This window comes from Pleurodeles waltl, chromosome 1_1, assembly GCF_031143425.1.
Source record: "Pleurodeles waltl isolate 20211129_DDA chromosome 1_1, aPleWal1.hap1.20221129, whole genome shotgun sequence".
Classification (NCBI taxonomy): domain Eukaryota; kingdom Metazoa; phylum Chordata; class Amphibia; order Caudata; family Salamandridae; genus Pleurodeles; species Pleurodeles waltl.
In genome coordinates this window covers 802,653,133-802,797,311 of record NC_090436.1, presented here as the reverse complement: position 1 = coordinate 802,797,311, position 144,179 = coordinate 802,653,133, and positions in this window count along the sequence as shown.

Here is a 144,179-nt window from a genome sequence, read left to right as displayed (position 1 = left end):
ATCACCTCCCCTGCAACCGTAAGGAACTGACGTCTCAACTCCCCTGCCTCACAGTAAAGAACCAGCACCTCACCCCCCAGTAGGGAACTGATACCGCACCGGCTCCAGCGATGCCTCACCTCCCTGACTCTGTGCAACATCTTTGTTTTCTTCATTACTAAGGTACTGTACCTAGGGTCCATGCGACTCCGTGACCGGCACTGCACTCCCTCATGAGTGGCGTCGGACTGTTGAAAACTACTTCGTCAGCGGCGTCCTGATAGCCCCAGTTTATTCTTTAAAAATCTGTATCTTTGCTTGCTTATGTTGGGTTTTTATAGTTTTGGTGTTGTTTTACTCAGATAAATATTGCCTGTTTTTCTAAACTGCTGTGGAGTACCTTTGTGGTGTTTTCACTGTGTTACTGTGTGTGTGTACAAATACTTAGCACATTGCCTCTGAGACAAGCCTGACTGCTTGTGCCAAGCTACCAAGGAGGTGAGCCGGGGTTGTCTTAGATGTGTGACTCCCTTACACTGACTAGGGTGAGGGTCTCTACTTGAACACGGAGCAAATCACTGCCAACTAGAGACCTAATTTCTTACACTCTATGTAAGACTTATTATTACTGATTCAGTACATTTAGTGAGGCTGGCCTTTATCCATAGGAATATTACTCTCTCAACCGTTGCTAATGGCTATCTGGTGTATCTTCCCACCTTCCAGGAAGTGCATCTTTTGGGCTGCCTAAGGGACAATTTTACATCTGAAAAGTACACCGAATCATCACGCTGTCATGCTCAATTCTTAGCCCCAATCTACATTCTATATAGAAAGCAGAAGCCTGTGCTTAGGAGCCCCGCCCCTCTCCTTTTTCCTGACTTGAAGAGTGTCTGTCAGGATCAGTGAAGGTCAGCTTGATAGACACTCTTCTTGTGAGTTCATGCAGCCAGGCACTATACGGTCACGACTTGAGTGCTTCTTACCACTATAATCAGTCAGTCTATGGGCACCACTTGGTTTCTTGCTTGCTCTGGATTTACCAAGGTAGGGGTGACCCTTTCCAGTAGCCATGGTTCTACTGATAATAAAACATTAAACAGGCCGTAACTTCCTGAAGGAGTCCCGGAGGAAAAAACCCAACATGGGAAAAACCTCAGAATCAAGGACTCCTGAAAAAAGAAGAACAAAAGCACAAAAAAGAACTGGAACAAGCTGTAGGTGGAAAAATAACAGGAGAAATCCAGAATCACAGGATACGGGAGCGAGGAGAACAACCACAAAGGAAGTGTTTGCAACGCAAGGAACAGAAGACCAACTGTGCTTATATACTGATAAACAGGACGTGACATGCAGGAAGAGACATGCAGGAAGTACTGAAGACACCATCTTGGATTGGGAGAGACCACATTCAGGTGAATGGAAAAATAGCCATAATATAGAAAGGTAGTGAGCTAAGCATGCAGGGAAAAGAATGCAGACTCTTGGGAAGACGAAACATGGCTAAGGCAAGGAAAAGAAAAAAAGAAGAAAACAGGAAAACAGCAAGAACCGGTAAGCAACTTAAGAGGGTAAAGAGCGAGGGCAGCGGAAACAGTGCCCAAAGGGAAAGTTTAGCCAAAAAGTGGACTGCGACAGAAACGGACGTCCAAGACGTGTACCGCCGATCTGATCGTGGCCCATAAGTGAGGCACCGCCAGTCTTCGGGGCGTCACATATACATGTGCTAAATGTGAAGCCACCTGGCTACCTGAACTGAACTTTGTTGGGCTAAAGATGTCACATCCAGGTGGGCATGACCTTTTCAGCCTGATAAAGTGCCTCAAAGGTCTCCCCCTCATGACAAGGGGGAGCATCACTCAGCCTGGAACCTGAGCGCTTCAGTTTTAAGTCCTGACATGCCCGAGGCTGAACGTCTATCAGTGACACCTTGTCACAGAAGAGGGGGGGGTCAGCAGTCTCACTGACCCCATCCCACTCTCTAACGAGTATGTCCCAACCCTTTTGAAAACACTGAGATTTCTCACCAGGAGATGCTGCAAAAGGTTAGTTTTGTTTTTAATGTTGGTGCATGCATGAGTGTATGTATGAATTAATCTATCTGTGTGTTTGTGTGTGCATGCTGTGGACAGGTACGTGCGCAAATGTGAATGCATCGGTGTGAATGAGTGTGCAAGTGTGACCTATCCACCTCCCTTCTGTCATTACCGGCCGCCAATGACAGAAAGTAATCCTTTTTTGCATTTTGTTTCAAGCATTGGCCAAACCAATAGATCATGCTTTAAATATATAAACAATATTTATGAATGCAATAGGTTTAAACATCATTTGTGAATGCGTGTGTTTGCTCATGTTGGCACATTAAAGCAAGATTTATTAGCATTGCCATTTCTTGTTAATATGTTTATATTTATTGATTGTTCCACAAACACAGGCACATGTTAAGGTGAGGTCTGATGCACTGCATAATACCGACTTGAGATCGGTATCTTTTAAAGGAAACCCACTTTTCTGGTTTGTGAGGAACAGCTGCTAATTACCTCAGCTCGAAGGGGCCCAGAGGAACGACTCTAATTTACTAAATTCCCTGTGGGGCTTTGTGAAGGATGTTGAATGGTTTAACCTCAAGTTCAACTTCAGACTGATGTGATGAAACCCCAGGGTACGGCACACATACCTTACTCGCCTATGGACACCTGGCCATCTTTTCATTTTGGGATTTTGATTTTTCGTGGAGTTCTTTTGTGGAAAGCTGAAGAGAAACTTCAATAGTCCTCAGTATTAATTATTATTAATTATGTGGGTTCAACTACAATGTGATACCAAGATTATGAATATCAGTCCTTTCTCATGCAGACAAGTAGATAGATAAGTGATGCCACGTCATAGGAACTGTCAAAACAAAAGCATCTCATAAGTTCAGATGAATATGCAAGAATTCTCAGAGAGATAAAAATGTGCCAATACTTTGTTTTGATGATTTATGTAGAAAACATCTTAATGAAGGTATTATTTCCTGGGTCTTTACGGGGTCCCCGGCTGTTACTGCAGTTTGCAACCCAACTGTAGGCCTTAAGCTTATAAATACACCCAGAGGTCCGCGCCTACCAGTTTGCCGAAACTCTGTTTTTCACCTTGAAATTGTTACTTTTACCTTCTGAACACACTCGAATTTTATAACATATGTATTAGTAGGTGTGCTTGAGGAGTACTTTATTTCATAGTTGAAGTACTCGAATAATTTGGAATTGATGTTATTAACTTCAGTACAACAAGAAATGAAGTTACATTCACATGGGAACAGACATGAATATAAAGTAGTTCAGCACTGAAGGTCGTTAGATACTTCTCTGTGTACATTGCCTACTGCAGCAAATTGTGAGTAGTTTAAAGACCATGGGTTGAATCCTCTGCTGGCTCAGTTTTCCATACCACTGAGGTTAACAAAATAAGTTTAATTGTGCTGTGCAATAATAAACAATTCTCAAATGTTTTGAGAAAGCTGAATACAAATAAGGTACACAAAAACAGACACCCACAAACATAAATTTGCAGAATTAGGAATGCCTTAATTTTGCGTTCCTAAGGTATCCTTTAGAATGTTTAAATTTCTTCAGGATGGCAGTATTGTCACATTTGAAGGTGCAGCGTTGGGGAAATAATGTGGGTGTTTCTGGGGCCAATGAGGGGAGACATCCTGCCAAGGTTTAGATAACACCTACAAACTCGCAAGTTTGTTTAAATGTATAGCCAGTTATACAGTTGCTTCCAAGATTCAGAAGCATACAGGAAATTATTCCTACCAAGTGCTAATGTAAGCAGATTTCCAGGTTTGGACTGAGAGTGAACACCACCATACTAAATGAGAACGTAGCATAAAATGTGTTCCATTGAGGAAATATCAATCCAGTGATAACATACAAGAAATTACATATACAAATTAGGATCTGAATTCTGTTTTTACTGGCACAATTTCAGCCCTTGTTACAATTCTACATGGAGAAATATGATGCATGTGAATGCTGTTTGAAATCCACAACATAAACAGATTTCCAAGAGTGATCCTAAATTTCTTTGAGAAATTCAAAGAAGTTGCAAATGTACTCCTAATATAACAATGACTTTAGAGTATCTTTCTTAATTCCCTTTTTACCTTTATGAATTGCCCCAATAGAAAGTTATGTTTGAACAGTGTGCTACTTAAATGTCCAATATTAAACTATAATGCTATCCATAAGATAGGAGAGCCTTCTTCTTAGCCAACAGTGCCATAGATGGATTGCCTTTGGCGTTCTATGTACACTCCCCTTGTAATGTTAACATCCATGCTCTTTTTTCACATCATAAATAAATCTAATAACACCTATGCATTGCTTACTGGTAATCCGTAGCCTGCCATTGGCCCCATCCCCATGCCAAGTCTGACTCCCTCAAGTAGTAAATGGAGTTACACCTCTCCAATCAACTTCAGCCAAATGGAGATCCTCCTCATCCGCAACCAGTATCTTCTTCTAATGCAATTCTTTGCTGCCAATAGGGCCTAGTGATGGTTTCATTCATTAGGAATGCCTAATAATTGACTCACTATCTTCCCAACGGACAGACAAGGACCCTTGAATCATTTTGACTGCTTGACTTATTTATTACCATCTTCAAATCAGACATTATTAGAACTCCCATGCACCATGTCAGTGCCACACCATTCTCATTAATCCCCTTTGGAAAAAGTATGTTTCAACGTGCTCTCGCATTAATAGCCACTGGTGTGGTAACCCACCCATCATGCGTCTTGTGACCAGGAACGTCACCCCACTGCCAAAAATGCCCCTCAGGAAAGACCCAGAGGTGAAAAATAATATGGCAACAGCATAAATTTATTATCATTTTATTTTTCATCCAGAACCTAGTGTCCGGACGTTATGGGGCCATTGCTGCATCAGGAAAGAGTGGTGGGCTGGCTGTGCACTTAGGTTTAAAGTGTGCCATGTCTCTTTGCCGGCTGTCTTCAATGGCCAGCCAGGAATGCCATTTTTAAACCTCTCTAAACCAGCTGTCGTTGATAGCTGGGTTAGAGAAAGCAGAGGCCTCTGGTGCTCTTGAGGCTGCTGAGAAAGGCCGTACTCTCCAATCCTGGTGGTTCTCTCATGATGATTACTAGCATGAGAGCAGAGCCAGGACTGGTTAAGTGAATTTACTGTAGCCCTAAGAGACAGAGCAGAACACAGGCCAGAGTGAGGAGTACGTCGGACGTCATGCAGCAAGCACAGTAAGCGGTTATTTCTTTTTATTTACACTCACCACTCATCTTGCATGGATGCACCCATCGACCACATGTTTGCCCACCCCATCCACTCTGCCTAGTACCAGCCACTGCTGCTTGTGTCAATTGTTGAAGTTCACTTACAGAATGTGTGACATTTAGAAGTCTTCATCAGTTTCAAGTGATGGAGCATTTTGTATGACCTTTTGTATGACCTAATCTGAAGGTTGGTGATCTTTGGATCCATGCATACAGTTTAACTAGGGAATCAGGTAACAATCAATCAACATTAATTGCCAATGTATCCAATTTAGCCACACAATAAGGACCCAAAACTGAAATAAAATTAAAGGGTTTTATTACAAATTAATACTCAGGTTAATGTAAACAAATCTCAAAAACATGCTGAAAAGATACAGAATAACAATGGGGTAACCACATTTTCTGAAGAAATGTAGATGCATTAGCATAAGACAAACCAGAAACTTGGTCACTGCAATACAAAATATTAACAACAATATCTGATGCTCTGAAAATAAATGCTGGCCATTTCTTTTACACATGAGTGCAAACTAAAAGCATCTAGCTAAGTTAAACTATGGGATGTCAGGAGAAAGCTTTAAGGGTCTAATATTACCGTAAAAAGAAAAACCTAGCTAGAAAACACAAGGACAAAAAGTAAGGAGTGAAAATAAGGCAAAAAGGATTTGGAAAAATGAAGAGGAAGGTGTCAGCATTTCAGAAGCTTGGTCAAGAGTCTTCCCAGAGAGTTATGTGTAAGCCTACGTCACACTCAAAAACAGGGGTTACAAAGGGGAAATCAGATGTCTGTACCTCTTAAAGTCTAAGGGAAAGTGTCCTACCATCAATTAGTAAAAGTCATAGTTAATAACACATAATTCTGTCAGGTGATGCCTTCTTGATCATGCCACTACAATCTCCATTGTATACTCTTCTCCCACGGTGTAACTTGCAACATCACCTGCAGCTCCTATAGCAGCCCTGAGAACACTGCAGTCTTTGGTCCTCTGGACATCTTTTGCAATTTGCACTGTCATTTCACTCTCAAACTCCTAATGTTTCACCTTCAAGGACTTTTCTCAGACTCTCTATTAGTAAAACAATAGCACATCTATTCCCAAACTCAGATTTCATGTGAATGCCCTGCAATGAAAATGATGCATTAGCAAAAACGTCAGTTTCTCGCATTAAAGAAATTCAGGGCTAGTCAACTTAGCATTAAACTAATGCACATTTAATTTCACGTTACACTGTGCACATACCAATTTCTACCTTAAGATGAATGAGAATTACACTAAATCACGATTGCATGTTACAATTAATATGAATGCATACTTTACTAATACATGAATAGAAATGGGATACAGAAGTGGATTGTAAACATTAAACATCAAACCTTAGTGTACACATTACATGAACTGTTATCGTTTTAAATGCAAATACATTCAAATAACATCAGAATGGGTATAGAATTATACTCAATGATTATTTCTCATTTAGTAAGGTTAAGCACACAGTACATCATTTTCCTGGCACTACAGTGCATGCAGTTTATTATTGACTTCGAGTGCATCACTTTACATTAATTAGAGGTTAAAACACACAGTTTAAGCTACTTGATAAACACATATACATGAAGATTGTAACAAGGGGGGCAGCAAATTCTACACTGCTCCAATGTTTAGTGTTAATTGTGAGCTACCTGCTTTCACGTCAGAAGTATCTAGGTATGCATTTGCTATTTGTATAGCAAAAACCTAGCTAAAAGGCAGTGGTACAGTGGACAGGGCCATATCTTTCAGAACCGATATAGATAAAAAGGACTGTCTCCCGACTCTGCACTAAAATGCAGAATTGTAGAGTTTTTGTATTAGTGCTTGTAGTAATGGAATACATCAGTCTTGGGGCTTTGTAACTGATGCTTTTCAAAGAATTAAATGAGCAATGTACGAAATGTGGATCTTGTTCAATTGAGATATAATGTCATCTCTTGATATTGTTGCACAGTGTTAGCTTTGTTTAGGCCTCACTGTACACATTATAGAGTAAGTACATTTTGATATTGTGCAAAACACAGCAGTGCCTAACTCAGAGAAGGACATAGGATTTACTTCAAGAGGTTTTACACACGGGGAGACCAGTATATGTATATGTCTTAATGTGGCACCACTCTAAACATGTCAGCAAATGATCAAATCAAATTCAAAGCTCTAGCAGTGCAGTGTTTTAGAAGTTAAAATCGTCAACTCCTCATGCCAGCACACAACATGCAGCCCTGCTCATAAAATGCATCAGCTGTTAGTGTCAACCTTTCTCAAGGGTTTTCATTGGCCTGATCTCAGATAAAGTAAATTATGTATTCCTGTGCTCCATGACCTGGAGGCATGGCAACCCAGTGCGTATGGGTCAAGGGGATGTATAACCAATGTTGTGAGGACCAGATCGGTCCTCATAGTGTGGGTAAAACCTGATTGAACCAGACAGTCACTATCTTTGTGAGGACTGGTGTGTCTAAAAGTGCAGTTATATTTGCCTTGATCCGCTTCATAACCTACCCCAGTATCTAAGTGTACATGGAGTAAGTGTAGTAAATACACATTTCATGTTTGAGAGGGAAAGAGGAAAGGTGAGCTCAAAGAGAAGAAATCACCCACCAACCTAGACGCTAATTCGTCCAACCCATATATTTATCTCCCACAACCCTACCCACTACCATTCACTCATCCATTCTGTAACTCAATCCCATATGCATGAGTTCATCTATTAACCACGAACCCACACCCAGGGCCATTGGAATTACGAATCTGTGTGACTGCTGCAATCTTCGATAATTTGAGATTTGCTGCATTTGCCACATAATCCATCATCTGCCATTTTATCTACACATTTTATTTAAAAAATGTTTCTAGCTCAAACAGTTCAAAAGTTACAAACAAGTGACACATGTTGTTGAGTGGTGGATGTCCCTTTGCAAAGCTGGACTGATCCCTTTTCTGTTGCATATTGTTATAGTTGGGTGTTAAATTGGTATTTATGAGGTGCAACCAAGGCCCAGACAGTGTTATCAAGTTTTAAAATGACAAAGTAATGAAGTAATTCTATACCAAAATGTGCCACATTATGCAGCATAATTTGCCTTTTCTTGCTGCACAATTTACTCAAACCTGCCACATATTATGTCCCTCTTCTGCTGCACAATTCCAGTGATTCTGCCCACACCCAATCATTAGTTGGTGCATTCTTCTGCCTGCACCTTTAAATTCATACTTCCCTCACTCACATGCATGCATACACATATCCATCTGCCAGTCAAGTCATCGAGCCATCCACTATCTCCTATAAATCATTCATCATGCATCTGCACATCCACTAACTAATTTGTCTGCCCATCTTCATTCATATATTGATTTATCTATACTTCATCCGAATCCATACATTCTCCCTCCATTCATACATCATCCATAAATCCCATTCCATTCCTCAATTCTTAGTTCCCACCACCCACTTACATACTCATCCATCAATCAATCAATCAATCAATCAATGTATTTGTAGAGTGCACTACCACCCGTGAGGATCTCAAGGCGCTGGGGGGGGGGGGGGGGTGCTGCTACTGCTCAAATAGCCAGGTTTTGAGCCGCTTCCTGAAAGTCAGCAGGTCTTTGGTCTGTCGTAGGGGCAAAGGAAGGGTGTTCCAGGTCTTGGCGGCGAGGTGGGAAAAGGATCTGATTCCGGTAGTCGCTCTTCGGATGCAGGGGACGTTGGCGAGGGCAAGGTCAGCTTAGCCGAGTTGGCGGGATGGGGTGTATAAGGTGAGTCGTCTGTTGAGGTAGACTGTACTGGTGTTGTTGAGCGCCTTGTGTGTGGGGATGAGGAGCTTGAAGGTTATCTTTTTGTTGACGGGGAGCCAGTGTAGGTCTCTCAGAAGGGGAGTGATGTGGCTGTGGCAGTAGGCATTTAAGATCAGGCGTGCTGAGGCGTTTTGTATGCTTTGCAGTCGTTTGAGGAGTTTGGCCGGGGCTCCTGCGTAGAGGGTGTTTCCGTAGTCAAGTTTGCTGCTGACGAGGGTTTGGGTGACTGTTCTTCTTGTATCTGTGGGGATCCATCTGTAGATCTTGCCGAGCATGCGGAGGGTGTTGAAGCAGGATGAGGAGACGGCGCTGACTTGCTTGGTCATGGAGAGTGTTGAGTCGAGGATGATGCCCAGGTTGCGTGCGTGGACAGTGGGTGTTGGGGCTGCTCCCAGAGCGGTCGGCCACCAGGAGTTGTCCCAGGCTGATGGGTTGGCACCGAGGATGAGGACCTCTGTCTTATCTGAGTTCAACTTCAGTTTGCTGTTCCTCATCCATTTGGCGACGGCCTTCATTCCTTTGTGGAGGTTGGATTTGGTGGTGAGGGGGTCCTTGGTGAGTGGGAGGATCAGTTGGGTGTCGTCGGCGTAGGAGATGATGTTGAGGTTGTGTAGCCGGGCGCCGTGCGCGAGCGGGGCCATGTAGACGTTGAAAAGTGTAGGGCTGAGGGACGAACCTTGGGGAATGCCGCAGATGATCTTGGAGGTTTGGGAGCGGAAAGGGGGGAGACGGACGCTCTGGGTTCTGCCGGAGAGGAAGGTGGTGGTCCACTCCAGAGCTTTGTCCCGGATCCCTGCGTTGTGGAGGCGTGTGCGCAGGATGCGGTGGCAGACGGTGTCGAAGGCGGCCGAGAGGTCCAGGAGGATAAGGGCTGTGGTTTTGCCATTGTCAAGCAGGGCCCTGATGTCGTTGGTGGCGGCGATGAGGGCGGTTTCGGTACTGTGGTTGCTGCGGAACCCTGACTGGGATGGGTCCAGGATGTTGCTTACTTCGAGGTAGTGGGTCAGTTGTCTGTTGACGATCTTCTCGATGACCTTAGCCGGGATTGGGAGCGGGGAGATGGGACGGAAGTTCTTGAGGTCTCTCGGGTCCGCCATGGGTTTCTTGAGTAGGAGTTTGATCTCAGCATGCTTCCAGCTCTCGGGGTAGGTCGTGGTCTCGAAGGAGATGTTGATGACTTTGCGGAGGTGGGGTGCGATGGTGGTGCTTGCTTTGTTAAATATGTGGCGGGGGCATGGGTCTGACGGAGATCCAGAGTGGATGGTGCCCATGGTTTTGATTGTGTCGTCTTCGTTCACGTTGGCCCAGACGAGCCGGGTGTTGTAGTTGAAGGTGGGTGGAGAGTCTGAGGAGTCGGTGATTGGCGGGGTGGTCTGGCTGTTGAAGCTGTCATGGATGTCTGTGATCTTGTGGTGGAAGAAGGCGGCGAGGGAGTTGCACAGGTCTTGTGAAGGTGGGATGTCGTTTGTGCTGGAGCTGGGGTTGGAGAGTTCATTCACGATGTTGAAGAGCTCCTTGCTGCTGTGTGCGTTGTTGTCCAGGCGGTCTTTGAAGGAGGTTTTCTTGGCAGATCTGATGAGGTGATGGTGATTGCGGATGGCGTTCTTGAAGGCGGCATGGTTATCCGGTGTCTGTTTGAGGAGCCACTTTCTCTCCAGTTTCCGGCAGGTTTGCTTGGAGGCTCAAAGGTCCGAGGGGAACCAGCTGGATCTCTTGTTGGCACCTCTGTTAGACGGTTTATTGAGCGGGTGAGAGTGTTGGCGCAGTCGTCGATCCAGCGCCAGAGGTTGCAGGCTGCGAGGTCAGGATTGGTGGGTTCAGTGGGTGCTTTTTGGGCGAAGTTAGTGTTCAGCTGGTCTTGGCTGATTTTGCTCCAGTTGCGGTGGGGGATCTGTTGGGTACGGTGGTGTGTGGTTTGTTTCTGGAAGGTGAAGTGGATGCAGCAGTGGTCGGTCCATGGGAGTTCGGTGGTGTGGCTGAAGGTGACGTGGGGACTAGTGGAGAAGACGGGGTCCAGTGTGTGTCCAGCGGAGTGTGTTGGGGTAGTAACGAGTTGTCTTAGTCCGAGGGTGGCGAGGTTGTCGATTAGGGTGGTGGAGTTGGGGTTGTTGTTATTCTCCATGGGAAAGTTCAAGTCGTCGAGGAGGACGTAGTCGGCGGAGGCTAGGGCGTACCTGCTGACGAGGTCGGCGATGGAGTCGCAGAACTGAGGCCGTGGTCCGGGGGGTCTGTAGATGATGGTTCCTCTGAGGGTGGTGTTGGGGTTGGTGTGGATCTGGAAGTGCAGGTGTTCGGCGGTGCTGAGGGTGTCGTCGGTACAGGTGTGACCCTGCTGGTGTTCTTGTGGACTATGGCGATTCCGCCTCCGACTCCGTTGGTGCGATCCCTGCGGGTGATCATGTAGCCATCCGGAATGGCTATGGCGATGTCTGGGACCGAGGAGGCATTCATCCTGGTCTCGGTCAGGAAGGCGACGTCCGGGGTGGAGGCGTCGAGCAGGTCCCAGAGTTTGACGGCGTGTTTGCGTGCGGAGCGGGTGTTAGGTAGGATGCATCGGAGGTAGGTGCGGTCAGGCTCGGCAGGAGGTTTGACGATTTGGAGGCTGGTGAGGCTGCAGTTTCGGCATGTGAATGGTCCCTGGGTGTGCTTAGGGGAGGTCAGGAAGCAGGCGTGTGCTCGTCCGGTGTTGAGTGTGCAGAGGGTGCTGGCGGTGTAATGGCTTTGCTGGCCGTGGTGGTCTTGGGGACCAGGGGTCCTGCGCTGAGCGCGGTCTGGACACAGATGGGCGCAGACAGGCTTGACTTAGGCGCGCCTGCTGCGCGGCCACGCAGTGGCTGCCACGCAGCGGCTGCCATATAAGGGCAGGTGGGAGGGAGGGGCAGCATGAAGGAGGGAGGGGGCAGCGAATGGGCGAGCGGGGGCGGGGCTGCAGGGACACAGCAGCGGGAAAAAAGGAAATTGCAGTGGAGGGAGGGGGGTGGGGCCGCAGGGCCGCAGCGGCAGGAAAAAGTGAAATTGAAGTGGAGGGAGGGGGCGGGGCTGCAGGGATGCAGCGGCGGGGAAAAAGGAAATTGAAGTGGAGGGAGAGGGGTGGGGCTGCAGTGATGCAGGGGCAGGGAAAAAGGAAATTGAAGTGGAGGGGGAGGGGCGGGGCCGCAGGAACGCAGCAGCGTGGAAAAAGGAATTTGAAGTGGAGGGGGGCAGGGACGCAGGGATGCAGCGGCGGGGAGACCAGGGCAGAGAAAAAATAGGGAACCTGGAGCAGCAGCAACCCCGGCACTTGGTTCAGGGGAGCGACCTGCCTGAAGCAGGGTCATGTGTCGCTCCCTTCACTGCGCAGCGGCTACCATATGAGGGGAGGTGGGAGGGAGGGGTAGCAGGGAGGAAGGGAGGGCAGCGAATGGGCGAGCGGGGGCGGGCCACAGGTACGCAGCGGCGGGAAAAAAGGAAAGTGAAGTGGAGGGAGGAGGCAGGGACGCAGGGACGCAGCGGCGGGGAAAAAGGACATTTAAGTGGATGGAGGGGGTGGGGCCGCAGGGATGCAGCGGCCGGGAAAAAGGAAATTGAAGTGGAGGGAGAGGGGTAGGACACAGTTGACGCATCGGCGGGGAAAAAGGAATTTGAAGTGGAGGGGGGGCGGGCCGCAGGGATGCAGCTGCGGGGAGACCAGGGCAGAGAAAAAATAGGGAACCTGGAGCAGCGGCAACACTGGCATGCGGTGCAGGGGAGTGACCTGCCTGAAGCATCCATTCGTCCATCCATTACTCTGTTGAGTCGTTCATCTCTTTATCTACCCACTTACATCTATATATTCATCCCTTACTTTAATCCATCTATCCACCCACATCTATATAGTCATCTCTTAACATACCACTCATATTCAGCCGGCCAGCTAGCCAGCCACTATCCATCACTTAAGGATTCATTTATCCACCTCTCTGTGTTCTGTGTCCCCCCAATCCTGCTTTCTTTATTCACTGGTCTTCCAATCTCCACTTTGCTTTCTCTTTTTGCTCTCTTACTTGATTGCTGGAGCTCTTTTCACACCTCAGGCCACATCCCTTTTTCTACCAGTTGTTATGGATTAATCAATGGATAGGATGCGTTGTGGAGTATTGATTGAGTGAGGGGTTTTGTACACACAGTGAGTGCACTGTTGAAATGGTGTCCTTGTGCTGGGTGGAAACAGTAACAAGCATTGGCAAAGGCAATAGGTCTTGCCTTTGGGACCTCATAAGTATTTAGCTAGAGCTATTGGTGTTGCCAATGTTTGTAAGCTATGTTGTACAGTATTGTGCCTACTGTGCAGCAAGTTGATAAGTTTAAATAAAATTTTTTTACGAGTGGTGATGCAGCTCAGGTGTGCAAAACAGGTGTGGCATTTAAAATGGTGGTATGGATGAGCAGTGGCACTGAACATATGCGTCGTGGAGGAGCAAATTATGCGCTAGGTTTAACTAAATTTATGTGGAAAGAAAAGGCAAAATGTGGCACATTTTGTGTTGGTGAGGGGCCGCTTGCACTGTTGTTAATGATATGGGCTCGTCCGTCTCAAAAATGTCCAGCCATCAATGACAGGTCCTTCACTTTCTTGCGTGCTTTGCGTGGCCAGTCACGAGACAGGAACGTAGCGAGGCAACTCTGCTCCAAAAAACAAGATTTTTCTGTGTATCCAGAAACTTGAAAAAAAACCCTATCACCTTTTCACCTCTGAAAAGTTGACAGTGTGAGGACAGGAAAAAATTGACTCGCTGCTGGCCTTCCCAGGGGGTTCACTCCAGGCTTCAAGTCCATATTCATTAATAATTGCATGTCATCATATTGTTACTGGCTCTGTGTGGCTGCGATGAGGCTTTGATTTCATACGTGCTGCAATTATCAGCTTTTTGTTTTTAGCCGGTGCTCCCCTTGTTTGAGTGTAGTTATTATAATCAAAATTAACATGAAATGTTTGCAAATTAATAATGATGCCGCATAGAAATTGTATTACTGTGCTTTTTCTAAACGCGTGTTTGAAATATGCCCACGGGGAGTGGCCACCAATGTATACGATGATAAATGAAATTGAATAATAATGAATTACTAATGTACTAATGTATGATTTTGTATTAGCATTAAGAGTTATATGTTAAGATCTCGCAAAAAAATTATAACTAGGCCTTAGTTAGCATGGGTCGGGGCCTAGCTGCCGGTCTCATATTAAATGTGTTTTTCTAACGTGCAATGTGTTGACTTGCTGAAGGACATGTAGCTGTAGTTTTCCAGAAGCTAGAAGATGTATGTAACCTTAGTAAATTCTTTCTCATGAGACTCGACTTACTCAAGGAGACATTCTTGCCGAACGCAACAGTGTAAACTTGCAACAGGTACAAGGTCGCCTGGACTGGTAAAGACAATGGAACTACTGACTGAGCCTGAGAGAATAAAAATTTGTACCTGACACTCTACCCATTGGAGACGTCAATTGCAGGAGCCAATAAACTACGTGAGAACTGTTCTGAAGTGACAATTTTAATGAGGTGATTACCTGATTATTGGATGGAGATAATGATGCACCAAAGTTTGCCCTATTGGAAATTAGGGGACTGTACAACAAGTTTGATATAATCCTGTGACACGAGGAGAAATCAGCCATTACGTGCCTTTGCTATTACCTAGACACTTTGTCACTCTGTCTTAAAGACTTTGCTGTTTTCTTCAAACCATCCTTATCTTTGTCCTGCCCAATTCATACTTTTCCTCCTTAAGAGGGAAGTGTCCCGCATTGCCTGTCTTGCCGAACGTTGCTGTGTTTCCTGGCTGATGGCGAATCAACCGATGTCCTGAGGATGAAGACTGACTCTGTATGCTGACCCATTACGGAGGGTAACTATATGATAATGAAATTGTAATTATCCTTTTGCCTTTCCTTTCTAGGTACCAACTGCTACCTTTTGATAAAGACCATAGTTAGATGTTTTCTAAATTTGTGTTGCTAAATTGTTTTGCATGAAGACCAACATGCTAATGCTGATTCGAGGTTAGTTAAGGAGTTCATTAAAACGGAGGCAAATAGACAAATGACTGGATCAATGTTTTGTTGAATAATGCACTAATGATGCTCTGCTAAAATTAATCCATGTTGACGTCGTGCTTTGTTCTAATGTTTATGATCTTTGCCTTGATCAAATCTTATTCTAGTTGCCATATTGTGACATTGCTGATGTGTTTTCTGGTTTTGAGACTAATAAACTTGCTAATAGAGTGTAATCAATAGGGAATAAAATAACGTAAATCTTACAAATTTTTGTGTGGTTATTCATGGTTGAAGGGTCATGGTGTGATCAAACTTTACTAATGCATTTAACTAGATTGGTTTACTTCGACATATTGAGTATTGTGAAAAATTATTGACCTAGTGATTTGTATGCTGATTAATTGTCTCATCCTAAGGTGTCTTCAATCAGGGTCAAAAGATTAATTGGCCTAAAACGAGTCCCAGACAAAGTAAATTACCTAAGACGGGACGCGTTACCAGTTCTGGTAGCAGAGGACGGTTCAGGCCCTTTGGGGCCCTAGGACGAGGGACCAATGTTTTAGAAGTGTTTTCGAAATAATGATTGGAAAGATGATGTGCCCCTAAGTCCCGAATGACTTTCCCGGAATCTCAGAGCTTGCCGAAGTGAGTTGGGTATGTTCTCGGCGTTCTAGTGAGAGGTATGTGTGACGTAGAATTCGCGCTTGCTCAGCTTATGCATATCGCAGGTGAATTGTGAGGTTTGTGAGGATTTAGGCCAGCCGATGTTTTAGTAGGCGTACTCCGCAGTATGAGAGTAGGGAAGTCGGCGAACTTCATGTGAATGTGGCGCTTTGTGCTCAAAAAAATTGTCCACGTTATTGTTGGTGATGTACGGACCCGGCGTGGTCTAAGACTCCGGAGTATATTGATAAGTGTATGAGACACTTGGTTTATGATGTCATTTGCGCGGTTTAATAGGTCAATCGGGCGTGGTTGACGAGTCGAGTTTGAGTCAAAGTGTGTGCGTGAAACCTTCGATGGGGATTTTGTAAGTTCTAAAGTGCACTAGGACGAACCATTGGCAGGTCGAGAGTAGAATTTGCGGGTCGAATTCTGCTTGCGGGTGCGGGATCTGAGAAGGAGAGAGTAGCGGCCGAGGCTTCAAGTGAAATCTCTGTAATGTTCTGAAGCAATTGTGTCACCCTTCCTGTAGTAAACCGGCCAATTTGAGTTTGTTGTTAAGGTGCTCGCAATATATTGCATTAGTTTTGTGTGGATTTAGCGTTAGGAAAACAAGCCGCAAGACTTTGTCAGGAGCAGTGTTTGTGGGTGTGACGTCATTGGAGCTGCGCTGAGATAGGTCAGCTAGTAAGAAGGGTCCTGCACGGATTGGCAGCCGTCCGTGAGAGGCAATTGGTTGAGAAGCTAGGCGAAGAGTGTTCTGGGGATTAAAGTCACTTCCTGATTCGATTCTAAACAAAATAAAGACGCAAAAATGAAGTTTTTCAAGGCTTTAAAGAGTGCTTTGAGGGGAGATGTGTACATTACAGCAAGGGTGGGGGAGCCCACACCGCCAGAGGATACTCCGGCTTATGCCGTAATAGAGGAGAAGGGAGTCGCGCCATGTCTTTGGCTAAAACAATGGTGCAAATTAACAGAGAAAGATGGGTGTTTGGCGTTTCCAGAGAATGGAACCTTTAACATAGGGGTTCTAGAGAAATTGTGGAAAGCGTTAAATGAGCAAAAGCCGCCTCCGAGACCAGCTCAGTTTGAGGCATTAGCGATTTGGGATTTAATGGCCATGCGACAGAGGCAACAGAAATTCGAGAGGAGAATGAGAAAAGCAGAAAAGACTCTAGCGGAGGCTAGGTGGGATAGTGAGGCCAGGATGTGGAGAAGGGAAATAGAATGTTTCCGGCAATAACTCAAGAAGCCGAAACACAGGGGAGAAAGGCAACTTGTAAAACAGACAAGGGGTCTAGTAGGCAAAAGGAGACTCAGAAGTCCTGGGTAGATGCAGAAGATTCAGATGATGATGAGTTTCTCAATCAGTTGTTACATGATCGACCGCCACCATATGCCATAAATGACAATAGACCAAGTACTAGTGCAGGTCCTGTAAGTTCGTCACAGAATCAGGGGATAACGAATACAGTACAGACAAATAATGCTACCCCATCAGCTCCGATACAGAATGGTGCTAGTGTATCCACTGCACCCGAGAAGCAGATACAGTTGCAGCCACCACCAGTTCAGAGGCTCTACCCTGATGTCCCAGTATTAGAGACGACTACGAGTTTGATGGTGCCGCCTGATCCAGTATACACGAGATCAAAGTTAGTGCAGATTGAGCCAACTCCACAATTGCTGCCCCAGCCGCAGCAACAGGTGGTCCCGAATTACACCTCGGTCACAGGACCACAGTCAGTTACAGCACCTGTAATGAATCAAGCTATGGGAGTTAATGCCCCACCAGGATTGGGAAATGGATAGGCACCAGCTGCTATATCTTTGCCAGTTACCGTTGGTCCGCCAGTACCGCTATATGCACAGGCAAAACCTAGTATGTGTGACCAACGAGTAATGACTCAAGAAGTGATAAGAGGAGGGTTCACAGGAAGCTCCCAACGGATGACACCAGGAGAACAGACAGCAGAGAGATCTAGATTCTTGTTGGACTTCAGTCCGATTGGGGTTCCTTTAGAGACAATGAGACAAGCAGGTTTGGGTCTGCTAACTCCACAGGTAATGAGTGCAAGCACGTCGCAAACCGCGATGGTGCAGGCTGGAAATATCTTGTTGCAAGGCTTAACTGCGCAACAGTTGGCTGAGTGGTTAGACAAGCTTAACACTCCGCAGACTACTCCTGCGAAAGCAGAGCGGTCGAAGAGAGAGGAATACCTGAATTTTGTGAGGTTGGGAGTGGAAGCAGCTGAGCTAGTAGAAGGGAGCATGGAAGTGAACAGATTAGAATTATACACTGAAGCAGAATTAAGATGTCTGTGCCCGAAAATAACCAAGGAAGTGAGTAAGGTGCACCAGAGGTTAGCGAACGTGGCAGACAAATACGGCATAGACTTAGACAATACTAAACATCTGAAGAGGAGTTATAGGTTAGACTTCGAACTTAAAGATTTTGATCATATGAGATCCACTGGGATGAAGGCACACCTCAAAGAGATACTACAGAGTGCACAGGTTTGGGGAGCATTAGAAAAGTGGGAAGTGGGAAGAGAGATAATAGGAAAAGTGACTGCCTGGAACAGCAGCAGGCGAAGGCTGCGCCAGACACGGGAACAATAAAGATGTTACCGATGAGGGAGACAACTGGAGGGGTTCTAGTTCATGTACCATGGTCTAGAGGTGGCATTTTGTCATTCACAAATGATTATCGCAGGCTGAGGGAAAAGCCGATAGAATGGTACCAGCAGACGGATAGGTTTGTGAAGCTTGCAAAGTGTCTCTGGGAAGACTTGAATACACTGTTTGAGATTATAGTTCCAGCTGATTTGTGGCTTGAGTGCAAGAGGAGTGTGGATTGGCCGACAGCGGAACCGCCAAGGGACAGGACTACAGGAGCACCATCTCCTGAGATGATGAAGCACTACTATAAGGTGATTGAGTTTTTGAAGCAGAAAGTGTCGCCGCAGAATATTGATTGGCAGAAAATTGATTGAACGGCACAAGAAGGCAAAGAGTCGATACATGCCTAATATGAGAGATTGTTAAAGGCGTTCAAACATTACAGTGGCACTGAGGTCATAGAACCGAAAGACATGAATCACCTTGTGTTCAGGTTCATTGAAGGCTTAAGACCAGAGATTAGGCAGATGATTATGAATCATTTGATCTGTTGGCAAGCAAAACCAATTGATGAGGTGTTGCAGTATGCAAAATACTGTAGTGCTGAGATTGAGTTGAAGCAGAGGAAGAGAAAGAGAAGATGATGGTGATGCAAATTAAGGCACCTCAAGCAGGGATGCAGGGAAATGTAGTACAGCAGATGGTACAGCAGCAACCTCAAGGGAACAGAATGTTTCAGCCGCAAACAAGAGGCAAAGGTCGGGGAGGTTTTGTGAACCGTGGTCCAGATTTGAATACTGCTGTGGCTCAAAATTACGTGCAAGGGATGAAAAAGATGTCAGCATGCCATGCGTGAGGGGGCGTGGGACACTGGAAGTGGGAATGTCCAATGATGGTGCAGGATGGTGTTGTTCAACAAAGCAATGATGGCAGTGCATTTCAAATTGTGAGGGATCCAAGATTGAGGGGTCCAAATCCGAACTTCCAGAATAATATGGTTCAGATGCAGGGTCTCCAGCCTATGCAACAAATGCAAATGCCACGTGTTCAACCAGCGCAGGTGCAGCAAATACAACAGCAGATTCCCGTGGTACCTAGACAGCAAATGCAGTTGCCTTCAACTCTGATGGGACAGCAACAGGTGATGCTTCCTCAACAGGTCACAGGTCAAACAATGAGTCAAAATAATGCAGTACAACAGTTCCCATTGCATGGTGAGAATGGAATAACCGATGAATGGTCGGATGACTGTTCGGATAGTGAGGAGTGCAGACTAGCAGCATCCCTAGAAGTAGACCAGAGGGGCCCTTATGTTCAGGGAAAGGTGATGGGTCACAAAGTTTCATTCTTGGTTGACACAGGAGCTACACGCTCTACAGTCAGAAGTGCAAAGGTTCCGAAATTGCCGCTTTCAGGATGTACAATAAAGGTAGTTGGAGTGGCAAATCAGCTCCTGACTAATCCAATTACAGACCCGGTCCAAGTTAAGATTGGTACCTTTCAGGGATTACATAGGTTTGTAGTCTGTGATTCAAGTCCTGTGTCCCTACTGGGGAGAGACTTGCTGTGCAAGACAAGGTGTTCAATCACCTGTTCCAATGAGGGAATTGAGGTGCAGACAAACAGTGATGATGAAGGGGACGATGGTCAGATCTCAGAACCAGAGACGGAGACCACAGATGAGGAGTACCCTTTGATAAGCTTTTTCCCGATGTTCACAGTGACCGACTTACCAACCGAATTACAGGGAACAGTCACAGAGAAGGTGTGGAACTTGACAGGAAAGGAAATGGGACTGATAAAAGGAGTGGAACCAGTCAAGGTAGAGGTACAGCCAAATGCCATGTTTCCCCAGGTACCGCAGTACCACATGTCACAAGACGTCCTTATACAGGTGACGCAGATAATTGCAGACTGTGTGAAGCAAGGGGTCTTAAACGAAGTGATGAGCAGCCTATGTAATTCGCCAATATTGGGATTGAGAAAGCCTTGTGGGAAAGTTCGAATTGTCCAAGATCTGAGGAAAATTAATGAGATAGTGGTAAAGTGCTGCCCAATAGTGCCAAATCCAGCCGTGATCATGTTTCAGGTTCCATGTGATGCAGAGTGGTTCACAGTTGTGGACTTGTCCCACGCGTTCTTTTCTGTGCCTCTTCATGAGGACAGCCAATTTCTCTTCAGTTTCAAATTCCTGGACAAGGTTTACAGTTGGTGTCAAATTCCTCAAGGGTTTTCAGAATCGCCTTCCATCTTCAATCAGATATTGAAGAAGGATTTGGAATCATTGGAACTGCCTTTTAATTCAACTCTAGTACAGTACATTGATGATTTGTTGATTGCGTCCAAAACTAAAGATGACTGCAGGTATGATACTATTGCCTTACTGAATCATCTGTGAAAGAACGGACATAAAGTGTCCCCAAAAAGCTACAGTACTGTCAGAAATAGTTGAAGTACTTGGGCCACCTGATTGAGAAGGGGTCGAGAAGGATATCCAAAGAAAGGGTGACAGCCATATTACAGATGAATCCCCCATCATCTAAGAGAGACGTGAGGATGTTTTTGGGAATGGTGGGCTACTGTCGCCAGTGGATTCCCAACTTCTCAATTATGTCTAAGCCTTTGGTGAGGTTGACTGTCAAGGAGGTTAAGGATGGCCCAGATACCCTAACTATGGGGGTCATTCTGACCCTGGCGGCCGGTGGCCGCCAGGGCCACCGACCACGGGAGCACCGCCAACAGGCTGGCGGTGCTCCCACGAGCATTCTGACCGCGGCGGTTCAGCCGCGGTCAGAAGCGGCAAGTCGGCGGGCTCCCGCCGACTTACCGCTGCTCGGGGGAATCCTTCATGGCGGCGGAGCGCGCTCCGCCGCCATGAGGATTCTGACAGCCCCTACCGCCATCCTGTTCATGGCGGGAAACCCGCCATGAACAGGATGGCGGTAGGGGGTGCCGCGGGGCCCCTGGGGGCCCCTGCCGTGCCCATGCCAATGGCATGGGCACGGCAGGGGCCCCCGTAAGAGGGCCCCGCAAAGTATTTCAGTGTCTGCCTTGCAGACACTGAAATACGCGACGGGTGCAACTGCACCCGTCGCACCCCTGCAACTACGCCGGCTCAATTCTGAGCCGGCGTCCTCGTTGCAGGGGCATTTCCTCTGGGCCGGCGGGCGCTCTTTCGGAGAGCGCCCGCCGGCCCAGAGGAAATGTTTAAATGGCCGCCGCGGTCTTTTGACCGCGGTGCGGTCATTTCACGGCGGTACCTTGGCGGACGGCCTCCGCCGTCCGCCAAGGTTAGAATCACCCCCTATGTCTGAGAAAGAGATGAGGGCATTCATTGAACTGATAGAGTGCATGTGCAGGGCTCCAGCTTTAGGTTTACCTGACTACACAAAGCCTTTTGTGCTGTTTTGTCATGAACGTGATGCTTGTTCTTTGTCTGTCCTGACACAGGTCCATGGAGGTGCAAACCGCCCAGTAGCATATTTTTCAGCTACTTTGGACCCAGTTGCAGCAGCCTTACCGGGTTGTCTGCGTGCAGTTGCAGCAGTTGGTCAAAGCCTCACTCAATGTGAAGGTATAGTGATGGGACATCCCTTAACAGTAATGGTCCCACACTCAGTCGAAATACTACTCACCCGAACCAAGACACAGCACATGGCAAATGCTCGTCTAGCAAAATATGAAACGATTATATTGGGGTCACCTAATGTATCACTGAAACGCTGTACTGTGTTAAACCCCGCAACTTTGCTTCCCAATGAAAATACAGATGTTGATGAGGCTGAGGAAGTAGAACATGATTGTCTTGAGGTAACAAAACTGTGCACCAAACCGAGACCTGACATTAAAGATACCCAATTGGAAGAGAATGATTACATTATCTTTGTTAATGGTTCATGCCTGAGGAGCTCAGTAGGAGTACTGAGAGCTGGATATGCTGTGTGTACAATCACTGGAATCCTAGAAGCATCTTGGCTCGAGAGAATATACTCTGCTCAAGTGGCCGAATTGGTTGCTCTTACAAGGGTATGCCATGTCGCTGAAAAATTGAAAGTCACTATCTATACTGACAGCAGATACCAATTTGGAATTGTCCATGATTATAGGCTAGCTATGGTCACAGAGGCTTTTCATGACCTCTTCTGGTTCTCCAGTGAAAAATGGTGAAAGAATTAAGGAGTTGTTGCACGCGATTCAGCTACCTCTTGAAATTGCCGTGGTGAAATGCAGCGCTCATGTGAAATCACAAGACTTTGTGTCAATGGGAAACGGATATGCAGATCAAGTCGCAAGGTTTTGTACATTGAATTGTATATTGTTCAAAGATCAGTGGCAATTGTTACCTGAAACTGAAAATGAGACATGCACAGGTCATGCATTGAGGGTGGTTGACACAAAGGAAGAGTTAAAATTGTTGCAGGGACGTGCCAGCAGAGAAGAAAAGCGTTCTTGGCTTAACATGCAATGCGTACAGAGACCTGATGATTTGTGGGTTTCAGATGAGGGGAAAATGGTTTTGCCAAACAGTCTCTTGTCACGGTTTGCAAAGTTTTACCATGGTCAAGCACACATTGGGAGAGACGCCATGATCAGGTTGTTAAAAATTGATTGGTTCAATCCAAAATTCAGACAAGCCGCAGAAGTAATCTGTCACAGGTGCATCATCTGTCAGCAGATGAATGGGGGAAAGGGGCGTGGTGAATTTGAGCCACATTGGGAGAGCTGGAGGTCCATTCAGCAAGATGCAGATGGATTTTATTGAGATGCCTGTGTGTGGAGGTCTGAGGTACGTGTTGGTGATTGTGTGCATCTTTATTCACTGGATTGAAGCTTACCCTACATGTAGAAATGACAGTCTCGCAGTGGCGAAATTGCTGCTTAGGGAATTGATTCCACGTTTAGGGTTTCCAATCTCTTTAGAATCAGATAGAGAAAGTCACTTTAACAATGAGGTGGTTAAGCTCTTGTGTGCTCAGGGCCGGAGATTAATCAAAGGGGAAAAGAGAGGTTCTCCCAGAAGCAGACGGATACAGGTTTGAAATTGAACCCCTGACAGACCCGGAAGGCGAAGGAGGTGAAACAGAGGGAAGTCGAAGTGTTCAGACTCCTCCTGAACCACTTGCAGATCCATCAAGGGAAAACACCATAGCACAAGAGGAGGGCATTGAACAGCAACCTGAAAAGCCAAACAGTAAAAGAACACTGAGAGGAGATAAGTGGCCAGAATCGCAAGCTGAAAAAGGGAAAGTGGTCATTAATGAAACAATAGAGGAAGAGGTCGATACCACAAGGAAGGAAGATCTGAGTGAAGGAGAATTGCAGGGTGACCGCAAGTTGAAAAGAAAGAGAATTGCATACAGAAGATACGCAGGTCCTGAATGGGCTTTTGCAATGTCAGCCGAATGGCAACAAGAGTTCTTAGCATTTTGTTTTGATCATGAAGTTCCAGGTCAATATTATGGTACCTGAAGTTGGCTACAAATAAAAGAGACTGTGTTAAGCTGAAATTGAATGAAGGGAAACCAGAGAAAAGAGACTGATAAATTACCGGATGTGACCTTGCTAACCTGAATTGACTTTTGAGAAACCCGATTGTGACAAGCTGCTAACTGGATTGACAAAAGACCCTGGAGTGAACGAGAGAGCTGTAAATACTTGCTGGAAAAAGACTTTTGCATTAGTTTGGGGGAAAAAAATTATTAGCCATCCTCTTATTAGTTGATTACGTTTGTAGTACTTTACTTTCTGATTCTTTACTGATCATGCCTAGGTCAGGAGATGACGTTGAGGGGAATAAGCGCCGCAAATATTTGGGTATTGCTTTGGGTGTTGTGTGTGTGATATTCATTATAGCCTTGTTTGTGGAGATGCGTTTGGTGGATGAGAGTGAAGCTAACAATGCTGCAGTTTCTGAGACGGCTACACTAACACCATGGGATAAGTTTGAGTAAGATACAAAGTACTTGCATGATGAAACTAATACAAAAGGGGAGCTATCTACTAATGTTTTCTATCGCTTGCTGAGTGAGTATGTTGACACTATGGATGCGAAGGCTTGTTACGTGTGTACACAAATTCCTCTTTCAGTCCAAGAGGGAGTTACATATCACAGTTGCCATTAACCTACGGGTTTAGTTGTAGTTTGCTACTAACACGTTTCTATAATCAGGAAGAAGTGCAATAATTTTACTCGAACTATGATTTAGAATTCTCTTATGTGCCTATCATAGAAGATTTGAATAGTGTAGCTAAGTATTATGCTATAAAGCTGATTAAAGGATTCTTTGAGCCTAGAACGACAATTAGTGCTTCATATGCGCACCGCAATAATTTGACATGCTTGCTTACATCTGTAGAAAAGAGCTTTCTAGGTCACACTGAAGATCGAAGAAGGGTTTTAAAGGGGAAATTAGAAAAAGGCTTGCAGCAACGATCATTCCTTAGTAATAGTAATAATGGGGTTAGGGAACAAGGGAAGCTAGCTTTAGATGCGAAACATGTAGGAAGGCTTTGCGTAACGCGACCAAAGTCATATTATGACACTGTGTTTGTGGGAACGAGTGAGTGTAAGCATGTGTTTTTGTTTCATAATAAATGGACTTTCATGCTAAATGGAATGGATCAAGCGATCCCAGGGGTTTATTACATTTGTGGACTTAGTGCTTATTACCGTCTTCCAAAGGGACATGTTATTTGGGAATAGTTTTTCCAAACATCTATCAACTAGATGATTTAAAGAAGTTTCCGAAAGTGACGGAATTACTTCGTGCTGGACAAAAGAGAGAAACTGCTGCTGGTGTAGTAGGAGACATATTTGGAACAATAATTCCTTCAGTGGGAGTTATTTTGAACTCCATAAAGATTTGAAAGTTGTCTACTATTGTCGATAACATGCTGACAAACTTCACAGGGGCTATACTCCTAATGGATACCGAACTTGCTGCGGAGAGGGCTATGACTCTTCAAAATAGGCTTGCTTTAGACATTCTTTTAGCGAAAAGTGGCGGAGTCTTTAAGATGCTCTATGAGCGCCACTGTTGTGTCTTCATACCGGATAATAGTAATGAGATTAGAAGTATGCTTACTAACCTAACAAGAGATAGTACAGATTTGAAGGAACTGAAAGAAACCGGAGTCTGGGAAGAGGGTTGAGGAAGGATTTGCGAGTGTGGGAAGTTGGTTTAGTGGTCTTTGGCATGGGTTCCTGAGAAAATGAATACAGGGAATAGTAATTGTTTTGGCATGTTTATTTGGATTATGGTTATTGAACACAATTTGTGAAAGAAGTAAAGGAAATTGGGCAAAATATAAACCGAGGAGGGAGGAAAAGAAAAGGGAGAATATGTTCAGAGCAAACTATGAAAAGGCGAAGCAAAAAGAGGAAATCGAAATGAAGGAATTGAAAAGGTAAAGGATTGTTAAAGACTGGATTTGTGTGATGACAAGTGTCATCAGAGGAGGGATTGTTGGAGTGTAGTTATTATAATCAAAATTAACATGAAATGTTTGCAAATTAATAATGATGTCGCATAGAAATTGTATTACTGTGCTTTTACTAAATGCGTGTTTGAAATGTGCCCACGGGGAGTGGCCACCAATGTATATGATGATAAATGAAATTGAATAATAATGAATTACTAATGTACTAATGTATGATTTTGTATTAGCATTAAGAGTTATATGTTAAGATGTCGCAAAAAAATAATAACTAGGCCTTAGTTAGCATGGGTCGGGCCTAGCTGCCGGTCTCATATTAAATGTGTTTTTCTAACGTGCAATGTGCTGACTTGCTGAAGGACATGTAGCTGTACTTTTCCAGAAGCTAGAAGATGTGTGTAACCGTAGTAAATTCTTTCTCATGAGACTCGACTTGCTCAAGGAGACATTCTTGCCGAACGCAACAGTGTAAACTTGCAACAGGTACAAGGTTGCCTGAACTGGTAAAGACAAGGGAACTACTGACTGAGCCTGAGAGAATAAAAATTTGTACCTGACACTCTACCTGTTGGAGACGTCAATTGCAGGAGCCAATAAACTACGTGAGAACTGTTCTGAAGTGACAATTTTAATGAGGTGATTACCTGATTATTGGATGGAGATAATGATGCACCAAAGTTTGCCCAATTGGAAATTAGGGGACTGTACAACAAGTTTGATATAATCCTGTGACACGAGGAGAAATCAGCCATTAAGTGCCTTTGCTATTACCTAGACACTTTGTCACTCTGTCTTAAAGACTTTGCTGTTTTCTTCAAACCATCCTTATCTTTGTCCTGCCCGATTCATACTTTTCCTCCTTAAGAGGGAAGTGTCCCGTATTGCCTGTCTTGCTGAACGTTGCTGTGTTTCCTGGCTGATGGCGAATCAACCGATGTCCTGAGGACGAAGACTGACTCTGTATGCAGACCCATTACACAGGGTAACTATATGATAATGAAATTGTAATTGTCTGTTTGCCTTTCCTTTCTAGGTACCAACTGCTACCTTTTGATAGAGACCATAGTTAGATGTTTTCTAAATTTGTGTTGCTAAATAGTTTTGCATGAAGCCCAACATGCTAATGCTGATTCGAGGTTAGTTAAGGAGTTCATTAAAACGGACGCAAATAGACAAATGACTGAATCAATGTTTTGTTGAATAATGCGCTAATGATGCTCTGCTAAAATTAATCCATGTTGACGTCGTTCTTTGTTTTAATGTTTATGATCTTTGCCTTGATGGAATCTTATTCTAGTTGCCATATTGTGACATTGCTGATGTGTTTTCTGGTTTTGAGACTAATAACCTTGCTAGTAGAGTGTAATCAATAGGGAATAAAATAACGTAAATCTTACACATTTTTGTGTGGTTAGTCATGTTTGAAGGGTCATGGTGTGACCAAACTTTACTAATGCATTTAACTAGATTGGTTTACTGCGACATATTGAGTATTGAGAAAAATTATTGACCTAGTGATTTGTATGCTGATGAATTGTCTCGTCCTAAGGTGTCTTTAATCAGGGTCAAAAGATTCATTGGCCTAAAACGAGTCCCAGACAAAGTAAATTACCTAAGACGGGACGCATTACCACCCTCCTCCAAGGTGTTTGACGTGTGGCCGACGGTTATAAGAGTGCTTTTTAAACTAACTGGTCAAGCTAATCTGTCTCAATCCCCGCATTACGATTGAAACTGAAAACAAGGCTGTCCGCAGCCCTCCCTTCATAACCTGCTAATACTATTGGTGTGTACGCACAAGGGACAATGCCTGCGAGGCAGACACAGCACACTGTGAAGGTGGATTCAAATAACTCTACTATCCACTCTATTTCTCTCTTCTGCAGAAAACAAACATCAGAAAAATAAAATAAAAAAGTCAACTGTCATAAAAAGGATAGGGTAGAAAAAACTCAGTCACCACAGCAAGAATAGGGGTAGGAAATGAAGCACCACAAAATTCAACGTATAGGTTGATGAGGATGGCTTGTGGTGGTGCTTTCTTAGAAAATGTGTCAGGTGTTTTGATTTTTTTCCTTTACATCTGCACTGCGGTACAACAGAAAGGATGAAGGATCAGAGCTAAAAGCAGGTCATTTAAATGGGCATGGGCATTTTTTTTAAAATAAAATACACACAGGAGCTTCTTTTCTATTTGCTGTGTGTGCCCCTCCCCCTTTGCCCTCAATCACGGCGACACCCTGCCTCTTCCCTCCAAACTGTCTTTCTCATTGGAACTGATGGTCAAAGACAAAATCACAGGAATACAACAAACTCCGATGTCTGACACCTGTTTTATTCAGTATTCAAAATCCCTGCTAGCAGGAGCGTGAGGGAAGGAAGGTGGGAGTAGCATTTCCCAGAATGACGGGGAGAAGAAGGGTACTGGCAGAAGAGATGCTCCACAGAACGCTGGCAGCAGATGATGCTGCTTGTGTGTGGGGGGGCAAAGCAGTCACAAAGGATATACCTATGTCTCTAAAGTACTGCCATGCCTCTGTGCCTGCAGGCAGAGACTGTCTTTGCTCCTCTATTTCACCAATAGAAAATAGAATCCCCACATGTGCAGAATGCACACACGCACACAGACATACAACGTGAAATGGACTGCTTTTAAAAACACCTGTCGTCTACACTCCTCTTCCTTTGCTTCTGGTTAACTCTCACGCTGTCTCCCTCTTATGAATGTTTGCATTACAAAGAAAGACAATTCTATGTCAGGACTGGAGGCTTCAGATTATTCTTTCTCTTTCTTTACTCATCAAACACAGTAGCCAATAAAAACGTAACTACATTTTCCAGGAGACCAAAACAGCCTCCATATGACCCACCAATCAGGGCCGACCATATACTATACAGTCCTTAACAGACATAGGCCCTTATTACAACCCTGGTGGTAAATCCCACTTTCCGCCGTGCAGAAGACTGCCAACATACTGTAGCGGCCGTGGAATTCCGCAACAGGTATAACGACCCACAGCTCGGAATCTGCCACAATACAGACACCCACACAAGTCCACCACACCAAAGGTCAGTGATAAACTGGCGATAACAAAACCTCCACCGTCACGCCAACAGGAATACGCCCACAGTATCACGACCCACGAATCAACACAGCAGTCTTTCAACCACGGTATTCCATTGGCGGTACACACCACCGCGCTCAAAATACACACACATTTACAAAACACAACCACATTAGACAATTCGAAATACACACACCTGATACACATACACACACCAATCCCACACACCCAATCCAATATAAAACACACACCCACATCACCGACAAACCCTTACTACCAATTTTCTGAAAGAAGGCCAGAGAGAAACACTACCTAAAACAACACCAGCACCCACAGACACACAACACCATCCATTACACAACATCCACGCACCTCAAACAACACACACCAACACATCCCCTCACACATCACAACCGGCACCACCTCACACATCACCCACACCACATCATGGCACCTCAACGACACCCCAGGTTTTCTGAGGAGGAGCTCAGGGTCATGGTGGAGGAAATCTTCCGGGTAGAGCCACAGCTATTCGGATCACAGGTGCAGCAGACATCCATTGCTGGGAAGATGGAGCTATGGTGGAGAATCATTGACAGGGTCAACGCAGTGGGACAGCATCCTCGAACAGGGGATGACATCAGGAAGAGGTGGAACGACCTACGGGGGAAGGTACGTTCCGTGGTATCCAGACACCAGATTGCCGTACAGAGGACTGGCGGTGGACCCCTACCTCCTCCCCCACAACTAACTGAATGGGAGGAGCTAGTCTTGGCAATAATGCATCCTGAGGGCCTCGCAGGAGTCGCAGGAGGACTGGACTCTGGTAAGACATACCTTTACTACTTTATCCCCCACACCCCACCTGCATGCCATCACATACCCCCACCCTTACCCTCACACCCATCACCCCAACAACCCACAGATACCTCACTAACACAACCCACAAATCCCAAAAACAAGCCCTGCATGTAACACCAATGCATGGACACCCATCACCAAAGCATGTCCAGTACAGAGACTCACTCATGCCCCAAAATCACCAATCACACAAGGACCAAGCCAATAAAGCAAGCACAGGAGTAGAGGGTCACTCACCCATTGCACAAGATGGCACACACAGATACACTAACTATGCATTTACACCCCAACAGGACCCATACCCAACGTCACCAGACAGGAGGTTCCAGACATATCCAGTCCCCCCACAGAAGAGACCCACAGTGATGACAGCAGCTCTGCACGCCTGGATCAATATTACCAGCCCGGCCCATCAGGGACCTTGGGACAGTCAGTTCCCCTGACACAGTCACAAACCACCGCAAAGCATCCCCTCTCAGGAAACACCAGCACAGCACCCACCCAGCGGGCCCATCCATCTTTCCCAAGGACACGTCAATCAGCAGTGTGTCCACCACTACAGGGAACCCAGGCAACCCCACTAACACAGGACGATCAGGGACCTAGGGGCAGTGGCAGTGGGCACACGGTTCAGGGGACAGAGGCACAGGATAACAGGGAAGCTGGGAGGACTGCTGTGCGACAGGGGGAGGACAGGCCCAGGGAGCCCACTCTCCACGAGGCACTTTCCAACATCATGGGAGCTCACCACCATTCCCAGGAGACCATGGGCACGGTGCTGGCCAAGTTTCAGGAGACCCAGCGGCTGCAGGAGGAACACTACCTGGGGATCAGGGAGGACTTGAAGTCCATCAACACCACCCTGGGGTGCAGGGGTGCTGGCAGACCTTCTCAACACCAGGAGGGACACAGTGGCACACCAACGGACCCCTGACACTAGCCTGGATGATGAACAGCCCTCCACCTCCGCTGGTGCTAGTGGACAGGAGGCACCGCCACAGGAACAACAGGACACCAGCACCCCACCCCTGCAGATGGAAAACCACCCCGCAAACGGTCCCTGAGATCCAGGAACAAGACAGAGAACATTGCCAAGACCCCCGCGAGGAAATAAGACTCTCCTGAATGTCACCCTTCTGTCCCACTATGTCACCCTGTCCATCTTTAAACTGCCATTGCTCAACTTCCTATGCCCCTTTGGACAATACACCTGTGAAACAAATAGACTGGATTCTGCCATGGACATACCTCCACCATCACCCCAGCCCATTTTGCAACCCCCTCCACTTATTTGCACAGGAATAAACACACTTCAATCACAAAACAATCTGGAGTCAGTCTGTGTTTTCACAAATGTGTAATTGCAATATCAATGGAACAAAGCAATGTCAATTTACTTGTTCACATACCAATGTAACACAGCTGTAGGCCAGGATTAAACATAGCAGAGGGCACAAAGTGGGACCCAGATCTGTGAAATGGAAAGCAAAAGTGACATGTCAGGGTCCATACACTGAGTGAAAATGACAGACTTATGCTAGCTCCAACAATAGTATGAGATGTGGGAAGCAGTAACATCTTCTTACCTGTGTCTCACTGGAAGTGTTGCATGATGATGTTGTTTCAGTTGTCGATATCCTCTTCTTCTGCCTCCTCTTCTTCACTGTCCACAGGCTCCACAGCTGCCACAAGACCACCATCTGGCCCATCCTCCTGCAGAAAAGGCACCTGGTGGTGCAAAGCCAGGTTGTGCAGCAGACAGCAGGCCACGATTATCTGGCACACCTTCTTCGGTGAGTAGTATAGGGAACCAACTGTCAGATGGAGGCACCAGAATCTAGCCTTCAGGAGGCCGAAGGTGCATTCGATTATCCTCCTAGTTCGCCTGTGTGCCTAATTGTAGCGTTCCTCTGCCCTTGTCCTGGGATTCCTCACTGGGGTCAGTAGCCATGGCAGGTTGGGGTAACCAGAGTCACCTGCAAATGTCGAGGGACAACTGTTAGACACACACTAACCCTTAGGCACAACCCCAGATCCAGACACCTATGTCAACTGTATTGGGACATTGGCCTCACCTATTAGCCACACACGGTACCTCTGGAGTTGCCCCATCACAAAAGGGATGCTGCTATTCCTCAAAATGTAAGCGTCATGCACAGAGCTGGGATACTTGGCATTCACATGGGAGATGTACTGGGCTGCCAAACACAACATATGCACATTCATCGAATGGTAGCTCTTCCGGTTTCTGTACACCTGTTCATTCCTGCGGGGGGGTGGGACAAATGCCACATGTGTACCATCAATGGCACCAATGATGTTGGGGATATGTCCCAGGGCATAGAAGTCACCTTTCACTGTGGGCAAATCCTCCACCTGAGGGAAAACAATGTAGTTGCGCATGCGTTTCAGCAGGGCAGATAACACTCTGGACAACACGTTAGAGAACATTGGCTGGGACATCCCTGATGCCATGGCCACTGTTGTTTGAAAAGACCCACTGGCCAGGAAATGGAGTACAGACAGAACCTGCAGTAGAGGGGGTATCCCTGTGGGATGGCGGATAGCTGACATCAGGTCTGGTTCCAACTGGACACACAGTTTCTGGATTGTTGCACGATCAAGTCTGTATGTGATAATTATGTGTCTCTCTTCCATTGTGGACAGGTCCACCAGGGGTCTGTACACCGGAGGATGCCGCCATCTCATCACCTGCCCCAGCAGACGTGCCCTATGGAGGAGAACAGCGAGCAGAGAGTCACCCAACACTGAGATATCACAATGTGTTATTTGCTGAAACGTTAGTAATCCGCTATGTGCCGGTATCTGTCTGTATTCCCGGCCTAGATAGGTGTGATGCTGTTTATTTCCAGGCCATGTGGCCCCCTGAAATGGCGGCTGCCTGACCTGTAAGGTGGGACAAGGGGATATGAGGTAACTGCGCTGGCGTTTTACACCGTCGCGGTGGGCAGTCGAAGACCGCAGCGCAATTCTGCATTGGTTAACATTGGGCCCTATGGGTTTCAGGAGCCAATGACTATGTACGCCGGTGGTGACGGTATACACCGCCACGGACATGACCACCATTTTCTGTCTGTTCACTCACTTGATACCTGACCTTCAACAGGAGAGGACCTAAACTGCAAGTGCTGCTGTGACCTGTGTCTGGAAGTGACGATGGCTACAGTGTCTGGGGAAAGGGCCCCTGCCTTCACTTCAGAGGAGTTGGAGAAACTAGTGGATGGGGTCCTCCCCCAGTACACGCAACTGTACGGTCCTCCAGACAAACAGGTGAGCACACTGTGATCATGCTGCATGGGCAATGCCTGCTTTGAGTGGTGTGGATGGAAGAAAAATGGGGGGGGGGGGGGGCGGCGGAGGCCTGCATGTGCGGATGGTGAGTGTATGTGCGTCAGTGTATGGGTGGGAACTGGTGGGCAATGACTATGACGGTCCGGACGGCTGAGTAATTTCCTTTCCCCCTGTACCATTCGTCTAGGTCAGCGCCCACCAGAAGAAGGGTATTTGGCGTGCATCGCCAAGGACTTCCGGACCCTCGGGGTCTACCACAGACGGAGCACCCACTGCCGTAAAAGGTGGATGGGCACTTGAGGGCATCACAGCAGCCACAAGGGGGTGAGTACATTCTCCTTCAGCTGACTCTGCTCGCATAACGCAGTGTCTGGGTGGGGGAGGTGGGCCGTGGGTTCCCCTAGGCCAGGGCGAACTTGGTAGGCAAGGTCCCTTGTGAGGCAGGCTATGTGGCACCCCAACCCCACTAGTGGTAAGAGCCATCTACACCTAGTCAGGCTCCTGTGACTTGCAGGTGTGCAGCAATTGGGGTTAGGCCTCGTACCCCATGGGCATGTGAAATTTCTAGGAACTGTTAGTGCATGGCGTAGTGCAGAGGGCTGCTCCCTGTGTGTTGTGCCTGCCGACGGTAGTGGTGTTGCATTCACTGAACATGTTTTTCTTCTGTCTTTTACCCCCTTTTGTGGTCTCCCTGTTCTTATGTGCAATAGCATCATCAGGGGGAGGAGCAGTGGCACCGGAGCAGGAGGGAGCTGGAACCCACTTGGCCCTGGAGGGTGAAGCAACGGAGTCTGAAGCCACCAGTGGGACAGAGGGCGAGCGGCGCTCCACGGCGGGGACAGGAGCATACACCAGTGATTGCGACTCCTCATGTGGTGGGAGCTCCCTTGCGGTGGCGGGCACCTCTGTGCCCACCGCATCAACAGGTACAGCTGCCACCCCCCCTACCAGCACTGCCCTACCAGCAGCCCCTCAGCGTGTGTCCCGTGCCTGCTCACCCAGGAGGGTGGGCATCTCCTTCGCCCCAGGCAACTCAGGCCCTGCCCCAGTCAGCCCTGCTGCCCTCAGTGAGGAGACTATTGACCTCCTGAGATCCCTCACTGTTGGGTACTCTACCATTTTGAATGCCATCCAGGGTGTTGAGAGTCATTTGCAACAAACAAATGCATACCTGGATGGCACTCATTCTGGTCAGGCGGCCCAACAGAGAGCATTTCAGGCTCTGACCTCAGCACTGATGGCAGCCATTGTCCCTGTGTCCAGCCCCCACTCCAACTTCCTCCACCCAGACCCAATCCCCTGTACCTCAGCCTATCCCAAGCACACCATCAGACCAGCATGCACACACACCAACACACAAGAGTGGCTCAGGCAAACATAAGCACCACACATCCCACAGGCACTCACACAAGCACCATCCCCATGCAGACACACCAACATCCACTGTCTCCACTGTGTCCCCCCTCCACGTCCTCCTCCTCCTCCCTCCCTGTCTCATCTCCACTCACACCTGCATGCACTACATCTTCAGCCACTACCTCCATCACCAGCACGCCCATCACCACACACCGCTCACGTGCAATCACCACCCCCACTACCATTCACACATCCCCAGTGTCCTCTCCCAATGTGTCTGTGAGCCCTCCTCCCAAGGTACACAAACGCAGGCACACACCCACCCAACAGCCATCCATCTCACAACAGCCTCCAGCCCATGCACCTTCACCCAAATTCAGTAGACGTACACCTCCTACAACCACGACCTCTTCCTCCACTCCTAAACCCCCTCCATCTTCCCGTCCCAGTGTGTCTAAAAAAACTTTTCCTTGCAAACTTTGAGCTCTTCCCTTCACCTCCCCCACCCCCGTCCTTCCCCTAGGGCCAGGCTTTCCAGGTCCCAGCCCACCACCTCAGCCACCAAATCCCCAAGCATGGTGCTGCCAGGAACTGCGGGGTCATCGAGTGCGCCACCCATCAGGGCTGCCAGTGTGCCACATAGTGAGGGCAAGGACATTCTGCCACCTGCCAAGGTGAAAAACGTACCCACATCCCGGAGGGAGAAGCCGAAACAACCAGCCACCAAGGCCTCAGCAAAAATAAAAGGGGATAGTGGTAAGACAACTGTTGCACCATCAAAGGTGGGGAAGGGCCAAAAGCAGAAGAGTAGGTCAGGAGAGGGCCTGGTGGCACCAACTGTGGGACCAGTGTCACACCTTCTGTCTACTACCACACCAACCTGCTAGCTGCCCCACCACCACAACCGCCACCTGCACCGCCACCTGCACAGCCACTGGCGCGTCTACAGCCTCAGTGACAGTCCCCAGCCTCTTCCCCAGTGGGCAGCCATCCTAGGCTGTAGGAGACGTCCTGCTGTGTCCCTCAGCAGGTGCTGACCCATGCACCGCCGCCAGAACTGCCGCCACAGACACCGCCGTAGGCACAGCCGCCACAGGCACTGCCGCAAGCACCGCCACCAGCCCTGCAACGTGCTCGGACAGTGGCACTACCACTGACATGGTTACCATCCCCAGTGGTCAGTCGTCCGAGGCTGGAGGAGAGTTCCTGGACCCTGGGCAGCTTCCATGAGGCATGACTTCCATCACTGTTTGCACCTGCAGGTGGAAGGCAAAGCCGCAGCAGTGTGGGGTATGTGTCTGCCTCCATGGCGTATCATGCTACCTGTACCTCGGCAATCTCGTGGCACACATACCCAGGTGAGGGAATTGTACCGGTCACACCGCACGTTGAGCACTCTGGGCAAAAATCCCCCTCCAGAACCAGTGGAGAGATACATCCACTACCTCAGTCCTTGGCTGGATGAAACACTCTGGGCACAAAGCCCCCTCCAGAACCAGTGGAGAGATACATCCACTTCCTCAGTCCTTGGCAGCATGAAGCACTCTGGGCACAAAGCCAGAGTGCCCAGAGTGCTTCATGCAGAACCAGTGGAGAGATACATCCACTTCCTCAGTCCTCAGCAGGATGAAGTACTCTGGGCACAAAGTCCCCTCCAGAACCAGTGGAGATTCACATCCACTACCTCAGTCCTTGGAAGGATGAAGCACTCTGGGCACAAAGCCCCCTCCAGAACCACTGGAGTGATTCATCCACTTCCTCAGTCCTTGGCAGGATGAAGCACTCTGGGCACAAGACCCCCTCCAGAACCAGTGGAGACTGTTATCCACTTGAGAGACTGTGGCTTTGCACTCCCCAGGATAAAGCAGTGGGCAAACCACTGTAGGAAGTTGGCTCTGTATGTGCTATTTCAAAGTGAGGAATAGCATGCACAGAGTCCAAGGGTTCCCCTTAGAGGTAAAATAGTGGTAAAAAGAGATAATACTAATGCTCTATTTTGTGGTAGTGTGGTCGAGCAGTAGGCTTATCCAAGGAGTAGTGTTAAGCATTTGTTGTACATACACATAGACAATAAATGAGGTACACACACTCAGAGACAAATCCAGCCAATAGGTTTTGTTATAGAAAAATATCTTTTCTTAGTTTATTTTAAGAACCACAGGTTCAAATTTTACATGTAATAGCTCTTTTGAAAGGTATTGCAGGTAAGTACTCTAGGAACTTTGAATCATTACTTTAGCATGTATACTTTTTACATAAAACACAATAAGCTGTTTTAAAAGTGGACACAGTGCAATTTTCACAGTTCCTGGGGGAGGTAAGTTATTGTTAATTTTCACAGGTAAGTAAGTCACTTACAGGTTTCAGTTTTTGGTCCAAGGTAGCCCACCGTTGGGGGTTCAGAGCAACCCTAAAGTTATCACACCAGCAGCTCAGGGCCGGTCAGGTGCAAAGGTCAAAGAGGTGCCCAAAACACATAGGCTATAATGGAGAGAAGGGGGTGCCCCGGTTCCAGTCTGCCAGCAGGTAAGTACCAGCGTCTTCGGAGGGCAGACCAGGGGGGTTTTGTAGGGCACCGGGGGGGACACAAGTCCACACAGAAAGTACACCCTCAGCAGCGCGGGGGCGGCCGGGTGCAGTGTGCAAACAAGCGTCGGGCTTCCTTTAGTTTTCAATGGGAGACCAAGGGGTCTCTTCAGCGATGCAGGCAGGCAAGGGGGGGGCTCCTCGGGGTAGCCACCACCTGGGAAAGGGAGAGGGCCTCCTGGGGGTCACTCCTGCACAGAAGTTCCGTTTCTTTAGGGGCTGGGGGCTGCGGGTGCAGGGTCTTTTCCAGCCGTCGGGAAATGGAGTTCAGACAGTCGCGGTCAGGGGGAGCCTGGGGATTCCCTCTGCAGGCGTCTCTGTGGGGGCTCAGGGGGGACAACTTTGGTTACTCACAGTCGTAGAGTCGCCGGAGGGTCATCCCTGAGTTGGTTGTTCTCCACCAGTCGAGTCGGGGTCTCCGGGTCCAGTGTTGCAAGTCTCACGCTTCTTGCTGGGAGTTGCAGGGGTCTTTAAATCTGCTCCTTGTAACAAAGTTGCAGTTCTTTTGGAGCAGTGCCGCTGTCCTCTGGAGTTTCTTGTCTTTTTCGAAGCAGGGCAGTCCTCAGAGGATTCAGAGGTCGCTGGTCCCTTGGAAAGCGTCGCTGGAGCAGGTTTCTTTGGAAGGCAGGAGACAGGCCGGTAAGTCTGGGGCCAAGGCAGTTGGTGTCTTCTGTTCTTCCTCTGCAGGGGTTTGTCAGCTCAGCAGTCCTTCTTCTTGTTAGATGCAGGAATCTAAATTCTAGGTTCAGGGAAAGCCCTTAAATACTAAATTTAAGGGCGTGTTTAGGTCTGGGGGGTTAGTAGCCAATGGCTACTAGCCCTGAGGGTGGGTACACCCTCTTTGTGCCTCCTCCCAAGGGGAGGGGGTCACATCCCTAATCCTATTGGGGGAATCCTCCATCTGCAAGATGGAGGATTTCTAAAAGTTAGAGTCACCTCAGCTCAGGACACCTTAGGGGCTGTCCTGACTGGCCAGTGACTCCTCCTTGTTGTTTTCTTTGTTTCCTCCAGCCTTGCCGCCAAAAGTGGGGGCCGTGGCCAGAGGGGGCGGGCAACTCCACTAAGCTGGAGTGTCCTGCGGTGCTGTGACAAAGGGGTGAGCCTTTGAGGCTCACCGCCAGGTGTTACAGCTCCTGCCTGGGGGAGGTGTTAGCATCTCCACCCAGTGCAGGCTTTGTTACTGGCCTCAGAGTGACAAAGGCACTCTCCCCATGGGGCCAGCAACATGTCTCTAGTGTGGCAGGCTGCTGGAACCAGTCAGCCTACACAGATAGTCAGTTAGGTTTCAGGGGGCACCTCTAAGGTGCCCTCTGTGGTGTATTTTACAATAAAATGTACACTGGCATCAGTGTGCATTTATTGTGCTGAGAAGTTTGATACCAAACTTCCCAGTTTTCAGTGTAGCCATAATGGTGCTGTGGAGTTCGTGTCTGACAGACTCCCAGACCATATACTCTTATGGCTACCCTGCACTTACAATGTCTAAGGTTTTGCTTAGACACTGTAGGGGCACAGTGCTCATGCACTGGTGCCCTCACCTATGGTATAGTGCACCCTGCCTTAGGGCTGTAAGGCCTGCTAGAGGGGTGTCTTACCTATACTGCATAGGCAGTGAGAGGCTGGCATGGCACCCTGAGGGGAGTGCCATGTCGACTTACTTATTTTGTTCTCACTAGCACACACAAGCTGGTAAGCAGTGTGTCTGTGCTGAGTGAGGGGTCTCTAGGGTGGCATAAGACATGCTGCAGCCCTTAGAGACCTTCCCTGGCATCAGGGCCCTTGGTACCAGGGGTACCAGTTACAAGGGACTTATCTGGGTGCCAGGGTGTGCCAATTGTGGAATCAAAAGTACAGGTTAGGGAAAGAACACTGGTGCTGGGGCCTGGTTAGCAGGCCTCAGCACACTTTCAATTCGAAACATAGCATCAGCAAAGGCAAAAAGTCAGGGGGTAACCATGCCAAGGAGGCATTTCCTTACACAACCCCCCCCAAACGAAAGAGGATGAGACTAACCTTTCCCAAGAGAGTCTTCATTTTCTAAGTGGAAGAACCTGGAAAGGCCATCTGCATTGGCATGGGCAGTCCCAGGTCTGTGTTCCACTATAAAGTCCATTCCCTGTAGGGAGATGGACCACCTCAACAGTTTTGGATTTTCACCTTTCATTTGCATCAGCCATCTGAGAGGTCTGTGGTCAGTTTGAACTAGGAAGTGAGTACCAAAGAGGTATGGTCTCAACTTCTTCAGGGACCAAACCACAGCAAAGGCCTCCCACTCAATGGCACTCCAACGCTGCTCCCTGGGGAGTAACCTCCTGCTAATGAAAGCAACAGGCTGGTCAAGGCCATCATCATTTGTTTGGGACAAAACTGCCCCTATCCCATGTTTAGAGGCATCTGTTTGCACAATGAATTGCTTGGAGTAATCTGGAGCTTTTAGAACTGGTGCTGTGCACATAGCTTGCTTCAGGGTGTCAAAGGCCTGTTGGCATTCTACAGTCCAGTTTACTTTCTTGGGCATTTTCTTGGAGGTGAGTTCTGTGAGGGCTGTCACAATGGATCCATATCCCTTCACAAACCTCCTATAGTACCCAGTCAAGCCAAGGAATGCCCTGACTTGAGTCTGGGTTTTTGGAGCTACCCAGTCCAGAATAGTCTGGATCTTGGGTTGGAGTGGCTGAACTTGGCCTCCACCTACAAGGTGTCCCAAGTAAACCACAGTTCCCTGCCCTATCTGGCATTTTGATGCCTTGATAGAGAGGCCTGCAGATTGCAGGGCCTTCAAAATCTTCTTCAGGTGGACCAGGTGATCCTGCCAGGTGGAGCTGAAGACAGCAATATCATCAAGATAAGCTGCACTAAAGGATTCCAACCCAGCAAGGACTTGATTCACCAACCTTTGGAAGGTGGCAGGGGCATTCTTTAAACCAAAGGGCATAACAGTGAACTGATAATGCCCATCAGGTGTGGAGAATGCTGTCTTTTCTTTTGCTCCAGGGGCCATTTTGATTTGCCAGTACCCTGCTGTTAAGTCAAAGGTACTTAAGAATTTGGCAGCCGCTAATTGGAGGCTCTAGGAATGGGATGAGCATCTGTCTTGGTGACAGAGTTGAGACCTCTGTAGTCCACACAAAACCTCATCTCTCTTTCCTTCTTTGGTGTGAGGTTTGGGGACTAAGACCACTGGGCTAGCCCAGGGGCTGTCAGAGTACTCAATTACTCCCAATTCCAGCATCTTGTGGACTTCCACCTTGATGCTTTCCTTAACTTGGTCAGACTGTCTAAATATTTTGTTTTTGACAGGCATGCTGTCTCCTGTGTCCACATCATGGGTACACAGGTGTGTCTGACCAGGGGTTAGGGAAAAGAGTTCAGCAAACTGCTGCAGGACCTTCCTACAGTCAGACTGCTGTTGGCTAGAGAGGGTGTCTGAGTAGATCACTCCATCTACTGAGCCATCTTTAGGGTCTGATGAGAGGAGATCAGGGAGAGGCTCACTCTCAGCTTCCTGGTCCTCATCTGTTCCCATCAACAGATTTACATCAGCCCTGTCATGGAAGAGCTTAAGGCGGTTTACATGGATCACCCTCTTGGGGCTCCTGCTTGTGCCCAGGTCCACCAGGTAGGTGACCTGACTCTTCCTTTCTAGTACTGGGTAAGGGCCACTCCATTTGTCCTGGAGTGCCCTGGGAGCCACAGGCTCCAGAACCCAGACTTTCTGCCCTGGTTGAAATTCAACCAGTGCAGCCTTTTGGTCATACCACAACTTCTGGAGTTGTTGGCTGGCCTCAAGGTTTTTACTTGCCTTTTCCATATACTCTGCCATTCTTGAGCGAAGGCGAAGTACATAGTCCACTATGTCTTGTTTAGGCTCATGAAGAGGTCTCTCCCAGCCTTCTTTAACAAGAGCAAGTGGTCCCCTTACAGGGTGGCCAAACAGAAGTTCAAAGGGTGAGAATCCTACTCCCTTCTGAGGCACCTCTCTGTAAGCGAAAAGCAGACATGGCAAGAGGACATCCCATCTCCTTTTGAGTTTCTCTGGGAGCCCCATGATCATGCCCTTTAATGTCTTGTTGAATCTCTCAACAAGGCCATTAGTTTGTGGATGATATGGTGTAGTGAATTTATAAGTCACCCCACATTCATTCCACATGTGTTTTAGGTATGCTGACATGAAGTTGGTACCTCTGTCAGATACCACCTCCTTAGGGAAGCCCACTCTGGTAAAGATACCAATGAGGGCCTTGGCTACTGCAGGGGCAGTTGTCGACCTAAGGGGAATAGCTTCAGGATACCTAGTAGCATGATCCACTACTACTAGGATGTACATATTTCCTGAGGCTGTGGGAGGTTCTAGTGGACCAACTATGTCCACACCCACTCTTTCAAAGGGGACCCCCACCACTGGAAGTGGAATGAGGGGGGCCTTTGGGTGCCCACCTGTCTTACCACTGGCTTGACAGGTGGGACAGGAGAGGCAAAACTCCTTAACCTTCTGGGACATATTGGGCCAGTAGAAGTGGTTGACTAACCTCTCCCACGTATTGGTTTGTCCCAAATACCCAGCAAGGGGAATATCATGGGCTAAGGTCAGGATAAACTCTCTGAAACTCTGAGGCACTACCACTCTCCTAGTGGCACCAGGTTTGGGATCTCTTGCCTCAGTGTTCAGGAGTCCATCTTCCCAATAGACCCTATGTGTTCCATTTTTCTTGCCTTTGGACTCTTCAGCAGCTTGCTGCCTAAGGCCTTCAAGAGAGGGACAGGTTTCTTGTCCCTTACACAACTCTTCCCTTGAGGGTCCCCCTGGGCCTAAGAGCTCAACCTGATAAGGTTCCAGTTCCATAGGCTCAGTTCCCTCAGAGGGCAGAACTTCTTCCTGAGAAGAGAGGTTCTCTTTTTGGTGTTGTGTTGCAGCTGGTTTCCCAGCTGACTTTCCTTTCCTCTTGGTAGGCTGGGCCATTTTTCCAGACTCCAGCTCTACTTTTTCACCCTGTGCCTTGCACTGTGCCCTAGTCTTGACACACACCAGTTCAGGGATACCCAGCATGGCTGCATGGGTTTTTAGTTCTACCTCAGCCCATGCTGAGGACTCCAGGTCGTTTCCAAGCAAACAGTCTACTGGGATATTTGAGGAGACCACCACCTGTTTCAGGCCATTGACCCCTCCCCACTCTAAAGTTACCATTGCCATGGGATGTACTTTAGTTTGATTGTCAGCATTGGTGACTGGATAAGTTTGTCCAGTCAGGTATTGGCCAGGGGAAACCAGTTTCTCTGTCACCATGGTGACACTGGCACCTGTATCCCTCAGGCCCTCTACACTTGTCCCATTAATTAAGAGCTGCTGCCTGTATTTTTGCATGTTAGGGGGCCAGGCAGCCAGTGTGGCTAAATCCACCCCACCCTCAGAGACTAATGTAGCTTCAGTGTGACACCTGATTTGCTCTGGGCACACTGTTGATCCCACTTGGAGACTGGCCATTCCAGTTTTTTAGCTGGATGGGAGTTAGAAGTGGTATCTTTCTTGGGACAGGCCTTGTCTCCAGTTTGGTGTCCAGACTGACTACAGCTACGACACCAGGCCTTTTTGGGATCAAAGTTTTTACCCTTGTACCCAGAATTGTTTTGTGAAGAGGCTCTGGGCCCACCCTCCTGTGCAGGTTTTTGGGGGCCTGTAGAAGACTCTTTACTATTTTTGTTTTTGGCTGTCTCACCACCTTTCCCCTGGGGAGGTTTTGTGACCCCTTTCTTTTGGTCACCCCCTGTGGAAGTTTTGGACACCCTAGTCTTGACCCAATGGTCTGCCTTCTTTCCCAATTCTTGGGGAGAAATTGGTCCTAGGTCCACCAGATGCTGATGCAGTTTATCATTGAAACAATTACTTAACAGGTGTTCTTTCACAAATAAATTGTACAGCCCATCATAATCACTTACACCACTGCCTTGAATCCAACCATCTAGTGTTTTTACTGAGTAGTCTACAAAGTCAACCCAGGTCTGGCTCGAGGATTTTTGAGCCCCCCTGAATCTAATCCTATACTCCTCAGTGGAGAATCCAAAGCCCTCAATCAGGGTACCCTTCATGAGGTCATAAGATTCTGCATCTTTTCCAGAGAGTGTGAGGAGTCTATCCCTACACTTCCCTGTGAACATTTCCCAAAGGAGAGCACCCCAGTGAGATTTGTTCACTTTTCTGCTTACACAAGCCCTCTCAAAAGCTGTGAACCATTTGGTGATGTCATCACCATCTTCATATTTTGTTACAATCCCTTTGGGGATTTTCAACATGTCAGGAGAATCTCTGACCCTATTTATGTTGCTGCCACCATTGATGGGTCCTAGGCCCAACTCTTGTCTTTCCCTTTCTATGGCTAGGATCTGTCTTTCCAAAGCCAATCTTTTGGCCATCCTGGCTAACTGGATGTCCTCTTCACTGGAGTTATCCTCAGTGATTTCAGAGGTGCTGGTCCCTCCTGTGAGGGAGCCAGCATCTCTGACTATTATTGTTGGAGTCAGGGCTTGAGAAGCCCTGTTCTCCCTAGATAGGACTGGTGGGGGGGAATCACCCTCCAAGTCACTATCATCATCCTCTGTGTTGCCATCCACAGAGGGGTTGGCTCTATCATACTCTACCAACAGCTCCTGGAGCTGTAGTTTGGTAGGTCTGGAGCCCATTGTTATTTTTCTTATTGTACAGAGTGACCTTAGCTCTTTCATCTGGAGATGGAGGTAAGGTGTGGTGTCGAGTTCCACCACATTCATATCTGTACTAGACATTATTCTTCTAAAAGTTGGAATACTTTTTAAGAAACTAAAACTAGTTCTAGAGTCTAATTCAAACTTTTACCAAACTTTTAAACTTCTAAAACCAATGCTAACAGGGACTAACACAAGGCCCTAGCAGGACTTTAAAGAATTTAGAAAATTTTCAAATTGCAAAAAATCAATTTCTAATGACAATTTTTGGAATTTGTCGTGTGATCAGGTATTGGCTGAGTAGTCCAGCAAATGCAAAGTCTTGTACCCCACCGCTGATCCACCAATATAGGAAGTTGGCTCTGTATGTGCTATTTCAAAGTAAGGAATAGCATGCACAGAGTCCAAGGGTTCCCCTTAGAGGTAAAATAGTGGTAAAAAGAGATAATACTACAGTAATGCTCTATTTTGTGGTAGTGTGGTCGAGCAGTAGGCTTATCCAAGGAGTAGTGTTAAGCATTTGTTGTACATACACATAGACAATAAATGAGGTACACACACTCAGAGACAAATCCAGCCAATAGGTTTTGTTATAGAAAAATATCTTTTCTTAGTTTATTTTAAGAACCACAGGTTCACATTTTACATGTAATAGCTCTTTTGAAAGGTATTGCAGGTAAGTACTCTAGGAACTTTGAATCATTACTTTAGCATGTATACTTTTTACATAAAACACAATAAGCTGTTTTAAAAGTGGACACAGTGCAATTTTCACAGTTCCTGGGGGAGGTAAGTTATTGTTAATTTTCACAGGTAAGTAAGTCACTTACAGGTTTCAGTTTTTGGTCCAAGGTAGCCCACCGTTGGGGGTTCAGAGCAACCCCAAAGTTATCACACCAGCAGCTCAGGGCCGGTCAGGTGCAAAGGTCAAAGAGGTGCCCAAAACACATAGGCTATAATGGAGAAAAGGGGGTGCCCCGGTTCCAGTCTGCCAGCAGGTAAGTACCTGCGTCTTCGGAGGGCAGACCAGGGGGGTTTTGTAGGGTACCGGGGGGGACACAAGTCCACACAGAAAGTACACCCTCAGCAGCGCGGGGGCGGCCGGGTGTACTGTGCGAACAAGCGTCGGGTTTCCTTTAGTTTTCAATGGGAGACCAAGGGGTCTCTTCAGCGATGCAGGCAGGCAAGGGGGGGGCTCCTCGGGGTAGCCACCACCTGGGCAAGGGAGAGGGCCTCCTGGGGGTCACTCCTGCACAGAAGTTCCGTTTCTTTAGGGGCTGGGGGCTGCGGGTGCAGGGTCTTTTCCAGCGGTCGGGAAATGGAGTTCAGACAGTCGCGGTCAGGGGGAGCCTGGGGATTCCCTCTGCAGGCGTCGCTGTGGGGGCTCAGGGGGGACAACTTTGGTTACTCACAGTCGTAGAGTCGCCGGAGGGTCCTCCCTGAGTTGGTTGTTCTCCACCAGTCGAGTTGGGGTCGCCGGGTGCAGTGTTGCAAGTCTCACGCTTCTTGCGGGGAGTTGCAGGGGTCTTTAAATCTGCTCCTTGTAACAAAGTTGCAGTTCTTTTGGAGCAGTGCCGCTGTCCTCGGGAGTTTCTTGTCTTTTTCGAAGCAGGGCAGTCCTCAGAGGATTCAGAGGTTGCTGGTCCCTTGGAAAGCGTCGCTGGAGCAGGTTTCTTTGGAAGGCAGGAGACAGGCCGGTAAGTCTGGGGCCAAGGCAGTTGGTGTCTTCTGTTCTTCCTCTGCAGGGGTTTGTCAGCAGTCCTTCTTCTTGTTAGTTGCAGGAATCTAAATTCTAGGTTCAGGGAAAGCCCTTAAATACTAAATTTAAGGGCGTGTTTAGGTCTGGGGGGTTAGTAGCCAATGGCTACTAGCCCTGAGGGTGGGTACACCCTCTTTGTGCCTCCTCCCAAGGGGAGGGGGTCACATCCCTAATCCTATTGGGGGAATCCTCCATCTGCAAGATGGAGGATTTCTAAAAGTTAGAGTCACCTCAGCTCAGGACACCTTAGGGGCTGTCCTGACTGGCCAGTGACTCCTCCTTGTTGTTTTCTTTGTTTCCTCCAGCCTTGCTGCCAAAAGTGGGGGCCGTGGCCGGAGGGGGCGGGCAACTCCACTAAGCTGGAGTGTCCTGCGGTGCTGTGACAAAGGGGTGAGCCTTTGAGGCTCACCGCCAGGTGTTACAGCTCCTGCCTGGGGGAGGTGTTAGCATCTCCACCCAGTGCAGGCTTTGTTACTGGCCTCAGAGTGACAAAGGCACTCTCCCCATGGGGCCAGCAACATGTCTCTAGTGTGGCAGGCTGCTGGAACCAGTCAGCCTACACAGATAGTCGGTTAGGTTTCAGGGGGCACCTCTAAGGTGCCCTCTGTGGTGTATTTTACAATAAAATGTACACTGGCATCAGTGTGCATTTATTGTGCTGAGAAGTTTGATACCAAACTTCCCAGTTTTCAGTGTAGCCATTATGGTGCTGTGGAGTTCGTGTCTGACAGACTCCCAGACCATATACTCTTATGGCTACCCTGCACTTACAATGTCTAAGGTTTTGCTTAGACACTGTAGGGGCACAGTGCTCATGCACTGGTGCCCTCACCTATGGTATAGTGCACCCTGCCTTAGGGCTGTAAGGCCTGCTAGAGGGGTGTCTTACCTATACAGCATAGGCAGTGAGAGGCTGGCATGGCACCCTGAGGGGAGTGCCATGTCGACTTACTTATTTTGTTCTCACTAGCACACACAAGCTGGTAAGCAGTGTGTCTGTGCTGAGTGAGGGGTCTCTAGGGTGGCATAAGACATGCTGCAGCCCTTAGAGACCTTCCCTGGCATCAGGGCCCTTGGTACCAGGGGTACCAGTTACAAGGGACTTATCTGGGTGCCAGGGTGTGCCAATTGTGGAATCAAAAGTACAGGTTAGGGAAAGAACACTGGTGCTGGGGCCTGGTTAGCAGGCCTCAGCACACTTTCAATTCGAAACATAGCATCAGCAAAGGCAAAAAGTCAGGGGGTAACCATGCCAAGGAGGCATTTCCTTACTACCACCCACTGGAAAGACTTGTGAGACTGTGGCTTTGCACTCCCCAGGATAAAGCAGTGGGCAAACCACACACTTGAGAGACTTGAGAGACTGTGGCTTTGCACTCCCCAGGATAAAGCAGTGGGCAAAGCAGCCATTTGAGAGACTTGAGAGACTGTGGCTTTGTACTTCCCAGGATAAAGCAGTGGGAAAACCACCCACTGGAAAAACTTAAGAGACTGTAGCTTTGCACTCCCCAGGATGAAGCAGTGGGCAAACCACCCACTTGAGAGACTGTGGCTTTGCACTCCCCAGGATAAAGCAGTGGGCAAACCACCCACTGGAAATACTTGTGAGACTGTGGCTTTGCACTCCCCAGGATAAAGCAGTGGGTAAACCACCCACTTGAGAGACTTGAGAGACTGTGGCTTTGCACTCCCCAGGATAAAGCAGTGGGCAAACCACCCATTTGAGAGACTTGAGAGACTGTGGCTTTGCACTCCCCAGGATGAAGCAGTGGGCAAACCACCCACTTGAGAGACTGTGGCTTTGCACTCCCCAGGATAAAGCAGTGGGCAAACCACCCACTGGAAAGACTTGTGAGACTGTGGCTTTGCACTCCCCAGGATAAAGTAGTGGGTAAACCACCCACTTGAGAGACTGTGGCTTTGCACTCCCCAGGATAAAGCAGTGGGCATGGAGCCCCCTCGTGCAGCAGTGGCGTTGTGATTTCATCTGGCTGAGGTGTCCCCTCTCCCCCTGAGGTGCCTGTATATTTTCCTTGTGATGCCCCAGCTGTGTTCTCTCCGTTTCGAGTCAGGTATCATGTGTGGGCTTCGCCCATGCATTTTGGGCCCAGTGGTCCACGGACAATGATTGGTACACTATCCGTACTTGTGTAGTTGGTGTACATATTTTTATATACTGAATTTTGGATTTTTATGATCTGATTTTTCATGATTACAATCGTTACAATCATTTCCTTTTGTCCTTGCCTTCTTCCAGGGAGTGGGGGGTGTATATGTAATGTTGCTGCATATATTTGTGTGTATGTTGTTGTGGGTGAGGGTGGGGATGGAGGTATTGCGTGTTGCATGTGTGTGTCTCTCTCTCCCCCCCTGTGTTGTAGGTGCAGTACTCACTGTGGTCGTCGCCGCCGCCGTTCGTACTCCTGGTAGATGAGAAGATACACCAGCATGGGCAGTACATGTAACTCAGGCTCCATGGCGTCCAGGTTCCTCGTTGGGTGTAGAGAGGTGAGTGTTTTCCTTCTTTGTACTGTTTCCGCCGTGCTTTTGATCGCGTTGGTACCGCCCCGGAAAAGGTGGCGGATATGCATCTTGAAATACAATGGGCGGTACTTTGTCTTCCGCCTGTCTGTTGGCGGTGACTGCCGCTGTGTTTGTTTCTACCGCCGTGGCGGTCAGAGTGTTAAAGTGGCTGTCTATGTTGGCGGTTTCCGCCATGGTCGTGATTCCATTTTTTTTCCGCCGGCCTGTTGGCGGTATTACCACCGCTTTAACACCGACCGCCAGGGTTGTAATGAGGGCCATAGTCCGTCCTCTTTCTTTGCTGCTTACACAGAGCTAAGTACATTTTGATTAATTCATTGTCTTTGTACACTTACTGTAGTTAAGAATGCAGCGTGGCTTATTGCCTTCACATGCCTTTAAATTTCATGTTTTGGTGACTTGTTCATGTAAGCGCAGTGCTTTAGCTTTTCCGAGACGGCATGCCGTCTTAATTCAGATTTTATTGTGGGCCGGTAAGGGACGGATTGGGGAGGCCGCGCGACTTTGTTGAGCAGTCCTCTTTCTGCTGCGGGTCTCGCGCATGCGCACAGCTCCATTTTAGGCTGTTTGTGCATGCACGATTCGCTGGCAGCAAAGACAACCAAGTACTCTGTGTGCCACCTGCGTTATGCCCGAAGGGGCTGCAAGAATACGACAGAACTTTGCTCCAGGAGATTTTGGTGCCTCCCTCCTCCTGCTTTCTACTTGTAGTTACCAACAAGGGCCTTTTAAGTGCCTGTTAGCACCTGGGTGTCCCTCCCAAAATAATTGAAGTGCAATAGAATAATTGGATCTCTACTTAATATGAAAGAAATAATTTGCACCTTAAAATGGCACAACAATTTCCAGATGATGAGCAATATGGGGAATATGCTGCAGGACAATATGATCAGTATATGGAAAAGCACCTAGTGGAAGCTTTAGACTTCCATGTTCAGTATTCAGTTAATAAGGCACAGGTTAAAGCCTTGCGCCCCTTTGCACAACCTATTTATAACTTTGGCTTTAGGCGCTTTGGCGTAGGCTCAGAGTCCCCCACCCAAGTAGAGGCTAATATGAATGAGCCTGGCTGGTCGAAAACAGATCCTTTTGAAAAGACCATTGAGTCACTCCTAAATAATCATAAGTACGGCTCCTCTTGGAATCAAGAGGCCACCTCCTTCTTTCAGGCCTCTCGACAGATGATAGATGAATCCGCCTCTTCCAATTGAGATGAGAATACGGCTTCAGAGAAACAAGATGGCAAACGCAAGCGCAAATCGCGCCATACTGAGAGGTCCTCAACCCCTCGCCCTAGCAAGAATTTACAATTTAACCCGGATAATTTTGTGCACCCTACGTCCACGGAGTGGACACCATGTCAGGAAGTGGCATATGGGGGTCATTACAACCTTGCCGGTCCACGACCGCCAGGGCTGTTCCGGAGGAAGCACCGCCAACAGGCTGGCGGTGCTTCACAAGGCATTATGACTGTGGAGGAAGTGCCGCGGTCGCACTGCCGGGGCCGGCGGTTTCCTGCCACAATATCCCCGGCGGTTGTAATCTGCCAGGGCAGCGCTGCTAGCGGAAATTGCAAAAGACTTTGGCATTTCTATCTGGAGCATCAGATTTCAGTAACAGCGGAATATATTCTGGGGAAGGTGAGCATAGTGGCACACTGGAACTCTCAGTGTCTCCTGGATCCCAGCGACTGGCAATTGCATCCCCGGGAGTTCCAGATTCTGGATCACCTTTGGGGCCCGTGGTCGATGTACCTATTGGCGTCTCACCTGAATTCCCATCTTCCACGGTTTTACAACTGGAGACCGGATCCATTAGTGGTCAGTTTGGATGCCTTCCTACAATCCTGGACGGGGGAATTGAGCTATGAGTTTCCCACCTTTTCCATAATTCACAGAGTTCTCTCCCAGGCTTGTTGTCAAATGGCAGACCTGGTTCTAGTAACCCCATTCTGGAGAGCTCAATTGTGGTTTCCGGTGGCATAGGATCTGTATTGTGCTCCACCAGTGAAGATCCTACCATCGGAGGATCTATTGTTAGATCTGATGGGGCATTCATGTCCCCTAATTCAAGAGGATTTCAGGGGACCTGAGCAAATCTCAGAATTTTCAGATAACACTAGATTCGTTCCCTCTCAGTCCCTGGCACCTAGTACACATAAGTGATACGCCTCTGCCTGGAAGCGATGGTTGGATTGGTACAGTCAGAGGGATGTGGATCCCTTGGGGGCATCAGTGCAAATGATTACCAATTTTTTTCTCACTTAGCATCCCAAGGTTTAGCCTCAATCGTGGTTTCCGGTGGCATTAGATCTGTATTGTGCTCCACCGGTGAAGATCCTACCATCGGAGGATCTATTGTTAGATCCAATGTGGCATTCACGTCCCCTAATTCAAGAGGATTTCAGGGAACCTGAGCAAATCTCAGAATTTTCAGATGACACTTGATTCTTTCTCTCGTAGTCCCTGGCGCCTAGTACACATAAGTGATACGCCTCTGCCTGGAAGCGATGGTTGGATTTGTGCAGTCAGAGGGATGTGGATCCCTTGGGGGCATCAGTGCAAATGATTACCAATTTTTTGTCTCACTTAGCATCCCAAGGTTTAGCCTACAGAACAATCAACATTTTTAGGTCGGCCATTTCGGCCAAACACCCTCACATTGACGGTAAGGCAATTGGTGAGCATCCTTTAATTTGTAAACTCCTGTGTGGCGTGCATATGGTACGGCTGCCTCTCCCAAAATATTCATCCTTCTGGGATGTTAATGTAGTCTTAAAATATTTACTACCCTGGCTTACGAATGAAGATCTTTCATGAAAGCAACTTTCAGCTAAACTGACATTCTTGCTTTGCTTGAGCTCCTGTCGGAGAATGTCGGATGTCATAGCTCTGGACATTGCAGGTAGAGTTTTTACCCCAACCGGGGATTCTTTCTATATTTCTAAATGCACAACATCAAATTCTAAATGTATTGGTTTTCCGAGTTTCAGAGATAATACTAAATTGTGTGTGGTGCATTGCATAAGAATATACGAAGATGTTACTTGTGAATTTTGCAGAGATCATTCTGGCCAGTTGTTGAATTCTCTGCAGAACCTTTTGTTCCTGTCTCTGCAGCAACTCTTGCAAGATGGGCCAGCTGGTTATTGCAAGAGGCAGGGGTAGATATATCCGTATTTGGTGCTCATTCAGTGAGGAGAGCTATGGCTTCAAAAGCTTTTGCCTCAGGGTCAAGATTAGAAGATATTATGATGGTGGCCAATTGGTCATTAGATTCTACTTTTAAAATGTTGTATCACAAACCTATTGTGGATGTTGCTTCAGGTGTTATCGCTCAGCTTTAAACTAGCATAATCTGAAACCTCTGGTCATGACATAGAATCAACATTTTTCTACCATTTGCAACAAGAATTTTCAATTCAACTAAGGACACGGAGGCGAGGATTATCCCACCCAAGACATGGGCAATTTCCATGTCATTATGATATTGTGTTATGATAAATTGTTTCCTGCCCGATTTAACAAGATGCACAATTCTGTAGCCTTAGAAGTTACAACATTATTTTTCTTGGGTATCAGAAGCCTAATTAAGGAAGTCACAGTGGAATTCTACCTGAAGTTGAGGAAGTGACGAAGTTTCAGTTCAAGATTGCACCGGTTGTACTGGTTCATTGCCATTCATCAAGGATGAGACAAAGGAGTGGTTCAAGCTTCTATATTGGTTTGTGGGATTGGTTCAAGTTTTTTCAATGTGTTATCATTGGACTATGATGAGCAAAGAGGGAGGACAGACTATTTCTGATATGGTGGGCCCCGATTGGTGGGTCATATGGAAGCTGTTTTGGTCTCATGGGAAATTTAGTTATGTTTTTATTGGCTGCTATATTTGATAAGTAAAGAAAGATAAAGCATAATCCTTTCCTCTGTGTCCTTAATAGAATTGAAAATTATTCATGCAAATGCTAGGATTTTTTTATTCTGCAGTATCCAAATAAATGAAATAAATACAAGCTTGCTGTAAAAACAAGGCTCCCAGGCATAACATGCTTGACGAGAGGAACTTCGGCTATCCTATGACAAAAGCAGCGAGCACCAGCAACTAGTGCTCCTCCCTCATCAAAGATTCTACTTCCAGGTCAAAAGCATCCAAAAGAAACGGCAGCCTGGACTAACAGTCAACATTTGAAGCAGAGGCTGTAAGATTTGATCAGTTGCACAGAATAAAAGTTAGGGTCTGAGAGTGTATGGTGCAACCTACAGAGCTGCCAACATTGGGACTGGGGAACTGGGTTCTAGTCACGGCGTCTGCTATCCCTTTTCTAACATAAAACATGGGGATGGGTACAACTAAAATGAAAGACTGTCAATGTAAACCAAATACAGAAGAGAAAGAAAATTACTAATAAATCTTGATCTGTAATGGCTATACAAGTTACAAATGCCGCTCTCTACTGATGTCCACATTAAAGAAAACAAGCAAGCACTCCGAACTGAGGAGAGCAGAAGCACTCCGAACTGAGGAGAGCAGAAAGGGAAGTGTTTGATGTGTTGGGAACACTAATAAACACAAAAATCCGAAAACAGGAGCCAAGGCAAAAGAAAAAAGTAGTGCACCACAACTAACAAAAATGTCCAGAAGGAAATTGATCCATGTAACAGGGCCAGTCTCCAGGGTGTAACAAAACAGCCAAAAGGTGAGACAAACATAAGCTATTCACCAAAGAAACAACCAGAATTTTGAAAGGCAGATGCTTGAATCATTGATAAGCAATGGGAGTGGGCGAAGCCCACAGAGTAGAGACAGGTCATGCGCTGCCTAGGCTTGACCTAAAAAAGGAAGGGAGAAAGAAATCTTAAACAGCTCCCTAACAAGAACAAATGGGTTTCTAATTTTTTCAGAACACAGAGAAGCTACTTTCTTTGCAAGAGGAGCAAATAGGTCATTCCATAATTTAATGGATGATTGATATTTTCTAAAAGCTTCCACCAAATCTGTTGAATAATAAGTAAACACTACACCACTAATCACTCACCACTCTAGAGTGTAACATTTGTTTTCTCTTTCTGCATATTTGATGAGCGAAGTTACTCTCTAATGCAGGAGCTCCATGAAATCGCCAGCTTCATTTAAACTTTATTTCTTGTATTCTGAGTATATTTCTGAGTATATATAACACGTTTCTGCGGCATTTGTTAATCGCGAGTTTACTTTAAATGTAGGCTATGACATGAGAGATTAGAAGTCACACTGATGTTCTGCATTCACTCTCTATTTTATCAATATTGAGGTTGATCTTTCCTCTGGAAATTCAGATTTTTTCAATTGACTCTGTAAAGAGAAGAGCAACAGAAAGTTGTTGCTAGTGTTTTTTTCTCAAACTGATCAGTGCATTGTGTTAACCATTGTACACATTAACAAACCCTTACACTGTGTTTGCTACATTAATGACGGAATGTATTGCTTGTGAAGAGCTGATAGTGTGGGACATCTCTAATTCAAAATGAGAAACAAAGAGGAAGATTGTGATATTCAGAAACACTGTGGCTTGAGGATTCCCGAGACACCTCTAGGTAAATGGGGTAGTTTAGGATGTATTATGATGTTCAGAAAACCAACAAGTAAAAAAAAGGGTGGAATCAAGTCAACATTTACATTCAAGAGACTTTCAAGGAACCGTCATCCACCTCCCAGATCAGGAATAGTGACTGTAGGAGGCTGGTCCTCTGTAGAGTGCACAGCTAAGCACACTGTGCAGGAGATCCAGCCAACCACACATTGGTTTAGAGAGGTAAAAACTAGATTACCTAATGCTCTCATTTTTATGGTAGCTAGGTCGAGCAGTTACACCAATCTTGGAGAAGTGCAAAGCATTTGTTGTACTCACAATATCAATCATGCAACTCACACATTCAAACGAATACCTCGAGAGCAATCTATAAAAATACTTCGAATTTTTATATACATTTTAAGACCAAGATTAGAAAAATTGGTTATGTACTTTAAGAGATATGATTTTTGAAGTTTAAAGAAAATAGGTGGTCATTACAACATCGGCGGTCTTTTTACAAGACTGCAGAGGGACCGCCGTGCAGAAGACCGCCAGTCCAGGCAGTTTTCCGCTCAGCGAATTATGACTGCTGGCAGCCCTCGGTCCTTTTCCGGACGGAGAGCCGCCAGCAGCCATACTGGCAGTCAGCAAGGAAGTGGAGGTTGCTCCACCTCCACCGCCCCGTCAACAGAACACCGCCCAATGAATCACGTTCCGTGATTCGGCGTGGCGGTGTTCTGTTGACGGGGTGCTGGCGGCGGAGCAGCCCCCATGGATCCCGTCCCCTCCCGGAGGATCAACGGACCAGGTAAGTTGATCGTCTGTTAGAGGAGGGGGGTGTTGTGTGTTGTGTGCGTCAATGGAGGTGTGTTGTGTTTGGAAATGTGTGCGTGTCTGTCTGTATGTCTGAATGGATGTGTGCATGTATATCTGTATGTGGGTGTGCGTGTATGACTGTGTGTGTGGCTGTTGGCATGTTTGGTGATATGTGTGCGGGTATGTGTGTTGGTGGTGTGTGCATGCGTGTACGGTGTGTGTCCGGGTTGCGATGTTGGGGGTAGGGGTGGGTAGGGGGGTCCTGCCACCTTTGGGGGGTGGCAAGGGGGTGGGAGGTGTGGGGGGAGGAAGCGGGGTGGGGGAGACCCCTATCAGTGCCAGGGAAGGAATTCCCTGGCACTGACAGTGCTTACCGCCATGGATTTCATGGCGGTTACCAACCCCATGAAATCTATGGCGGTCAGCCGGGTTGTGATACCGCCGGCGGTCTTGTGACAGCCGCCGGGCTGGAGACCCAAGTCTCCAGCCCAGCGGTCGTCTCCGCCCTGGCAGTAGGATCGGAGAAGTGGTGGATGACCATGTCGGTAACCGCCATGGTCATAATTCCAATTTTTTTACCGCCAGCCTGTTGGCGGTAAGACTGCCACTTCTACGCCAAACGCCAGGGTCGTAATGAGGGCCATAGTCTTTTTTGGCGTAATTATGCACCATAGGAATCAATGGAAAGTCTCCTTTAAAAATACATATAAAATCATACAGTTCAGTTACCAAATAATTGTTTTGCAGATTGGTCGAGGTCATCGGTGGGCCCCCGGTTCCGGTGGGAGCAGCGGGGGTATGTCTCTGGAGCTGGTGCAGGACCTCTGCGGGGTACCACGTGGAAAAGCACTGCACAAGTAAATATAGAGGTGGTTCCTTGGGGTCCTCTTGGGTGTCGAGGTCACAAGGGGTAAGGGACCCTGAGGGCATAGCAGGTTCTTCATTGCAGGGCACAGGGCGGCCGAGTGCAAAGCGAAATGGTGAGCCAGGAGCTGTGTGCAAAGATGCCCTTGGGATCTGGAGGTAAGCCACTTTAAGGGTCGCTTACAGGTCAATGGGGGCACTCTGGCATGAGGGTCCAGGGTGTTCCTGAAGTCACTTGACTAGGGCATCCTCGTGGTCCTTTTTTAGTCCCAGGCAGACTGGTTTTCCTAGTGTCTGATATCAGCTGACCAGTGCCCAGGGCATTTTTATGGTTCGGCCACTGGAAGGAGCAGTGCCACCAAACTTGGCACACTTGCAGGGTTTTAGCCTCCCTGAACTTTATCCTGTACTCTTCGGATGTAAATCCAAAGCCCTCAATCAGGGTACCCTTCATGAGGTCATAGGATTTAGAATCTGTCTCATTCAGTGTCAGGAGCCTATCCCTGCACTTTACTGAGAATAACTCCCACAACAGTGTGCCCCCATGTTTCTTCTCAATTTCCCACCCATTGCAGGCTCTTTCAAAGGCAGAAAATCATTTTACTATATCATCCGCTTTAGTGAAAGGACTCCTTATGGGAGTTTGATGTTAAAAGATTTCTCCCTCAACATTTGTATGCTGCCACCAGAGATGGTTCCTAAGCTCAGCTCTTTTCTTTGTTTATCTATGTCCAAGAGCTGATTCTGTAAGGCCAGTCTCTTGGTCAGCCTGGCAATGTCCAGCTCTGTTTCTGCGGGTGCTCTAGAGCTTCTGGTGGATGAGGAGCTACCTTCGTCCCCATTCTCTACAGGATCTTCTTCACCCACCACAGATGCATCATCTTCTCCATCATCTGAGGGGTTATGTTTTTTCACACCGGGCCACCAGAAACGTCAGTTTATCTGCACTGGGGCTTTTTCCAGTACGAATGTAATAAGTCTGCAGAGACTCCTTAATAGGCCATAGCAAAATGCCTCATAAGGTTCCAGGTCGAATTCCTGGGTCTTGGTCTCTACATCTGTCATTTTTATTTTACTAAAATGGGGACCTTTTTAGAAATTTAGAATCCCCTTTCTGGATAGGCCAACTAAAGTAAGGACTATTACAACTTTTTGCTACAGTTGTAGCGACCTAACCAGGGCCCTAACAATTATTTTAAAAATTTGCAAAAAATATTTAGTCAATTAAAAAATAAAAAAATATTAACCAAAGGCAATTTGGAGAGTTATCCGTGTGCTCACAAAATTGACAAAGTGGTATCAGCAAATGCAAAGTCTTTATCTCACCACTGATCCACCATATGTAAGAGGCTGGCCCTTTATGTAGTGTGCAAAGCTAGGGACACTGTGCATGGGTCCAGACAACCAGAGGTTGGTTTACAGAGGTAAAAACTAGATCACCTAATGCTCTAATTTTTATGGAAGCTTGGTCGAGCAGTTAGGCCAATCTTGCCGAAGTGCAAAGCATTTGTTGTACTCACAGTATCAGTCATCCAACTCACACGTTCGAAGGAATAACTCAAGACCAATTTATAAAAATACTTCAGATTTCTACCTAAATTTTAAGACCGAAATTATCAAAATTTATTAAGTACTTTTGGAGATATGGATTTTTGAATTTTAAAGAAAATAGTCTTTTTGTGCGTAGTTACGCACCATAGCAATCAATGGAAAGTCATTTTTAAAAATACATATAAAATCTTACAGTTGAGTTACAACTTTCTTCTTCTGCAGGTTGGGCAAGGTCAGCGGTGGGCACTCTGTGCCAGCTGGAGAAGTTCAGGCAGCTCCTAGTTCCGACGGACATAGTGAGGGAACGTATCTGGAGCTGGTGCAGGACCACTGCGGGGGACCACTTGGAGGAGCAACGGCACAGGTAAGTTAGAGGTGGCTCCTTGGGGTCCCCTTGGAATGTCGAGGTTGAAATGGATGAGGGACCCTGAAGGCACAGCAGGTTCTTCATTGCAGGGCACAGAGCAACCGGGTGCAGAGCGAATGGTGAGCCAGGAGCTGTGTGCAAAGATTCCCTTAGGATCTGGAAGTAAGTCACTACAAGGTTCGCTTACAGGGAGCAGTCTAGCAGGACATTGGTACAGTTTGGCCACTGGAGGGTGCAGTACCACCAAACTTGGCACACTAGCAGGGTTTGTCCTTGTGGTTGTTGGTGTGTCATCATATCTGGCTGCATCTTCTGGTTCGGGAGGTAGCAGCCGGTCAGTAAAGCGACCCTCACTGGGTTGCTGGTTTCTTCTTTGTTGTAGAGTGGCACCTTTACTCTGGAGGGAGTTCATGGGTGATTGGCGAAGCCTGGAGGTCCTCTGGGGTTTATGAGGTCATTCCAGTTGTCCTCAGTGGCGATTGTCTGGTCCTGGGTGCAGCAGGCAGGGTTTGACGCCTTTTCTTTGTGCAGCAGGTCCACAGCTCTCGTACCTTGGATCTTCTTTATGCTGATGTTCTTTGTGTCCTTGGATCCTGTTGTCTTGGTCTGGGGATGCCCACTAAATACTGAATTTAGTGGGCGTTTTAGGGGGTACCTGGTAGTGTCCAATGGGACAGTTACCTTTGGGTAGCTACAACCACTTTAGTGACCACTTCCTGTGGGAAGGGTCACTTCCCTAACCCTAATTGGCTATTTTCCTTCCATCTAATATGGAGGAAAATGAAATGGAGTGTCCAACTCGCAGACAACACCTTAGAGGTGGTACATGCTAGGTGGGGCTCCTCCTCCTACCCTTTGTATGGTTTCCTGCCTTTGCTCCTGCCAAAATTGGGGGTTGGCAAAGGGGCTGACCATCTGCTACTAGCAGCAGGCCCAGAGGTTGAGTTTCAAAGGTGGTAAGCCCTTGAAGCTCACTGCCAGAGCAGTGCAAATTCCTGAGGGAGTGGGTGTTAGCTCCTCCACCCAGTAAGGGCATTGTTTTACAAACCAGAGAGACAGGGCTCTCCCTCAAGGTTTTTAGATTGGGTGTCTGGAGGTGGCAGGCTGGATAGATCCAGTAAGCAATCTTGCCAGGGTAGGTAGCTTTTGCTGGGGGCACCCCTAAGATGACCCCAGGTTACATTTAGGGATAAATCTAATACTGGTGCCAGTTTGGATTCTGGGTTATTTGATACCAAACAACCCAGGATTCGGAGTGAACATCATGTAGCTGGGAAACTCGTGTTGACCAGTGTCCAGCACATGTATTAAAACAGCTGCTCTGTTCACTCAATATGTCCCAGGTTTGGCAAGGACACAGTGGGGCACACTGCTCATGCAACTATGCCCTCATATTTACTATGGTCCTCCCTGCCGTAAGGGTGTAAAGCCTGTCAGTGGGGTGCCTTACCCATAGTAAATGCAGTGTATGGTGAATAGGGCCCACAAGCAGTGTGCCGTGTTGAGTTTGTGTTTCAGGTTTGCACCAGGACACTTAGCCTGCAATGGCAGTGCTGGGTGCATCTGGATGCAGGGCCCTAGAGGGTAGCACAACCAGTGCTGCTGCCCTCAGGGGGCTACCCATAGCCCCCTCTGCCCTGGGTACCTAGGCACTCTCTTACTAGGGACTTATAGTGGTAGCTAGGGGTGTATCCAATTATGTCAATGGATCACAACAGATTTAGGGAAAGAGCCCTTGGCCCAGGGAACATGGTTAGCAGGGGCCCTGGGCACTACAACTTCTAGGCTACATCAAACATCAGGCAAAAGTAGGAGGTAACCATATTAAAAAGAGACCTTTTCTCACACTGATCACCTGGAATGTTAAGAGGACAAGTAAGATCTGCCACTTGAATGAATTACATTGCTTACCAAGGAGCGGTTGGACTCTCCTTTAGGTCTCCAGTCTGCTCATCACAATATTACATACTGAAAACCGACAATTAAATTTGTTTATCCATTTAGCACCACTTGCCACCACGTGGACCGCTTTAGAGCACTCACCAACAGAGCCAACAGTAAAGTAAGTATTTCAAACAAATAAACAAATCAGTTTTCAGTAAAAAATAAATGAAAATTAAATACTAATTAGACAGTTGCAGACCAAACACATTTATTTGGAACCAAAACTAAAAAAAACGTATTGGGCGTGGATTATCCACCATCTCAATGGTGTAGTGAATAAAATATATATTTTTTTTTTACTCTGAGAGGCAGAATGTGTTTGATGCTCTCCATTCATATATTCCCATGAATGTAGTAAGAATCAATTTGATCATCAATATTATTGTGAGTAAAACTCTTGCATTTGATATTGATCATTGACAAAAAAAAAGAGGTCAGTTCACGGGATGACCGGATTAGGCTGTTGCCCTATGGAAATTCAGCATCTTGCCCTAACAATAGGTGTGGTAGCGTTTGAAGAGAGGTGTGGCCTGCCCTTGCCAAATTCGAGTATACAAAAAAGTGATGGATAGGATGATTGAATTAATCTCAGCCACTGGCAATTAGTCTGGGTTGTATCCCAGTCCATCTCTATTTTGCACACCATGTTTTGGACCAAGTTATATGCAAATCAATATTGTCCAGCTCCAATTGGAACACCACAGCTCAGCACACCAATCCAGTATAGCTTGATTCCAGTGATGCAGTGTGACATGGACCCACTTCTGGGTATACCCGTCCCACTTAGGGCAACACACTGAAGTATAAAAAAAATTCAAGGCATGTAGTGTCACATAATTCTTGGTCTTCCACAAAGTATGTCCCCCAACAGGCCCATCGATAATCTTAACCCCTGCTCTAGTTCTCAACTCACTGGCCTTACCACTGTAATATTGGCACCATTGCCCACAGGTACTGATACCTGAACATCAGCTGCACCCAACATGGTACACACAAGACCCACATTTCTGGCTCAGAGACTACAGTAAGACAATCTGGCATGGACTAGTAGACACCAGTATGAGGAGAGGACATCAAGGGCATGAAACAGTGAGAATTAATGATTCAGCCAGGATGACACTGATATTAGACAAGAAGCCCAGCACTGAGACATACAGATACAGGATGGGATGTAGAGAAAACAGAGAGCAGAAGATATAAACATTAGTGTCTGCAGATAGGACACTGCCACTGGAAGTTGTGATATTGGGCAGAGAGTCATGAACATTGCTTCCTGGGATTTGCAGCCAAGCAGAGCCAGTGAGGAAGAGAAATGCACATGGTTGCCTGTTTCTTTGGAGTGGCCTCCTGCAACACAATGACTTGTATCGACTAGGTGGACCTTCCGGTCACACTAGTGGTGCAGCCCTTATCTCCATGGGAAGGTGGTTAGAATTCACTGTAGAACATGCTCTACACGAGGACACACAGGGGCCAGTAGTGAGAGAGAAGTCTCAAAATACTCCTGTCGTGGAATCTGCTGTGAATGGGTGAGATAGAGTGCTTACTCTGACATCAGGTGCCCTCTATCTACTGGGCAACATAGGGTCTGCCAAGGGGAAAATCAGACAGTGCTACCCTGGGTTGACAGATTCTCAACTCAGGACAGCATTGGAGTCCCCTATTGCTGAGGATTCCTCAAATAGTGACTCCGTTCTGGTGGTTTGAGATGAGGATTCTTACAGGTAGCTATTGCAACAGACATGGCAGAGGAGGTGGCCTCATATGACTTTTCCATGGGAAAATCCTGCTTGGGTTATAGGCCTGATGCATGAGGAAGAGGAGAGACCAGAAGAAGGGACTCTTCAGCCAAGGCTGGAACAGGGAGGCCCTCTGGTGCAACGAAGACTGGAATCCACAGGAAAGAGAGATGGCAGTGCCCCAAAAAGGCAGCGAGGTGGTGCCAAAGCCCAATTAGGATCAGTGTAGTGGAGCCTTGGGAGGGTCACTGGCGTTTGTCTACTTGTGAGCACTTGCTTTGACCCAGGTCCATCCAAGAGCCTCCCTCGGTCATAACCTTCTCCACTGACACCCAATACAAACATAAAGCTCGGGTTGGGAGGACCTTTCGCAAGACAATAATGATGGCGCCTTCTTTGAGGTGCTTCCTTTTGCTGTGGTACCTCAAAAGTGGGGCAGCAAATAGGTCGGGCGGCAACTGCGGAAAGGGTACCTCTATAAAGGACAATTTTCAAAAAGGGAGAACAAAAAACACTTATTTATTCTTCAATCATGCTGGAAACAAGATGACTGATCAAGAGGAAAGATTGTCCACAACGAGAGAGAGAGAGAGAGAGAGAGAGAGAGAGAGAGCAATCGAGAGAGAGAGCGAAAGAGGGAGAGAAGATGATGATGATAAGTTCTAGGGATAAGTTCTTTGGTGAGATAAAAGAAGAAAAAGATTCAGTTAAGTTGGACCTAAACTCCTATCTCAAGGACATATACAAAGTCTCTGACTTGAAGGAGAGGTGGAGTTCCCTCAAAGAAACGATGGATGGGCAAATAAAATATCAACTCCAGGCTCTCATACAGCTACATCCAGAGTAGCACTTCATCTGCTGAGATAAGCATGATTACTTTTAAAGAAGGGCCAGGAGAAAAAAACATATGAATCAGAGGAGAATCGGGGGGCTGAATGTGGCAGCCTCAAAGCACTTGTTTAAGATTTTCTGGGGCCATTTTCTAAAGAACAGACAATAATCCCATAAAATAGGGCCACTCCTCTAAAAATGTCTCACGTCAACATTTTGGCACAGCTCCTCTTTTTTAAAAACATTATGGACAATTGTGATAGGGTGGGGAGATCCCTAACAATAGGACAACAACTACAATATGTCAAGACATATCACTTATCAGCAACCTGAAATGAAAAGTGCTCAAGTTACTGGCTTTCTCTGAGTGAGAAATGTAGATTATAGGCATGGCAGGGAAGCCTATAAAGATGTTAATAATAACACTGCTGGGTTTCTGCCAGATATAAGATCGCTTTGGAAGTAGGCTTCCAGGAGGAAAAACTATGGCCCTCATTATGACATTAGTGGTAAATGCAGCATACCGTCGCAGTGATGGCCACTGACATACCGTCGCGGAGGTGAACATCCGTTCTCCATATTATGACACACTAAACCGACAGGATACTGCCACAAACACATATCTGCCAGACCAAAGGTTAGTTGTAAAGTGTTAGTATGAACCCCCATACCGTTACGCCAACAAAACAACCCCCACCACATTATGACCCACGAATCACCACGGCAGACATTCAACGGTGGTAAACCATTGGCGGTACACACCGGAGTGGTCAGAATGGCCACCCAAATACAAAACAACACAACATTGGCCAAAACGAAAATCACACACCTAACACTGATACACACACCACACTCAACACAGCACTATAAAACGCACACCCACATTACCCACTACCCTTTGCGAACATGAAAAATAGGCAAGGATAACCCCACAAATCACAGCAACAACTACACACACCATAAACACCCATCCATCCTTAATGCACCCCACCCCATTTTTCAACACCCACTGCACAACACACACCACACAACACTCACGTCCCCACAAAGGCACCCTGTTTCATAGATGAGGAGTTGGGGGTCATGGTGGAGGAAATAGTTAGGGTAGAGCCACAGCTGTTTGGGGCACAGGTACAGAAAATATCTATTGCCAGGAAGATAGAGCTATGGCAGAGAATCATGGACAGGGTGAATGCTGTGGGACAGCATCCAAGAACAAGGGACGGCATCAGGAAGAGGTGGAATGACCTACAGGGGAAGGTGCGTTCCGTGGCAGAAAGGCACTAGCTCGCCATCCAGGGGACTTGCGGTGGACCCCCACGTCCTCCCCTACAGCTAACAGCATGGGAGGAGCAAGTCTTGGCAATACTGCATCCTGAGGGATTCACTAGAGTAGCCAGAGGACTGGACACTGGTGAGTCAATATTTACTACCCATCACCCCCCATACCTGCATGCCATCTCACCCCCTCACCCTAACTCCCAACACACCATTCCATCCCACACAGTTCACCTACACATTTGACTAACCCCAATGCCAAGCCCTGCATGCTATACCAATGCATGTACAGCCCTCCCAGCCCTGCATGTACACCCACCACCAATGTATGCACAGCATGGAGATCAAACAATCCCACAATACATCACCATACACAAACAAAGGTGGCAGGGCAACAGCAACGATATAGGGGAAGCTAGGGATGTCGAATATGTCACAGACATGAAACATAATACATCACTTACATCCCCACAGGTGCCCCAGCCAAGCCCAGCGGCGAGGAGGTGCCACGACTATCCAGTACCCAACAGAAGATGCCCCAGTGATGACAGTATCTCCGGACTTCTAGATCTCGATGAACTACCTGGCCTATCAGGGACCACTGGTCAGTCGGCCACCCCAGCCCTCCCCGTCCACCACAGAGCCTTCCACCCTCAGTATCCAACACCACAGCACCCACCCAATGTCCTCACACCTCTGTCCCCAGGACACGTCAATCAGCAGTGTGCCTACCTGTACGAGGACTCCAGGCCACACCTCACAGCCAAGACAATCAGGGTTCTGGTGTCAGTGGCAGTGGGCACACCGTTCAGGGGACACAGGCACACGGGGCAGGGACACTCAGAGGGCAGTTGTGCACTAAGAGGAGGACAGGCCCAGGGAACCGACTCTCCAGGAGGCACTCACTAACATCCTGGGGGCTTACAAACAATCACAGGACAAGATGGGCCAGATTCTTAACAACATGCAGGAGAAGCAGAGGCTGCAGGAAGCACACCATCAGGAAATCAGGAAAGATTTGCAGGCCCTCAACACCACCATGGTCTCTTTAGCTGGGGTGCTGTCTGATATGGCCAACATCATGAGGGTATATACAGCACACCGGCGGGCTCCTTCCACAAGCCAGTCAACTGAACATCCCACCACATCTGCTGCAGCTAGTGGACAGGAGGCCCTGCCACAGTACCCACAGGCCACCACCACCTCTCCCCCTGCAGAAGGTGAACCACCCCGCAAACATTCCAGGCGACCCAGACAGATGCCAAAGACACTTGCCAAGACCAAGAACACTGCCAGGAAATGAGGCCCTTCTGAATGTCCTCTTTGTGTTCCACTGTCTTACCTTATCCACTTTGAACTGCCATTGCTCCCCTTCCTATGATCCCTTGGACACTGGACCTGTGCTACAAACAGACTGGACCAACACCCTGGACTTACCTCTACATTCACCCTATTCCATTGCACTGTTCCTTCTATAATGTTCACTACAATAAACACCATTGAACACAACTTGAGTGATAGTGCTTTATGTGATGAAAATGTGCAATTATGTTAACAGTTACATCTTGTGCGATTGACCTGAACTTTTTTATAGCATACAAATAATGACCTGTAGCTGTCTGTAATCATCACATCAGTACACAGTTGTAATAACACCGACATTTGCAAATTGAGAAGGCATAGGTGACAGTCAGTTGAAATGCAAAGGAAGTGACTGCCATTCTGCTACAGCCACACTGAAAACATAAATAATTAGAGGAATGGTAAGTTCCACTGTCTTACCTGTGTGTCATTGGACGTACTGCCGTATTACTGATGTTCTGTTGTCCACATCCTCATCCTCTGCCTCCTCATCCTCAGTGTCCACTGCTGCCACAGGGGCGTTTCCAATCTGCTCCTGCTGCAGATAAGGCACATGTCATCTGAGGGCCAGGATGTGCAACATACAGCATACTACAACTATCTGGCAGACCTTCTCAGGGAGAAGCACAGGGATCCATCTGTCAGATCTGTCCATCTGAACATGGCCTTCACAAGGCCAAAAATAGTTTCTATTATCTGCCTGGTTCGCCCACGTGCATCATTATACCGATTCTCAGCCCCTGTACTGGCATTCCTCACAGGGGGTCAGGAGCCACAATAGGTTGGGGTAGCCAGAGCCACCTGTAAGAATGGAGGGACAAACATTAGCCTTACACAATGGTATGGAGGATGACTCCAGAAGGCATACACTGACATATATTGGGTGGGGACTCAGGCTCACCTTATAGCCACACCCTAAGCCTCTGTAATTGCGCCATCACATTTGGGATGCTGCTATTCCTCAGGACAAAGGTGTCATGCACCGACCCAGGCTTACTTAGCAGTGATGTGGGAGATGTACTGGTCCACTAGGCACATCATTTGCACATTGAGTGAGTGAAAACTCTTCCAATTCCTGAACACCTGTTCATTGTGGGGGGGGGGGAATGCAATATGTGCTCTGTCAGTCGCTCCAATAATATTAGGAGTATGTCCCATTGCATAGAATCCAGGCTTCACACTGGCCAAATCTTCCACTTGGGGGAAAGCTTTGTAGCTGCACATGACAAAACCCTTGCCAGCACTATTGAGAACATTAGCTTTGATATTCCTGCTGCCAAGCCCACTGTCACTTGTAAAGAACCAGTTGCCAGGAAATGGGGCACTGATAGAACTTGCACAAGAGGGGGGATCCCAGTGGGATGACGGATAGCTGATATCAGATCAGGCTCCTATTGAGTACACAGATCTGTGATTGTGGCCCTGTCCAGTCTATAGGTCAGTATTATATGCCTGTCCTCCAAAGCAGACAAGTCCACAAGGGGTCTGTACACGGGGTCTTGCCTCCTCCTCCTATTCCTCTGCAGTGGTAGGTATCTAAGGGACACAAGAGTGAGAAGGGTGTCACAAACTGAACAATGGAACCAAATCCCAGTGTAACTGATCATGTATGTAGTCGGACAATGTGAATGGCAATGTATGTACAATTTACAACAATGACGCAGTTTTCAATTTCTGATTGTTGTCCACCACCATAAAATGGCGACCGCCTGTCCTGTAAGTATGGACAGGTGAAAGTGATGTAACTCCGCTGATGTTGGGTGTCATTGCAGAAGGGGGTCTTGCACCGCTGTGCTATTCCTCATTGGCTAAAATGGGGCTCTATGAAGTACAGTGTCCAATGGGGATCACTGGCGGCGGTGACAGTTTACACCGCAACGGACGTGACCACCTTTTTCTGACTGTAACCTCACTTGATTCCTGACTTTCCACAGGACAACACCTACACTGCATGTGCTGCTGTGACCTGTGTCTGGATCCTGCCATGGCCCGAGTGCCTCCACTTCGAAGGACTTAGAGCGCCTGGTGGATGAGGTCCTACCACTGTATGGACAGCTGTATGGGCCTCCAGACCAAAAGGTGAGTACACCATGGGGACGATGCATGCAACAAGGTTGCATGGAGATGTGTTTGCTGGTAGTGTTTCATTTGGGTGGGGGGTATGTCTGGTGGTAGTGTACATGCAGGATGCATGGCTCTGGGTGATGTGTTTGCCAATGGAGATGGAAATATAATTTGCGGGCCATATGTGTGATAGGCTGGATTGTATGGTTAATGGTGTCCTCCTTTCTGTATTACCTCTGCAGGTCAGCGCCCATTAGAAGAAGGGATTGTGGCGTGCCATCGCAAAGGAGGTGTGGACCCTGGGAGTCTATAGCAGGTGGAGCACCCACTGCAGGAAAAGGTGGGAGGACCTGAGATGCTGGGCCTGGAAGACCGCAGAAGCCCAGCTGAGGATGGCCTCCCAATGAGGGAGAGGTGCCCGTCGGACCCTGACCCCTCTGATGGGCCACATCCTGGCGGAGGCCTACCCAGAGCTGGATGGGCACTTGTGGGAAGCAGAGCAGCCACAAGGGGATGAGCACAGTGAGCGTGACAACCATTTTTGTCGCCTGGCATGGGATCCTGGTGGTGGGTTTCAGTTAGTGAGTGCCCCTTAATGCCAGCTCAGACATTGCTGCCTGGTCCAGCTCAAGGTAAATGGGTGGATAGCAAAATCTTGTGACCTAGCTAGGTGGCATTCCATGTCAGACAGGGCTTAGTGGGTCCCAGGAGGGGTGCAGTTGGCGGTGGTTGGCTCACATCTTGCTGTGGTACCTAGCCAATGGAATGCCGCTGCGATGCTTAGTGCTCAATCCTGATCCCTGTGTGTGATGGTAATGTGTATGCCATCTGTGGTGCTGATGCTGTAATTGACCCAGTGCTCCCTTTCTCACTCCCCCTCTTATTTTCTTCTGTCATCCTTTCCATGTGTGCATTAGCATCATCTGGTGGAGGAAGAGGGGCACCTGTGACTGAGGGGGCTGCATCCCACAGGACCCAGGAGGCAGAGCCCACCGACGTTGAGGGGACCAGTGAGACCGGGGCGAGGGGATTACCACGGTGGAGACAGTAGGTGACAACACTGACTCTGATTCCTTCTCCGATGGGAGCTCCATTGGTGGTGGCGGACACCTCTAGAACCACCCCAGCTACAGGCACAGCCCCCATCCCAGCACCGGCCTCCCAGTAGCCCCCCCACTTGCCCAGTTGCCCTTGCCGGCTCACCCAGGAGGGTGGGCATCTCCTTTGCCCCAGGCACCTCAGGCCCTGCCCCAGTGAGCCCTGCTGCCCTGAGTGGGGAGGCTATTAACCTCCTGAGATCCATCTCTGTAGGTCAGTCAACCATAGTGAATGCCATCCAGGGGCTGGCCTCCCGATGCAGCAATGCAATGCCTACCTGGAGGGCATCCACGGTGGGTTGGCGGCTCTGCAGAGATCGTTTCAGGCTATGGTCTCCTCTCTGCTGGCAGCCAGTGTCCTTTTTCCTACCACCCCCCCAACTACCACTTCACAGTCCCAGACTCCTCAACCCCAATCCATCCCATGCACACATACAGACAAGCATGCACACAAAACATCACACAAGAGTAGCACAATCAAACACAAGCAGCACACCTCAGGCCACAGGCACTCACACAAACAACAGACAGTTGCACACACAACAACATCCACTGCCTCCACTGTCTCCCCATCCTCTATCTCCTCCTCCCTCACAGTCACAGCCACACTCACACCTGCATGCACTGCATCGACAGCCACCACCATCATCGCCACATCAGGCAGCACACACACCTCACTTGCAGACATCTCTACAACATCCATCCAAGTGTCCCCTTTGTCCTCTCCCACCCTCTCTGCCCCCCCTCCTAGGAGACACAAACGCACGCACTCAGACTCCGAACAGCCATTCACCTCACACACGCACACTGCCCATGCACCTGCACCCAAGTCCAACAGACATACACCTCCGACAACCACTCCCTCAACCTCCACTCTCATCCCTCCTCCCACATCCCACCCCAACGGCCCTAAGAAGCTTTTCCTTGCACATCTTGACCTCTTGCCTCCCCTCCCCCCATCCTGCCCATAAGAGCAGGGTCCCAATGACCCAGAACAGCACCTCAGCCAAACAGTCTGCTACTGCTCCCATCCAATTATCAGCTGCTGGCACCTCAGCCTCAGAAAGGGAGGACTAGGGTGGTGAAAACCAAGGGACATGAGACGGGGACAGTGCAGGCACCTCCTAGTCCTGGAGGCAAGGACACAATTGACATGTCAAAGGCCAAGGGGACCTGTCACAAGAGGGGACTCATGGATCCCCCTCCACCACCAATGATTGCCAAGGATACTCCTCCACCTCCAAGTAAAGGGAAGGTTCCCACCCCAGCACCAAAGGAAAGGGAAGGTTCCCACTCCACCACCAAAGAGAGGCAAGAGGCCCCCTCCACCAGCAGAGGGCAAGGAGCCCCCACCACCAGCAGAGGCAGACAGGGTTATTCCTCCACCAGCAGTGGGCAAGGAGCCCTCACCGCCAGCAGAGGCAGCCAGGGTTACACCTCCACCAGCAGTGGGCAAGGAGCCCTCAACTCCAGCAGAGGCAGCCAGGGTTATACCAGAGACTGTGGCCTTACACTCCCCACCAGAGACAATTGGGCAAGGATCCCCCTCCAGAGCCAGTGGGCATGTTTCTCACTTCAGAGACTGTGGCCTTACACTCCCCACCAGTGGAAATTGGGCAAGTAGCCCCCTCCAGAACCATTGGGCATGTGCCCCACTTTAGCTTAGGTGCCCCCCTTCCCTCTAAGCTGCCTGAAAATGTCCAACATGATCCCCCTACATAGTGGATTCCGGATTCTGTCAGGAGTCAAGTTGGGCCTTGGACTGTGCCCTGTGACCATGTGGCCCTTTTATACTTTGGACTGGCCATTGTCCCATTCTGGACATTGACACCTGCATTTGCTTTCGAATAGACAATATGGTGGCTATTGGCATCAAATTACAGTGTTTGTTAATTCTCAATGTGGTCCTTGTTTTAATTAGACGTGAGTCCTTTGACATTGGTTTCACTCTGCAGCTGGTTCTGTGTATGGTGTGTGTGAGAATGGTGTGTGTTGCGCATGTGTGTGTCACTCTCCTTTTCCTCCCTCCCTCCCTTGTGTGCTAGGCGGCTGTACTCACTGTCATAGTCTTTGTCGGCATTGGTGTTCCTGGAAGGCCATGGCGTAGTAGAGCATCGGGAAGACTTGAAGTTCCGGTTCCATGGTGAGGGCGGTCTCCTCTGTGTCCCCGAAGGTGAGTCTTTCGTCTTCTGTGCGGTGTTTCCACCAGGCTTTTGATGGCATTGGTACCACCCCGAAAATCCTGGCAGTTTGCTATGTCATAATATGGTGGGTGGTACCTTGGCTTCCGCCTAGCTGTTGATGGCTACCGCCGTGATAAGTAGTGTTAACGCCCTGGCAGTTGGTGTGGTACATTTTCTGCCTATGGGAGGTATCACTGCCATGGTCATAATTTGGCAGTATTTATCGCCAATCTGTTGGCAGTATTTCCAACACTTTAACACTCACAGCCAATGTCATAATGGCCGCCATAATAAGGAGACCGACAGGAACTGCTGAAATTGGGAAACTGTCAAAGTGGCATCTCTCAAGGCACTAATAGTTCTTATGTGATGAAAGAAGTTGTTTATAATCGCTTGAGATCAGTCGAAAACTGAGTGAGGTGGAAGAGCTGTTGGGGGAATTGAGAGAGCACTTGGTCATGAGTCACAGCCAGTAACATGTTTGTACTGCTGTTAGAGAGCGCACATTAATAATAAAAATTTGTCACTAAAACATAATGTGAAATAACATGTGTTACAAGGCCTAACTGAAAAATGTGTGTTAGAAAAATCAATGTGCAGCTGATATGGTGGACACCATAAACAACTAAGTATTATATGAAAAATGATGTCTAATGCAAATGTATTTTGTCTAATCATAATTAAACGTACTGAAAAAAGATGATTATTAATATGTATTAAAAGATAATGGTTTACATTTGTTAGAAAATGCTTTATTCTTCATGTTTAACATTAGTTTAAAGGCCTCATTTTTTAATAATTTTCCTGAAACACGTTTAAATGGTGTGCTGGTGGTCGGTGGTAAAGCCGTCAACAGGCCGGCGGTAAAAAAAATGGAATTATGACCGTGGCGGAAACCGCCAACATAGACAGCCACTTTAACACTCCGACCGCCATGGCGGTACAAACAAACAGCATGGCGGTCACCACCAACAGACAGACGGAAGGCAATGTACCGCCCACCCTATTATGACAGGCCAATCTGCCACCTTTTCCGGGGCGGATTCAACGCGAACAAAAAAACGGCGGAAACAGGACTTGGAAGGGGAAACACTCACCTCTACACATTCCATGAGGAACCAGGACGCCATAGAGCCTGAACTCCAAATACTCCCTGCGATTGTCTTCCTGCACCTCTACCAGGAGCACGACCGACGGCGGCGACGACCACAGTGACTACTGCACCTACGATCCAGGGGAGGGGGGCGGGGAAGAGAGTGACACACACACACGCAACACCCCCACCCCCACCCTCACCCACAACAACACACACACCAACATATATTCTGAAACATTACATTTACACCCCCAACCCCCCCTGGAAGAACGCAAGGACAAAAGGAAATGAGTTGAACGATTGTAATCATGTAAAATCCATTAATCAAAAATGTATATACACTGTAAACAAATATGTACACCACAAAGAATTAAAGTCCAGGTACTGCACCAATATAGTCCGTGGACCACTGGGCCCAAAATGCATGGGCGAGGCCCACACAAGATACCTGATCGAAACGGAGAGATCACTGCAGGGGCATCAGATCGAAAAAAACTCAGGCACCTCAGGGGGAAGGGAAGGGGGGGCACCTCAGCCGGATGAGTGCATGACGCTAGCTCCACGAGGGGGCTACATGCCCATTGATGTATCCTGAGGAGTGCAAAGCCACAGTCTCTCACGTCTCTCCAGTGGGTGGTTTGCCCACTGCTTTATCCTGGGGAGTGCAACGCCACATCCTCTCAAGTCTTTCTAGTGGGTGGTTTGCCCACTGCTTTATCCTGGGGAGTGCAAAGCCACAGCAGTGGGTGGTTTGCCCACTGCTTTATCCTGGGGAGTGTAAAGCCACAGTCTCTCAAGTCTTTCCAGTGGGTGGTTTGCCCACAGCTTTATCCTGGGGAGTGCAAAGCTACAGTCTCTGAAGTCTCTCCAGTGGGTGGTTTGCCCACTGCTTTATCCTGGGGAGTGCAAAGCCACAGTCTCTCAAGTCTCTCCAGTGCATGGTTTGCCCACTGCTTTATCCTGGGGAGTGCAAAGCCACAGTCTCTCAAGTGGATAACAGTCTCCACTGGTTCTGGAGGGGGCTTTGTGCCCAGAGTGCTTCATCCTGCCAAGAACAGAGGTAGTGGATGCCTTTCTCCACTGGTTCTGGAGGGGGCTTTGTGCTCAGAGTGCTTCATCCTGCTAAGGACTGAGGTAGTGGATGTGGCACTCCACTGACGGTGGTGCAACATGCAAGCTGGCCAGGCCCCTGGAACTGACCACCAGCCTCGAACGAATGACCACTGGGGATGGCAGCCATGTCTGCGGTGGTGCCACTGGCTCAGGATGTGGCGAGGCCGCTGGCGGTGCTGGCGCCGGGCTCAGTAGTGGCGATGCTTGCAATGCTCATTGGGCAGCGGTGCTGGTGGGGGGCTCACTGACCTTGGTGCTGGCGACTGTGTCATGAGCGGTGGTGCTGGTGGGGGGGGTTCACTGACCTTGGTGCTGACGGCGGTGTCCTGAGCGGCGGTGCTGGTGGGGGGCTCACTAACCTGGGTACTGGCGGCAGTGTCCTGAGCGGCGATGCTGGTGGGGGGCTCACTGACCTTGGTGCTGGCGGTGGTGTCATGAGCGGCAGTGCCGGTGGTGGGCTCACTGACCTTGGTGCTGGCGGCGGTGTCCTGAGCGCGGTGCTGGTGGAGGGGCTCACTGACCTTGGTGCTGGCGGCGGTGTCATGAGTGGCGGTGCTGGTGGCGGACTCACTGACCTTGGTGCTGCTGAAGGGCACAGTGTCTGCGGTGCAGGCGAAGGGCTCAGTATCTTGGGTGCTGGCAGCGGCGCTCATTGGGCAGCGGTGCTGGTGGGGGGCTCACTGACCTCGGTTCTGGCGACCGTGTCTTGAGCGGCGGTGCTGGTGGGGGGGCTCACTGACCTCAGTGCTGGCGGCGGTGTCCTGAGCGGCGGTGCTGGTGGGGGGCTCACTGACCTTGGTGCTGGCAGCGGTGTCCTGAGAGGCAGTGCTGGTGGGGGGCTCACTGACCTTGGTGCTGGCGGTGGTGTCATGAGCGGCGGTGCCGGTGGCGGGCTCACTGACCTTGGTGCTGGCGATGGTGTCCTGAGCGGCGGTGCTGGTGGGGGGGCTCACTGACCTTGGTGCTGGCGGCGGTGTCATGAGCGGCGGTGCTGGTGGCGGGCTCACTGACCTTGGTGCTGCTGAAGGGCACAGTGTCTGCGGTTCAGGCGAAGGGCTCAGTATCTTGGGTGCTGGTGGCGGTGCCCATGGCGGCGGTGCATGTGGCGGTGCCGGTGGCTGTCTTGTCCGCCGTGCAGGTTGGCAGCGACGTTGACTTGCCTTTCTTTTTCAGGCCCTTCCCCACCTTGGATGGTGGCGCAGCTGTCTTGCCACTCCCAACTGTTGTCCTGGCTGAGCCCTTGGTGGCAGGTGTTTTGGCCTTCTCCCTCCGGGATGTGGGCAACTTCTTCTGTTTTGGAGGTGGGGGAATCTCCTTGGCCTTGCTCCTTGGGACACAGGTAGCCCTGCTGCTTGGGGCACACCTGAATCCGGTTACTGCTGGCACCACTGTGCCCGTTGATGTGGTGGCTGAGGTGCTGGGTTGGGACCTGGAAAGGCGGGCCCTAGGGGACGGAAGGGGTGGGGAAGGTGAAGGGAAGAGGTCAAGGTTTGACAGGAAATGTTTTTTAAACACACTGGGACGGGTAGATGGAGGGGGTTTGGGAGTGGAGGAAGAGGTAGTGGTTGTAGGAGATGTTCGTTTGCTGACTTTGGGTGAAGGTGCATGGGCTGGAGGCTGTCGTGAGGTGAATGGCTGTTGGGTGGGTGTGTGACTGCGTTTATGTACTTTGGGATGTTTCTTCAAATATCCTGTGTTTCTTCAAATATCCTGTGTGACTTCCACAGTGGAAAGTTCTGTCCTGCTTTTACTGCTCATGTTGCATATTTCCTCTAGATAAAAATTGTTAGTTTTAAACAATGAGCCTCAGTGCTAAATGTCATGTTTTCATGTTGCATATTTTGTTCTTGCTCTAGTTTTAGTTTTTGGAAGAAAGCACGTCATGTTTTCATGTTGCTTAAATGTATTTTATCACGGAAGTTGGTGACCGGAAACAAGAGAGGAGTGACAACATAAACCAATCCTGGGTACACAAAACGTGAAGAGATACATCTGAAGTGCAGATGATGTTTTATTGGCTGCACACTAAACCACCTCATAGTCTTGTCCAATAGAAGCTTAGTTTGTAGCTTCTGGGAATTTAATATAACAAAGCTTCGGGTGATGTAAGTCAGATTTCATTTAGCTTGAGTTCTGTTTAGATGTGTTTTAGTTCTTGCCTATGATTTTAACAGTTCAGATATACAGCCCATCTTTACTGAACTGTTTCCCTTTCATGTCCTGATGCTGATTAATGAAGACCTGATGTTCTTGCGCTCTGCTGATGAAGGTTCTACAAGCTGCTGATCCATTTAGGAGAGGTATAACCAATGTGCATTTGTCTTTCTTGCAGGTTTTCTCCCTTAGAAAATCCAACCACTTATTTTGGTTAGCGCCATAGTTTTCCAAATTTTTGTCTTGTTTTATTTTTGCATGAAGCCCATACATAAATTTCGAATTAGAGTGTTAGTTAGGGATGCCTGACCTAATATTTGATCTTGAATGTATATTGACTGACTGTAATTAATTCAACTGCACAAACTAAGGTGGTCATTACAACCCTGGCGGATGGTGTTAAAGCGGCAGTAAGACCGCCAATAGGCCGGCGGTAAAGAATTTGGAATTACGACCGTGGCGGAAACCGCCAACAAAGACAGCCACTTTAACACTCAGACCGACATGGCGGTACAAACAAAGAGTGTGATGGTCACCGTCAACAGACAGGCGGAGGACAAAGTACCGCCCGCAGTATCACAACCTACCAATCCGCAACCTTTTCCGGGGCGGATTCACCGTGGACAAAAACACCGCGGAAACAGGACTTCGAAGGGAAAACGCTCACCTCTACACACCCCACGAGGAATCCGGACGCCATGGAACCAGAGCTGCAGATCCTGCCAGCCCTTATCTTCTTGCTCCTCTACCAGGAGCACGAACGCCGGCCGCGAAGCCAACGGTGAGTACTGCACCTACGACACAGGGGAGGGGGAGAGAAAAAACAGGGACACACACACGCAACACGCAACACCCCCACCCACGACAACACACACACTAATACAGCATGATACATTATAGTTACACCCACCAACCCCCCCGGAAGAATGCAAAGACAAAAGAAAATGAGTGTAACCATTGTAATGTATTAAAATCAAGTAAGCAGAAATATATATATACACTATAAACAAAATATACACCAAGAATAGTAGTCCAGGTAGTGCTCCAATGAAGTCCGTGGAACACTGGGCCCACGCGGTATGGGCGAGGCCCACACAAGATCCCCAACCATGATGGAGAAAACACTGCAGGGGCATCATATAGCAAGAAAAGAGGCACCTCAGGGGGAGGGAAAGGGGGGGCACCTCAGCCGGTTGAGTGCACAACGCCAAATCCACGAGAGGGCCACATGCCCACTGTTCCATCCTGGGGAGTGCAAAGCCACAGTCTCTCAAGTCTCTACAGTGGGTGGGTTGCCCACTGTTCCATCCTGGGGAGTACAAAGCCACAGTCTCTCAAGTCTTTTCAGTGGGTGGGTTGCCCACTGCTTTATCCTGGGGAGTGCAAAGCCACAGTCTCGCAATTCTTTTCAGTGGGTGGGTTGCCCACTGCTTTATCCTGGGGAGTGCAAAGCCACAGTCTTGCAAGTCTTTTCAGTGGGTGGGTTGCCCACTGATTTATCCTGGGGAGTGCAAAACCACAGTCTTGCAAGTCTTTTCAGTGGGTGGGTTGCCCACTGCTTTATCCTGGGGAGTGCAAAGCCACAGTCTCGAAAGTCTTTTCAGTGGGTGGGTTGCCTACTGCTTTATCCTGGGGAGTGCAAAGCCACAGTCTCACAAGTCTTTTCAGTGGGTGGTTTGCCCACTGCTTTATCCTGGGGAGTGCAAAGCCACAGTCTCTCAAGTGGATAACAGTCTCCACTGGTTCTGGAGGGGGCTTTGTGCCCAGAGTGCTTCATCCTGCTATGGACTGAGGTAGTGGATGCCTTTCTCCACTGGTTCTGGAGGGGGCATGGTGCCCAGAGTGCTTCATCCTGCCAAGGACAGCGGTAGTGGATGTCTTTCTCCACTGGTTCTGGAGGGGGCATGATGCCCAGAATGCTTCATCCTGCCAAGGACAGAGGTAGTGGATGTCTTTCTCCACTGGTTCTGGAGGGGGCATGGTGCCCAGAGTGCTTCATCCTGCTAAGGACAGAGGTAGTGGATGTCTTTCTCCACTGGTTCTGGAGGGGGCATGGTGCCCAGAGTGCTTCATCCTGCCAAGGACAGAGGTAGTGGATGCCTTTCCCCACTGGTTCTGGAGGGGGCATGGTGCCCAGAGTGCTTTATCCTGCTAAGGACAGAGGTAGTGGATGTCTTTCTCCACTAGTACTGGAGAGGGCTTTGTGCCCACAGTGCTTCATCCTGCCAAGGACAGAGGTAGTGGATGCCTTTCTTTCTCCACTGGTTCTGGAGGGGGCATGGTGCCCAGAGTGCTTCATCCTGCTAAGGACAGAGGTAGTGGATGTCTTTCTCCACTGGTTCTGGAGGGGGCTTTGTGCCCAGAGTGCTTCATCCTGCTAAGGACTAAGGTAGTGGATGCCTTTCTCCACTGGTTCTGGAGGGGGCTTTGTGCCCAGAGTGCTTCATCCTGCTAAGGACTGAGGTAGTGGATGCCTTTCTCCACTGGTTCTGGAGGGGGCATGGTGCCCAGAGTGTTTCATCCTGCCAAGGACAGAGGTAGTGGATGTCTTTCTCCACTGGTTCTGGAGGGGGCTTTGTGCCCAGAGTGCTTCATCCTGCTAAGGACTGAGGTAGTGGATGCCTTTCTCCACTGGTTCTGGAGGGGGCATGGTGCCCAGAGTGCTTCATCATGCTGGTGGCGGCCTCAGTAGCGTCAGTGCCCATGGCGCTCATGGGCCAGCGGTGCTTGTGGCGGTGGTGCCCTGTTCACCGGTGCTTGTGGCGGCAGTGCCCTGTTCAGCGGTACTTGTGGCGGCGGTGCCCTGTTCAGCGGTGCTTGTGGCGGCGGTGTCCTTTGCAGTTACTCAGTTGCTGGTGGTTCTTCATGGCCCAGCGGGGCTGGTGCTGGAGGTCCTCTCTGGCCCAGCGGGGCTGGTGCTGGCGGTCCTCTCTGGCCCAGCGGGGCTGGTGCTGGCAGTGGCCTCTTGGGCAGCAGGGCAGCTGTTGGCGGTGGCCTCTTGGGCAGCAGGGCAGGTGCTGGCGGTGGCATCTTGGGCAGCAGGGCAGGTGCTGGCCTCTTGGGCAGCAGGGCAGGTGCTGGCGGTGGGCTCCTGTGCAGCAGGGATGATGGCAGTGGGCACCTGGGCAGCGGGGATGATGGCGGTGGGCACCTGGGCAGTGGGGATGATGGCGGTCTTCTCCGCCGTGTTGCTCTTCCCAGACCTGCTGACTTTCTTGTGGCCCTTCCCCACCTTGGAAGGTGTTGCAGCTGACTCCCACCTGTACCTCTGGGAGCGGCTTTGGTGGCTGGAGTCTTCCCCCTCTCCCGCCGGGCACTGGCCAACTTCAGATGCTTCACAAGTGTGGGACTTTCCGTGCTGTGGCTCCGTGCCACGCTGGCTGCCCTGGTGGCCGGTGCACTCCAGATTCCGGTGACTACAGGCACCACTGGTCCCAGAGATGTTGTGGCTGAGGTGCTAGGTTGGAACCTGGAGAGTCGGGCCCTAGGAGGCGGGCGGGGTGGGGGAGGTGTGGGAAAGAGGTCAAGGTTGGACAGGAAAAGTTTTTGGGAAACACTGGGACGGGTAGCTGGAGGGGGTTTGGGAGTGGAGGAAGAGGTTGTGGTTGTAGGAGGTGTTGGTTTGGTGACTTTGGGTGAAGGTGCATGCGCTGGAGGCTGTCGTGAGGTGGATGGCTGTTGGGTGGTTGTGTGCCTGCGTTTGTGTATCTTGGGAGGTGGCGTCACAGACACACTGGGAGAGGACACAGGGGACGTGTGAATGGTACTGGGGGTGGTGACTGCACGTGAGCGGGGTGTGGTGGTGGGTGTGCTGATGATGGAAGTAGTGGCTTTTGATGTAGTGCATGCAGGTGTGAGTGGAGACGAGACAGGGAGGGAGGAGGGAGACGAGGAGGAGGGGGACACAGTGGAGGCAGTGGATGTTGGTGTGTCTGCATCTGTGTGATGCTTGCATGAGTGCCTGTGGGATGTGTGGTGCTTATGTTTGCCAGAGCTTCCCTTGTGTGTTGACGTGTGTGCATGCTGGTCTGAAGGTGTGCTTGGGATAGGCTGAGGTACAGGGGATTGGGTCTGGGTGGAGGAAGTTGGAGGGGGGAGGCTAGAGACAGGGACAATGGATGCCATCAGTGCTGAGACCAGAGTCTGAAAAGCTCGCTGAAGGGCCGCCTGACTAGAATGAATGCCCTCCAGGAATGCATTGGTTTGTTGCAACTGCCTTTCTACACCCTGGATGGCATTCAAAATGGTAGACTGCCCAACAGTGAGGGACCTGAGGAGGTCAATGGCCTCCTCACTGAGGGCAGTAGGGGTGACTGGGGCAGGGCCTGAGATGCCTGGGGCGAAGGTGATGCCCACCCTCCTGGGTGAGCGGGCACGGGGCAAATGCTGAGGGGCTGCTGGGAAGGCGGTGCTGGTAGGGGGGGTGGCAGCTGTACCTGTAGATGCGGGGGGCACAGATGTTGCCGCCACCACAAGGGAGCTCCCATCAGAGGACGAGTCCGTGTCACTGGTGTCAGCTCCTGTCCCCGCAGTGGAGCTCCCCTCGCCCTCCGTCCCACTGGTGTACTCCGACTCTGTTGTCTCGCCCTCCAGGGCCATGTGGGATGCAGCTCCCTCCTGCTCCGTTGCCACTGCTCCTCCCCCTGATGATGCTAATGCACACAAGAACAGAGAGAGCACAAAAAGGGGGGGGACGACAGAAGAAAGACATGTTGAGTGCATGCATTACCGCGGACACAACAGACACAGAAGCCCCCTGCACTACGCAGCGCACTTGGCCTCCACTGTTCAATCCCTGGGACATGGCCTACAAGGCTATGGACGACATCTGCACACATGAATGACACAGGAGCCTGACTAGGTGTACTTGGCACTGTACACAGGTGGAGTGGGGTGCCACAGGGTCTGCTAGAACAAGGGGACCTTGCCTACTAAACTCGCCCTGACCTAGGGGAACCCACAGCCCACCTCCTCCACCCAGACACCTCCACTGAGCGCAAAATCAGCAGAATGAGAGTGTACTCACCCCCTTGTGGCTGCTGTGTTGCCCCCAAGCGCCCATCCAACTCCGGGTACGCCACCGCCAGGATCCTGAACATCGGGGGGTCATGGTGCGACGGGCACCCCTCCCACGTTGGGAGGCCATCCCCAGCTGGGCCTCCGCCGTCTTCTTGCTCCAGCAGCAAATGTCCTCCCATCTTTTCCAGCAGTGGGTGCTCTGTCTGTGGTAGACGGATGTCCTTGGCGATGGCACGCCAAATATCTTTTTTCTGGTGGGTGCTGACCTACATGAATTGTACAGGGGGAAAAGAAAAGTTATTACCAACTGCACTGTCACAGTAATTGGCCACCATCCCTACCCTTGCCATGATGCACATGCACTCACCGTCGTTTCATGCACGCCTCAATCTCCCCCCCCATCTTTCATCCACCCCACTCCACACAGGCATAGCCCATACAGCATGCTCCCAGTGTCTTTACCTGTTTGTCTGGAGGATCGTAGAGTAGCGTGTACTGGGGGAGGACCCCATCCACGAGTTTTTCCAACTCCTCCGATGTGAAGGCAGGGGCCCTTTCCCCAGTCGCACAAGCCATTGTCTCTTCCAGACCAAGGTCACAGCAGCACTTGCAGTGTAGGTTCTCTCCTGTCGAAGATCAGGTATCGAGTGATTGAACAGATAGAAAATGACGGTCACCGCCGGCGTACATCGTCATTGGCTCCTGGGACTCATAGGGTCCAATGTTAACCAATGCAGGATTGCGGCGCGGTCTTCGACCGCCTACTGCGACGGTGTACAACCCCAGCGCAGTTACCTCACATCCCATTGTCCCACTTTACAGGTCAGGCAGCCGCCATTTCAGGGGCCCACATGGCTTAATTTTTAACTGCGTCACACATACCTAGGCCGAGCCTCACCACATATACAGGTCAAATATCGGATTATGATTCATGTTCGGTGTAAACTGTGTTTACGTACCTCTGAGTTGTTTGACTCTGTGCTCGCTGTTGTCCTTCATAGGCACCGTCCGCTGGGACATGTGAGGAGATGGCGGCATACTCCAGTGTACAGACCGCTGGTGGACCTGTCGACAATGGAGGAAAGACATGTGATCATCACCTACAGGCTTGACCGTGCCACAATCCAGGCACTGTGTGCCCAGTTGGAGCCAGACCTGATGTCAGCTATCCGCCATCCCACAGGAATCCCCCCTCAAGTGCAGGTGCTGTCAGTACTCCATTTCATTGCGAGTGGGTCATTTCAAACAACAGTGGCCATAGCATCAGGGATGTCCCAGCCTATGTTTTCCAACATGTTGTCCAGAGTGTTGTCTGCCCTGCTGAAACACATGCGGAGCTACATCGTTTTCCTTCAGGTGGAGGATTTGCCTACAGTGAAAGGAGACTTCTATGCCCTGGGACATATCCCCAACATCATAGATGCCATTGATGGGACACATGTGGCTTTGGCCCCCCCCGCAGGAGTGAACAGGTGTACAGAAACCGGAAGAGTTATCATTCCATGAATGTGCAGATGGTGTGTTTGGCAGACCAGTACATCTCCCATGTGAATGCCAAGTTCCCTGGCTCAGTGCATGACGCTTACATCCTGCGGAATAGCAGCATCCCTTATGTGATGGGTCAATTCCAGAGGCACCGAGTGTGGCTATTAGGTGAGCACCTGGAAGCAAGTCAGTGGGAATGGTTGTCTGGGTCTGGGGATATCACTCCAGGTTAGTGTGTGTCTAACAGGTGTCCCTCGCCATTTGCAGGTGACTCTGGTTACCCCAACCTGCCATGGCTACTGACCCCAGTGAGGAATCCCAGGACAAGGGCAGAGGAACCCTACAATGAGGCCCATGGGCGAACACGCGGATAATAGAGCGGACCTTCGGCCTCCTGAAGGCCAGGTTCAGGTGCCTCCATATGACAGGTGAATCCCTATTCTACTCACCAAAGAAGGTGTGCCAGATCATTGTGGTCTGCTGTATGCTTCACAACTTAGCTTTGCGACGACAGGTGCCTTTTCTGCAGGAGGATGGTCCAGATGGCGGTGTTGTTGCACCTGTGGAGCCTGTGGACAGTGAAGACGAGGAAGCAGAAGAAGAGGACATGGACAACAGGAACTCGGTGATCCTTCAATATTTCCAGTGAGACACAGGTGAGAATACAAACCTGCCTGCTACACGTACTTTAACACTACTACCTCTCTACTGTCTGTCCTTTTCACCCAGTGTATGGTCACTGAGTTGTCAATTTCCCTTACGATTTCACAGATTTGGGTCCCACTGTGTGACATCTGCTTTGATTCCTCATGGACTAGAGCTGTGTGACATAGGTCTGTTGACATTACAATTGTAAGAGCATTTTGCCACAGTAATTGCTAATACACAATTCCGAAATCACAGACTGACTCCAGATTGTTTAATGCTTCAAGGGTGTTTATTTAAGTGCTCAATATTGGAGGGATTGCAAAATGGTGAGGGTTGATGGTGGAGGACTGTCCATGGCAGAGTCCAGTCTATTAGTCTCACAGGTGCATTGCCCAAATGGGCATAGGAAGTGGAGCTGGGGCAGTTCAAGGATGGACAGGGTGACAAAGTGGGACATAGGGATGACATTCAGGGTGGTCTACTTTCTTGGCAGGGGTCTTGGCATCGTTCTCTGTCTTTGTCCTGGATCTCAGGGACCGTTTGTGGGGTGGTTCTCCCTCTGCAGAGGGTGGGGTGCTGGTGTGGTGGTCCTGTGGCGATGCCTTCTGTCCACTAGCACCGGCGGAAGTGGTGGGCAGTTCATCGTCCATGCTAGTGTCAGGGGCCCCTTGTAGTGCCACAGTGTCCCTCCTGGTGTTGAGTACTTCCTTCAGCACCCCTACGTTGGTGCCCAGGGTGGAATTGATGGTTCTGAGTTCCTCCCTGAAGCCCAAATACTGTTCCTCCTGCAGGCGCTGGGTCTCGTGAAATTTGGCCAGTACCTTTGCCATCGTCTCCTGGGAGTGGTGGTAGGCTCCCATAATGGAGGAGAGGGCCTCGTGGAGAGTGGGTTCCCTGGGCCTGTCCTCCCCCTGTCGCACAGCAGCCCTCCCAGTTCCCCTGTGTTTCTGGGCCTCCGTCCCCTAAACCGTGTGCCCACTGCTTCTGCCCCCAGGTCCCTGTTGTTTTTGGGGTGGTGGGTTAGCCTTGGTTTCCTGTAGTGGTGGACACACTGCTGCTTGACGTGTCCTGGGGAAAGAGGTATGGGTCCGCTGGGTGGGTACTGTGCTGGTGTTTCCAGAGCGGGGAAGCTCTGTGGTGGCCTGTGACTGTGTTAGGGGAACCGACTGTCCAGAAGGTCCCCGATGGGCTGGGCTGGTCATCTAGGTCCAGTTGGACAGAGCTGCTGTCATCACTGTGGGCCTCTTCTGTTGGTGGTGTGGACATGTGTGGACCCTCCTGTCCGGTGACATTGGGTAGGGGTCCTGCATGGGTATGAAAGGATGTTTATTACATCTGTGTGTGCTATGGTGTGTAATGGGTGGGTGTCCGTGTACGCCAGTGCTTGCATTCCTGTGTAGGACCTTGTGTGATGATGGTTTAGGGGGGTGTGCAGTGGCCATGCTTTGGTGATGGGTGTCCATGCTTTGTTGTTGCATGCAGGGCTTGGTGTTGGGATTTGTGGATTGTGATAGTGGAACATTTGTGAGGAGTAGGAGTGATGGGGGTGAGGGTGAGGGTGGGGGTATGTGATGGCATGCAGGTAGGGTGGGGGATGTAATAGTTAAGATTTGACTTACCAGAGACCATTCCTCCATCTACTCCTGCGAGGCCCTCAGGATCCAGAATCGCCAAGACCTGCTCCTCCCATGTTGTTAGTTGTGGGGGAGGAGGTAGGGGTTCGCCGCCAGTCCGCTGAACCACGATGTGGTGTCTTGAGACCACAGAACACACCTTCCCCCGTAGGTTGTTCCACCTCTTCCTGATGTCCTCCCGATTTCTTGGGTGCTGTCCCACTGCGTTTACCCTGTCCACGATTCTTCGCCATAGCTCCATCTTCCTTGCAATGGAGGTGTGCTGCACCTGTGATCCGAATAGCTGTGGCTCTACCCGGGCGATTTCCTCCACCATGACTCTGAGCTCCTCCTCCGAGAACCACCTGGGGTGTCTTTGCCGTGCCATGGGGTGGTGTGGGTGATGTGTGGGGTGGTGTGTGTGGTGATAGGTGGGGTGATATTTAGTGGTGTGTTGTGTGAGGTGCGTGGAAGTTCTGTGTGTGATGGTATTGTGTGCCTGTGGATGCTTGTTAGTTGTTTGTGGTGTCTCTCTCTGGCCTTCGTTCGTGATTTTTGGTCATAGGGGTTTGTGGGTGATGTGGGTGTGTGTTTTATATTGTATTGAGTGTGTGGGAGTGGTGTGTGTATGTATATCAGGTGCTTGTATTTTGAATTGTCCAATGTGGCTGTGTTTTGTAAATGTGTGTGTATTTTGAGCGCAGCGGTGTTTACCGCCAATGGAATACCGCAGTTGAAAGACCGCCGCGTGGATTCGTGTGTCGTGATAGTGTGGGCATATTTCTGTTGGCATGACGGTGGAGGATTTGTTTTTTCCAGTTTATCACTGACCTTTGGTGTGGCGGACTTGTGTGGGTGTCTAAATTTTGGCGGATTCCGAGCAGTGGGTCATAATGGCTGTGGTGGGATTCCGCGGCCACGGCGGTGTGTTGGCGGTCTTCTGCACGGCGGTAAGCGGCTTTTACCACCAATGTTGTAATGAGGGCCTAAATGGATTCTGTGTCTATTATTCACTTTTGCTATTCTGTGTTGTTCTTTTGGAGTGCTTATTGATAAATGCTCTGGTGAGATTGAGATTTTCAGACGATTTGGACAACCTGTGTTGTTTCTGTATTTCTATCATTTTGTCTTGTGCATGTTTTACGTGACTTTAGCATTGTAAATTTGAGGGCAATAAATGTTCAAACTTTACTTAACTGATGTGGTGATTCATGGCCACATAGCTAATGGTGTTTTTAAATTACTGACTCTAAATTGAATATTTTGATTATTGGATTATTTATTTGATGTTCATTGGTTCACAGTGTCTGATTGGATGATTTTACACTTCTGTCTGAGTCAAAAGATCCGAGTCGACCTCTCACGATAATAGATGTTTCACCCTTTATGTGTCACCTTATCATATTATAAAATAAAACAGGGTATGGCATGCCCACAGAATTTGGGAGCAGAGGATGGTTTCATCTGAATGGGAGGGAAACATCCTACTTTTGTTGTTTTTTATCAATAGGAGAGAAGTGGGAGATTTGATTTTGCCACTGCTTGTTGAAATTTAGATTTTTGGAAATATGGTTTTGCCAATGTTTGTTTAGATTAAAATTGGTTTTGCCAATGGTTGTTAAGATGAAATTTGGTATGTTCCCGGTGTTCCCAGTGATTGTTTGAGTTCTGAGTAGGGTTTGCGCTTGCAATGCTTTGGCAAATCGCAGATGAATTGTGATGTGTGAGAGAAGTAGGGAGTTTGCATACTTCAACGAAGTTGACTAGGGAGTTAATGTACTCCAAAGAGTAAGTGTAGGGAAGTCGGCGTACTTCAAGTGAATGTGGTGTTTTGTGCTCACAAATTGCCCACATAGTTGATGATGTATGGACCCTGCATGGTCTAAGACTCTGGAGTGTTGCACAAGTGTATGAGACACTTGGTTGTTGTTGTAACTTGTTTGCTGTGTTTGGTCAATTGAGAGTGGTTGACAAATAGTATTTCTAGTGTGCGTGTTAGGGAAGTGCTAGTTTGACAGGTACTTGGTGAATTCTGAGAGCACAAGGAGGATCTGTTATTACTCAAGGGTGAAAATTGCTGATCGAATTTTACTTGCGCATGAGAGAATGCCATAAGTCGAACGAGTGGCTGTCAAAGCTAAAACCCGCAGTCGAAAAATATGTAAGGCTTCTGAAGTGATTGTGCCCCTACTTGTAGTAAGCAGATGATTTGGTTTGTTGATTTTTCTTAAGTGCTCGCAATATTTTGCATTTAATTTTGTGTGAATAGAGTTTGGAGGACGAGTCCACAAGGCTTTGTCAGCCACTGTGTGTGAGTGTGACATCGTTGGGTCTGTGCTGGGATTGGTTGGTTGGTAGAGAGGAGCAGCAAAGAGATTGGTGGACAACCTTGAAGCGCTATTGGTAGAGAGTAGCAAGCAAAAAGTATTTTGGGATTGAATTACTTCCTGTTTTTAATTTAATTTGTAGTTTTAAGTCAATTAAAGGTGAAAATGAAATTCTTTAAAGCTTTAAAAAGTGCGATGAGAGGAGATGCTTTTATTCCAGTCAGATTAGGAGAAATTGCCCTGCCAGAAGGTACACCCACAAATATAGTAATTGAGGAGAAAGGTTCTTCAGCATGTATTTGGTTAAAACAATGATGCAAAATTACAGAGAAGGAAGGGAGCTTAGCGTTTTCTGCTCATGGACATTTTAATATGAGAATTTTAGAGAATTTGAGAAGAGTACTTTATCAATTAAAGCCCCCTCCAAGACCAGCACAATTCGAAGCTTCTGATATTTGGGAGTTAGTGGCCAGACAACAAGATAAATTAAAGTTTGGGAGACGAATGAGAAAAGTTGAGAAAACATTGCTAGAAGCAAGATGGGACAATGAACAGAAATTTTGGAGAACAAAAACTTTACTGGGTATTGGAATGAATCCTGCAATTACACAAGAGAAACAGGGCAGTGTTATACCAAAGACAAAGAAAAAGAATAAGGATCTTGAAGAAACAGAGTCAAAGTCAGATGAAGTTAAGAGATCGCTGACTTATGATAGTGACTCAGTTGATGTTAAAATTATAACACAATTATTGAAAATCATCCCCCACCTTATGCAGCACAAGAAGCAAGTCCAGGTACTGGTATTAGTCCAAGTGCATCACCTCCAGGTGTGGTAACACAGAGTCAAGTACAGGTCACAACTAATGTTCCTGCTATTACAGTAACTCAAACTCCTGTGATCCAAACTGTAGCTCAGCCTATAGTTTATTTGACAGTTCCTATTGTGAGTTCTGCACTGAGTATTACACTACTGGTAACACCACAAATTTACCAGAAACCAATGATAGTTCAAGTGGAGTGTACACCTAGTTCAATGACTCCTGTGCAAGTTGTTAGTCAAGCTCAGACAACGCCAAGATATGCTCCAGAAACAGTAACGCAAACGCGTTCCTCCGTACACACAGGTCAGAGTTCTGGAGTAATTTTACTCACGAAATCAGAATGTTTCATCAAGTCCAGAAGCATTAACAGTTCCTGTTACAATTGGTCCAGTTGTTTCATTGTATACTCAGACTTATAATGAGAACAATATACAGAATCTTTTCAAATAAAATGCAGAAATGGAGAAACTCAATGCTACTTGAGAGTCATGACTCCAATGAATCAGACTTATGACAAGACGGGTCCGCTTATAGCTATAACTTACTTCAGGGTTTCACAAAATTTTGAGTCACCAAATTCAAGTTCAACACTAAATCCAAATGTGAATTCAATTTTGATGACACCTGAAAGAGTAATGGGCCCGCCATGTAATACTCCACAATACGTGCCCAATGTAAATAATAATGTAATTCACCTATTATGGGTTTGAGAAAACCAAGTGGGAAATTTTGCATTGTTCAGCAGTAATTCTGTTTCAAATTCCATGTGACGCAGAATGGTTCACGGCAGTGGACTTTTCACAAGCATTTTGCTCAGTGCCTGTACATGGGGATAGCCAGTTTCTTTTCTGTTTTAAGTTCTCCAATTGTGTGTATTGCTAGTGTGGAATCCCGCAAAGCTTTTCAGAGTGCCCATCAATATTCAATTAGGTGTTGAAAAAGAATTTTGAATAATGGGAAATGCCTTTCCAGCCAACCTTAGTTCACTACATTGATGATTTATTGGTTGCTTCAAAAACACACAAAGCACGCAGACAACATACTATTGGCTTGTTGAATCATCTGGGTGAGAATAGACATAAAGGCCCTCATCATGACATTGGCCGTAACTCCCGCTTACCGCCACGGTGATGGCCACCAACATACCGCTGCGGTGGTAAACATCCGTTCTCCATATTATGAAACACACACATCAATCTGACAGAATACTGCCACATACACCAATCCGCCAGCCCAAAGGTTAGCGCTAAAGTGTCAGTACCAACACCCATACAGTTACGCCAACAGAATAACGCCCACCACATCATGACCCACAGATCACCACGGCGGACATTCAATGGCGGTAAACCATTGGCCGTACACACCGGCGTGCTCAGAATGGCGACCCAAATACTAAACTACACAACATTGGCCAATACCAAATACACACACCTGACACTGATACACACACCACACACCCACAGCACTATAAAACATACACCCACATTACCCACAATCCTTTATGAATACAAATTATTGCCACCAGACTCACACCAAGACCACTGCAACAGCTAGACACACATACACCCCTACATCCCTCATGCACCCCACTTCACACACTCAACCACAGTACCCAACATCCCCACACACTTACACACACCACACAACACCCATGTCCCCACAAAGGCACCCCTGTTTCACAGATGAGGAGTTTGCGGGTCATGGTGGAGGAAATAGTCAGGGTAGAGCCACAGCTGTTTGGAGCACAGGTACAGCAAATATTCATTGCCAGGAAGATGGAGCTATGGTGAAGAATCTTGGACAGGGTGAATGCCGTGGGACAACATCCAAGAACAAGGGACAACATCAGGAAGAGGTGGAACGACCTACAGGGGAAGGTACGTTCCGTGGCAGCAAGGCACCAGCTCGCCATACAGAGGACTGGCAGTGGACCCCCCACCTCCTCCCCCACAGCTCACAGCACGGGTGGAGCAAGTGTTGGCAGTACTGCATCATGAGGGACTCATTGGAGTTGCCAGAGGACTGGACACTGGTGAGTCAACATTTACTACTTATCAGCCCCATACCTGCATGCCATCTTACTCCCTCACCCTCACTCCCATCACTCCACTCCATACCACACACTGCACCTACACATATGATTAACCTAAGTCCTGCAGAGAGGGGGTGCTACGACTAACCAGTCCCCCAAAAGAAGGTGCCCCCAGTGATGACAGTAACTCTGGACTTCAGGATCTGGATGAACTACCTGGCACATCAGGGACCACTGGTCATCCCAGCCCACTCCCAGTCAACCACAGAGCCTCCCCCATCAGTACCCAACAGCACAGCACCCACCCAGCGTTCTCACACCTCTGACCACAGGACACGTCAATCAGTAGTGTGCCCACCTGTACAGGGACCGCAGTCCGCCCTTCACACCTAAGACAATCAGGGACCTGGGGTCAGTGGCAGTGGGCACACTGTTCAGGGGACACAGACACAGGGCAACAGGGACACTGGGAGGACCGCTGTGCACCAGTTGGAGGACAGGCCCAGGAAACTGACTCTCCAGGAGGCACTCACCAATGTCCTGGGGGCCTACCAACAATCCCAGGACATGATGGGCCAGATCCTCAACAACATGTAGGAGAACAATCGGATGCAGGAGGAACACCATCAGGAGATCAGGGAGGACTTGCAGGCTCTCAACACCACCATGATCACCATAGCAGGGGTGCTGGCAGACATGGCCAACATCATGAGGGAATGGACAGCACACCAGTGGGCCCCTACCACTAGCCAGTCTGTTGACCAGCCCTCCACTTCTCCCCGCCACAGGACCCACAGGTCACCAGCACCCCTCCCCCTGCAGAAGGTGAACCACCCCGCAAACGTTCCCTGTGACCCAGACAGAAGCCATAGACACTTGCCAAGACCAAGACCACCGCCAGTAAATGAGACTCTCCTGATTGTCCCCCTTGTGTCCCACGCTGTCACCTTGTCCACTTTGAACTGCCTTTGCTCCCCTTCCTATGGCCCCTTGAACACAGGACCTGTGCTACAAATGGACTGGACCAATACCCTGGACTTTCCTCCACCATCACCCCATTCCATTGCACTTTTCAGTCAATGATTTGCTCTACTGTAAACACCCTTGAACGCAATTTGAGTGACACCGTTTTATGTGTTGAAAATGTGCATTTATGGGAACAGTCACATCTAGTGCAAATGATCTGAACACTGTGATAGCATACAAATTATGACCTGTAGCTGTTTGCAGTAAACACATCAAAACACTGTTGTCATATCACCAACATCTGTAAAAGGACAAGCCATAGGTAACAGTAAGTTGAGATGCAAAGGACGTAATGGTCAGTTGCACTGTCTCACCTGTGTATCATTGGAAGTATTGACATATAACTGATGTTCTGTTGTCCTCATCCTCCTCCTCTGTCTCCTCATCCTCACTGTCCTCAGGGTCCTCTGCTGCCACAGGGTCATATCCAGTCTCCTCCTCCTGTAGAAAAGGCACATGTCGTCTGAGGGCCACGTTGTGCAACATGCAGCATGCCACTACTATCTGGCAGACCTTCTCAGGTGAGTAGCACAGGGATCCACCTGTCAGATGCAAGCATCTGAACCTGGCCTTCAGGAGGCCGAAGGTCCTCTCAATTATTCTCCAGGTTCGCCCATGTGCATAATTATAATGGTTCTGAGCCCCTGTCCTGGCATTCCTCACAGGGATCAGGAGCCACGATAGGTTTGGGTAGCCAGAGTCACCTGCAAATATTGAGGGACAAAATTTAGCCTGACACAATCCTATGGGGATCACACTTGAAGGCATACACCGACATACACCGGGTGGGGACTCAGGCTCACCTATTAGCCACACCCTGTGCCTCTGTAGTTGGGCCATCACATTTGGGATGCTGCTATTCCTCAGAATGAAGGTGTCATGCACCGACCAAGGATACTTGAACTAGAATCAGTTGCCAGGAAATCGAGAACTGATAGAACCTGCACAAGAGAGAGGATCCCAGTGGGATGACGGATAGCTGATCTCAGGTCAGGCTCCAATTGGGCACATAGCTTTGTGATTATGGCCCTGTCCAGTCTATAGGTGAGTATAATGTGCCTGTCCTCCAGTGTACCAAGTCCACAAGAGGTCTGTACACTGGGGTTTGTCTCCTCCTCCTATTCATCTGCAGTGGTCGGTATCTAAGGGACACAAGAGTGAGTAGGCCGTCAAAATTTGAACAATTGAACCACCACATCAGTGTGCATACAGCATTAATGTGATGGGACAGTGGGAATGGCAATGTATGTGCAATTTTTAGCAATGACGCAGTTATGGAAGATCTGTATGTAGTCCACCACCATGAAATGGCGACCGCCTGTCCTATATCGACTGACAGGTGGAAGTGAGGTAACTCCACTGACTTTGGGTGTCGTGGCGGAAGGCAGTCTTGCACCGCTGTGCAGTTCCTCATTGGCTAATATGGGGCTCTATGGAGTACAGTGGCTAATGGGGATCAGCGGCGGCGGTGACGGTGTACACCACCACGGACATGACCGCCATTTTCTGTCTATAACCTCACTAAATTCCTGACTTTCCACAGGAGAACACCTACACTGTGTGTGCTGCTGTGACCTGTGTCTGGAACCTACCATGGCCCGTGTGACCGGGGAAAGGGGCCCTATCTTCACTTCAGAGGAGTTGGAGCGCTTGGCGGATGGGGTCCTACCCCAGTATGAACAGCTGTATGGGCCTCCAGACCAACAGGTCAGTAGACCTTGGGCACGATGCATGTCGGAAGGTTGCATGGAGATGTGTGTGCAGGCATTGTGTCATTTTGGGGGGAATGTCTGTTGGTAGTGTACATGGTGGGTGTCGGGCGATGTGTGTGCCAATGGAGTTGGAAATGGGATTTGTGGGCCATATGTGTGACAGGCTGGATTGTATGTGTTAATGGTGTCCCCCTGTCTGTATTACTTCTGCAGGTCAGGGCTCATCAAAAGAAGGGATTGTGGCGTGCCATCACAAAGGACGTGTGGACCCTGGGGGTCTACAGCAGGCGGACCTGAGACACTGCGCATAGAAGACTGCGGAGGCCCAGCTGGGGATGACCTCCCAACGAGGAAGAGGTGCCTGTCAGAACCTGACCCCCCTGATGGTCCGCATACTGGCGTGGCCTACCCAGAGCTGGATGGGCGCTTGAGGGCATCACAGCAGCCATAAGGGGGTGAGTACAGTGGGTGCTACTACAATCATTGGTAGGTGGCATGGGTTCCGGGTGGTGTGTGTGAGTTAGTGCAAGCCCCTTAATGCCAGGTCAAAGTTTGCGACGTGATCCAGCTCAAGGGTAATGGGTGTCTAGCAAATTCAGGCAACTTAGCTCGGTTACATTCCATGTCAGGGCTTTGTGGGTCCCAGGAGGGGTGCAGTTGGCGGTGGTTGGCCCTCATCTTGCTGTGGCATCTAGCCAATTGACGCCGGGGGAACCAGTGGGACGGAGGGCAAGGGGAACACCATGGCAGAGACAGGAGGTGACAACACTGACTCTGATTCCTCCTCCAATGGAAGCTCCCTGGTGGCGGCAGACACCTCTGTGACCATCCCAGTTGCAGATGCAGCCACCACCCCCGTACCAGCACCGCCCTCCCAATAGCCCCTCAGCGAATTGCCCGTGCCTGCTCACCCAGGAGGATGGGCATCATCTTCGGCCCAGGCACCTCAGGCCCTGATCCAGTGAGCCCTGCTGCCCTGAGTGAGGAGGCTATTGGCCTCCTGAGATCCATCCCTGTCGGGCAGTCAACCATTGTGAATGCCATCCCGGGGCTGGCATCGCAGATGCAGCAATGCAATGCATCCACAGTGGATTGGCAGCCGAATGGAGATCGATTCAGGCTCTGGCCTCCTCTCTGCTGGCAGCCATTGTCCCTGTTCCTACTGTCCGCCCCAACTACCACTTCCCAGTCATAGTTTCTCCAACCCCAACCCATCCCATGCACACATACAGACGAGCATCATCATCAACACATAGCTTTATTCGGTTACTTTGAACCATAAAAGCAAAACAACCAACAATTGACGAGCATGCACACAAGACTTCACACAAGAGTGGCACAGTCAAACACAAGCACCACACTTCAGTCCACAAGCACTCAAACAAACAAGAGACAGTTGCACACACATACACATCCACTGCTTCCACTGTCTCCCCCTCCTCCTGCTCCACCTCCCACACAGTCACGTCCACACTCACACCTTCAAGCACTGCTTCAACTGCCACCACCAGCATCACTACACCAATCAGCACACACACCTCACTAGCAGACACCTCCACATCGACCCATGCGTCCCCTGTGTCCTCTCCCAACCTGTCTGCCCCCCTAAAGGACACAAACACAGGCACTCAGACACCCAACAGCCATCCATCTCATCTCACATCAGCACACTGCCCATGCACCTGCACCCATGTCCAGCAGACGTACTCCTCCAACAACCACTCCCTCAACCTCCACTCCCATCCCTCCTCCCTCATCCCTAAGGAGCTTTTCCTTGCCCAACTTGACCTCTTCCCTGCTCCTCCCCCCGTTCTGTCCGTAAGAGCAGGGTCCTAATGACCCAGCCCAGCACCTCAGCCAAACAGTCCATGGGGACAGTGGAGGGACCTCCTAGTCGTGGAGGCAAGGCAGTGAAGGATCCCACGCCACCAGCCAGGAAAGGGAAGGATCCCACTCCACCAGCCAGGAAAGGGAAGGATCCCACTCCACCAGCTAAAAAAGGGAAGGATCCCACTCCACCAGCTAGGAAAGGGAAGGATCCCACTCCACCAGCCACGAGGGGTAAGGTTCCCACTCAACTAGCAATGCGAGAAAAGGTTCCCACTCTACCACTTATGACAGGCAAGAAGCCCTTACCTCCAGCTGGGACATAGCAGCCCTTACCTCCAGCAGAGGCTGCCCAGACGACAACTCCCCCAGCAGGGACTATGCAGTCCTCACCTCCAGCAGAGGCTGCCCAGGAGGCACCTTCTCCAGCTGAGAAACAGCAGCCCCCACCTCCAACAGAGGCAGGCAGGGTACCACCACTACCACCACCACCAGTGGTCACAGAGCCCTCACCTCCAGCTGAGAGACAGCAGCCCTCATCTCCAGCAGACGGCATGGAGACCACCCTCCAGGGACTGTTGTACGAGGAGCCCCCTCCAGGATCAGTGGGCAAGTTCCCCACCTCAGAGACTGTGACCTTGCACTCCCCAGCATTGGAAAATTGGCATGGAGCCCCCTCCAGGATTAGTGGGCAAGTTCCCCACCTCAGAGACTGTGACCTTGCACTCCCCAGCATTGGTAATTGGGCATGGAGCCCCCTCCGGAAACAGTGGGCAAGTTCCTGACTTCCGCTGAGGTACACCCCACCCCCTCCCACCTGAGGTGCCTGTCCACTTCTGTGATGTTGCCCCTGCACAGTTTTGTGCGTAGTTAGCCAGGATCAAGTTGAGGCTTGGACTGTGCCCTGTGGCCATGTAGGCTTTATGGACTTTGGACTGGGCATTGGCCCGTTCAGGGCAACTGTTTATATATCTCTGTTCTAAAATTGGTTCATATGGTGGCTTTTGCTTTGCAATTACAATTTCAGCACTGCCGACCTGTAGTCCTTGTATTTTTATGCTGTGTGCCCTGTGCCATTGATTTATGTCTGCAGCTGGTTGTGTGTATGGTGTGTGTCATGCGTGTGTGCCACTCTCCTTTTCCTCCCTCCCTCCCTTGTGTGCTAGGTGGCTGTACTCACCATCGTCATCTCCGTCGGCAGTGGTGTTCCAGGTGGAGCATGGCGTAGAAGAGCATCGGGAAGACTTGAAGTTCCGATTTCATGGCAGCGTTGATCTTCTTTGTGTCTCTGTTGGTGAGTCTTTAGTCTTCTGTGATGTGCTTTTGCCAAGCTTTAGATGGCGTTAGTACCGCCCCGGAAATCGTGGTGGATTGCAGTGTCATGATATGGTGGGCGGTACCTTATCTTCCGCCTGGCTGTTGATGGCTACCGCCATGGTCGGGGGTGTTAACGTCCTGGCGGATGGTGTGGCACATTGGCTGTCTAAGGGAGTTATCACCGCCATGGTTTCAATTTGGCAGTAATTACCACCAGCCTGCTGGCGGTATTACTGCCACTTTAACAGTCACCACCAATGTCATAATGACCACCGAAGTGTCCTCAGCAAAATTACAGTACTGTCAAAAAGAAGTGAAATACTTGGGACATCAGATAGAGAAAGGTGCAAGGAAGGTTTCCAGAAAAAGGGTTGCAGCTATTTTACAAATGAACCCTCCTGTTATTCAAAGAGATGTCAGGATGTTTTTGGGAATGGTGAGTTACTGCCGCCAATGGATTCCCAATTTTTCTGTTATTTCGAAGCACTTACAGAGATTGACCCACAAAGATGTTATAGAACCTGTTCCTTTCAATAAAGCTTGTATGAAAGCTTTTACTGAGTTGAGAGGGAGTCTGTGCAGAGCACCACCTCTGGGAATGCCTGACTACACAAAGACATTTTTATTTTTACTGTTTTGCCATGAACGTTTTTGCTGTGCACTTTCTGTCCTGACACAGGTACATTGTGGCATAAATCATCCTGTAGCAAATTTTTCAGCTGCATTGGACCCAGTGGCTACATTTTTTCCTGACTGTTTGAAAAACATGGCTGCGGTCAGGTTAAGTCTCACTCAGTGTAAGAGCATTGTGATGGGACAGCTCTTAACTGTTCTGGTCCCTCACTTGGTTGAGGCCTTGCTTACCAGGACCAAGACTCAGTATTTAACAAATGCTCGTCTGACCAAGTACAAATGGCTAATTTTAGGTTCCACAAATGTGTCCCTTAAGATTTGCAAGGTGCTTAATCCAGCAACCTTGCTACCTTTAGACAATTCTGAATCTGAAAATGTAAATGAAGTTGAACATGACTGCTAAAGGTTACTGAATTGTACACTAATCCTAGACCTGATATTCAAGACACACCATTAGAGGAAAATGATCAAATATTTTTTGTTGATGGTTCCTGTCTAAGAGACAATGCGGGAACATTGGGATCTGGTTATTCTGTATGTACCATATCTGGCATACTAGGAGCTTCATGGGTTCAAGGAGTATTTTATGTACAAGTGGCTGAATTGGTGGCTCATACTTGAGCATACTGTATTAATATTTACAGACAGCCAGTATGGATGTGGTGTTGTGCACAACATTGGGCAGTTGTGGTCACAGAGAGGTTTCATGACCTCTTCTGACTCACCAGTTAGAAATGGTGATAGAATTAATGATTTGTTACAAGACCTACAATTGTCTGTAAAGATTGTGGTGATTAAATGCAGTGCACACCAGAGATCAAGTGATTCCATCTCAATGGGAAATTCCTATGCAAATCAGGTTGCTCGCTTCTGCTCATTAAATAGTATCACTTTTAATGAAGAATGGAACAATGTTGGTGCGATGAATACTGATGAGACAAGTCAAAGTTACATGTTGACAGTCAACACTTGGGGAACTAAAGAGACTCCAAGATGAGGTTCCAGAAGATGAAAAGAAAAGTTGGATAAAATTGGGTTGCATTCATAGCAATATTGACACAATTTGGGTTTCAAATGAAGTATAGGTGGTTTCACCAAACGGTCTACTGATGTAAATGGCTAGATATTATCACAGTCGAACACACATTGGCAGAGATGCAATGATTCATACATTTAAGCAATCCTGGTTCAATCCAAAGTTTAGACAGGTTGCTTAAGCAATGTGTCACAGATGTATTACATGTCAGCAAATGAATGTGGGAAAAAGAACTGTTGTCAATTCGAGTCACATTGGAAAAGCAGGTGGTCCATTTAACAGAATGCAGATGGATTTCATTGAGATGCTTTTGTGTGGTGGTTTGAGATACGTGTTGGTGGTTGTCTGTATTTTTTGTCACTGGATTTAAGTCTACCCCACACGTACAAATGATAGTCTCACAGTAGCACAGCTATTACTTAGAGAGTTGATACCGAGATTTAGGTTCCCGGCATCTTTAGAATCAGACAGCGGAAGTCACTTAAATAACGAGGTGATTAAATTACCATGTTCAACCTTAAAAATTGAGCAGAAGCTACACTGTAGCTATCGTCCTAAAGTGTTTGGATTGGTAGAACAAATGAATGAAGCTTTGAAAGCTCAATTGGCAAAAATGTGTGCATCCACAAATCTGAAATGGTCAGATGCTTTACCTTTGGTTTTGATGAGCATGTGAAGTACACCTGACAAAAAGGCTAGACTTTCCGCACATGAAATCCTGATGGGCAGAGCAATGAGATTGCCAGCTGTTCCTGCAAATGCACTTTTGAACATAACAGATGACTTGGTGCTGGATTAAATCAAGGGTCTAGCTGATGTGGTTCACTCTTTGTCTCACCAGGTGGAAGCAACAGTCGTGACACCATCCCAAGATCAGGGTCATAGTCTCTGAGCTGGAGATTGGCTGGTGATCAAGAGGTATGTGCAGAAGACTTGTTTAGAGCCTCAATGAGGCTGATTATTCTGTGAAGTGTGCTGGAATTCCGAATTGGGTAAATGCAAGCCACACTCGCAAAGCGTCATGTCAGCAGAAGTAATATAGTCTTAAGAAGAGCAAGTGACAAAAATAGAGCAAGAGATTGTAAAAGCAAAGACAGTTCAAACTGGTGAAGAACCAAATCCAGGTACCCCTCTGAGAGATGAAATAGAGGGCAATCCTGATCTTCCTCTTTCAGCAGAATCAGAAACAAATGTAGCAGGAGACTCAAGTCTAAGGAGGACTCTCCCAGAAGCAGACAATTGGGAAAAATAAGTAAAGCAGATCTTGTTCCTTGAAGAAGCCGAACATAGAGTTGAGTTGAATCAAAGCCATGCAGATTTGACTCCTCCTGAGCTGCTGATGGTGCAGGTGAATCAAGTCAAAGTCAAAGAAGTGCTTGTCAAAATCCTGCTGAATCAAGAAGAATCGTAAGTCCAGTTTTGTCATCACTATCTAGAAAAGTTTCTGATGTACTGTCGAGAATAAACAAGGAAGCAGAGACAACAGAAGAAAAATATCTGAGTGAAGAAGAAACAAGTGCAGATTGAAGATCAAAGAGAAAAAGAGTTACAAGTTGAAGATACTCAGGTCCTGAATGGGCATACCTCGCAGCTGATGAATGGGAACACAAGTTTATGTCCTTTTACATTTTGGATCTTGAAATCGCATTTGAGCTGAGTTTTGAAATCATATTGCCAATTGAACACGAGAGACATTATACAATGGAAGTAATTGTTAGTGATCAACAGATTATGGTCTAACAAGAGAAATTTGAAACTGATTTTGACAAAAGTTGCTAAACCGATTTTGACAAGTCTGGAGAAAGTCTGAAAAGCTGCTGTAAATAATCGCAAAAGAAGACAGAAGATTATTTTTGATTTTTGTTTGGCTGCATAGTTGAATCTATTTTTCTTTCTGATTCTTTACAGGTCATGGATACCAATTGCAATCGCAATAGAAACAATGGGTGTTGCAAGTGTATGTGTGTTGGATTGGCAGTTGTATGTGTTTATACGTTTGCTGTTGATTGTAAGTATGTGGGTTTCTGATAAAACTGAAATTAATTATACACCTCCTCTAGAGAGTACTACACTTTCTAAATTAGAGAAGTTTAATAAAGATGAGAAATACTTACACTTAGGCAGCTCACAAGGAGATCCTTCCTCTAATGTTTTCTACGGCCTGTTGTATGAATATGTTGAGACAATGGATTTGAGAAAATCTTATGTGTTTGCACAAATTACTTCATCAGTGTAAGAAGCAATTACATGTCATAGCTTACCACTAACATATGGGATTAGTTGCAGTCTTCTATAAACAAGATTCTATAATCAAGAATACATGCAATATTTTTACTCCAATTTCGATTTAGTCTTTTCTTTTCTTCGAGTTAACCAACACTTAAGTAGTATTACTACGGCCAGGAATACTGACATTGTAGGAGGTTTCTTTGAACCTCCCGTCTGCGCCTGTCCGTGCCTGGTCTGTGCCCAGCTCCAGGAACCCTGGATCTCTGTTAAACCACCCCCTGGACTGCCTCTGTTGCGACTCAGAGACCCTCCTCTGCCTCAACACTGGACGTCTCAATAACTGCTGGACCATCTCCCCCAAAGAGACCCATGGACCTTTCACCTGCAGGAACTGCAACTTCAGCGCCAACCTCAACAAACCGAAGGTGCTCTCCGCTCACAAAGATACCAACAACCTCCACAACTCCATTAACTGCCTGCTCCTGAACAGCTGCTCCCTCCACAAACACGCCACTGAACTCTGGGACCTGATCGACACCACCGACCGGATATCGCCTTCTTCACCGAGACCTGGACCAACCCCACCTCAGGCCCAGACATCGCCATCACCATGTCTGACGGTTACAGCATCCTAAAGGGAGACTGGCCCTTACACCCAGGTGGAGGACTCACCATTGTACACAAGCACTCACTACACATCAAGGCCATCCAAGAAGATCACTGCACCACCATGGAACACCTTCCCCTCCTGGTCCACTCCAACCACGACTACTCCATCCATGGCACCCTGGTGTACAGGCTACCCAGCCCCCACCCAGCTTTCATAGACGACATCATAGACATCGCTATCCCCCCAGCCCCTGGCGTCAATCAACTACTTCCTCCTCGGCGACCTGAACTTCCACCTTGAGGACTGCACAGACCCAAACCCCACCGCTCTACTCTACAACCTCGCCACCCTGGGCCTCAGACAGTTGGTCTAAGCACCCACACACATCACAGGACACACACTGGACCCCCATCTTCACCTCAAGCAACTGGATCACCATCAAGACCACCTCCACCCCAGACTTGACCGACCACCGATGCATACACTTCGCAATCACCGCACCCAGCAGCCTCACCTGCACCTCCAGGACCCCCCACAGGAAATGGAACGAAATCACCAACGAGCAACTCACCTCATCGCCCGCCAAATACCTCCCTACCCTCCCCCTCCTCCCCGCGCCTTGAGACCCTCACCGGTGAGTAGCCGCACTTTATAAATACTGATAAATTGATTGATTGATTGAACCTACACTAACATTTGGCACTGCCTATGCCCATTGTAACAACTTAACATGTACACTTTCCCCAGTTGAGAAACGTTTTCTGGATCAAACTGATGATAGAAGTAAGGAATTAAAGGAGAAGATAGAGAAGGGTTTAATGAAACACACTTATAAGAATTATTATGCATATAGTGCAACTAACACAGAAGGGGAGCTTGCTTTAGACTATCAAGATGTAGGAACGTTTTGTACATACAGACCTTAATCCAGAACTGATACTGAGTTTGTGGGAAAGACATGTATTTCTATTTAAGAATGCATGGGACTTTATACTGAATGGACAAGATCCTGCAATTCCTGGGGTTTATAGCATCCGTGGGAAAAGTGCCTATTATCGTCTCTCTAGGGGATGGCATGGTACTTGCTACCTTGGAGTGTTTTGTTCCTAAAATTTATCATACTGACAATTTAGATAAAACACATGAGAACCTGAGACCAAGATCAAAAGGGCAAGTTATTCAGAAATTATTGGAGATATATTTGGAGCAATTATTCCTTCTATAGGAGTTGTTCTGAATGACAAGAAAATTAGAAAGCTGTCTACTATTGTAGATAGAATGCAAACAGATTGTTCTGGAACAATTATACTGATGGATACTGAAATGGTTGCGGTACGTTCAATGGCTCTTCAGAACCCTCTTGCATTAGACATCCTTTTAGCAAAGAAGGGCAGAGTCTGTCGAATGCTCAAAGTGAAACATTATTGAACATTTATCCCTGATAACAGTAAAGAAATTAGAAATTTCATTAAGAACTTAACAGATCTAAACTCAGACTTAAAAGACCTTAAAGAGCCAAGTGTGTGGGAAAATATAGGTAAAAGTTTCAGTATTGTGAAAAATTGTTTGGGAAACCTTGGTCAGGGTGTTGTGGGAATGATACTGAAACCATTATTAATAGTGGTTGTATGTCTCATTTGCATAATTGGTTTTTACTAATTGCATAGATCCATACAAAGACAAAGAATGAAAATTGAACAGAGGAGGGAGTAAATTAAAATGGAAAAGATGAGAAGCAAATATTTCCATGATGTAAGAAATTCTGAAACCGGGAGAAAAATGATATAATAGATATACTAAACAAACTATGGCCCTCATTATGACATTGGCGGTAAGTCCCGAATACCGCCATGCCGACTGCCGCCAACAAACCGTCGCCGCGGAGGTTTACCGCTACCCATATTATGACCCACACATAGCAATCCGTCACTATACAGACACACACACAAGTCCGCCAGACCAAAGGTCAGTGATAAAACTGGCGGTATCCAAACCCACACCGTTACTCCAACAGAACTGCGCCCACAGTATTATGACCCCTGAATCACCACGGTGGACATTCAACCGCGTTAAACCATTGGCGGTACATACCGCTGCGCTCAAAATACACACATCCTAACAAAACAACACTACATTGGACAACTCAAACTACAAACACCTGACACACATACACACACCACACCCACACCACTATAAAACACACACCCTCACTACCCACAACCCCTTACGACTCAAAAATATTGCCAACTGAGAGAGACAGACGAACAGCACCCACAGAACCAGAGCCACAAAACACCATCACCCATACACCATCCACGTACCTTACAGCAGACACCCCAACACATCACCCCACACACACCACACACACTACACCCATGGCACCACAAAGACACCCCTTGTTCTCAAAGGGGGAGCTAAGGGTCATGGTGGAGGAGATCATCCAGGTAGAGCCACAGCTATTTGGATCACAGGTGCAGCAGACATCCATTGCTGGGAAGATGGAGCTATGGCGGAGGATCGTGGACAGGGTCAATGCCGTGGGACAGCACCCAAGAACAAGGGATGACATCAGGAAGAGGTGGAACGACCTATGGGGGAAGGTACGTTCCGTGGTAGCAAGACCCCAGATAGCAGTACAGAGGACTGGCTGTGGACCCCCACCTCCTTCCCCACAACTAACAACATGGGAGGAACAATTCTTGGTAATACTGCATCCTGAGAGCCTAGCAGGAGCAGCAGGTGGACTGGTCTTTGGTAAGCCAAATCTTTACTACTTTCACCCCCCCTACCTGCATGCCATCACATACCCCCACCCTCACCCACGCTCCCATCACACCACCACCTCCCACACACCCCACCATCACAAACCACCCCTCCCACAACCAAGCCCTGCATGCAACACCGGTGCATGGACACCCATCACAGACCTGCATGGACACCCTTCACCAAAGCTTGCACACTTGAGACAATCACTTACCCCACCAAATCACCACTCACACAAGCCTAAGCTGCCAGGGCAATAACAACTGTAGAGGGCAACACACCCATGCTCAAGATGTCAAACGCAGAAACAATAACACTGCATTTACATCCCCACCGGTCCCCCACACAACGTCACCAGAGAGGACGTGCCAGCAACATCCAGTCCCCCCCCCAGAAGAGGTCCACAGTGATGACAGCAGCTCTGCACGCCTGAATCAGGATGACCAACCTGGTCCATCAGGGACCTCCCGATAGTCGGTTACCCAGGCACAGTCCCATATCACTCAACAACAAGTGGCAACTCATTACTTGAAATAAATGCACATTCTAAATAAATAAAAAGGAACTTATGAGTGCTCATACAGTGACACACATCGTTGCCTTGATGTGTAAAACCGGGTTTACAGAAGTGAACCCGTTCTAATAGTGAAGAAACAAATCAATGTGGCACATCTAAGACAGTGTCTATATTTTAAAGATAATATGATATCTTGATGAGATAACATGAGAAATCCTAATGAATTCTAACTAGAATGCTTATTACGTTTTCTCCCTTTCTAGAGAAGTGTAGACAGACAATAACTAACCCAAAAATATGACATATCCAAATGTAAAACTAACCGAAAAAAGAGTATGTCCTTGCAGATAGAAGTTTTAATACAAAAAGAATATCTTATTATACACATAAACATATATACATATACACAAAACATATAGAATAAGAATAAAAAGCCATCAGCCGACACATGTTTCGTCCTGACTGGACTTCTTCAAGGCTGAGAAAATCATAACAAACAACAATCAATCACAACAAATATACATGTACAATTTTATACAAAAATTTAAATATATATACATCTAACGTTTTGTTCTTTCATTTTCCAAAACACATAAACAAAGCAATTTTTTTGGTCAGTTGAATACACAAACTCTTATATACACATCATGTTTGTAATATGACTCTTGATTTAAAACTGAACAAGAGACTACAAAGGAAAGGAAGAAAACCACCACCACACAACCTTAGTGGCAAAGTGTTTTTTTCTAAATGTCCGAAGGTATAATATAAAGTACTTCCCATGTCTCCAAGAGTGGGTCTGTTACAGCCACAGCAATAGTCAACCATGCCGCATGCAAACCCAAGTATGATTTTTTTTTTCTTTTTTGTTGCCATTAGATCGCTTCATATCTAAAATTTCTCTTTTGTCGGCATTAAACCGCTTCCTATCCAAAATAACCCCTCCTTGTGTAATAGTGAGGAAATAGAATCCAATAAATATATACCTTTAATCACTTCTATGTCCATATATTCATATCCCATCTATCATCCTTTACAGAGAAGGGGGGGAAAATGGCAATTTTATTACTCTCCTTTCGCTTGTCAAAAATTGTTTCTCAGGAATGTAAATGTCATATTTTGTAATATCATTACTGACCTGTTTTGAACCACAGTCAGTCACCTATTTTCTTTCTTCGAAATCACTCTATATAATGGGCATCGCAAACCTTGTGTATTGAGGAACCAACTGCAATACAAATAATTGAAATATCTCTAGTATCCTCTCTCAAAAGACCTCTATATAATCATTATCCACCCATCTTGCAAACTTTGTACCAATGTCTCCACCAAATCCAGTAATGGAGCAAACACTCAAATGAGGCTCCATTTTTCCATTAAATTACAAGAAATGCACTTGCCAGACTTGTGCTGTACACTTACCTATAAACCCCTCTTTCTGTTCTTTTATTTCATCCCAGTTCTGTTTTCTGATATATCTCGGCAAAAAACGTCGACGGCTTGTGTGCCTCGTTTGAATCTTCTGACTTTTTCCAAAGTGAATGCAAGCCCCTCATCGGCATTTAAAGCGCCGCGTTCATACTCAAAAGGAGCTAATTATCAACAAAAGCGGACTTACGCCTATCCATTAAAACCTCGGTGGCCATTTTGAAGTGGTTCGTATTAAGTAAAGACTACCACACAATGAGGACGGATTGCCTGTATATCCAGCGGCCATTTTGGAGTGATGATTTTAATATATCGTATAATTCAACTGATACACCGGCCGTATTATCAACGTCCTATGAGTCTTCCAGCTATCTCGAAAGTGAGTGCAAGTTCCACGCCGGCATTTTAAGCGCCGCGTTCATACCCAAAAGGAACTAATTAGCAACAGAAACGGACTTACGCCTATCCATTAAAACCACTACGGCCATTTGGAAATGGTTCGTATTCAGTAAACAGTACCACACAATAAGGATGGATTGCCTGTGTATCCGGCGGCCATTTTAAAGTGATGATTTTGATATATCATATCATCCAACTGATACACCGGCCGTGTTATCAACCTCCTGTGAGTCTTCCCGTTTTTTCAAAAGTGAGTACAAGTTTTACGCCGACCAAGTGGTTCATATTCACCAGAGGCTAATCAACAACGAAGATAAACTTCTGTCTATTGCATACAACTACGGCGGCCATTTTTAAATGGCAATCACCATATATCATATATCATTATAACATATAGCATTTCGGCAATATGCTTTGAAGTAATAGACTTTAGTCTTTATGAAAGGATACAAATTAGATCCATTTGCCAACAGTAGAAATGAATTTTCAACCATCCAGTATCATGATGGCAACGTAATTTTTACCCCAAATCTGTACAGAAATGTCACATTAGTAAACATGCAGAGAAAAGAGGTAGAAAGTGCCCCCAGCATGTAGAAAATTTGAATGAGAAAAGTAAAGACCCCCCCAATCTATAGAGGATTAGGGTATGCAGTGTATGTCACCAAAGTTAGTAACTGATATAATTCGTATACAAGCTACAAATATGAAGGGCACATTGGGAATTATGACCCATGAATCGGATTTTTCGATTACATCAGATGAATCAGACAGTACTAGCATATCCAGTGATAATACCAATTCAAATCCTAATGATGACCAAATGCCCACCAATAGTTTTTTACAGGAAGCAAAAAGGTACAGATTAGGATACAAGAGGTATGCTTACAACCAGCCTTTTCAAAATGCAGGGCCAAAACACGTAGAGGCAAAAGGAGAAGAGGAAGCCAAAAATCAGCCAGTCATAGGGATGCAGACCAGAGCAGCAAGGAACAAAATCAAGAACAATTAATACTTGCATCTAATAAAAGGCTAGTAGATGCTGCACAGGATTGTAGCAGCATTTCGATTGTGAATCTATCTAAACATATTCTCACTGAAGAACAGCTAAAGGTGTTAGGTAAAGGATTGATAACACGGCCGGTGTATCAGTTGGATGATATGATATATCAAAATCATCACTTTAAAATGGCCGCCGGATACACAGGCAATCCATCCTTATTGTGTGGTAGTGCTTACTGAATACGAACCATTTCAAAATGGCCGCCGTGGTTTTAATGGATAGGCGTAAGTCCGTTTCAGTTGCTAATTAGTTCCTTTTGGGTATGAACGCGGCGCTTAAAATGCCGGCGTGGAACTTGCACTCACTTTCGAGATAGCTGGAAGACTCACAGGAGGTTGATAATATGGCCGGTGTATCAGTTGAATGATACGATATATTAAAATCATCACTCGAAAATGGCCGCTGGATATACAGGCAATCCGTCCTCATTGTGTGGTAGTTTTAACTTAATACGAACCACTTCAAAATGGCCGCCGCGGTTTTAATGGATAGGCATAAGTCCGCTTTTGTTGATAATTAGCTCCTTTTGAGTATCAATGCGGCGCTTTAAATGCCGACGAGGGGCTTGCATTCACTTTGGAAAAAGTCAGAAGATTCAAACGAGGCACACAAGCCCTCAATGTTTTTTGCCGAGATATATCAGAAAACAGAACTGGGATGAAATAAAAGAACAGAAAGAGGGGTTTATAGGTAAGTGTACAGCACAAGTCTGGCAAGTGCATTTCTTGTAATTTAATGGAAAAATGGAGCCTCATTTGAGTGTTTGCTCCATTACTGGATTTGGTGGAGACATTGGTACAAAGTTTGCAAGATGGGTGGATAATGATTATATAGAGGTCTTTTGAGAGAGGATACTAGAGATATTTCAATTATTTGTATTGCAGTTGGTTCCTCAATACACGAGGTTTGCGATGCCCATTATATAGAGTGATTTCGAAGAAAGAAAATAGGTGACTGACTGTGGTTCAAAACAGGTCAGTAATGATATTACAATATATTACATTTACATTCCTGAGAAACAATTTTTGACAAGCGAAAGGAGAGTAATAAAATTGCCATTTTCCCCCCCTTCTCTGTAAAGGATGATAGATGGGATATGAATATATGGACATAGAAGTGATTAAAGGTATATATTTATTGGATTATTTTTCCTCACTATTACACAAGGAGGGGTTATTTTGGATAGGAAGCGGTTTAATGCCGACAAAAGAGAAATTTTAGATATGAAGCGATCTAATGCCAACAAAAAAGAAAAAAAAAATCACACTTGGGTTTGCATGCGGCATGGTTGACTATTGCTGTGGCTGTAACAGACCCACTCTTGGAGACATGGGAAGTACTTTATATTATACCTTCGGACATTTAGAAAAAAACACTTTGCCACTAAGGTTGTGTGGTGGTGGTTTTCTTCCTTTCCTTTGTAGTCTCTTGTTCAGTTTTAAATCAAGAGTCATATTACAAACATGATGTGTATATAAGAGTTTGTGTATTCAACTGACCCAAAAAATTGCTTTGTTTATGTGTTTTGGAAAATGAAAGAACAAAACGTTAGATGTATATATATTATAATTTTTGTATAAAATTGTACCTGTATATTTGTTGTGATTGATTGTTTGTTATGATTTTCTCAGCCTTGAAGAAGTCCAGTCAGGACGAAACACGTGTCGGCTGATGGCTTTTTATTCTTATTCTATATGTTTTGTGTATATGTATATATGTTTATGTGTATAATAAGATATTCTTTTTGTATTAAAACTTCTATCTGCAAGGACATACTCTTTTTTCGGTTAGTTTTACATTTGGATATGTCATATTTTTTGGTTAGTTATTGTCTGTCTACACTTCTCTAGAAAGGGAGAAAACGTAATAAGCATTCTAGTTAGAATTCATTAGGATTTCTCATGTTATCTCATCAAGATATCATATTATCTTTAAAATATAGACACTGTCTTAGATGTGCCCCACTGATTTGTTTCTTCACAGTCCCATATCACCACAGAGTCCCCCCCTCAGGAAACACCACCACAGCACCCTCCCAGCGGGCCCATACCACTGTCCCCAGGACACGAAAATCAGCAGTGAGTCCACCACTACAGGGACCCCAGGCCACCCCACAAACACAGGACGATCAGGGACCTGGGGTTAGTGGCAGTGGGCACACGGTCCAGGGGACAGAGGCACAGGACAAAAGGGGAGCTGGGAGGACTGCTGTGCGAGAGGGACTGGACAGACCCAGGGAACCAACACTCCACGAGGCACTCACCAACATCCTGGGAGCATACCACCATTCCCAGGAGACGATGGGTCAGATACTGGACAAGTTGCAGGAGACCCAGCAGCTGTAGGAGGGACAATACCTGGGGATCAGGGAGGACCTGGGGGACATCCACACCACCCTGGTCACCATTACAGGGGTGCTGGCAGACATGGCCAACACCATGAGGGAGGTAGTGGCACAACAATGTGCCCCTTCCACTTCCGCTGACGCTAGTGGACAGGAGGCCACTCCACAGGAACAACAGGCCATCAGCACCCCTCCCCCTGCAGAAGGAGAACGACCCTGCAAACGGTCCCTGCAATCCAGGCAGAAGCCAGAGAATATTGCCAAGACCCCCGCCAGGAAATAAGACTCTCCTGAATGTCACCCTTGTCTCCCACTCTGTCACCCTGTCCACCTTGAACTGCCATTGCTCCACTTCCTATGCCCTCTTGGACAGTGCACCTGTGATACAAATAGACTGGAACTTTACCCTGGACTCTCCTCCACCACCACCCCAGCCCATTGCAATACCCCCTCCACTTATTAGCTCATAAATAAACACCCTTGTAAAAAATACAAGTATAGAGTCTGTCAATAGATTGAAATATGTATTCGTTTAACAAGCTGTAAACATTGCAATTCAACTGTACAGTAATGTATACATAGGTATGACCTGTAGTTGGCTGCAGTCAACACGTCAGGAGCCGGAGTGGGACACAGATATCTGAAAATATACATGCCAAAGGGTACAGTAAGTGGCCATAGTAGTAGGAAAATCAGCCTGCCAGTGACAATATCCAACACAGAACTGTCAATGAAAGGTGAAGTTACAGTGTCTTACCTGTGTGTCACTGGAAGTACTGTTGTATGATTGCTGTTCTGTTGTCCTCATCCTTATCCTCTGCCTCCTCTTTGTCACTATCCACAGGGTCCACTGCTGCCACACACCCATCTCCAGCCTCACCCTCCTGCAGAAAAGGCACCTGGCGACGTAAGGCAAGGTTGTGCAACATACAACATGCCACGATCATCTGGCAGACCTTCTTGGGTGAGTAGCACAGGGAACCACCTGTTAGATGGAGGCACCGAAACCTGGCCTTCAGGAGGCCGAATGTCCTCTCTATAATCCTTCTTGTTCGCCCATGTGCCTCATTGTAACGTTCCTCTGCCCTGGTCCTGGGATTCCTCACTGGGGTCTGTACCCATGAGAGGTTGGGGTAACCAGAGTCACCTGCAACTATCGAGGGATACCTGTTAGCCAAACACTAACCCTTAGGGCCAACCCCATACCCATGCACCAACATATACTTGGTGGGAACCATGGGCTCACCTATTAGCCACACCCAGTGCCTCTGGAGTTGAGCCATTACACATGGGATGCTGCTATTCCTCAGGATAAAGGCATCATGCACAAAGCCAGGATACTATGCATTGACATGGGGGATGTACTGGTCCACCAGGCACACTATCTGAACATTCATCAAGTGAAAGCTCTTTTGATTTCTGAACACCTGTTCATTTCTCTGGGGGGGACAAAGGCAATATGTGTACCATCAATTGCCCCAATAATTTTGGGGATATGTCCCATTGCATAGAAGTCAGCTTTCACTGTGGCTAAATCATCCACCTGGGGGAAAACAATGTAGCTGCGCATGTGTTTCCTCAGGGCAGACAACACTCTTGTTAGCACTATTGAGAACATTGACTGTGACATTCCTACTGCCAAGCCCACTGTCACTGGGAAAGAACCAGTTGCCTACAAATGGAGCACCTGCACAAGAGGGGGGATCCCAGTGGGGTGACAGATAGCAGATATCAGATCTGGCTCCAATTGGGCACACAGCTCTTCGATTGTGGCCTGTCAAGTCTGTAGGTGAGGATAATGTGCCTGTCCTCCATTGTTGCCATGTCCCCCAGGGGTCTGTACACGGGGGATGTCTCCCTCTCATATTCATCCGCAGCGGTTGCAATCTAGGGGGCAAAACAGTGAGCATCTGGTCAGTATTCCACATTTCCAAACTGTACACTGCATTGCATGTTGTGACTGAAACAGTATGTTGTTGGATAAGCCCAAATGGTGCGTATGTGTACTGTGACACGGTTAGGTGCCATGGCCTGCCCCCCCGACGTTGTGCGCGTTTGCGGGAGGTGGTCGAGTACCGCCGTGCAACTCCTCATTGGATCATCTATGGGCCCTATGGGTTACAGTGATCAATGGTGATGTTTGCTGGTGGCGATGGTACGCACTGCAGCGGACGTGACTGCCATTTTCTATCTGTTCTCTGACTTGTTACCTGACCCTCAACAGGAGAGGACCTACACTGCAAGTGCTGCTGTGTGTGGAACCGACCATGGCTCGTGTCACTGGGGAAAGGGCCCCTGCCTTCACCGCTGCAGAGTTGGAGAGACTAGTGGATGGGGTCCTACCCCAGTACCGAATGCTGTATGGGCCTCCAGACCAACAGGTGAGTAAACTGTGAGCCCAATGCATGGGGCATGAATGCATGGAGTGTTGCGTGTGAGGGCCTCGTGTAAGGGGGGATGGAAGGGTCCTGGGCAGCGTGCTACATGTATGATGGTCAATGTCTGTGTGTAAGGGGATGTGAGGGATATGGTGGGCCATGAGTGAAAGAGGCAGGACAGTATGGCTGATACCTTTTTCTATGTTCATTTGTCTACAGGTCAGCGCCCATCAGAAAAAGAGTATATGGCGTGCTATCGCCAAGGATGTGCAGACCCTGGGGGTCTACTGCAGGCTGAGCACCCACTGTTGCAAACGGTGTGAGGACCTGACTGGGCACGGAAGACGGCTGAGGCCCAGTTGGGGATGGCCTCCCAACGAGAGAGGGGTGCCCGTCGAACCCTGACCCCCCTGATGTTCTGCATACTGGTGGTGGCCTATCCGGAGCTGGATGGACGCTTGAGGCCATCACAGCAGCCACAAGGGGGTGAGTACAGTTTCCAAATCTGCAAATGGTGCGTGGTGGGGTGGTCTCTGGGTGGCGGATGTGGGCCTGTGGGAGCCCCTAGGCCAGGCAGGACATTGCATGGTAGGTCCCATGTTAGGCAGGGTTCTGATGTGAAAATCCTCCAACCAAGTTAGTAGGCCTCCACTACTGCGCAGGGGTCTGTGAGTCTCAGGTATACTGCTATTGGCCCTAGGTATGCCTGTGCTAGGACTGCTGACTAGCATTGTGACTTGTAGTGCATTGCATAGTGCGTAGGCCTGATCCCTGTGTGAGTGCGCTGTGTACGTCAACGGTGGTGTTGCCGTTGACCAAGTGTATCCTTTGTCTCCACCCCTTTTTGTTTTGTCACCCTGTCCTTGTGTGTATTAGCATAATCTGGCGGAGGAGCAGAGGCACAGGCGATAGAGGGAGCTGCATCCCACATGGCCCAGGAGGCCGAATCCACTGACGGTGAGCGCACCAGTGGGACGGAGGGTGAGGGGAGCACCACGGTGGAGACAGGAGGGGACAGTTCGGACAGTGATTCCTCCTCCGATGGAAGCTCCCTGCTGGTGGCAGACACCTCTGTGCCCACCCCAACTACAGGTAGAGCCGTCACCCCTGTGCCAGCACCGCCCTCCCAGCAGCCCCTAAGTGACTTTCCCATGCTCGCTCACCCAGGAGGGTGGGCATCTTCGTCCCAGGCACCTCAGGCCGTGCCCAAGTTAGCCCTGCTGCCCTGAGTGAGGATGCTATTGACCTCGTGCGATCCATCTCTGGTGGGCAGTCAACCAGAGTGAATGCCATCCAGGGGCTGGCAGGCCTTTTGCAACAAACAATGCATTCCTGGGGGGCATTCACTCTGGCATGGTGGCCCAACAGAGATCAATCCAGGCTCTGGCCTCCTCCCTGATGGCAGCCATTGTCCCTGTCTCTAGCCTCCCCCTCCAACTTCTCTACCCAGTCCCATTCCCCTGAACCCCAACCTATCCCAACCACACATTCAGACCAGCATGCACCCAAGACAACACACAGGAGTGGCTCAGGCAAACAAAAGCACCACACATCATCCCACAGGCACTCACACGAACACCATCCAGAATCAGACACACCAACATCCACTGCCTCCACTGTGTCACCCTCCTCCTCGTTGTCCACCACCCTCCCAGTAGTGTCTCCACTCACACCTGCATGCACTACATCCTCATCCACTAACTCCATCACCATCACGCCTATCACTACACACCCCTCACTGGCAGTCACCACCCCCACATACATGCACACCTCCCCTGTGTCTCTCCCACTGTGTCTGTGCCCCCTCCTCCCAAAGTACACAAACGCAAGCACTCAGACACCCAACAGCCATCCACCTCACAACAGCATCCAGCCCATACACCTGCACCCAAACACAGCAGACCGACACCTCCTACAACCACTCCCTCTTCCTCCACTCCCAGACCTTCACCCTCTTCCCACCCCAGTGTCCCTAAGAAGCTTTTCCTCTCCACCGTTGACCTCTTCCCTCCCCCTCCCCCCGTCCTTCACGTCGGGCCAAGGTGGTCAGAACCCAGGCTAGCACCTCAGCCACCCAGTCCACAGCCACAGTAGTGTCGGCAGCTACTGCAGGTGGGAGAGGCTCCAGGGAACCAGCCATAACCACTGACAGTGTGCCTGCACTAGCTGCCAAATGGAAGGAAAAGGAGGCACCACCAGCTGTGAAGGGCAAGGGCAAGGAGGCACCACCAGCTGTGAATGGCAAGGGCAAGGAGGCACCAATAGCTGTGAAGGATAAGGGCAAGGAGTCACCATCAGCTGCCAAGGTGAAGGACAAAGAGGCACCACAAGCTCGGAAGGGCATGGGCAAGGGGCCTGCCCCTGCAGGCAGGAAGGTCAGGAGGCCTGCTGCAGGGACTGAATCTGAGCCCCTACCACTAACCATGGCGTTTCAGCTGTCCGAGGCTGCAGGGGAAGGGCTGGAGCCTTTCCCCCACCACTGCCAGCATTGCCAGCAGCCCCAGAGGGCAGCTGCCCGAGGCTGCAGGGGACGGGCAGGAGCCTCCCCCCACCACTGGCATCCCCGACACCAGCACTGCCATTGCCACCACTGAGCTGCCGTCACCACTGGTGGGCAGTGTGTAGTCCTGCCTCCATGGACTGTAGTGCGTCCTGGCCCATGCAAATCCTGTGGGTGTGACACCCAGGTGAGAGACTGTGACCTTGCACTTCCCATGTGCTGCATCACAGGGCACAAAGCCCCCTCAAGAACCAGTGGAAGAAAGCATCCACTCACCTCCTCCATGCCAGGATGAAGCATACTGGACACCAAGCCCCCTCCAGAACCAGTGGAAAAAGGCATCCACTCACCCCCTCCTTGCCAGGAGGAAGCACACTGGGCACAATACCCCCTCCAGAACCAGTGGAGAAGCCATCCACTTGAGAGACTGTGGCCTTGCACTCCCCAGGACCAAGCAGTGGGCAGGCCACCCACTTGAGAGACTGTGGCTTTGCACTCCCCAGGACCAAGCAGTGGGCCGTCCACCCACTTGAGAGACTGTGGCTTTGCACTCCCCAGGACAGTGTGATGGGCATGTAGCCCCCTCCAGGACCAGTGGTGTTGTTCCATCTTCCGGCTGAGGTGCCCCCCGTTTCCCGTCCCCCCTGAGGTGCCTGTGTATTTTCAACCTGATGCCCCTGCAGTGTTGTCTCCGTGTTGTTGCAGGAGTCAAGTGGGGCCTTGGTCTATGTGATGTGGCCCTGCGGCCCACAGACATTGTGGACTGGGCAGTGTCCCTCCATTTGTATATACTGTTTTGATTTTGAAGGACGTATTTCTAGTATTTTATCTTATTACATTCACTTTAATCAATTACTTTTGTCCTTGCATTATTCCTGAGGGATACGGGGTGGATATGTAATGTTTGTGCATCTGTTTGTGTGTGTAGTGTTGGGGGTGGGGATGTTGCGTGTTGCGTGTCTGTGTCACTCTCTTTTTTCTCCCCCTTCCATGTGTGCTAGGCGGCATTATTCACCGTGGTCATCTTCGCCGGTGTTGGTATTCATGTGAAGAAGGAGATCGATGAGCATGGGGAACACCAGCAACTCGGGCTCCATGGCGGTGTGGTTCTTCCTTAAGTCTCCAGGGGTGAGTCATTTCCCTTCTGTGCACTGTTTCCGTCATGCTTTTGATGTTGTTGTTACCGCCCCGGAAAAGGTGGTGTATAGGCCTGTTGTAATAGTGTGGGCGGTACATTGTCTTCCGCTTGGCTGTTGGCGGTTACCGCCGTGGTGCTTGTTGCTACCGCCGTGGTGGTCGGTGTGTGAAAGTGGCTGTCTGTGTGAGCGGTTTCCACTGTGGTCATAATTCCATTTTTTTTTACCGCTGGCCTGTTGTTGGTATTACCGTCGCTTTATCACAGACCGCCAGGGTTGTAATGAGGCCTAAGTTTTCAACTGTCTCATTAGTATTATTACAAGTATTAATAAGTATTTCTTTTGTGACAACATATATAGTCGTCAGAGGAAGTATAGTTAGAGAGCAAACATTATTAATAACAATATGTCACTACAACATAGGTGGTCATTATGACATTGGTGGTGACTGTTAAAGTGGTGGTAATACCACCAACAGGCTGGCGGTAACTACCTCCAAATTAAGACCATGGCGGTGATAACTCCCATAGACAGCCAATGTACCACACCAACTGCCAGGGCTTTAACATGACGCACTACGGCGGCAGCCATCAACAGCCAGGTGGAAGACAAGGTACCAGCCACTATATAATGACACAGCAAATCGCCACGATTTACGGGGCGGTACCAATGCCATCAAAAGCCTGGCGGAAACACAGTACAGAAAATGAAAGACCTACCATCAGAGACACAGAGAAGATCAACGCCGCCATGGAACTGGAACTTCAAGTCTTCCCCATGCTGTTCTACACCATGCTCCACCTGGAACACCAACGCCGATGAAGATGACGGCGGTGAGTACAGCCGCCCAGCACACAAGCGAGGGAGGAAGGGAGGAGAAGGAGAGTGACACACACGCACGACACACAACATTCACACACACACCATACACATAACCAGCTGCAGATGCAAACCAATGGCACAGGACACATGGCATAATAATACAAGGACTAAAGGTCGGCAGTACTGAGGAGTGCAAGGTCACAGTCTCTGAGGCAGGGAACTTGCCCACTGCCTCTGGAGGGGACTCCCAGTACATCAGTCCCGGAGGGTGGCCTACATGCCCTCTGCTGAAGGTGAGGGCTGCTGTGTCTCAGCAGGGGATGAGGGCCCTGTGCCCACTGGTGGTGGTGGTGTTGGTACCCTGGCAGCCTCTGCAGGAGGTGAGGGCTGCTGTGTCTCAGCAGGGGATGAGGGCCTGTGCCCACTGGTGGTGGTCGTGTTGGTACCCTGGCAGCCTCTGCAGGAGGTGAGGGCTGCTGTGTCTCAGCTGGGTAAGGTGTCTCCTGGGCAGCCTCTGCTGGAGGTGAGGGCTGCTGTGTCTCAGCAGGGGATGAGGCTCCCGTACCCAGTGGTGGTGGTTGTGTTGGTACCCTGGCAGCCTCTGCAGGAGGTGAGGCTGCTGTGTGACAGCTGGGGAAGGTGCCTCTTAGGCAGCCTCTGCTGGAGGCGAGGACTGCTGTGTCTCAGCAGGGGATGAGGGCCCTGTGCCCACTGGTGTTGGTTGTGCTGGTACCCTGGCAGCCTCTACAGGAGGTGAGGGCTGCTATGTCTCAGCTGGAGAATGAGCCTCCTGGGCAATCTCTGCAGGAGGCGAAGGATGCTGTGTCTCAGCAGGGGATGAGGGACCCATACCCACTGGTGGTGGTGGTGGTGGTACCCTGCCAGCCTCTGCAGTTGAGGGCTGCTGTGTGTCAGCTGGAGGTGCGGGCTTCTTCCCTTTCCTTGCTGGTGGAGTGGGATCCTGCCCTTTCCTGGCTGGTGGAGTGGGATCCTTCCCTTTCCTGGCTGGTAGAGTGGGATCCTTCTCTTTCCTGACTGGTGGACTGGGATCCTTCCCTTTCCTGGCTGGTGGAGTGGGATCATTCCCTTTCCTGGCTGGTGGAGTGGGATCCTTCACTGTCTTGCCCCCACGACTAGGAGGTGCCTCCACGGTCCCTGTGGGCTGTTTGGCTGAGGTGCTGGGCTGGGTCGTTGGGACCCTGCTCTTACGGGCAGGACAGGGTGGGGTGGAGAGAAGAGGTCAAGATGGGCAAGGAAAAGCTTCTTAGGGACAGTGGGGCGGGATGAGTGAGGAGGGATGGGAGTGGAGGTTGAGGGAGTGGTTGTTGGAGGAGTAGATCTGCTGGAGTTAGGTGCAAGTGCATGGGAAGTGTGCTGATGTGAGATGGATGTCTGTTGGGCGTCTGAGTGCCTGCATTTGTGTCCTTTAGGAGGGGGAACAGACAGGTTGGGAAAGGACACAGGGGACGTCTGGGTGGTTGTTGTGGAAGTATCTGCTAGTGAGGTGTGTGTGCTGCTTGGTGTAGTGATGCTGGTGGTGGTTGTTGAAGCAGTACATGCAGGTGTGAGTGTGGATGTGACTGTGAGGGACGCAGAGGAGGAGGGGGAGACACTGGTGGATGTGGATGTGTGTGTAACTGTCTGTTGTTTCTGTGAATGCTTGTGGACTGATGTGTGGTGCATGTGTTTGACTGTGCCACTCTTGTGTGATGTCTTGTGTGCATGCTCATCTGTATGTGTGCATAGGATGGGTTGGGGTTGAGGAGACTAGGACTAGGAAGTGGTTGTTGGAGGGTGAACGGTAGGAACAGGGACAATGGCTGCCATCAGAGAGGAGGCCAGAGCCTGAATTGATCTCTGTTGGGCCGCCAATCCACTGTGGATGCCCTCCAGGAATGCATTGCACTGCTGCATCTGGGATGCCAGCCCCTGGATGGCATTCACAATGGTTGACTGCCCTACAGAGATGGATCCCAGGAGGTCAATAGCCTCCTCATTCAGGGCAGCAGGGGTCACTGGGGCAGAGCCTGAGGTGCCTGGGGCAAAGGAGATGCCCACCCTCCTGGGTGAGCGGCACAGGCAACTCGCTGAGGGGCTACTGGAAGGGTGGTGCTGGTACGGGGGTGGCAGCTGTACCAGCAGCTGGGGTGGTCACAGAGGTGTCTGCCACCACCAGGGAGCTTCCATCGGAGGGGGGTTCAGAGTCTGTGTTGTCACCTCCTGTCTCTGCCGTGGTGCTTCCCTCGCCCTCCGTCCCACTGGTTCCCTCAGCATCGGTGGACTCTGCCTCCTGGGTCCTGTGGGATGCAGCTCCCTCTGTCACCAGTTCCCCTGCTGCTCCACCAGATGATGCTAATGCACACATGAACAGGATGACAGAAGGAGAAGGAGGGGTAGGGAGAGAAAGGAGCACTGGGTTAATTAAAGCACCAATCCCACAGTTGGCATACACAGTACCGTCACACACAGGGATCATGATTGAGCACTATACATTGAACTGGCATTCAATTGGCTATATGCCACAGCAAGATAAGGGCCCACCACCAACAACCATGCTCCTCCTGGGACCCACAAAGCCTGACTGACATGGAATACAACTGGGCTAGGTTACCTGCATTTGCTATACACCCATTATTCTTGAGCTGGATCACGCTGCAATTTCTGTCCTTACATCAAGGGGCACCCACTAACTCACACCCACCACCCGGATCCCATGGCACCTACCAATTATTGTAGTAACACCCACTGTACTCACCCCCTTGTGGCATCTGTGATGCCCTCAAGCGCCCATGCAGCTTTGGGTAGGCCACCGCCAGTATGCGGGCCATCAGGGGGGTCTGGTTCCAACGGGCACCCCTTCCTCTTTGGTAGGCCATCCCCAGCTGGGCCTCCGCAGTCTTCCGTGCCCAGCATCTCAGATCCTCCCACTGTTTCCTCCAGTGGGTGCCCCACCTGCTGTAGACCCCCAGGGTCCGCACGTCCTTGGCAATGGCATGCCATAATCCCTTCTTTTGATGGGTTCTGACCTACAGAGGTAATCAGATAGGAGGACAGCATTTACAGATACAATCCAGGCCAAAAATCCTGTTTCAAACTCCATTGGCACACACATCATCCGGCACCCACCATGTACACTACCACCGGGCACCCCTCCAAATGACACGATGCCTGCACACACATCTCCATGCAACCTTCCCACATGCATCGTGCCCAAGGTGTACTCACCTGTTGGTCTGGAGGCCCATATAGCTGTCCATACTGGGGTAGGACCCCATCCACCAAGCGATCCAACTCCATTGAAGTGAAGGCAGGTGCCCTTTCCCCGGTGCCACGGGCCATGGTAGGTTCCAGACACAGGTCAAAGCAGCACACGCAGTGTATGTGTTATCCTGTGGAAAGTGAGGAATCAAGTGAGGATTCAGATGGAAAATGGTGGTCATGTCGGCAGCGGTGTACACCGTCACCGCTGCTGCTGATCCTCATTGGCCATTGTACTCCATAGAGCTCTATATTAGCCAAAGAGGAATTGCACGATGGTGCAAGACCGCCTTCTGCCACAACGCCCAACGCCAGTGGAGTTACCTCACTTCCACCTGTCCTTAGATACAGGACAGGCGGTCACCAGTTCATGGTGGTGGACAACTTTCAGATATTTCCTAACTGCTTCATTGCCGAGAATAGCACATACATTACCATTTCCACTGTCCCTTCACATTAATGCTGTATGCATGCTGAGGTGGTGGTTCCATTGTTGAAATTGTGACAGCCTGCTCACTTTTGTGTCCCTTAGATACCTACCACTGTGGATGAATAGGAAGAGGAGACAAACTCCAGTGTACAGACCCCTTGTGGACTTGGCTACACTGGAGGACAGGCACATAATACTCACCTATAGACTGGACATGGCCACAATCACAGAGCTGTGTGCCCAATTGTAGCCTGACCTGATATCAGCTATCCGTCATCCCACTGGGATCCCTCCTCTTGTGCAGGTTCTACCAGTGCTCCATTTCCTGGTAATTTGTTCTTTCCACGTGACAGTGGGCTTGACAGCAGGAATGTCACAGCCAATGTTCTAAATCGTGCTGGCAAGGGTATTGTCTGCCTTGGTGAAACACATGTGCAGCTACTTTGCTTTCCCCCAGGTGGAAGATTTGGCAACTGTGAAGGCAGGATTCTATGCAATGGGACATATACCCAATATTAGTGGGGCAATTGACCGTACACATATTGTGTTTGCCCCCCCCCGCCATGATGAACAGGTGTTCAGGAATCGAAAGAGTTTCCGCTCATTGAATGTGCAAATGGTATGCTTCATGTCTGTGACATATTGTACATCTCTAGCTTCCCCTCTATTGTTGCCGTTGCCCTGCCACCTTTGTATGTGTATGGTGATGTATTGTGGGATTGTTAGTTCCCCTATGCTGTGCATGCTTATGTCATGGGTGTCCATGCAAGACTGGGAGGGCTGTACATGCACTGGTATAGCATGCAGGGCTTGGCATTGGGGTTAGTCAGATGTGTAGGTGCAGTGTGTGGGATAGAGTGGAATGATGGGATTGAGGGTGAGGGGGTGAGATGGCATGCAGGTATGGGGGGTGATAAGTAGTAATTGTTGATTAACCAGTGTCCAGTCCTTTGGCTACCCAAGTGAGTACCTCAGGATACAGTATTGCCAAGACTTGCTCTTCCCATGCTATGAGATGTGGGGGAGTAGGTGGGGGTCTACCGCCAGTCCGCTGCATGGTGAGCTAGTGCCTTGCTGCTACGGAACGTACCTTCCCCCGTAGGTCGTTCTACCTCTTCCTCATGTCATCCCTTGTTCTTGGTTGCTGTCCCAAGGCGTTCTCCCTGTCCACGATTCTCCGCCATAGCTCCATCTTCTTGGAAATGGATATTTGCTGTACATGTACTGCAAACAGCTGTGGCACTACCCTGACTATTTCCTCAACCATGACCCGCAACTCCTCATCTGTAAAAAGGGGGTGCCTTTGTGGGAACATGGGTGTTGTGTGGTGTGTGTAGGTGTGAGGGGGTTGGATGATGTGGTTGGGTGTGTGAAGTGGGGTGCGTAAGGGACGTATGGGTATATGTGGTGTATTTGTCTAGTTGTCGCAGTGGTCTTGGTGTCAGTCTTGTGGTAATAATTTGTATTCGTAAAGGGTTGTGGGTAATGTGGGTGTGTGTTTTATAGTGCTGTGGGTGGGTGGGTGTGTGGTATGTATTGGTGTCAGATGTGTGTTTTTGGTATTGGCCAATGTTGTGTGGTTTAGTATTTGGATGCCCATTCTGATCGGGATGGTGTGTACTGCCAATGGTTTACTGCCATTGAATGTCTGCCATGGTGATTCATGGGTCATGATATGGCGGGTTAGTGTAAGTGGCAGTATTTTGTCGGATTGGTATGTGTGTGTCATTATTTGGCAAACGGATGTTCAACTCCGCGACGGTATGTTGGCGGCCATCCCCGTGGACGTCAGCTGGATTTACCGCCAATGTCATGATGAGGGCCATAACGTGAAATAACATGTATTAAAAGGTCTGAAAAAACTGTATTAGAAAAATAAACATGCAGCTGATATGGTGGACATCATAAACAATGAAGTATTATGTGACAAATAATGTCTAATGAAAATGTATTTTGTTTAATCATAATTAAATGTACAGAAAAAAAGTTGATTATTAATATGTACTAAAAGGTTAATGGTTTAAATTTATTATGAAATGCGTTATTCTTCATGTTTAACAGTTTAAAGGCGTCACAGTTTAGTAATTTTCCAGAAACATGAGATTTAAATGGTGTGCTGACTTTCCAAATAATGCTTCTTCAAACATCCTGTGTGACTTGCACAATCGAAATTTCTGTCCTGTTTTTACTGCTTGTATTGCATATTTCCTTGCGATAAAAATTGTTAGTTTTGAACAATAAGCCTCAGTGCTCAAAGTTGTGTTTTCATGTTGCATATTTTGTTCTTGCTCAAGTTCTTGCTCAAGTTTTAGTTTTTGGAAGAAAGCACGTCATGTTTTCACGTCACTTAAATGTATTTAATCACAGAAGCTGGTGACCGGAGAGGAGAGAGGAGTGACTTTGTAAACCAATCCTGGGTACAGAAAACATGAACAGATACATCAGAAGAGCATATGATGTTTTATTGGCCGCACACTAAACCACCTCATAGTCTTGTCCAATAGAAGCCTAGTTAATAACTTTTTGGACTTTAATATAGCAAAGCTTTAGGTGATGTAAGTCAGATTTCATTCAGCCTCAGTTCTGTTTAGATGTGTTTTAGTTCTTGCCTATGATTTTAACAGTTCAGATATATGAGGCCAAACTTTACTGAACTGTTTCCCTTTCATGTCCTGGTGCTGATTAATGAAGACCTGATGCTTCTGTGCTCTGTTGATGAAGGTTCTACAAGCTGCTGATCCATTTAGGAGAGGTGTAACCAATGTGCATTTGTCTTTCTTGCAGGTTTTTCTCCCTTAGAAAATCCAACCACTTATTTTAGTTAGCGCCATAGTTAGATGTTTTCCAAATAATTTTTTGTCTTGTTTTATTTTTGCATGGCGCCCACACATGCTTTTTGAATTAGAGTGTTTGTTAGGGATGCCTGACCTAATATTTGATTTTGAATGTATATTAACTGATTATAATTAATTCATCAGCACAAATTAAATGTATACTGTTTATAGTATTCACTTAATTCTGTTGCTATTCTGTGTTGTTTTTTTGGAGTGCTTTATGATAAATGCTTTGGTGAGAGTGATATTTTTCAGACGATGTGGACAACCTGTGTTGTTTCTGTATTTCTATTATTTGGTCTTGCGCGTGATTTACGAGACTTTAGCATTGTTAATTTGAGGGCAATAAATGTTAAACTTTACTAAACTTGTATGGTGATTCATGGCCACATATGTGATGATATGTTTAAATTACTGACTCTAAACTGAATATTTTGATTATTGGATGATTTGATGGTCATTAGTTCACAGTGTCTGGTTGGATGATTTCACACTCCTGTCTGAGTCAAAACATCCGAGTCGACCTTTGAGGGTAATACATGTTTAATCCTTTATGTGTCACCTTATCATAATAACATAAAATAAAAAAAGATCTGACACGCCCAAACTGTGTTTCCCCTTTAGGGAGCTCAGTGAAATGTCATTTTATTATCTGCAATGTAAAGGGCAGTGGTTTCATGTGTGATTGTAAGTTTATGGATACCTTTATTTCACTGTTGGAGAATGAGGGAGAATCAGGAGGAGAAGTTGTTGTTATTCTGGAGTTTCGTACTGTTATAAAGCAGGAGCTTGAGTGGGGCATGGTCAAAGAGGGGGGGATAGGCCCAATTAGCTTGGCAAAGCAGGATTCAAACACCATTTGCCCTGTTTATGGGAACTACATTTATGTCCTGACTGAAAACCAATATCAGCCCTGGCAAAAATATGGCAACCAATCCCACACTACAGGAGGTCATGAGTAGAATGGTGACCTGGGTGCTTGGTAAGGAATGGCATCCTAGCTGATCTGAAAGCTGTTTTCTAGCTTGCAGCCCACAGGGAAATTATAAGAGTGACACAACAGTCAGTCCCGCCCTGACTACATATAATGTAAAAGGCATAAGTAGTCTAGCAAAGAAAACTAGGTTTTTGAATGAGCTGTGCACAATCAAAGAGTATATCTGCTTCCTACAAGAAACATATTTGCTGAATTCAGAACAGCATAAGCCTCAGCTATAGCATTCCTAGGCAATTCCTGTCATTTTCTTTCCAGAAAATAGCAATGTAATGGGTCCTGTTGGAACAGAGTTTTAAGCGTGTTTTGCATTACTATACAAAAAACACGTAGGTTAGATGAATTGTGATGAATGGGTTCCATCAAGAAATGCATTTAACGCTGACCTCACTTTATGTTCCTAACTAAGGGTATGAGGAATTTCATAGATCCTCCTTCCAGAAAATATTTGCCTCTTGGTCACTGATAGTGGAAAAGGATATGAATCTTGTAATGTGACATCAGCAGAACAAGTTATAGCTGACGTTTGTACACATGGAAGTAGCAGTGAAACAGTGGCATGAAGAGAAAGGGTAGACGCCTCGTGACAAAGGCACCTTCTTCGAATTGATTATTCATAGTTTTCAGCTGCCAACCAATCGTATGCTACATTAGTTATTTTTTGGTAGGGAAAGGGCTGTTGATTGTGATAGCTGATGCAGACAAGAGTTGATACCCTTATGAGATCATGGCCCCAGCAGATGCTCCCTGAAATGAGAGGGTAAGGCATACAAAAGAGAGGCAGAATGGGAGCATCGGGGCAGAACAATGGTTTACTGATGGATCCTGCTGTGCTGAAGAATGTTGGGCAAAAGATTAAGAAATACCTTGTTACACTGTGGAAGGGTGGTGGCAGAAACAAGGCATAACATAACCCTACAGCATTACATCAAGATTCTGGACTGGCAAACTACCTCCTTGCAAAGCATGTGGAGGGGCAAGCAAAGCAGAAATGATCTTGACCAATAAGTTAAGGGTACAACTTGCTACATCATGGTAGGCAAACTTAGAAATTATTCTGAAGATTGCATGAATGGGGAGTAGGAGAAGTTAGGCTGTTTTCAACAGTTTCATTAAACATTATGGCCCTCATTACAACCCTGGCGGTCGGAGATAAAGTGGTGGTAACACCGCCAACAGGCTAGCGGACATAAAATGGGATCACGACCACGGCGGAAACCGTCATCTTAGACAGCCACTTTAATACTCCGACCTCCAGGGCGTTAGCAACAAACACCAGGGCTGTCACCGCCAACAGACAGGCGGAAGACAATGTACCGCCCACTGTATTATGAGAGGCCAATCTGCCACCTTTTCTGGGGCGGTACCAACGACATCAAAAGCACAATGGAAACTGTACACTGAAGGGGAACCACTCACCTTTTGACACTCACCAAAGAACCAAGACGCCATGGACTCCGAACTGCAGGTCCTCCCCATGCTGGTGTATCTACTAATACACCAGGAATTTTAAAGAAGGCAGTGTCGACGACGATGGTGAGTACTGCACCTAGCACACATGGGAGGGGGGAGGAAAAAGAGAGTGACACACACACGCAACACCCTCACCCCCCACCCTCACCCACAACACTATTCACACTAACACATCCAACAACATTACAGATACACCCCGTCACCCCTGGGAAGAACACAAGGACAAAAGGAATTGAGTTCAATCAGTGATATTTAGGAACATGCAGATATAGCTAACGAATATAAAAAAATTGTATATACATATATTTACAATATGTACAGAAGGCCGTACACTGTCCTTTGTAAATGTCCGTGAACCAGTGGCCCAAAAAATCATGGGTGAAGCCCACACTTGACTCGTGCCTCAAAAGGGAGAGAACACTGCAGGGGCATCAGGTCGAAAAAACACAGGCACCTCAGGGGGAAGGGGAGGGGGGGCACCTCAGCCGGAAGATGGTACTGCGCCACTGCTCCTTGAGGGGGCAACATGCCCACAGCGATGTCCTGGGGCGTGCATAGCCACAGTCTCTCAAGTGGGTGGTTTGCCCATTGCTTGGTCCTGGGGAGTGCAAAGCCACAGTCTCTCAAGTGGGTTGTTTGCCCACTGCTTGGTCCTGGGGAGTGCAAAGGCACAGTCTCTCAAGTGGGTGGTTTGCCCACAGCTTGGTCCTGGGGAGTGCAAAGTCACAGTCTCTCAAGTCTCTCAAGTGGGTGGTTTGCCCACTGCTTGGTCCTGGGGAGTGCAAGGCCACAGTCTCTCAAGTGGTTGACATGTTCCACTGGTTCTGGAGGGGGCCTTGTGCCCAGTCTGCTTCATCCTGCCAAGGATTGGGTGAGTGGATGCATCTCTCCACTGGCTCTGGAGGGGGCCTTGTGCCCAGTCTGCTTCATCCTGCCAAGGATTGGGTGAGTGGATGCATCTCTCCACTGGTTCTGGAGGGGGCATTGTGCCCAGTCTGCTTCATCCTGCTAAGGACTGGGTGAGTAGATGCATCTCTCCACTGGTTCTGGAGGGGACATTGTGCCCAGTGATGCTGCACCTGGGGTGTGGCAGTTCCCATTCCCTCACCTAGGTGTCTGAGGCATGAGATGTGCAGGGAACAGGTAGCATGATACTCCATGGAGGCAGAGCCACACTCCATCCTGCATCGACTTAGGCTGCAAACTGCTGGCAGTGCCAGTGCTGGTGGTGGTGCCTCAAGTGGTGTGTGCAGGGTCCAGGACGTCTCCTGCAGCCTTGGACGGCTGCCCACTGGCGATGCTACTGATGTCCGATGTAGTGGCACTGGCTGGGCATATTGGAGTGCATATGGCGGTGCAGGTGGCGGTGCCTGCGGCGGTATCTGCGGCTGAGATGCTGCTGGTGCTGCCCGTGGTGCAGGTGCTTGTAGTAGTGGAGGGAGACACCAGGCCGTCTCCAGCAGCCTCGGACAGGTGCCCACTGGGGATGATGCTGGTGACTGTCGTTGTGGCAGCGGCAGTGCAGGGGGCGGTGCAGATGGCAGGACAGGTGGCGGTGCAGGTGGCGGTCGTTGCAGCGGTGCTTACCATGGAACAGGTTGCTGGCCTGTCAGGACAAATGGTGGTCACCAGTCCTTCACCAGGAGGCTCTGAGCCCTGAAGTGACTTGCCCTTGCTTTTGTGTCCCTGCCCCACCTTGGTAGATGCTGCTGGGACCTTGGCACTGTCCTCTTTTGGTTTGGATGAGGCCTTGCTGGGTGGGTGGTGCATCTTGTCCGTTCTGCATGCCGGCCCCTTCTTAACCTTGGCAGGTGGCGGAATCGGGTGGTCTTTAGCATCGGTAAGTGGCACACTGCCAGCCCTGATGGGTGCCCCCTTCGATCCTCTCGGACTTGCAGGGACCACAGCAGACGCCGACTTGGTGGCTGAGGTGCTGGCCTGGGGTCTAGACATCCTGGCCCTAGGGGAAGGACTTGGGGGAGGCATAGTGAAGAGGTCATCGTTAGCCAGGAAAACATTTTTTGGAACACTGGGACGGGAAGATGGAGGGAGTGTGGGAGTGGAGGAAGAGGTAGTGGTTGTAGGAGGTGTACGTCTGCTGAGTTTGGGTGAAGGTGCATGGGATCCAGGCTGTTGTGAGGTGGACAGCTGTTGAGTGGTTGTGTGCCTGCATTTGGGTACTTTTTGAGGAGGGCTCACAGACACACTGGGAAAGGACACAGGGGATGTGTGCATGGTTGTGGTGGTAGTGATTACTCGTGAGGGGTGTGTTGTGATGGGCATGCTGGTGATGGAGGCAGTGGCTGATGTTGTGGTGCATGCAGGTGTGAGTGGAGACGCTACTGGGAGGGAGGTGGATGAAGAGGAGGAGGGGGACACAGTGGAGGAAGTGGATGTTGGTATGTGTGCATGGGTATGGTGCTTGTGTGAGTGCCTGTGTGATGATGTGTAGTGCTTATGTTTTCCTGAGCCACTTTTGTGTGTTGATGTGTGTGCATGCTGGTCTGAAGGTGTGCTTGGGATAGGGTGAGACACAGGGGATTGGGTCGGGGTAGTGGAAGTTGGAGGGCGGAGGCTTGACACAGGGACAACGGCTGCCATCAGTGCTGAGGCCAGTCCTGAAATGCTCACTGTTGGGCCGCCACGCCAGAATGAATGCCCTCCAGGTATGCATTTGCTTGTTGCAAATGCCTCTCGACACCCTGGATGGCATTCAGAATGGTTGTCTGCCCAACAGTGAGGGATCTCAGGAGGTCAATATCCTCCTCACTGAGGGCAGCAGGGCTGACTGGGGCAAGGCCTGAGGTGCCTGGGGTGAAGGAGATGCCAACCCTCCTGGGTGTGCGGACACGGGAAATACGCTGAAGGGCTGCTGGGAGGGCGGTGCTGGTAGGGGGGGTGGCGGCTGTACCTGTTGTTGGGGTGGGCACAGAGGTGTCCGCCACCACCAAGCAGCTTCTATCGGAGGAGGTCCGTCACCACCAAGCAGCTTCTATCGGAGGAGGAGTCGTTGTCACTGGTGACCCCCTCCTGTCCCCGTCGTGGAGCTCCCCTCGCTCTCCGTCCCACTGGTGCCTTCATGCTTACTGGAGTCACCCTCATGGGCCATGTGGGATGCAGATCCCTCCATCGCCGGTGCCTCTGCTCCTCCGCCAGATGATGTTAACGCACACAAGGACAGGATGACAAAACAAGAAGGGGGGGATAGACAGAGGATACACATGGTCAATGCCAGCAACACCACTACCGTTAGCGTACACAACACACTCTGAGCTGCCCTATGCACTAGGCCATGCCCAACCACTCACTAAGGTAGTCACCAGCCCATGGGGTACAATGCCTAACGCCAGCATCTGCAAACCTGACACCCACAGGACCCTGACCAGTAGTAGTTGGCCACTTGTATCATTGGGGTAGGGGTGCTTCAGAGCCTGCAAACAAGGTAGCTACCCACAGCCCACATCCCCCACCTAGCTAGTTCCTAAAGCGCGCAGTCAGCTTTCTGAAACTGTACTCACCCCCTTGTGGATACTGTGATGCCCTCAAGCGCCCATCCAACTCCGAATAGGCCACCGCCAGGATGCGGAACATCAGGGGGGTCATGGTGCGACGAGCACCCCTTCCACGTTGGGAGGCCAGCCCCAGCTGGGCCTCCACCGTCCAGTGGCGCAGGTCCTCCCATCTCTTGCGGCAGTGGGTGCTCTGCCTGTGATAGACTCTTAGGGTCCGCACCTCCTTGGCGATGGCACGCCAAATACCCTTTTTCTGGTGGGCGCTGACCAAGTGGGAAAAGACAGCGGAAAATTTCATTACTCACCCGTCCGGACCATCATACTCATTGCCCACCAGTTCCCACCCATGCCATGACGCACATACAGTGACCACCTCTCATGCAGCATTCAGGTCAGGACGCCTTAGCACCCCCCAACATGTGGCTTACATCCACACCACTCCAAACAGGCATTGCCCATGCATCATGCTCACAGTGTACTCACCTGTTTGTCTTGAGGACAGTAGAGTAACGTGTACTGGGGGAGGACCCTATCCACCAGTTTCTCCAACTCCTCCGCAGTGAAGGCAGGGGCCCTTTCCCCAGACACTCTAGCCATTGTCGCTTCCAGACTCAGGTCACAGCAGCAGTTGCAGTGTAGGTCCTCTCCTGTTGATGGTCAGGTATCAAGTGAGGGAATAGGTAGAAAATGGTGGTGACATCCACGGCGGTGCGCAACGTCACCGCCGGCGTACATCGCCATTGGCTCCTGGGACCCATAGGGCCCAATGATAACCAATGCAGAGTTGTGCGGCGGTCATCGACTGCCTACCGCGACGCAGCACAACGCCAGCGCAGTTACCTCATTTCCCCTTGTCCCTCCTCACAGGTCAGGCAGCCGCCATTTCAAGGGGGCACATGGCAGGGCACTGAACTGCGTCACAGCACATATTGGCACATATACTGACTCTCGAATTCACACACTGCTTCTGTGACATTAATTCAAACACAGTTGTGCCATCTATGTGGTAAATGACCTTCTGCTCACTGTTCTTCTCCATAGGCTACAACCGCTGAGGCAGATGATGAGATGGCGGCATCCTCCAGTGTACAGACCCCTGGTGGATCTGTTAACAATGGAGGACAGACACATTATCATCACATACAGACTTGATTGTGCCACAATCCAAGAGTTGTGTGCCCAATTGGAGCCAGACCTGATGTCAGCTATCCGCCAGCCCACAGGAATAACCCCTCTAGTGCGGGTCCTGTCAGTGCTCCATTTCCTGGCAAGTGGCTCCTTCCAAACAACAGTGGCCATGGCATCAGGGATGTCTCAGCCAATGTTCTCAAACTTGTTGACCAGAGTGTTATCTGCCCTGCTGAAACACATGCGCAGCTACATCGTCTTCCCCCAGGTGGAGTATTTGGTCACAATGAAAGCTGACTTTTATGCCCTGGGACATATCCCCAACATCATTGGTGCCATTGATGGAACACATGTGGCATTTGTCCCCCCCGCAGAAATGAACAGGTGTACAGGGATAGAAAAAGCTATCATTCGATGAATGTTCAAATGGTGTGTTTGGCGGACCAGTACATCTCCCATGTGAATGCCAAATATCCTGGCTCAGTGCAGGACGCCTATATCTTGAGGAATAGCAGCATCCCTTATGTGATGGGCCAACTCCAGAGGCACCGGGTGTGGCTAATAGGTGAGCCTAAGGTCCCCACGCAGTATAAGTAGGGGCCTGGGTATGGGGTTGTCCCTAAGGGTTACTGTGTGTCTAACAGCTGTCCCTTGATATTTGCAGGTGACTCTGGTTACCCCAACCTCTCATGGCTACTGACCCCAGTGAGGAATCCTAGCACAAGGGCAGAGGAACGTTACAATGAGGCACATGGGCGAACAAGGAGGATTATTGAGAGGATCTTTGGCCTCCTGAAGGCCTGGTTCGGGTGCCTCCATCTGACAGGTGGATCCCTGTACTACTCACCCAAGAAGGTGTGCCAGATCACCGTGGCATACTGTATGTTGCACAACCTGGCCTTGCGACACCAGGTGCCTTTTCTGCTTGAGGATGAGCCTGGTGATGGTCTTGTGACAGCGGTGGAGCCTGTGGACAGTGAGGAAGAGGAGGCAGATGAAAAAGATGTGAACAACAGAACAAACATTATACAGCAGTAATTCCAGTGACACACAGGTAAGAGACTGTAACTCCTCTTCACATTTCAGTATACTTTTGAACATTGTACATGACAGCCTCTTACCCTCTGTCTATGTTCATTCTGGCTCCTGCTATGTGTACTGCTGCCCACCAACTGTCATACATTGGTATAGTTTAAAGAACATAGATGTTGCAATGCTTTGAGAATATTGTAAGAATATATCTTTCCAATCATTACACTGACTCCAGTATGGTTTATATTTCAATGGTGTTTATTTTTTGTGCTAAATAGTATGGGGGTACGTGAAAGGGGCTGGGGTGATGGTGGAGGAAGGTCCATGATAGAGTCCAGTCTTTTGGTATCACAGGTGCATTGTCCAAAAGGACATAGGAAGGGGAGTAATGGCAGTTCAAGGTGGACAGGGTGACATAGTTGGACACAAGGGTGACAATCAGGAGAGTCTTATTTCCTGTCGGGGGTCTTGGCAATGTTCTCTGTCTTCTGCCTGGATCGCAGGGACCGTTTGCGGGGTGGTTCTCATTCTGCAGGGGGTGGGATGCTGGTGGCCTCTTGGTCCTGTGGCGGGGCCTCCTGTCTAGTAGTGCCGGCAGAGGTGGAAGGCTGTTCCTCGGTTTGGCTAGTGTCAGGGGCCCTTTGTTGTGCCACTGCTTCCCTCATTGTCTTGCCCATGCCAGCCAGCACCCCTGCTATGGTGACCAGGATGGTGTAGATTTTTGTGAGGTCCTCCCTGATCCCCAGGGACTGTCCCCCCCTGCAGCTGCTGGGTCTCCTGTAACTTGGCCAGTACTGTGCCTAAGGTCTCCTGGGAATGGTGGTAAGATCCCATGATGTTGGAGAGTGCCTCGTGAAGGGTCGGTTCCCTGGGCCTGTCCTCCCCCTGTCGCACAGCACTCCTCCCAGCTTCGCTGTTGTCCTGTGTCTCTGTCCCCTGAACCGTGTGCCCACTGCCACTGACCCCAGGTCCCCGATCGTCCTGTGTTAGTGGGGTTGCCTGGGGTCCCTGTAGTGGTGGACACACTGCTGATTGACATGTCCTGGGGACAGAGGTATGGGCCCGCTGGATGGGTGCTGTGGTGGTGTTTCCTGAGGAGGGAGGCTCTGTGGCAGGTTTTAACTGTGGCAGGGGAACCGACTGTCTAGAGGTCCCTGATGGGCCAGGTTGATCATCGTGATCCAGGCGTGCAGAGCTGATGTCATCATTGTGGGCCTCTTCTGTGGGGGGACTGGATGTTGGTGGCACCTCCTCTCCGGTAACGTTGGGTAGGGGTCCTGTTGGGCTGCAAATGCATTGTTATTGTAGCTGTGTGTGCCATCTTGTGCCCTGACTGTGTTTCCCTGTATAATTGTGCTTTCCCTGTCGCCTTGGCCTTGTGTGAGTGGTGATTTTGTGGGCTGGGTGAGTATCTCTACTGGGCATGCTGTGGTGATGGGTGTCCATGCAGGGCTGTGATGGGTGTTAATGCATTGTTGTTGCATGCAGGGCTTGGTATTGGGATGTGTGGGTTGTGATGGTGGGGTATTGTCAACACCAGGACAGTGCGCGCTCTACGTGCATCTAGAATGCAAAAACCCAACACTCGCAAGATAAAGTAATTTATGCATTGTGATGATATGTTATTGTTTAAACTTTTGCATTGCAGAATTCCATCCAAAAGATTCATTTTTAAGGTGCTTATAAATACTGAACATTTACAATGTATTGCTGCAGACATTCAGAGTGTGTTAGGGTGTGGTCCCTTTCCAGGGCCTTCTGGAGTCTTTCCCTGCAACATGCCTGGGCGTGGTTCTAGGCTGGGCCAAGACTCTATAAAAGAGAGTCAGCCCAACTTCCAGTGCTCACTATTCAGAGGTCCCGGTGCAGAGCAGCAGCTTCTTCCTGAGCTCCTGTCCCGGCGGCCTATTTGGATTTTCCAGTCTTCTGCACTCATCTCTCATTGGTGATCACTGTTTCCAGGCGGTAAGACGGTGTTTGGACATTTCCCAACACCGTAATTGAGAATTTTCATATTCTTGACTTTAATTCTTAAATGAATAACAGATTACTTGTGCGCTGCCATTTTTTGACATTTGTATGGTGGTTTGCAAATAGGAAGGATGCGCAATTTATTCCATAAAGATTTGACTTCGTTATTACATTGTTGTTCACTGCGTGCTGATATTTCTTGACATTTACATGATGTTTTACGAGTTGGCAAGACGTGCAACTCGTTTCATGAGCATTTAACTTTGTTGTTCATTGCGCGCTACCTTTTCTTGACATTTACATGGTGGCATTCGAATCGGCGAAACGCGCAATTCACTTCTCGTGTGTAATTCATGCTGTTCATTGTGCGCTACCATTTTCTGGCATTTACATGGTGGCATTCGAATCGGCAACACGCGCAATTCTTTCCTTGAGTGTTTTTTTATGTTATTCATTGTGTGCTACCATTTCTTGGCATTTGCATGGTGGCATTTGGAACGACAAGACGCGCGATTCTTTCCCTGAGTGCTTTTCATGTTGTTCATTGTGCGCTACCTTTTTCTTGGCATTTGTATGGTGACATTTGAATCGGCAAGACGTGCAATTCTTTCCTCGTGTATAAATAATGTAAATTACTGTGCGCTACTATTCTAAGACATTTTCTTGGTAGCATTTCAAGTTGACACGTTGCGTGATTTATTCCTTGAATCTACGTTGTGTGATTTCATGGTGCACATTCCTTTATGGTGTTTAATACTCATATAAAAATCTGCAATGTGCGCAATTCACTTCCCAATGTTTTTTCTGAGAAGAACACAACAATACCAGAGTTCTAGATGTAATGCTGTGTGTTCCTGATATGTATTCTTAAAAGGAGATTCATATGGTTGTTTAGAAATTGCTCAGAGTGTTTCCTGATTCTCATGCTAAAGAAAGTATTCAAATCTGAAAGTCCTATTTAACTTTTCCTGTTTCCTCCTCAGGTATTCGGTCATCTAAAGCCTAGTCAGTTTTAGGACTATTCTAGGGTTGTTCATGTTTTTTCGGAAAAAAGACGAAGCTTAGAGATGTAGCATGGCACTGAATTCATGAGATGTAATTTTGATGTTGTGTTTTAACCTTTTGCTTCCTACAGGTCTCCTTCCCAGCTGTTCCTGTCCTAATCCCCTTTTCCCCACTTGGACTCTCTTAGACTCTGTGATAAATCTAATCAGAGTATTGGAGCTGTCTTGTGGTGGAAGTGTTGGGAACGTGCACAGACCCCAAGGATCTGGTGATTCTGACAGGTATATGTGAGGTGATGGAGTGATGGGAGTGAGGGTACAGGTGGGGGTATGTGATGGCATGCAGGTAGGGTGGGGGAAATAATGGTAAAGATTTGCCTTACCAGAGTCCAGTCTTCCTGCTACTCCTGCGAGGCCCTCAGGATGCATGATCGCCAAGACTTGCTCCTCCCAAGTTGTTAGTTGTGGGGGAGGAGGTGGGGGTCCACCGCGAGTCCTCTATACAGCAATCTGGTGTCTTGAAACCACGGAACGCACCTTCCCCCGTAGGTCGTTCCACCTCTTCCTGATGTCATCCCTGGTTCTTGGATGCTGTCCCATGGCGTTGACCCTGTTGACGATTCTCTGCCATAGCTCCATCTCCCTTGCAATGGAGGTCTGCTGCACCTGTGATCTGAATAGCTGTGGCTCTACCCAGATGATTTCCTCCACCCTGACCCTTAGCTCCTCCTCTGAAAACCTGGGGTGTCTTTGGGGTGCCATGGATGTGGTGTGAGTGATATGTGTGAGGTGATGTGTGGGGTGAGATGTTGGGCTGTATACTGTGATGTGCACGGATGGTGTATGAGTGATGGTGTTCTGTGCCTCTGATTGAGTGTGTGCTCTTTTCTTTTCTCTCTGTGCTGGGTCTCTTTCTTTTAGTTGTAAGGGGTTGTGGGTAGTGTGGGTGTTTGTTTTATAGTGCTGTGAGTGTGTGGGTGTGTGTATGTGTGTCCGATGTGTGTATTTTGAATTGTCCAATGTGGTGCAGTTTTGTAAGTGTGTGTGTATTTTGAGAGCGGCGGTGTGCACCGCCAATGGTTTACCGCGGTTGAAAGACCGCTGCATTGATTCTTGGGTCGTGATACTGTGGGCGTATTCCTGTTGGCGTGACGGTGTGGGTTTTGCTATCACCAGTTTATCACTGACCTTTGGTCTGGCAGACTTGTGTGGGTGTCTGTATTGTGGCAGTATTCTCTGTGTGGGTCATAATATCCATGGCGGATTACTGCCGTGGCCTTGGTATCTTGGCGGCCGTCGGCACGGCGGTAAGCAGGATTTACCACCAGGGTTGTAATGAGGGCCTATAATTTTCCAAAATTAATCAGGAGGGAGGTCGGCATTTCTACCTATCTGCAATTACTTCCAGTCTGAGATTAGGGAGGTTTTTGACAACCTAGTCTATAAGGAATCAATACTACATGCTATCTGTATTCCTAAAACAGCAAGGGCACCGGGGTCCCAGTGGGCTAGGTTTTGACAGGACTTTTGCCCCACTCATCCTATCAATACTTACATGTTTGATGAGTAATACGATCCACTCCCAGATGCTCTCACCTCCTTTACGGATGTGAGAGCAGCCCTAATAATCAAACCCAACACAAATCCAACCATATGCGCAATCCTACAGACATTCCCTTATTCAATCACTTTGTCAACATTTGACCAGGATTCTGAATACTATGTGGAATAGGTTAATGTTAAAACTGATTTATACAGATTAGTCAGGGTTAATGAGAGGTAACAACACCAGGACACAATGAAAAAAGTCTGCACCTCACTGGCATTGCAAGACACAAAGTAAAGTAAAAGGTCCACCTCTGGTTGGACACTGAGAAGGATTTTGACATGGTGAATTGACCATTTATGGAAGATTATGTCCATGCCTATGGTTTGGAGAATGCTAATTCCCAGAACCCAGTACTGAGAGTAAGTATGAAAGGCAGCATATCCAACCTGGTGGAAATCTGGAGGGTGAATTGTCTGGGCTGGCCAGAATCACTCTATTTGTTTGCTGTGTTCCTAGAAGCGTTGGGTCAGAGGATTAGCAAAAACCTTTTTAATATGTGGCATAAAACTTTGGGAGGATATGTTTAAGTATACAGGCTTTGCTGATGGTATCCGGGGACAGAGATGGAACAACTGCAGAACTTTCAAGCTGAAAGTTAGACTTGTGGTGTCAACACCTTTCAGAGGAACCTACAAAGACATAAGAGGTTTTTCGCTGACTGCAAGAGAACCTAGAAGCACAATACAACACAGACATTTGTAGAGCTGCGACGTGGAGGTCTGTTCACACCTTTACAAAGCATTATTGTCTTGATTCCGATGCCAGGGTAGATGCTCAAGTAGGACAGGCTTCTCTCAGGAACCTCTTTGCTTGAAAACATATTTCATGAGTGTCCTGTCTACTCCTCCGCAGTTTTTGGGATGATCTTGCTATTCTATTCACAGCTTATGACTATGCATGGAAATCCCCTATGAGAGAAGAAATAGTTTCTTACCTGTAACTCCAGTTCTCTCGTAGGGGTATTTCCATGATAGTCATAAGCAACCCTCTCGCCTCCCCGTGGAGTAGACAGATTACTAACTTGAGTTACTCATAATTCTCAGCTAGGACTTCCTACAAAAAAATAAGGTGACTGCCTCACTCTAGGCATGATGGGATACTGGAGGACTGGCTGCTCTTAAAGGCACAGTCACCTTTTTCTCCATTACTACGGCAGCCTATGGGCTACATTGCCCAGCACTTCTTCATCAGTGTTTTACAATATATAAAAGGTTTGTGAAGGAATTTTTCTGCAAAATTTGCCATTCATTCAGGCATTTAAATGCAGACATCTCAAATGTGTCCCTTTTAAAGATAGACTGGATAAAGAATTTTGGACACAGTAGCCTTTCCCCTAGGCTGCATATGAACATTCTTAAGTGACTTGGCAGGCCTTTCTGAAGTAAGGAAAACATTGACACTTGTGAAGTTATATTGGAAAAAGTGCTCCGGGGTCCCCGCAGACGGGTGGGGAATATTCACAGCTTATGACTATCATGGAAATACCCCTACAAGAGAACTGTAGTTAAAGGTCAGAAACTATTCCTTACTCTTGTCTTAGGTGTGAAATATACTCCTAGATTTATATTCCTGATATGATTTACTTTTCAGTTTACGGAAGTAAGGAGCATATTTAAGAGACCCTAAAGCCATTCTAACCACAGATTAGCGTCATGCACTGTACCACGTTGTAATCCTTTTCACCACATTGTGCCTGCACCAGGCATAATGTATGCAAAGGGGGCGTACCCCTGTTAGGGGGGCCAAAAAAATGGTGCAAAGAAATCTCAGAGATTTCTTTGCATCATTTGCTTGGCACTTTTAAAGCCTGCTCAGAGCAGGTGTTAAAAGTAGGCACACCCTTGATTACAATGGGCCTCAATGGGCTTTGCAGGATTATCGTCAACATTTTTTACGCTAACCCTGCAAAGCTCCGGACTAGTGTCATTACTGCCATGGTGTGGTATATTTTAAATACAGCGCACACATGGTGACATTAGGAGGGCACTAAGTGGCACAATCAATCAATCAATCAACAATTTATATAGCGCGCTACTCACCCGCAAGGGTCTAAAGGCGCTGGGTAGGGGGGGGTGGGGGTCCATTACTGCTCGAAAAGCCAGGTCTTGAATTGCTTCCTGAAGGAGAGATGGTCCTGGGTCTGCCGTAGGTGGATGGGGAGGGAGTTCCATGTCTTAGCCACCAGGTAGGAGAAGGATCTTCCTCCGGCGGTGGTTCTGCGAATGCGTGGTACGGCGGCGAGGGCGAGGCTGGTCGATCTCAGCTGGCGGGTGGGCATGTAGAAGGTGAGGCGGTTGTTGAGGTAGTTGGGGCCCAGGTCGTGGAGAGCCTTGTGTGCGTGGGTGAGGAGTCTGAACGTGAGTCTCTTGTTGACGGGGAGCCAGTTGAGGTCTCTCAGGTGGGCGGAGATGTGGGCGTGGCGGGGGATGTCCAAGACGAGTTGTGCGGAGGCGTTCTGTATACGCTGGAGTCCTTTCTGAAGCTTGGCTGTGGTTCCTGCGTAGAGGGCGTTCCCGTAGTCCAGTCGGCTGGTGACGAGCGCCTGGGTGACTGTTTTCCTGGTTTCGGTGGGGATCCAACGAAAGATCTTTCGGAGCATGCGCAGGGTGTTGAAACAGGATGACTAGACGGCGTTGAATTGTTTGGTCATCGAGAGGGAGGAGTCCAGGATGAAGCCCAGGTTTCGTGCGTGGTCCGTTGGCTTGGGGGTGGTGCCCAGGGCAGGGGGCCACCAGGAGTCGTCCCAGGCAGAGGGAGATGATCCCAGGATGAGGACTTCCGTCTTGTCTGAGTTCAGTTTCAGACGGCTGTTCTTCATCCACTCGGCGACGTCTTTCATTCCTTCGTGTAGGCTGGCTCTGGCGGTGGCGGGGTCGTTGGTGAGGGAGAGGATCAGCTGGGTGTCGTCGGCGTAGGAAATGATGTTGAGGTTGTGTTGGCGTGCGATGGCCGCGAGGGGGCTCATGTAGACGTTGAAGAGGGTGGGGCTGAGCGAGGATCCTTGAGGTACGCCGCAGAGGACTTTGGTGGCTGCGGACCGGAACGGGGGGAGGCGGACTCTCTGGGTTCTTCCGTCGAGGAACGAGATGATCCATTCCAATGCCTTTTCTTGGATTCCGGTGTTGCTGAGGCGCTGTATCAGTGTGCGGTGGCAAACTGTGTCGAACGCTGCAGAGAGGTCCAGGAGGATGAAGGCAGCTGTTTCCCCGTTGTGGAGCAGGGATCTGATGTCGTCGGTGGCTGCGAAGAGGGCGGTCTCGGTGCTGTGGTTGGCTCGGAAACCGGACTGTGAGGGGTCGAGGGATCCGTTGGTCTCGAGGAAGGCGGTGAGCTGTTTGTTGACGGTCTTCTCGAGGACTTTGGCAGGAAAAGGGAGGAGCGAGATGGGGCAGAAGTTCTTGAGGTCGGTTGGGTAGGCTGTCGGTTGCTTCAGGAGGGCGTTGAGCTCGGCGTGCTTCCAGCTCTCCGGGAAGGTGGCGGTGGTGAAGGAGATGTTGATGATGTCTCGGAGTTGGGGTGCGATGATGGAGTTGGCCTTGTTGAAGACGTGGTGGGGGCAGGGGTCGGCAGGGGATCCGGAGTGGGTGGTGTTCATCGTGCGGGTGGTGTCTTCGGTGCTGACCGGGGTCCAGTTGCAGAGGGTGGTGGTGGGGGGTGTTGGTTCGGTGGTTGGGTGCGCGGTCTGTGCGCCGAAGCTGTTGTGTATGTCAGCGATCTTGCGGTGGAAGAATGAGGCGAGTGAATCGCAGAGGTCTTGCGAGGATGTGATGTCGTTGTTTCCGGTGCTGGGGTTGGAGAGTTCTTTGACAATGCTGAAGAGTTCCTTGCTGTTGTGGGTGTTGTTGTCCAGTCGTTCTTTGAATGTTGCTCTTTTGGTGGTGCGGATCAGCTGGTGGTGTATGCGGGTGGCGTTCTTGAGGGCTGTCATGTTTTCTGTAGTCTGGTCGTGGTGCCAGGCTTTCTCGAGGGTGCAGCAGTTTTTCTTGGATGTTTTGAGTTCGTTGGTGAACCACAAAGCTTTCTTGCTGCCGGGTCTGCTGGGTGGGTTCTTCAGAGGTGCGAGATCGTCGGCGCAGTTGGTGAGCCACTTTGTGAAGTTGTGGGCTGCTTCGTTGGGGTCCGTTGCGGTGGCGGGAGGGTTTTGGCTGAGGGAGGTGGTGAGCTGGTCGGCAGTGATCTTGCTCCAGCTCCTGCGGGGAGCCTGTTGCGGGTGGTGGTGGTGGGTCGTGGTTCTCCTGAAGTTGAAGTGGACGCAGCTGTGATCAGTCCAATGAAGTCCGGTGGAGTGGCTGAAGGAGATGTGCTTGCTGGAGGAGAAGACGGGGTCAAGCGTATGGCCGGCGTAGTGGGTGGGGGTGTTCACCAGTTGCTTGAGTCCGAGGTTGGTGAGGTTGTCCAGCAGGGTGGTGGTGTTGCTGTCAGTGTTGTTCTCCAGGTGGAAGTTGAGGTCCCCTAGGAGGATGTAGTCAGGGGAGGTGAGGGCGTGCGGGCTGATGAAGTCTGCGATGGCTTCGCTGAATTGTGTGCGTATTCCCAGGGGTCTGTAGATGAGAGTGCCTCTGAGGGTGGTCTTGGGGTCGGTGTGTATCTGGAAGTGAAGGTGCTCGGCGGCGGTGAGGGTGTCGTCGGAGTTGGTCGTGATGCGGATGGTGTTCCTGTGGACGATGGCAATGCCTCCTCCGGTCTTGTTGACGTGGTCCCTCCGGGTGATCTTGTATCCGTCCGGGATGGCTATGGCGATGTCGGGGGCTGAGGAGGCGTTCATCCAGGTTTCCGTGAGGAAGGCGACGTCTGGTGATGTTGTGTCGAGCAAATTCCAGAGTTCGACGGCGTGTCTGTGGACGGAGCGGGTGTTGAGCAGGATGCACTTGAGGTGGTTGTTGCTGGTGCTTGGCCTTTCAGGTGTGGTGCAGGTCCGGAGGCAGGTGAAATTGCAGGCTTGGCAGGTGAAGGGTCCGTGGGTGCGCCTCGGTAGCAGGCGGGGTTCACGTCAGGTTTGAGTGCGTTGAGGGTGGCGGCGTCGTAAGTCCGTTGTGTGGGCCGGCAACGTCGGGGGCCAGGGGTCTGGCGCTGGGCGCGGTCCAGGCACGGACGGGTGCAGACGGGCTTGACTCTGGCGCGCCCGCTGCGCGCGTCCGCTGCGCTGCCTGCATTAAGAAGGGTGGAGGGAGGGAGGAGCAGCAGCTGGGAGGCGGGTGGCGAATGGGAGAGGATGGGGGCGGGGCCACAGGGGAGGCAGCGGTGGGAAAGGAGAGCGGGGGGCGGGCAGGGGGAGAAGGGCACTGAAAGAAACCAACAGCGAGAGCAAAACGGGCAAGCTTGTGGCAGAAAGCTAAAGGCAGAAAGAGATTAAAACGAGCAGGGGCTAAAGGCAAGAAACAATGAATACAATAAGAGCAAAACAGGCAGGCTAAGGGCAGAGAGAGAAACGAGCAGAGGCTAAAGGTAGAGTACAATTAAGGGCAGCAGACAAGCAGGAGGAGGGAAATCGGGAGAGAGAAAGACGGACAGAGGAAGAGGTCAGATTTGATACTTACCGCCCACCACTGGGCCACCAGGGATGAGGCGCAGGCGGTAGCCTGCGGGTGGAGGATGACCTCGAACTTCGATCAGCAACAGCAGCGAGTAGGCAGCAGACAGAGCACTAGCAGGGAACGCTAGTGCTGTGGGGGAGCGGAGTTGGCCTGAGAACAGGTCAAGGTTTCTGGGAGAAAGCTTTCTCCCAGACATTATTAATAAAGGTGCTTTGCATGAGTAAGTATATTTTGCTACTGAAAAAGGATCAGAAATGCATGGACCATATACAGGTCAAGCACCGTTTTTATGCTAGCATGGAAGATGAATTAGAACAAAAAAACACAGGTTTGCAATAAAATATATCTCCTGTCCTCGGACACGTGCATCGTCGGAGTCACTGCTCAGAGCTTCTGGTTCCATCAGCAGTGGCAGACACACCAATAGATCACCTTCAACTATCAAGAAGGGTACTCATTGTCAATAAAACTTCAGGAGTGACAGAAAAATAGCGAGCAAAGGACCTATGGAAGCTCATTAACCGTTCTTTTTCTTCTTCTGAAGATGACGTGATGTGTGAGTGGGTGTGGCACATTGATTGATTGTAATTGTTTTGCAGAGACTGTCACAAATACTTTCATAAAAAGTAAGAGCCATTCCTGTAGTTTTTGTTGTTGCATTTGGTTCAACAGCGATGTCATGATTCCTGTGGTAATGTGCATCTAAAACATTCCACTGGTTTAAGTAAAAGCACGTTTTTTTAATTTAAAGGCAGGAAATTCATAGGGTGTTTCAAAATGTTATTTTCGAAAAGTTAACTTCCATTTCCGAGTCCACTTTGTGCACGGTATTGCAGTTCACAACTAAAGTTTGCTCAGTGGAATCAAAATGTCCATATTAAAGATGTCTCGGAGCAGCCAACAAGAAAGTGACGAGAGTAACTGCTAAAACAAAAAATTGCAATTTCAAGTTGTTCATGATCAGATGCCCAAAGACTACTTACTTTTAGCGCAAAGCGCGCTTGCCAGATTCCATTTAAACTCACAGCGAGGTGCTATGCCAAGAAAAGCTTGAAGACTTTGGCAAAGAAATGCTCTTTCCTGTGTCGTGTAAACTGATTAAGATACCAGTTACAATAGGAGAGCAAACAGACATCTGGAGCTTGTTAATTACTTATTATTATTGTAATTGTATTCGCCAAATGCAAAATCTATATTTACAATACATAAATATAATCCCTCCCATCCCCCCACATAAAATGTATTACATCATAACATTGTGAAGACATAGAAATCAGTGCCAACAACAATTTTGATAAGGAAAAGGAACAATTAGTATTTTATAACTTCCACAAAGTGTTATTAGATTGTCTGTTTATCAACACGTTTAGGTAAGCAAATCCAGTCTATATCTGCTTTTCTAGTGCTGCCATCTGTGCCGTGAGGTCATTCTGTGTGGTATCGGGTTGACAGCTGGTTTAATTTGCACACTAGCGGTGACTGCGCCTCAGACTGGCAGCAACATTTGGACTGGCTGGTGTCTGGCAGGGTGGCAAGTCTAGGTATTGTTTCCTTTCTACACATCCCTTACACATTTGTTGCTTTGAAACCTGTCCTCTTCTACTCTGTTCCTCCTATCAATGTCTCAATCAATTGACTGCAGCTCCTTATTATGTCTGTCTCAAAGGCATCTTTAGCTGTCTTACCAGCCTCATGCTTTCCGAAAATAGACAACAAAAAGGACATACATAGGTTCTCCCAATCAACACTCTTCATCATTAATCTTTTGATATGTCGCTCAAATTACGCTCCTTCCCACTACAGCACAAAGTATAGATCAATTGACCGGTTCTCTCCAGCCATTGGCTGCAGTCACTTTGAGTGACTGCATTTTGCCCTTGCAAATGTATACATGCACCTAAAAAATATCTCACCAAGAATAGAACTTTTTAGACACTTGCTCTTCCCAGTGTCTGTTAGTCCCAATTTATAGTAGTGTTTCCTAAACTATTTCCATAACTCTCCAGACACTCATTGTAAATTGCAATGTTAATTACTCACTATAAAACAGCGTTGGTATATTTATTGATCCCACAAAACACCAATGTATCCAACCACCCTCTTGACTGAGCCTTTTGGCTCAGTTAAAACTTTTTTCTTCGAGATGGAGAAAATCGAAAAGCTTTTCTTAGGGATCCTCACACACCTTATCAGTGTCATGTTTCAACTTGGGGTATCAGCCTAGTCCCTGTAAATCAGGGTGGACTCAACCGTATTCCATGGGGCACTTTGGATATTCGTCTGACGGGGTTTTAAAGATAAAAATATTTAAAGGATATCATGGTTTCCCTTTATTAAGGGGTTCCTTTTGTGTGATTTAAAAACTAACAATTCAAGTGTAAGGTAAGGGGGGGTTTCCTACCCATGCACCCTAGTTCCCTGACAACATGTTTCAGCCCTTTTCAACGGCCTATCAAAGGTACCAGAATTTTCACCAGGACTGATCCTTCAATACCCTGTATATGGTAATTGAATGTTCCTACTGTCAAAATCTTTCCGTCCTTGTGATCTAAGGTCAATGTCACACATTGGAGACACACTTAAAGAATCTAGAGGCAAGCCTACTTCTCTGTCTCCTGATTCAAAGGACATGTGTTAATGCCTGTTGCCATCATGCTCATCAGTGATTAAGAAACAAATTGAAGGAGATGAGTTCATGAGAAGTGGTTGATTCGCCATCAAACAGTCAATGGTTACACACAAGACATATATATTACAATGTGCATGCTTTTACACACTATTGCATTATTCCAAATGCAAAAATGCCTTAAATGGAGGCCTCTTGTTATGAACAGGACAATACTGAGACATAAACATAAGGCAATCCTACGTGGTGATGTGAGTCACACTGCAAGTCAAACATATAACTACTTCTTTGCAAACGTGAAAGGTGTCAGCAGACATGATATAGGCAAGTATGTAGTCAGCTGAGGTTCTTACCCTAACTGGTGTGTACTAACACCTTATACAGGCTGGTGAGACACTTCCCTGTGGTCACACTCTATAAAACATCAAGGGAGATTTCAGTATTATGTCGCCCATCCTCCTATTGTGGTTTTAAAATGTGCAAGCTCGGTGTCTTTTACCACACAAGTATAGCTGTGTTTCATTCACGCTGTATTTAATAATGTGTGTTGCTCGTCTGGAGAATCCTGTAGGAACAGTCCTATTCCCCGGTGTGTGTGTGTGTGTGCCTGGATACATGTGACACGATCTCATCATGTGACTTGCAATGATGCTGGGAAATGTAGTCCTTTCCCTATTTGCTGACACAGAAAAACACCTGGGTGTTGAAGAGGTAAAGAAAGAAAAACCTAGGTGAGCAGGAATGTTCATTTGTTAGGTCAAATCCCTCACCCACCTGAGGTGGCATGCTTCACCATTGAGAATCTCCTCAAAGCATGACAGCTGATTACGGTGTGTGGGCTACAACTCCCTCACTAAGGAGTAGCTCTTAAGATGTTTTTAAAGAGTTGGTTGAGACCCTGTGGTGAACTAAAGGGTTGTGAGGTGTGCAGAGCATGAAAAAGTGATATGGTGATTGAAAGTGACTTCCTGACAAGCGTAGTACATTATTATTTATGCATGCCTGGGTTAAGTTTAAAAGAAAAGACACTGCAGTGGTTGACTAACCCTGCTTAGGTGTGTAACTAAAATAGGTCAACATGTTTCTGCCATTTATAACCTCAGAAGGAGAGTGTTGGCATTCATCAGGGCCGTGAAAAGTGCTTCTGCTCAACAAGCATACTTATGGAAGGAAAATACAAAAACAATCAGTGACCACTGCAAGATTCAAAGAGGATCCATTGTCAATCGACCTGTAAGGGAATACAAAGAAAGCTGAGATTACACTTAAGAAATTAGTGGAACCTATCAAGCTCCGCTAACAGATACCCAAGTTAATGGTGAATAATTGACAGCATGGTAAAGTGTGCGCAGAATCAAACAGACATTGCATTCATACAGGATTCACCAAGAAAAGGGTGAATATTGAACACCATGACACAATGTATGTAAAATCAGTCAGACAAGGCATTCAAACATGATTCAACAGGCTTACCCACAATCGTGGGTGTTATGCCGCAGCTCGAGGGACCCTGGCATGGGGCTCAGGGTGAGCCCTGCCCTGTAGTGAGAATAGCCTTTCAGGCTCTTGGGTGCTTAAACGTTCAATTAATGCTGTCCGGAAAACATCATTGGTGAGTAGTAAAGGTGGACATCTCATTCGAGATAAAGATAAAGAACACAAAGGAAATAAGAGAACACGTGTCTCTGTACCGGACAAAAGATGTCCACCCCAGTGAAATTCTGGTCATGGTTACAAAAGCACTGGCCATAGTCAGAGAGGCTGGCCGAAATTTGGGGCACTCAAGCATGTACGCAAACCAGTGCTTAATTTGTAAATAAAAACGTGCCGGTGACCAAAGCCCTTTTCTTAAACACTGGGCCGCTGCAATTAAATGTGCGAATACGGAATACTGAGGCAGCATAACCTTAAAGCCATCTCGGGCCTCTTCAATCCATGTAAAGCCACCCTCTGCCCCTTCAGCTCACCCTTGCAGCTTTCTGCTTTCTCCCATTGTGACGCTTTTTGGTTTTTCTCTTCCTCCGTCGTTCCCATATGTGTCTTTTGCTCGCTGTAAATGCTTGAGAAGGGAAAAATAAGTGCCGGCCCTCAAAAATAAGTGCCGGTGCTCAGCACCGGAAACAACAGACACATATTAAGCACTTGCAAACAGCTTGAAGCTGATATGACATAGCGCATTTGCAGGATCACTTTGGGTAACCGGCCTGCTTTTTTAATGCTTCAAGAACCTGTAAAAGATGCTAAAGTGTACTGTGAATGGCGTGTATGCAAAAGAAGCACTACCTCAAAAAGATTATTTCAAAAAGGGTCAGGCAGAACAAGAGACTCTTGGACATACTCCTGATTGATGTGTGGAAGCACGGGAGGGTAGGGAACCCGGAAGGTTCAAAATCACCTGCCCCATGCAAGTAGGCTAGTACAGACATGTGGGCACAAGAAAAGCTGGTCAGAACGGCTCAGGAGCAATGACATGCATGTGCTGTGAGCTAAAGTGTATAGACTCAATAGACAAGAAAAACCAGCACAGCAGGCAGTTAATAAATGTAAGCGCTGCCTCCAACAGGCTCGTCTATTAAAGACCCGAGGGTTGGCAGCCATTTGGGCAGCACAATGATTATAAATATTCGTGTACCTTTACAAATACCAAAGCTCTGTGTGCATAAAACTGCACAGAGTTAATGCAGCTCCGGTGGAACAGGCCGCAAGGTTAGTCAGATGTCCAGAAAAATAAAGCAGCTCGGAGAGTGCAGGGGAAATGTAAACTAATGAAGTTCAAAAGAAAAATGAAAGCAAATTGTATAAGGAAATTAAACCAAATACTGGGACAACCCTGCAAAGTGCCTCATGTTGCTAGCGCATGGAACTCTTACCATACTGGAAGCCCCTGCTCAGGGAGTGGGGGATAAATGTGAACTTATATGAAGTAAAGTAGACTGGATTGCTCTATATATGCATCATCTCCGGTAACCAGAACCTCTGTACCAGGTAGGTGGAATGGCTAGACCCGGGTGTGTGTGTGTGTGGGGGGGGGGGGGGGGGGGCGGGGGGGG